Here is a 128080-nt window from a genome sequence, read left to right as displayed (position 1 = left end):
ACGAATGCTTAAAAAATAATCTACAACCAAGAAGTGGAATACTCTTCGGATCTGTTTAAGGATTTCTGTAGGCAGTACGAAGTGGAACTGCATACAACTTTCTTTCAACAGTCATCAAGTAATTCCACGGCCGAAAGGCGGAATTTCACTATAACACAGATGGTATATATATTCTATATTTTATTAAGGACAATAAAATAAAACAAACTTCTATAACAAATGTTTATTTTTTTATAAGCGTTTTATAGTATATTTACACCGACCTGAGTTACCTATCGAAATCGAAATTAACGCAATAACGCAAGACGCTAGTTTATACTAGAAAACTTGCGTTATTGTGTTAGTTTTTGACAGCTTGTTTGAAATTATTTGAAACAAAAAAATATTACGAAAATAAACAACGACGAAAGCTTGATAATATCAGCAATAGAGCAACATAAAGATGAAGTTCATGGAATTGGCTCGGATGTCTCCAGCAACCTTCGAGGAGCTTCAAAATTCAGGGATTGCCCTGAACACCTTGGGATCCTCTGCGGAATACCCCACTATAGCGAGGTCCCTTGCAATATCCAGAGCAAAAGTGTGCAATAAGGGATGGACAACCCGATCAAGAAACTTGTATAGGAAATGCAAGCGAAAATGCTAAACGCATTAGGGAAGCGTTGGGCGTACATTTCCAAAAAATAATTTGCATATATGTACATTTTAAATTTATAAATTATTATTTTAATTGTTTATTTTAAGCTTGTTTCGTTTTTCATGATGAAGCAGAGTCCGCTTCTTTCCTTTTCTACCAGTTCTTCCAATTGGTCCCGAAAATTCTTTCGCTGGCCAGTCTCAGGAATGGACTACTGGCTAAGACATTTTCCGCCCAATCCCCTAGAAGTGCCCCCAACGGCAGCTCTTCTTCTTCAGACATTATGTACCGCACAAATCCATTTTCGGCCTTTTTTGAAATCAGATTGAATTATTTGAATTATCAATCGTCAGCTGCTTAATTTGATTTTCGATTTGGTGGTGGAACTTGTTCGATAGTCCGAATATCGAGTAGAAATCTAACAAATTTCTTGTAATCGACACGACAATCGAACAAATCTGTTGTTATCGATATGAACGCAACTTGGACGCAACTTAGACGCAACTTTTTCCCATCACTTAAAACTACTAGTAAAAAAAACTACGTTTACTGAGTTAACGCAATAACGCAGCCTGGTGTAAATAGGATTTTAACCTGGTTACGGGCTGCTTGCTCCGTTCGCGATTACACAGTGTCTAGCAAAGGGTACGGTTCAATTCCTTCTGCTCAAAAAGCCGGAAACAATGAACCATTAGCCATGGCTGCTGGAAGGCCTGACGGCTATCACCGGCGGGCACAGGGGGAGGAATCTCTCTGCGGGTCGCCTGCGTTATACCTCTGATATGACGGGAGCAGGTCATGTCAGTTGCAACGCTACTGCCACAAAAACGACGCAGGGGAAGCCGCTCAGGTGCCAAAGTCGATACAAACTAGGACCTTGAGAGCGTGCAGCTCTCCGCTCGCCGAAACCAGGCACCAGCTCCCACCGCAGCGACGGGCCAAAACGTCAAAGCAAAGGGATAAAAGCTAAGGCGCAGTACAAGGCTGGCCTCCCCATCCGGAGTCGGCTTCAGAAAAAACCGCAGTATCACCAGAGAAGAATGTAAAGCTTACCTGGCCGAGGAGAGGATCGCTGAGGGCAAGCTTCTCTTCGGCAATCTTCCCCATATGATCTCAACGGGCGGATTCGCCAACAAGGTGGAGCAGGCGCTTGCCAAAAAGAGGCAACGCTGAGCCGAGAGCGCTTGTAAGGACTCACCGGGGAGCAAGCGGCAACGCGGGCCTAAGAAGACAGGCCCCTCCCCAAAAAAAAGACGAAGAAGCGAAGAACCAACAAGACCGCAAAAGTCAGTGAGGTGACCAAACGACATTTAATCGTGGCACTTATTGACCGCAGCGATGAAGCCGGCGAGATGACCGAGGAGCGGTGGAAGACGGTGCATGCGCGGCTCGTTGAGTCATTGTTTGCACAGATGGAGGAGACCTCGAAGCTCCATTGCCCACCTTTGATGGTGCTGGATGACCCAACGCGAAAGTGGCTTCCGAAAGCGGTCTGCCAGTTGGAGGCGTTGTGGGAGCCACTCTGGAGGTGGTGGTCAGGGAGCTAATCCCATCCATTCCTAAGGTGAAGGTACTCTTTCCCATCGCAATCCAACCCCCATAAGAGCAAGGTCGTGTCGGCGGAACTCCTCATAGCCATGAAGCAAGGATCCGCCGACATAGTTTTGGTCCAGGAGCCATGGATCGCTTCAGGCAATGCCATCGGACTAAAGTCCGCAAATTACAATTTGCTCCATCCACCAATGGTAAGCTGGAATAGAACCGCCGTACTTGTACGGAAGGGTCTACACGCTAACCTTATGTCTCATTACAGCTCTGATGACCTGACCGTGGTAATGCTGGAAAGCATGAAAAAGCGCAATCTGGCAGCTTCCTGCTGCATAGCTCACGACAGGACAGCCCCACCGAAGGTATTCGGGAGCATGATGGAAGCCGGCCTTGAAGAACAATAACTATTCATGGGTGCAGATGCCAACGCACACCGCAGCGTGGGCTGGGAACCCCGACATTAACGAAAGAGTCACTTTTAGACTTCATACTATGTAGTAACCTATACCTAACAAACGTGGGGACGGAGCACACCTTCGTAGAACCCATCTCATCAGTCCGGAAAAAGCCCCCAGAGACCCAATCCAAGGAATAACTGGATGCACACTCTGAATCATGGCCGATATTCAAAACCAGGCCCACCTTGGTGGAATAAGGACCTCACGCTTCAACGCAAAAACCTCTGAGAATTTTAAAAAATCGCCAAGCAGGGAACAGATAATATCCTTGTTCGGAGCAGACCGCCAGCACCTAGTCACGCGCGCATAGGTGTACCACTGCAACTGCAGCGCTCTTTTGGTTTCTCTATCTACTCTTCCTTATCTCGCCTAAGCTGTCGCGTTATCTATCAGCCAAGCTACATTTGTACGCTCATAAACATGTATTTATTCCAAAGCCAAGCTTACATACACAGTCTGCAGCTCCGATTAAAAAGAGACACGAAAATTAAACACGGCTTATATTAAAATCCTATCGTGCGTTTTTATTATAAACTAAAGGGTGGCAAATTCGTTGTCTTCCCCACAAACAATCCTTAATGAGGAATATAAAATCCAGCTCAGGGACTGCAAGAAGGAAATGAGCAGGGCACAAAGAAGCTCAAGGAGAAACTTCTGCTCCAATATTGAGCACGACTAAATCAGTGAGGAACTTCTGGGTTCCCAGCCACCAAGGCATAGACGGTAACGAAACCGCGGACGAACTTGCAAAGGAAGGCGTCGGACTGGCGAGTGAAAGAACAGAAAACGTCCCTATCTCCCTAAGAACGCTCCAAAGCGAGCTAGAGAGACGGGCTGACGCAAGCGCAAAAAGCAGGTGAAGGAGTAATTCCGCAACCTGCAGAATATCAAAAATCATTTGTAAAAAGCGCAACGAGAAACTCACTCACTACGTGCTGCATCTTCCGCGGAAGGACTGCAGAATGTTAGTGGGTATTCTAACAGTTCACTGCCTGTCTGCTGCAAATGCATTCAAGCTGAGTATTACCGACAACGCCAAATGCCGGAAATGTGATGAATCCGAGGCAACCGAAACCTTGGAGCATCTCATTTGCAACTGTCCGGCCCTAACGAGGGCAAGGATGAGATACCTAGGCTCTCTGGTTCTGGCACCGCTGGAAGATTGCCTTTGCGAAAAACACCTTGATCTTCAAGGACCTCGAAACGCACATAGATAATCTCTGGGTCCATCCAGAAATGTCCCGGACAACTCAAGGCCATATTGTCCTATGCGTGGCCCCATAAGGGCCGTCCGGTTTAAAGTAACCTAATCTAACATATGTTTTTTTTATATTGATAAAAAAAAATGTAAAATATTTATTTCTTTAAATTTTAATATACAAGATGAGTTAAAACTGAAATATTAAATTTTTAAAATAATAATTGCAAAAAAAATTATTCTCCAATTTTTATTTAAGGGGTTATCCGGGTTTTGAAACTTCAAAAAATTCATTTTTTTCAAACATTTTTATATAATAGTACAAAGTGTCAGGAATCTTGTCCGAAAATTTCAAGCCGATCAAAGCAAAACTGTAGGAATGGGAGAAATTTAAAGCCCAGCGCGTCGTATGAGTCACAACTGGCAATTAAAACTTTAAACGCGTTTTTCTCAAAACTACTTTCTTGAAGTCGGTAGTCACGATTTCTCGAAAACTATTGCACCAAACTACTTCTACTTTTGCACACTTCTTCTATACATGTTTTTGTTGTCGTTGAACGAATGATTTTTTATATCTTCAATTAGAACAGATTTTATAACCAAAAATATGGCCAAAATTGACGTAAAATGTGACATTTTCATGAAAAACGCTACCAAATTTTTTTTTTTTTTACAAAATCCTTCGTTCAAAGACAAGCCAGACACATAAGCTAACAGAAAAATTTTGGCTTTTTGAATTCCTATAAACATTGACGGAGATATCCTGCCTACCGCAAGGACATATTTTTTTGGGGTTAAGTTTAACGGCAGACAACGGCCCATTTTTTAATATTTGTTGTTTAAATTTTTACACAATTTAGTTCAAACCTTATACATTAATGTAGAATAAATGAAATTTGCAAAATTGTCATAGGATCTTTTAAAAAAATTCGGGAAAATAGACCTTTTTTGTGGTTTTAAACCCGGATAACACCTTAAAAAATTGAAAATAACATTTATTTGTCAATTATTATTTTGAAATTTGAAAATAAAAATTGAATAGTTGTGAGGAGTCAACCGACTCCCCACAAAGAAATATTAAAATAAGTATAGAATAAGCCGTATATGTATATGTCGGAGAAAACCGTTATTTCGTTCACCTGTAGTCGAGCCAGCGAATTCTGTTCGCCTTCGCTGTCTAATCCAATCTGTCCTCACGCCATTTTTGCTGTGGCCCTTTCACCTTTTCTTACTTTTCACTCAGACGTCAATCCTAGACAATCTCAAGCTGTCTCTCTCACTCTCTCCTATTGTTGCGACAGACGAACAGACCTCACTCAGTAACAGACAGTCTTCTGTCCTTGTCCTGTTACCGACTCAACTGTCATTGCGCCTGCGCGCCAGCGACACCTACAGGGCTACCAATACCTGAGCTGACAACAAGCATTCCAAATTTGCACTTAGCAACCAACTTTCCGACATATATTTAAGTTAGACATTCGATATTACCATTACCCACCCGTTCTCACATCACCAGCAGCTACGCACACACACACAGACCAGCAGAGCAACGAAATATTCACCACGAAAAGTGGTCACGTGACCGAGTAAGAGCGAGCGAGAGAGTACACGATCGTGCATACAAGCATCTCCCGCAAATTGGCACGCGCCCAATAGGAAGAGCGAGAGGAGGTGAGGACAGAAACTTCGAGAAGCCGAAAAACGGAGCAGCGAAAACTTCATAAAGCGCGTGACAAATTCACTTTCTGTGACGTGTGATTCTCGTGTGAGCAAAGGCGTTCACTCCACGTGCCGGTGTGAGGAACCAGAGGAACATCGGATTTTGGCCAAGAGATGCCATTCAAAGTGCCAGGAAAACTAGTGCAACGAAAGCCCAGACGAAACTCGAGGATTGTCTTGGCCCAAAGTGCCGACGTGTGGACCACATGACCCAGCGCCGCATAAGAGCGAGCGATAGGGAACATACAATCAAGCGGAGAAATAACCCCCGAAAATCGGCACGCGCCAAAGGAAAGAGCGAGAGCAAACGATTGCAGAAACTTCGAGAAGCGAAAAAACGGAGCTACAAAAACCTCAAAAAGCGCGTGACTTTTTCACTCTTGCGGACGTGGCGAAATTGAACGGAGGTGCGAGCGGAGTGTTTATTTTTTGAGAAGACGTTTTTGCGATTAAAAGTACCAGAAAATCGAGTGAACAAAACCCGAGACCAACAGCCGGATCTCGACCATGATTGTTTTTGACCCAAAATACCAAGTGAGACGCGACGCAGCCCACCAGCGGCCGTCGAGAACCAGCAGTCGACGCGAGGCAAACTCGCAGCGGCGATCACCCGACCAGATTCCCAGCCGCCGGCTGACGCTAGACGCCAGTCAACCAGGAGACAAGAAGCAGCGTGTGCCGGCCCAGGACCAGCGGCGGAGCACCCTACGGATTCACGTGTGTGTGTGCGTGAGAGCGAGACGGGTGAGTGTACAGAGTGAAACCGCATTTTGGCCAGCGAGAATATCACGTTCACAGAGAAATTTCTCGAAGGCCTCGATGCTGCGTCACCAAAGAGTAGGCTAGACTTGAAACCTTAACCTGATCTAACCTGTTAACCACCTGAACACTGAGAGAAAACGCCTGAAATAAAATGAAAACAAAAACGATACAAATGAATTAAATAAAAGAATATTTTCTAAAACCATATGAACACAAATTCCGCCGCCATGATTCTTTTGATTTCTCTGCCGAGACACTGGGAGAAATGGGTGCTCCGAACTTTATGAAACACATTGCTAGTTAGGAAATAAATATTTCTCAAATATCAAAACGCAGTATTACTCGATGTTTTCTCCCCGGATATAATTCTGGAAATATTTTTATGGGAAAATACCAGATATTTTTCTGCCACTTCTAGCCGTATTAAGAAACTCGAGCCTGTCTACACTGAGAGAAAATAAAATAAACTCGGCTCCAAATAAAATAAATATATTTATGGAAAAATCCCTACATAAAATGCTAAAATAACTATTTCTCGGCTATTTTAACGCACCCATAGGAAAATATGACAAAAGCTGGCCGCGCATAAATCTATGTATTTCGAAAACCGACACTTGTTCAGGGCCAGGCTTAGCCGGCCGAATACTGCAGTGCTCTAGATTCTGCCTTAGATCCCCTCTCTCGGTCTCCTCGTGGCGAGTTCCATGAGCCAGGCCCAATACGCGTTACCGCTGACCCTTTTCGCTCTTCTGCAAATACCGAATCAATTACTTTTCTTACTCAGTTGTAACGACCCTCTTTTGGGGTGCTCGGCCTAGCTCGCCGGAGTCGGGGTTCGTACAGAAAATTTGTAATGTCCGAGTCCGAGGCAAGAGGAGAGAGGTAATTTTAATACTATCTTTATTGATCAAGATATAGTGAAACCTGTGGAAAGAATACAGTGGGGTTGCTGCTGTGGTGATGTCTTGTTGATACCCTGGTTGCGGGTAGATCCGTGTCCCGGTCTTCGATGGTGATCAGCCAGCTGGCTGACGATGATACCCGGGGGCGGGTGATGCGACACTGCGACTAGGGTCCAGTGGGTCGACTTGTTGTTACCCTTCTCGGGCGATGCGACTGCTGCTTGTCGGCGTGGCGATACCCTGTACCGGCGATGCGATCGTCGGTGATCGGCTTGTGAGTACCCTGTTCGGGTGATGCGACTGTCTCGTAGTCGGCTTGTGAATACCCTGTTCGGGAGATGCGACTGTATCGTAGTCGGCTTGTAAATACCCTGTCCGGGCGATGCGACTGTCTTGTAGTTGGCTTGTGAATACCCCGTTCGGGCGATGCGACTGTATCGTAGTCGGCTTGTAAATACCCTGTTCGGGCTATGCGACTGTATCGTAGTCGGCTTGTAAATACCCTGTTCGGGCGATGCGACTGTATCGTAGTCGGCTTGTAAATACCCTGTTCGGGCTATGCGACTGTATCGTAGTCGGCTTGTAAATACCCTGTTCGGGCGATGCGACTGTATCGTAGTCGGCTTGTAAATACCCTGTTCGGGCGACGCGATTAGGGTGCGTGACCGTTGCGGCTGGCCGCTGTCGTGGTCACGGTAGGTGGGTCCGGGTGAGATTCACTCTAGGTGAGCGATCGTTGTGCCTAAGCTCGCACCGTCCCTAACGCCTTTCTGCTACCCTGTAGCTATCAAGATCCGCCGGCAAGGGCCAGATCTTCTCCCCTCCTATGCTTGCTTGGCGAATGTGGCGAACCTCATTCGACGCCCTCCCCTATTCCTGATCTGCCATCCAAGGGTCAGGTCAGAACCCCAAGTCTATACTACCTGTACGGCGTGGTCATACGGACCGCGCTCGATACCCTGTTTCCGCGAGATCTGCCATGCAAGGGCCCGACCTCGTCCCACACCTGACTATCTGTGCGAAGTCCGCCAACAAGGGCCAAACTCCGCTCCTCCCAGCTACTTCGTTAGATCCGCCTGCAGGGGGCCAGATCTAGACCTAACGCTACCTTCACCTTTCCTACCTTCTTTTCTATTAAGGTCCGCCGCCAGGGCCAAACCTTATTCTAAGTCTAGGATTAGTACTACTTGTTAACTCACCAGTTGACTGCTCGGCTGCTCTGCAAAAGTGAAGCTGCACTGGCCGGTGCGCCGCTTTATATAGCCGGCTGACAGCTGTTCTCCCTTGATCGATAATCGATAATTCCCCGATGGCCGATAGGCAGGGCGTTGCCAGATCGATCGTATCCATTCGATTATCGTCAGCTGTTCAGGGCTGGACGCGCTATTCCTTGGCCGGCGTTGCCACTACTATTCTTAATCTTATTCGAAAGCTTAGTTCTACTTATGGATTATATTTGTTGTTGCGACGTGGGTCGTCGCACAGTATTCCGGTGGCTGACACTCTACATCTCACGTCAGCCCACCGTTTTCGTCAAAGACCTTTTTGTCCCAGATCTTTATAAATTTTGTCTGTAAAGAGACCCTAGCGTGACTGAGTATATCCTAGCCGTCGAAACTACTTTACATCGTAATAACTTTTCATCGGAGCCATATATAATACGCTTTAATACCTTTCGTTTGATGTATATATTGTGCAGCGCCCTTTGTTCGATTTGGTGGGAGGTGGGCGTAGGATTGCGCTCAAAAAAAATTAATTAATTAAAAAAATCGCACTATTAGATATAGACCAGGTGTGCCCAAACGTTGCTTATGGCAGAGCAACTCACCAATACACATAAACACAAATACATTTACGCAAACGTTTTTTTCTACTTCAAATTTCTGCACTGAAAAAAATGAAAGTAAATGATATGTTGTGAAATGCCTTTGAAAATTAAACTTCCTTTTATTTACTAATTCGTTAAAGCAAACAATGCATTGGGGCTCACCAAAGCAATTTTCATAAAAAAAGAAATTAGTTTCTGCAATATCAAACATCTTGCCTGCAACGCAAAATACAACTGATTTTTCGCGATGTACATTTTTCGATGATCCAACGGTAACGGTGAAGCCTATGAAAAGTCTTTTTGCCGAGATCAACGAAGACGCTGAGAATGAAGAGAATTCGCTAGTGTAATCTGCTTTGCTTATGGAGTGAGTCGTGCATGTATACGGCGATTGCTTTGCCTATGCCTAAGAGCAATTACAAAAACAATGCGAGCGGCAAGAGCTATGGGCTGGGCATGACTGATATAGACACTTAAAATATAAAGGTAAAGACGGGTAACACTGGACAGCGGAAGGCGCACTCTTGCAGTGTGACCAGGGTTTACAAAACCATTAAACGACACTGAACAGAGAGAGCGAGAGATGAGATGGCAGCGTAAAAGAAATGTTGGTCTCTCTAAGTCGTCGATCGTGAGAAGTTGCAGCAGAAACTTGGAAATTAAGTCGTCGCAGTTGTCTGCTTTTAAATATAATTTTCAATCATTGTGTAATATAATATAACTGAAAATATTTTTACTAATAAATACTGTACAAAAATATATAAGCTATTTCCTACGTTTTCTTAGCTTTTGTTTGCTTTGACGTAGCTATAATTAACGTAAATATATTATGATAAAGTTTGTTTACAAATAAAGTGGTGATAATAATTACGTGTAAAGTTCTGCTAACTCCGCCATATTGTAATGTCTGTCAATTTGTTGCTCATCAACAACTCGGAAGCTCATTGCTTGCTTTGTAACGGATCGGGAGTACACCTTTTCTTCCATTGTACCCTGAAAATGTTAAATATGTTATTATATGTATGGGAAATACGAATTTTCTTGAGTTTTGCAATTTAACTATTCGATTGTAATGGAAATCGACCAAAGAAACTTTAAATTATTAAGGACAAGAAAGAAAGTTTTTTAACACGCCGAAGTTTGTATACCCTTGCAGTTTTCAATTAGATCATTATTATATATTTATATTTTTACAGGTAAACAGTTACAATTGTGAATGTCTTACGGATTAAAATTTTTTTGTACATTTGCCGATCGTCCTTATGCTAATTATCCGACTAAAAAAAAATTAAATTAAATTCTTAAATAATACAAAATGATCATATCTGAAGATAGATCTAAATATTTTGGAAAAAACTGTGAAGCTATAATTTTGTTCTACAAATTTTCAGATTTTTTTATGACAGCTATATAATATAGTTTTCGGATCTTATCCGTCCGACATACATATGTAAATAGCAGCAAAAATAGTAGCTTCGAAACTGAGGGTCTAGCTTGCATAGAATTTGACAGTTTTATAGACGGACATGGCTAAATAGGCTGTTGATGCTGAACCGTCGCACAGTAGCGCCTCTCGAAAAAAAGCCGTTGCAAAAATAGGAAAATTCATTATCGCAAAATCGTTTTTAACCATACAAGTCCGCCGGAGGCTTAGCCAAGGATTTTTGTGGAAGATATGAGCCTTCACAGTTGAAATGGTTTTCGGTGTAGGCGTCATACAACAAAAAAGGGAAAATTAGGTAGCTTCAGGTAATAGTACACAAAAACAACATAACTCAGGTACATTCATTAAGGGGAGGCTTTACTTCGCCAAACTTCCCCACATGAGATCACCGGGCAGATTCGCAAGCAAGGTGACGGAGACGCTTGGCAACAAAAGGCAACGCTCAGTCGATAGCGCCTGTAAGGCCTCACCGGGGAGCAAGCGGCAGAGCGTGCGTAAGAAGGAGGCCCCCCACCCAAAAAAAAAAGACGAAGAAGCGAAGAACCAACAAGACCGCAAAAGTCAGGGAGGTGACCAAACGACATTTAATCGTGGCACTCATTGACCGCAGCGATGAAGCCGGCGAGATGACCGAGGAGCGGTGGAAGACGGTGCATGCGCGGCTCGTTGAGTCATTGTTTGCACAGATGGAGGAGACCCCGAAGCTCCATTGCCCACCTTTGATGGTGCTGGATGACCCAACGAGAAAGTGGTTTCCGCAAGCGGTCTGTCAGTTGGAGGCGTTGTGGGAGCCAATCTGAAGGTGGTGGACAGGGAGCTAATCCCATCCATTCCTAAGGTAAAGGAAATCTTTCCCATCGCAATCCAAGAGGACCGTGCGCTAAAGCTGCTGCGGATCAACCTCCATAAGAGCAAGGTCGTGTCGGCGGAACTCCTCATAGCCATGGAGCAAGGATCCGCCGACAAAGCTTTGGTCCAGGAGCCATGGATCGCCTCAGGCAATGCCATCGCCGGACTAAAGTCCGCAAATTACAATTTGCTCCATCCACCAATGGTAAGCTGGAATAGAACCGCCGTACTTGTACGGAAGGGTCTACACGGTAACCTTATGTCTCACTACAGCTCTGATGACCTCACAGTAGTGATGTAAGAGAGCGGAAAGAAGCGCCTCTTGGAAGCTTCCTGCAATATGGCACACAGCAGGAGGGCCTCACCAGAAGAACGTAGGAGCTTGGTAGAAGGAAGCCCAAAGACGAGCTGCTTAAGGGTGCAGACGCCAACGCGCATCACTGCGTATGGTGGAGCCGCGACATAAGCGACAGAGGTGAGTCACTCTTAGACTCTCAACCAACCTAAGTATACCAAACGTGGGGAACCTTTGTAGTTTCTACCTGCTATAACGTGCTAAATCTTACTCTTGTAAGGGGACAAGGTACTTTGGAATCAATGGAGAGTCCTTGGGAGACCATCCTTCTCAGATCATAAGTACATACGGTTCCAATACGCATTCGAACACTCTCCAAAACAATCGGTCTTCAGGAATTCCCGGAATACTAGCTCGGGAAAGTTCGAGGAGACTATCGCGACACGGCTTGCGACCCCTTCGGGCATAGTAGAATCCACGGAAGACATAGAAAAGTCCCTAGACACCCTCTCCAAAGAACTGCTAGATGCATCATACCCAATATCGGACATGAGAAAGAGATCCAGGCCACGCTGATTGAATAAGGACCTTTCACTCCGACGAAACAAACTCAAAGAATTCTGCCAAAGCGCCAAGCAGGCGAAAAATGATATCATCAATGAGGAATATAAAGTCCTACTAAGGGACTACTAGAAGGAAATACGCAAGGCGCTGAGAAACTCGTGGAGAAACTTCTTCTGCAATATAGAGTCACCTTAAACGCCACCGCGGACAGTGTACTGAGGACAACTAAGAGGCCCTAACAGCACTAATGCATACGCATTTCCCAGGATGCACTGAGGTACCCGATGCAAATAAGTACCAGGACTTAGCAACTGGAGAAGAGCATCTCACAAAAGATCTTATATCCTCTTGTAGAATCTAATGGGCTATAGACTCCTTTGCGAGGATAAAAGCACAAGGACTAGATGGAATATTTCCAGCCATGCTGCAGATGACCAAGCAAGTGATCACCCAAGGGCTCTACGCAATATATACAGCAGTATATAGTGCAGCCATTTGAGCCCCAACGATTACAGACCGATAAGCTTCACCTCATTTCTACTTAAAACGCTGGAAAAGCTGCTGGACCTATACATCACGAAAGATGTCGGGAGACTACTGTCGACCAACCAGCACGCCTACACAAAGGGGAAATCAGTGGAGACGGCACTATATTCGTCGCTAGCTACTATTGAGAGAGCCCTTCACAATTAGGAATATGAGGTCGTAGTGTTCGTCGGTGGCCGTAGTGTTGGCCGGAGAAGGTGGGACTTAATATCAATGCGGATAAGACGGACCTCATTCTCTTCACCAAGAGATACAAGGTGCCGCAATGGATGCCCCCGAAAATTAACAGAACAGGCTGACCCCAAAAACACAAGTCAAATACCTCGGCATTGCTCTTGACAGCAAGCTGAAGTGGATGGCCAATGTAGAAGAGAGGGTGAAAAAGGCCACCATAGCGCTATATGCATCCAAAAAGATGCTTAACAGCACTTGGGTCTCTCACCCGCTCTAATGCATTGCTGTATGGAGTCTTAGTTTGCTGGCAAGCCATGGAGAAGAAAGCGTATAATAACCTTATGGAGAGAACCCAGCAGCAGGCACTGCTCTGCATATCAGGAGCGCTGAGGTCAACCCCCACCAAAGCACTCGAAAGCATAATATCATATATCCCCTAGATATCCAAGCGCAACTGACAGCAGGAAAGGCGGCACAACGTCTGGCTGCATAAGGAAACTGGTCGCTACAAGGGTTCGGGCACAGTTCAATTGGTCGAGACATGAGCAGTACATCTGACTACATGATACCCAGAACGTGCCCGAATATAAACACAACAGTATTAATGGGACCAAATGACTGGAAGTCAGGCCAGGACCATGCTCAAAACCTCAATATATACACCGATGGCTCCAAGATGAATGGAGGAGTGGGAGCGGGCATATACTGTTCAGACTCTGAATTGAGGCTGTCATATAAGTTACCAAGCTACTGCAGTATATTCCAGGCGGAAGTATTCGCCATCAGGAAAGTAGCAGAGCTTGCGCAGAGCATAGACCGTCCACATAAGGCGGTCAATTTGTTCGGAGACAGTCAAGCGACAATAAAATCCATTCAATCATCAGCGATCAGTTCCAAAAATGTACTGGCAAGCAGGGAGTCACTAGATAGCCCTAGCACGACTAAGTCAGTGAGGATCTACTGGGTTTCCAGCCACCAAGGCATAGACGGTAACGAGACCGCGGACGAACTTGCAAAGGAAGGCGTCGGACTGGCGAGTGAAAGAACAGAAAACGTCCCTATCTCCCTAAGAACGCTCCAAAGCGAGCTGGAGAGACGGGCTGACGCAAGCGCAAAAAGCAGGATTCGAGGTCGAGGGCTGTGTCGAGAGAGGCTGCTGTTGAGAGCCTGCCACTGGTGTTTGGGATCCTCCTAGATTCTGCACACCAGTTGCGGTTTTTATGCGCCTAGGAGACTCATTTAATGCCTAAGGCTATTAAATTATCCAGCGCCAAGAGCATATCTTGAATCTTTAAGACCGCCTTTGGTCTGCCGCATGAACGACATCATTTCCCTTTCCACGTAAGCCGATGTTTTTGGCCACGTCGTCGACTGTCCGTGCAACAACACCAATGCACTTGGCGTGCACTATGTAGTTTAATTCTGTTTTGAATAATAAACACTAAACATGTGTGATATATGATGGTGGGTGGCGATTGCTAATTCACCAATGACAATATGAGTTTCAACACAATTTTATTATACAAGCGGGGGACACTAGTTGCTTATTTCGGCGGTCCACCGTTGTTGATGTACTCCGCCTCCTCCGGGTCGATGGGCTTGCGTGCAAAGTGGGCCGGCAATTAGTAATCCTCGATGGCGGGACCGCCAACCAACTTTTTGCCTCCCGCTGGCTTGGAACTTGCCTGCTGGTTTGCGGACTGGGCGCCAGGCGCCGCTCCACCGCCGCCCTTGCGGAAGTGGATGAGGGGCACTCGCTTGGCCATATGCACGACGAGAGAGGGTCGAACCATTTCTTTAAAGCACAATTTAGTTACGATTCCAGTAAAAGTAAAAGTTACGTGAATAAAACAGCTGACTATAAACGTTGTCACACATTGTTTCTTATGTACCAAAAGGCATTAGCAATCATGAGCAGAGCTTGGTTTTGAAATCTTTTGACCTTCAAGACGTTCGAGTCAGAATCCATGCCCCACAATTGGAGTCAGTAAGTCATCGAAGGCACAACAGTTGACTTAAACAGCAACATTGCCAAGGCTGAGCTTGCTCGTTGGTCTAAGCAACCAGATAGCTTTTTAAGCTTAGCACGACAGGAAGCTGCTACCTTCGGTGTGTGTTGCTTCCAGGTGAGCCGCTCTTTCGCTCTTAATCAATTTTATCTTTTTCTCTTAGTTAAGTTATCATTAGAATTTTTTTATCGTTTGTTGTTTGTTTATACTTCTATGTTCCTAAATTGCTTTGCAGATATTGAGCTTGCATTCCAAACTTTAGCCAAATTTTCCAGTGCAGGATGAAGTAAGGCGTTCCATAACTAAAAGCCTGATAAAAGTTATTAGTAAACATAAAATCGGGCTCAAAGTTGTTCATCTAAATGCGCAAAGTCTATTGCGAAAAATGGATGAATTCCGGTTTCTTTTTACTAATTCCGATGTAGATGTAATTTGTGTGTCTGAGACGTGGTTCTCACTTAATGTTTGTGATGTACTATTGTCGTGTGATGGATATGCTGTGTATCGTTCGAATCGCGTCGGTCATGCGGGAGGGGTAGCTATTTTTGTTAAAACAACTCTTAAATGTACTGTTAAATGTAGACAGCCCAGTGATTGTCCATTAGAGTACTTGTTCTTGGATATATGTTGAAAAAATAATATAAATACGCTGATTGGCTGTATCTACCGACCCAACTCCACGACTAAATACGAGCCACTACTGACAACGATTGCCGACTTATCTATGGCGTACACAGACGTCATCTTAGCAGGGGACTTTAACAGTAATCTGTTAAAGGAAAGACACCTTATAGATAATTTTGAGTCCTTCGGCTTCTATCCAGTTAATGATACGACGCCAACGCATTTCAGCGGCACCTGTGATACCCTACTTGACCTATTTTTTATAAATGACCCCCCGATTTTAACTAATTTAATATTGGGCACTTTCGAATGGTTTACTAATACAAATTGTGCATCTGAGCCTTGGGAATTTGTAGCATTTGAGGCAAGCTTAGTGTCCTCTTCTTCTTCCTCATATATTTCAGCGTCTTTTTCAAGAATAATTGCAACAGAAAAGGTGGTGAGTTGAACTGTGTAAATTATGCGGATTTGAGGTTTAATTAACCACTCTGCCTATAGACCCATATCATATACATAACTCCAGAACGCAACAACCGATTTCCATGGTTTTGCAAAAAAAAAAAGTTATTCGTTTCCTAACATTTCAATTGAACACCAGCATTTGTCTTTAAGCTGGTAAGTTGAACTGTGAAAATTATGTGGATTTAAGGTTAAATTAACCACTTTGCCTATAGTTCAAAATGCCAAAAGCACGACGTTTGAACATCGGTCTCCGCACAAGGCATGCATGCCAGCAACAAGTGTGTTCACATAACTTAAGCGAGGAGAGACGAAATGTATTAAGGAAAAATGCCCGATTGAGACAACGCGTGAGCACACGAAGATCAACTGGTGTGCAGCATCTAAGAGGATCCCAAGCAGCATGGCAGGCTCCTAACAGCAGCCTCCCTAGACATAGCCATCGACCTCAGTACAAATTTCAAGAATCCTGAGATAGAGTGCTAGAAAAGATTCGTTATCCGAAGGTGTCGCAGGTGAGACCGTGCCCCCGGTGTTGCCCATATCCGTGTTGTCCACTGGAGGGCCCCAACAGTTGTCCTCTCAGAGCCCCAGTTCCCTACCCGGGTGTCAGGCCCGGACTACCGGCCGAAATTGGTAAGGCGGATAATCAGCCTGCCTTGAAAAAACCCCTTATGGCAATACCACCAACGAGACAGTTTCATCTTTTAAAATATATGTTCCTGAGGAATTCTTTGACAAACTATGCTCTGTCCAAAACTGACCAAAGCATGTGATTGTCAAGGAATTCGAAGCAAAGAAAGAGAAAAAAATGACAGTTGGAATTACTTTTCCTAGGCCCGATTTGACCAATGCGCCTTCAACGTCTTCCAATTCCGTCCCAAGAAACTAACAAACTTCTTTGGTATCTCCTATCAGAATGCTAGAGGCTTACTCAGTAAGCTTCCTAAATTGTACTCTAATAGTGTCACATTTGCTTCCCAAGTGTTGTGTTTACAAAAACCTGGTTAAAGCCGGAGATTCTGAGCTCCGAAGTTTTTCAAGCTGTGTTCACAGTATACCGGCTAGATCGGACTATCACACATGTTCCTACATTCCTCCATTGTCGGAACTTCCTATTTATTGAAACCATACTTCCGCTATTCAGTTGGTCTCTAAAAGAATTTCGGATAGGGACTACTTAGTTAGTAGTTCTTGGTGTTTTTAACATCCCAGAGGCTATTTGGTGCCTAGATAATTCCATTAACCACAACACATTACAAAAAATGTGGTTTTCCAAAGAGCACTTCAATTAAACGGATAATTTGCCGAAGGTGGCGTAACGGAGTTCGCCGGGCTTACTAGTTAGTTTATATATAAATTAAATGTACTAGGTATTAAGTAGAAATCCTGTCTAATTTTAACCCAAGTGACCAGGGCATTAATAATACGTATTGTATACTTGTAGCACTGGGCTAATAAATAAATGAAAATGAATGACTGCGCCTGGGGTGCTTGTGGGGTGGCGATGTCATGGAGATCAACCCTAGGGAGAATCTTTCCATTAAGAGTGAAGTTGCAGTGCAGGGCTTTCTATTATTTATAGCAATATTCCACCTGTTGGTCCACTTGCCGTATAAGTCCAGAAATTACTGGGTAATCCTTGAAGCTTCATTTCGACAGGAGGAGTTAACAAGAAATGCAGTGTCGTCAGAATAGGTGCCTAGAAGTGTGCCCGGTTCATTAGGACATGGTAGGTCTGAAGTGAACAGGGTGTACAGTACTGGACCCAGGACGCTTGCCTGCAGAACGCCAGCACGAACAATACGAATGCTTGATCTTTCCCCTCTTACCTCGACCATAAAACTACGATCGTGCAGATATGACTTTAATAGAAGGAATTGGGCAGTCGGGAGTAGGGACTTCAACTTATAAAGTTAGGCATCATGCCACACGCGGTCAAAAGCTTCCTTGACATCAAGGAAAATAGCAGAGCTGTATTGCTTGTTTTCGAAAGCATTTAAAATGTGCTGGACGACTCGATGTGCTTGCTCTGGGCCCTTGATGCTGCCTAAAACCAAATTGGTGGTCGGGTATGGCTTCTTACTCTCATTATTCTACTAAGGTATACCTATTCTCTCGAGTATTTTAGAGAAAGTGGGTAGTAAGCTTATCGGTCGGTATGAGTCAACAAGGCTCTCCGTTTTTCCTGGCTTTGGTATCATCGTTATCACAGCACACTTCCATTGAGAGGGGAAGTGGTGGATACGAAGCATGGAGTTAAAAAGGAGAACAAGGAACAAGATTCCCTTTTTAGGCAAAGCCTTGGCAATTCTGCTGTCAATGCCATCGAATCCCGTCGCTTTACTGGGATGTAGCTTTCAGATATTGCAAGACGTTGATGCACTATGTACAGTACATATCAAGTGGAACTTGCGACACCAAGCACGTGCTTGTTCTGTTAGTAATTAGTAAAACGCGAAGGACTAAAAAAAAAAAAGGATGCGGGGAGACTACTACTGGCGTACTGCCGGATTGGTTGCTTGCATGCGTAAGTAGGTTAAGATTGAAGTTTTTAGTTTTCGGAGGCTATCAACGTTAGATACTATTGTGTACAAATCGTTATAATTTGCACAGAGGACTCTAAAGGGTTCATGCAGTTGAAAGAATGTTCTACAGTGGGGCAAAACTAATGGTAAAAAGGATCTAGTGTTTCTTATTGGTACGTGAAAATTTAGCTGACCGAGCAAGTCAGTACTTTCCACGTCACCACGGATTAAGTTGTATATGAATGTAATACCTAGCATGGTTCTACGATTAGATAAGGAGGGTAAGTTAATTAGTAAGAGTCTACTAGAATAAGACGGTAACCTCTGGTTTGCATCCCAGTTTAAACCGCGTAAAGCGAAAAGTAAGAAGTTCTTTTGAGGGCTCCAAACGCAGGATCCATATTCTAAGATAGGACGAACAAGTGAAGTATATAACGTTTTTGTAACATAGGGGTCATTGAATTCCTTCGACCACCGTTTAATGAAACCAAGCACACCCCTGGCTTTATTCACCATGCACGAAATATGATCGATTAAGTCGAGTTTAGGATCCAGCCGGACACCTAAATCATCAACTATATTAATTTTTTCCAAAGAGCAGCCGTTTAGCGTATAAGTTGCAGGCTTAGGAGTGACACGGGAGAATGTCATTAGCTTGCACTTAGAGCCGTTTAAGTTTAATAGGTGCACGCAGCACCATGTTTGAAAATTGTTAAGATCTGTCTGTAAGTCTGATTGGCAAGTAGCATCATTATATTGCACACAAAGCTTGACGTCATCAGCATACATAAGTACTCTGGAGTTGGTCAAAACTTCGGGCAGATCGTTGATAAATAATGTAAACAGTAGGGGACCCAAATGACTCCCTTGTGGGACGCCAGATGTAACCCTAAGAACATTAGATAGTTTATTTTCGAAAAGGACCTTCTGCGTCCTGCCATTTAGATAACCTGAGATCCAATTAAGAAGATCAGTCGGGAATCCCATTAAATCGAGTTTCCGAACAAGAAGGGAATGGTTAACAGAGTCAAATGCTTTACTGAAATCAGTAAAGATTACATCTGTCTGAAAGTTATTTCGGTATCCCTTTATAATAAAGGAAGTAAGCTCCAACAGATTCGTTGTAATTGATCTTCGCCTAATAAAACCATGTTGACATGGAGAAATAATTGACCTACACAGGTGCTGCAGATGAGGAGTAATAACATTTTCGAACAGTTTAGGGATGGCCGACAACTTAGAGATACCTCTGTAATTGTTGGCATCCAATTTGCTACCTTTTTTGTGGAGAGGAATAACGAATGATTCCTTCCAAATAAGGGGAAAGTGGGAGGTTTCTAAGGATAAGGTAAACAATTTGAGAAGTGGATTGCACAGGGCTTCGGCACAATTCCTAAGCACACAGCCTGGTATTCCGTCGGGACCTGGTAAAAAAACTGGCTTAACACGATGAAGATCCCTAAGAAGAGAGCTTTCGTTAATGGTAGGACTGAAGATTTGGTTCGATTTGGGGATGATGTAAGGATAAGCCTGATTTGGGTCTATTGAGTTGGAGTAAGTGGTTTCAAAAAACTGAGCAAAAAGATCGGCTATTGCCTGATCATTATCTGCTGTTGAATTACCAAAAGAGAGCGAGGACGGACGAGTAATGGATTTACGTTTGGATTTAACAAAATTATAAAACTGTTTTGGGTCCTCAGAAAACTGGGACCTGCAACGAGTCAAATAATTATTGTAGCACTGCGCGTTACACACAGTAAAAGTGGATCGAGCTGATAAATAACTAGATAGGGCAATCGGAGAACGAGTACGTTGATATTTAGCATATAGATTTGATTTTCTAATTTTGAGGCGGGTCAACTCTTTGGTAAACCAAGGAGGCTTGTTTGATGTAGACGGACAGTATAACGGAACACAGTCAATAAAAAATGAGTTCATAGTGCGATAAAAAATACCCACGGCTTCCGCCATGTCAGTGCATGTGTATAGATCGGACCAGTTGTAATTAATTATGAAATTATTCAGCCGTACGAAATCTGTCTTGCTAAAGCAGAAGACTTCTTGGGCTGGACTATCAGATTTATTCCGTGAAACAGTCCCCATGTCGATAGTCACATTGAAAGTGGGATGATAGGGATCTTCGGGTTGCGTCAGGGGCGCCACCCTAGCTAAACTAACTCTTTCAGGATCTGAGACAAAACAAAGATCAAGCAAGCGCTCTAATTAATTTCGAACATGATTGACTTGGGACAGCGAAATGTCAAACAAGCCAGCAATAAAATCATGATGTGTTGTCGTAAGAAGTGTTAGTGGAATTATCTAGGGTCCAAATAGCCCCTGGGATGTTAAAATCACCAAGAACTACTAAATGGTCCCTATCCGAAAGTCTTTTGGAGACCAACTGAATAGCGGAAAGATGGTTCCAATAAATAGGAAGCTCCGACAATGGAGGAATGTAGGAACATGTAACAAAAATGGAACTACCATTAACTGATAGCTTCACGCAAAGGAATTCAACTTTGTTGGATTCCTCGAAAATTATTAATTCGGACGTAAGAGTGGAGTCGACCGCTATAAGGACACCTCCCCCACGTCTGATAGGCCGGTATACTGTGAACTCAGCTGGAAAAACTTCGGAGCTCAGAATCTCCGGCTTTAACCAGGTTTCTGTGAACACAATAACTTGGGAAGCAAATGCGACGCTGTCGGAATACAATTTAGGAAGCTTACTGCGTAAGCCTCTTGCATTCTGATAGGAAATACCAAGGGAACTGGTTAGTTTTTTGGGACGGAATTGGAAGACGTAGACGGAGCATTGGGCAAATCTGGCCTAGGAAGAGTAATTCCTACAGGCCGCTTTTTCTTTTTCGTACCTTCAAACTCTTTGACAACCACATACTGTGGCCAGGTTTCGGCAGAGCATAGAGTGCCAAAGACTTCGTCAGGAACATTTATCTTGAAAGACGAAATGTTCCTGGGGTAAGAAAATTTAAATTTTTCCACCTTAATTTTTCCTCTATCGACTTTTACTTTGCCTTGGATAAAAGCTATGACATCTTCCGATGTCTGATCAGGGGAAAGCCGAGAAACAAATAACTGTTTTGTTGGTGGAATTGCCGTAAGGGGTTTTGGCACGGCAGACTGAGCCGCCATACCACTTTCGGCCGGTAGTCCGGGCCTGATACCCTGGCAGGGACTGGGATTAGGGCTCTGAGAGGGCTGAGACAACAGTTGGGACCCCCCAGTGGACAAAACGGAACTGGGCAACACCGGGGGCACGGTCGCACCCGCGACGCATTCGGATACCGAATCTTTTTTAGCGCTCGATCTCAGGATTCTTGGAATTTGTCCCGGGGTCGGGGGCAGAGTCGAGGGAGGATGCTGAGCAGTGCCTATCACTGGTGGCTGAGATCCGCCAATATGCTGCCCACCAGTTGCGGTTTTTTTGCGCCTAGGAGCCTCATTTAACAGCTTGAGGCTATTAAATTGAGTATCAAGCGCCAAGAGCATATCTTGAGTTTTGCGAAAACTCAATAATAGCTCTTTAAAACCACCCCTGGTTTGCCGCATAAAAGACATCATTTCCCTCTCCACCTCGCGGCAGGCCGCACAGCAGTAACGTACGCCGATATTTTTGGCCACGTCATCTACTGTCCGTGCAACAACGCCAATGCACTTGGCATGTACTATGTTGTCACACAGCCAACAGGTTATGGTGAGTTCACCGTAAGTAATATTTTTCTTACAGTTTTTGGCGAAGCAGACCATATTATGGGACATTATAACGACTTACCACTGTACTTCGCTATTTAAGAGAGGGCGCAAGTGATTAAATGCAGCGGCACTTGATGAGCGGGGGGGCAACGAGCAGGAGAGTGAGAGATAAGCGCTGAGTAGAACCGTTTATAGCTGTCGCGGCAACGCAAACAACAACAAACGCTAAAGGCACAAAAGGGAATGCAAAAAGAGCAAAATGCAAAGCAACCGCAGCAGCCCAAACTAAAATGCAATTTAAATTGAATTAAATAGCACAAATTAAACAAGTAGCATGCACACGCGAAGTGAACGGGAATTATTTGAAACACCAAATATTAATTGTTAGTAAACCCCGGAGGTTTTTAGACAAATTCTACACAAATCGGGAGCGCAAGAAAAAAACACGTCCGTTCACTTTGAAGGAAGAATAAGGAAGATAAAAGATAAAAGGAAGAATAAAGAAGATAAACTTCTTCTGGGTTTACATGTTGGATCGGAACCGCTTCAGGGGAGGGGGCATTTATGAAGGCTAGTGTTTCTTCAATATCCTCGGGGTTCGCGAGGTCAACAGGCTGAAAGCGTTTCTCTAGTTCGTCCACAAAAGCTAGTGAAATCTCTGAATCAGACCTGAACCATGTATCGTCAGATTTCTTTGTGGTGATCTTTCGGATGGGCTGTCGTTTAATATTCCGATTACATTTCCAGAGGTTGAAGCCGTTCGATTTGGTGGGGTCAGCGTTGAGGAGCATCTCATCAAAATATTCGCGCTTTGTCTCATACAAAAGCTTTTTGAGATTGTTTTCAGCGTGCGATACGCAGCTTTGTCGAATGGGTCTTGGGGTCTCATATACCTGCGCCAAAGAGATCCTTTTTACCTTACTAATTCCATAACATCACGTTTTAAAAGACCCTGAGGTGGGTTAGATTGGTTTGGTACTTGTTAAGGAAACGGCAGGTTGAGGACTCGGCAGTGTAAAAATATTTCAGATAAGCATCTCGACAGCGTCGTTGATATTGACCGGAGAGTTAAACGCTTGGAAGCGTGGAAGATTCAAAAAGTTTTTCGAAGTCGATTGAAGCACATTGGAAGCTTGGTGGACAATATATGGACGCAATAGCTGTTTCGCCATGATCAGTTTTGACTTTAACTGCTACACATTGTAGGGTAAGGTGGGGTAAAGAAGACCTAGTAAATGGTTTTGGCTATAAAATGCTTATTTTACATCGGATCAAGTCGTTATATATACCAAATTAAAGGTTAGACTTTTGCGCAACTTTCTATGCATAGCATTTTATTCATACCTTTAAAAAGTTTTGAGATACAAGCGTTTTACAAAAAACTTTATTTTTGCTATGTTCAAAAATGATGGGGTAAACCCGACCGCCTATGTTTTTGGTTGATTTAGTACAGATATAACCTAAATATAGGTTTTGCAATGATAAATCAATGAATGTTATGTTATATAATGGTAATAAAAAAAGATAATAGAATTAAAAAAATGAAAATAGCAATAGTTTTTTGGTTCGAGTTGAACGTCTGGTTGGCTGCGATGTTGATGGTTTTGGTGTGATTGTTGTTTTTTTTTTTGCTTTTTTTTGCGACAGGATTTACCCCACTATTTAGAGGTCGGATTTGCCCCACCACGTAATTTTTCATAAAAACGCAATTAAAAAAAAGATATTATGAAACAAATGAACCAAACTTATATGCACTTTGTAGGACTTTATTCAAAGAATCTAAATCCACTTACCTTTTCATGCGATAACTTTGACAAAAAGAAATATCCTGCAGTTAATTATGCACAAAAATGAAAGTCAAAATTGTGAAAACAAACTTGTTGTCGTTTGACCATCTCAATGTTTACTAATAAAATGGTGTCATACCACCATTTTCAATGTATATAGTTTTCGTAGTGCTTCCGATTTTCGAAAACAGAGGGAGGTCGGGTTTACCCACACTGTCGGCTTTACCCCACCTTACCCTACATTTGGACTTTGCAGACTAAAGAACTGGTAACATTGAAGACAGGATTTTATAATAATTGCTGAGCCACCGCGTTTTCGATCGGCAGGATGAGTAGCTTGATGGATATCGTACCCGTGCAATTTGTAGAACGACCTTGAGCAAAAGTGTGTTTCAAACAAGCATCAATTCCCAGGTCCCAAGACAGAGCCATTTGGAGCCACGGCTGAGACACCGAGTACCTTGTCGCTAATATAACTGTGCGCTATGTTCAGCAGATACCCCGTTATGTCAAAGTTCTTCAGGGACTCGAGTGTAGGAGTCCAGTCTGCCGAGTTGAGGGCGTTCCTAATGTTCAGGGTAACCAACAGACACTGGAACTTTGTTCCCCTTTTTCATTTGGATGCGGAGGTAGCCTCTGCTGCCACATTAACGACCCAAATAATGGCATCCAGTGTTGATCTGCCCTTCCAGAAACCTTATTGCATTAATCGCTTCGCTCAGTCTTGGTGATATGACCCTCTAAAAACATTACCAATCGTGTCTAACAAGCAGATTGGCATGTTTGAGGAGTCATCACCTGGTGGTTTGCCAGGCTAGGCCAGCAGTAACAGCCACCAGTCGGGGAAATTACCCTCCTGTAGGCTTTTGTTAACCAGGCCGGCCAGTTCCGTTGGCTGCTACGCTAGTATCAGCTTCATTGCTCTATTCGGTATCGCATCCGGTTTTAGGTTTAAGTTTCCTGTTTGCCTGCAAAACCTCTGATTTGGTGTCCCAACTGATGTCACCAATCTAAGCGCTGACTATTCCTGTCACTGTGTTAGTTGGGGTCTTTTTGCTAACGTTAAGCCTTTTCACCACCATTTTGTAGGCTCCTCCCCAGGGATAGTCATCTGCGGCTTTGCACAGTTTGAGCAAACCTTTAGGCTTGATGTCATTGCGGTCTTAAGCTCCTTTTTAGCTACTTTATAGCGCTCGTTGCACGCAACTTGACGCGGAATGCCTCTGGTCCTCTGCAGCAGCCTTCTGGCGCGGTGGCATATGCGGCGTAACTCTACTATCTCGTGGCACTACTGCAAATCCGGGGAATGGTGCTTCCGCAACGTTCTTCTCTGGAGAATGCTCAGGTCGCATGCGGCCGCAAGCTTATTGCCATCCCGCTGGCTCCGTGTACCTCTCCTGCTGTAAAGCCCTCGACGGCATTGGCGAAGACCTTTGGCCACAAGGTGTCCTGTCGAAACGCCTTCCTGAGCATGTTGTTGGGGGCCTTTCGTATGGGTAACTGTGCCTATCGAATACTCTATTGCCTTGTGATCGCGGGCTAACGCGCTTCTGACGAATGTAACCGATCCCGCTGGCCCTGGCAAATGTTTGCCGGGAGCTCCTTATTAATGCCTCGCAGGTCGCAGCACACCTCGTCCATTATCACGGGCGTAGAATCATTAAATACTGCACATGTAAAATTTTACAATTTAAGTTGTAATGTTTTTAATAATTACCACAAAAAGTGATCGTTCTACAAACCTGGTTTCTACACCAAAGAACGAACATAAATAAACTACGCTACAACAGAGAAATGGTTATTACAGGTAGTCTAAGCTACAAAATAATAATCAAATATTCTGCTTCCTGGAAATGATTAAAAAGGAATTTTATTTCACTAATCGTGGTGCAAAATCAATTTTTTTCTTTGTATCTATTTTAATAAAAATTTCAATGAAAATTTAATTTAATTTCATTGGTGGCAACCATCCCAGCGAGATCCACACCTGTGTGAAAACGGAGCGCTTACCGCGCGCAGCGGGAAGCTGTGATTTCCCCTTTCTGCTGCTGAAAAAGTGCAGATCCCAGGGCAGCCCTATTTGGTGACCTCTTTTTCTCCTTCTTCGCTGCAAGCAATGACAAATTCATCGTGCATCCGATTCTTCTTTTTCTTTGCGCACATTTCGAATTGGAGATTTGTTTTTAATTCCTTTGTTCATGCCACCCACGCTTACGCTCCCGCTCTCTTGTTTTTTTTCGGTACTGCGCACAGTGGTTAAAGGTTTGTGAAAATGGTTTCAAATTTTATTTGCGATATTAAAGGCTGCCAAAAAGAGGTTTTGGCAGATCAGCCCAGCCTTCACTGCTGGCTTTGCGATGCGGTCGTTCACGCTAAGTGTCTAAGCTTAACGGGCCGTATCGCTGACGCAATTTCTGCCAAAAATGGCTTGCGCTATTGTTGCCATGCCTGTCGTGAGGTTGAGAAGGATATGTTATCCTTCATGCGGCAACCCAAAAGTGGATTTAATGAACTTAGGGTCAATTTTCGTAAAACAAACACACTCCCTCGGCACAGCCCCCGACACCGACACCAACTCCTATGGTGTTAAGATCGGGAACGGCTAAAGATTCGGCATTCGAAGGTGCCGGGGCAGAAATGGCAGCAGCTCCGCCAGTGTTAACAGTTGAGTCCGCTGCGGGGTCTCAATCTCTGACTCCGCAGACTTCAAAAAAAATCTCAGCTATCCCAAAGGGCAAAAATAGGGCTGAACCACTAGCAGAAGTCGGTAATGCTGCGTTACCAAAGACCCTCACCGCTATTCCACCATTAAAAACAATATTTGTTTCCCGACTTGCCCCTGATCTCGCATCGGAAGATGTACTAGCTCATATACGGAGCAAAACACAAGCCAAAAATGTGAAAGCGGAAAAATTCAATTTCTCATAACCCAGAGATATCTCATCTTTCAAGATAAGTGTCTCCCTCGATCTTTTTGACACAATTTGTTCTGGTGACTTCTGGCCCGAGCACGCTGTAGTCAAGGAGTACGAGGTAAAAATAAAGAAAAAACGGACTTCACGGCCGGCACAAACCACAGTGACTGCGGGCGTCACGGCAGTGCCAAAAAACTAAATACCTCCCTCCTACTTTCCTATCAGAATACTAGAGGCTTACGCAGCAAGCTCTCTAAATTATATTCTGATAGTTTTTCGTTTGCATCCCAGGTGATTGTGTTTACAGAAACCTGGTTAAAGCCGGAGATTCTCAGCTCCGAAATTTTCCCAGGTAAGTACACAACATATAGATTAGACCGTCTTTCCCAGCGAGGAGGTGGAGTTTTAATCGCCGTTGACTCCACCCTTAGTTCCGAACTGGTTCAAATTGACGATCTCACAGGTATTGAATTTATCTGTGTAAAACTATTATTTCCAGGTAGTTTTATCTATATAACTTGTTCTTACGTTCCTCCATCTGCTGAAGAGCCTATTTATTGGAAACACCTTTCGGCAATTCAGGCTGTTTCCAACATGCTTTCAGATAGAGACCAACTAATAACTCTAGGAGACTTCAATATACCTGGAGCTCGTTGGTCATCAGATGTACGTCTAATGTCCTCCAAACTGCGGCACAGCATGGCCTCATAGATGGATTTCTTGACATTTCGTTGTCCCAAGTTAACCATGTCGTAAATTCTTTAAATCGCCTACTAGATCTGTGTTTCGTCTCTGATCCTGTAGGTGTAAACAAGAGTCGATCCATTGACGCTTCCCGAAGACCCTTACCACACTACTTTCGAAGTGACCGTCGATTTGGGAACTGTCGTAAAGACCAAACCTGATCTGAGTCGCTCAGCCACTAAAGTTCGCTGCTTTCGTAAAGCAAACTTTCAAGGGATGGATATCTTGATTTCTGAGTTTAATTGGTCTGAACTTTACAGGTGCACTGACATGGCGTCCGCCGTGGATATTTTTTACAGTGCCATGAATGCATTCTTCGCATCGTGTGTTCCGTTAACCTATCCGTCGGTTTCCAGTAAACCACCTTGGTTCACTAAAGAGCTGACACGCCTAAAAAACGTTAAGTCTAGGCTTTATAATCGCTATAAACGCACCGGATCTCTCACTGTTCATTCAAGATATCTTAGTGCTCGGTCGGATTTCACCGTGCTTAACGCGCAGTGTTACAAAAGTTATTTAACTCGTTGTAGGGTTGAGTTCACGCAGGACCCGAAACAGTTTTATAACTTTGTTAACACTAAGCGAAAACCCAATTTACATCCTTCATCGCTTTCGTTCAACAACGCTACATCAAACTCTGATCAGGCCATTGCCGATCTCTTTGCCGAGTTTTTCAAAACTACGTATTGTTCCTCAAATAGCTTAGATCAGACTTACTCTTTTGATTTGCCCAAGTCGAACCTAATTTTCAGTCCTATTTTAACCGAAAGCTCCCTTAGTTCGGATCTTCATCGTGTAAAACCAGTTTACTCACCGAGTCCCGATGGAATACCAGGCTGCGTGCTCAGGTATTGTGCCGGAGCTCTGTGCAATCCCCTTCTGAAATTGCTTACCTTATCTTTAGAAACCTCAGAATTTCCCCTTATTTGGAAGGAATCATTTATCATTCCTCTCCACAAAAAAGGTAGCAAACCGGACGCCAGCAACTATAGAGGAATCTCTAAGTTGTCTGCAATTCCAAAGTTTTCGAGAATGTAATTACTCCCCACTTGCAGCATTTATGCAGATCCGTAATTTCACCATGTCAGCATGGTTTTATGAGGCGAAGATCGACCACTACAAATCTCCTGGAACTCACCTCTTTCGTTATTAGAGGTTTCCAACGTAACTTTTAAACCGACGTAATTTACACAGACTTCAGTAAAGCTTTTGACTCGGTTAATCACTCTCTTCTTGTAAGGAAGCTTGACTTAATCGGGTTTCCTGTCGATCTTCTAAAATGTATTTTGAGCTATTTGAGTGACAGAACTCAAAAGGTTCTCTTTAAAAATGCTCTATCCAAATTCCTCAGAGTCACTTCTGGCGTCCCACAGGGTAGCCACCTCGGCCCGCTGCTATTTACATTGTTTATCAATGACCTCCCGCTGGTTCTAACGAATTCTGGAGTACTTATGTACGCTGATGACGTTAAGCTATGCTTGCAGTATAAGGACAGCTCTTGCCAGTCAGAGCTGCAATCGGATCTAAATAACTTTCAAGCATGGTGTCGTTCTAATTTATTACAACAGCTCTAAATGCAAGCTGATGACATTTTCACATGTCACTCCCCAGTTTGCCACTTATATGCTAAAAGATTGCGCTCTTGAAAGAATATCTCTTGTTGATGATTTAGGCGTTCGCTTAGACCCTAAACTTTCGTTCTCTGAACATATTTCGTGCATGGTTAATAAAGCCAAGGGCATGCTCGGTTTTATTAAGAGGTGGTCGAAGGAATTCGATTCCCCTTATATAACGAAGACTCTTTTTACTTCGTTAGTTCGCCCTATATTGGAGTATGGTTCATGCGTCTGGAGTCCTCAATTCGGAGTCCATATTAACCGTATAGAATCTGTACAAAAGAACTTTTTACTTTTCGCCCTCCGTGGCCTACCTTGGGATGCTGATGAGAGGCTACCGTCCTATTCAAGTAGACTCCTATTAATTAACTTACCCTCCCTAGCTAACCGTAGAACGATGCTTGGTGTCGTATTCCTTCATAACCTAATAAACGGTGTTGTTGAGAGCCCCTTTCTTTTAGGGCAGCTTAACTTCCACGTTCCCCGACTAACATCTAGAACCCTTATCCCTTTAGTAGTAAATCACGGGGGCGGGAGTTTGAAGTACATGAACCCTTTAGGGTTTTATGTACGGATTACAACCGCCTCTCTGACATTATAATTCGTAGCGATAACCCTTCTATATTAAAAACTTTAATACTTGTAGAGTTAGCTCGTAGTGTAGCACCGTAGTCTAATTTTGCATGCGTTTTTACTTTTTATTTTACCTATTTATTTATTTTTGCATGACTTGTAGTAGTTATATCGTAGAGTAGCACTAATTTTGCATGCGTTTTTATTTTTTATATTTTGTTTATTTATTTATTTATTTATATGGTTATATATTTTTATTATAATTTCATTATTTTGCATGCGTTTTTATTTATTTATATATTTATAGTTTATTATATTTATATTATATTATATTTTGTACTCTCCTAATGTTTCCTCGTTCATTTCGTCTTTCCTTCTAATGCGTTTATCTAGTTCGCGATTCGTGCCGTACGTCACACGGCTGCGCCCCTCGGTCGGTTGGGCGGGAGGTGGAAGCGGGACCCCGCGCGAAAGGCGCTTAATTTTGGGAGGCAGTGCGATCCCGCTACCAAGTTCTAATGATCCCGAACGCTCTCTCTTTCTCTCCCTCTCCCTTCGGACTTCCAGTACACTCATAAAAATATTTTTCTAGATTTAAGAAAAATCGCCATAAAAAAAAATCGCCCTTAAACTGAGAAAATTTTTCTGGAATTAAGAAAAGGTTTTCATAAATTTAAGACAGGGCACCGTAAAATTAAGAAAGGCCGCCATAAATACACCTTTTTAGGGTTAATTTACATATTTTCCTCAAATGTAGGGCAAAATTTTCGGATTTGCTTCGTTCATTTTCTTTCTTTAATTACGGGCGAATTTTCTTAGATTACGGGAGAATTTTCTTTGTTTTGCTGGTCAACTTTTCGTAAAACTATGGCGAATTCTTTTGGCAAATTCCACACGCGTGCACATACAATTCCCAACTGGATCAAACGTCTCTGGCATGAGGTGACGGTGGCCGGCCAACACTTAGTAAGAGCAAGTCTCTTTTGCAACACCAAAATTGTTAGCATTTGGCCGCCTTTGTTAATAAACAATAATAACATTGTTTTTGTTGTAATACAACAACAAAAAATATTATTATTAATATTTATTAACAACATTTTTACAACAAAAATAATATTTTTGCTTATTTATTAACAATATTTTTTACAACGAAAATAATATTATTGCTTATTTACAAATACAGCAGCAGCAACAACAAACAATTGCAACTTACCTTCAATTTTTCTACATTCAAGAAAAATCTTTCTAAATGTAAGAAAAAATTCACCTTCAATTTGAGGAAAATTTTTCCCATATTTAGGACAAATCACCTTATAAACAAGACAATGTTTCTTCATTTAAGAAAAATCGCCCTAGATTTAGGAAAGATTCTTTCCTCAAATTTAGGGCAAATTTTCTCAAATCTAGAGCGACTCGCCTTTGGAACCGTTTCTATGGCGAATTTCTAAATACACGGGCGAAAAGCGGCTTTTCTAGGGCGATTTTAGGCAAACATTTTTATGAGTGTATATAGAGCTTTGACGTACATGTACTGTTGAAACATCATACATCGATACGCATAAAAATTCATAGAGCTGATTGATAGTGGGAGCATTAAATTGTCTTGCATGACTACCAGTGGGTCTTTTGTCAGCGCTGATAATGATTTTGTGGTCGTCATAATGCATTATATCCAATGCGGTTTTGAACAATCTGACCAATTCATTATGCTCATGGAGAAAATTTTGCAATTGTTCGATAATTTTACGTTTTGTTGCAAGAAAAATTGAACAGCGGTGATTTAGTTCAACTGCCGAATCACCAATGAAATAGATCTGAAGGAATATATGATCTTTGGTTTATGGTGGAATCTGAATGTTGGGATGCAATTTCAAAAAAAATGTGAGTTGTTCATTTTGATAATAAAGAGACGCCATTATCTTATAACTTAGATTATAACCTGATTGATCAGCAACCTCGGCTCCAAATGAGGTCTGTTCAGTTTTGCTGCGTGTCCCACTGTGCGGGAGAGTGACGATCAGCCGATCGCTCGCTCGTCGCTGGACAGTGCATACGATGCGGGAAGAAGAGAATGGAAGAGAGGGGAAAAATCAGTCTGATTTTGCAAACGCCGCTAAACGCACGCCGCCGGTCTGACGTCTGATCTATTGCGAATGCACACCCATCTATACATATATGTATATACATATAGTTTAAAGTAAAGCAGTGAATAATAATTATAACGTTGAAAATTGACCCGATTGGTGTTTGCTCTTGTCTGGGAACCCCTCCTACAATGACCTCTTGTTAGTGACACACATACAAGGGGACACAACTATACAAGATCATTTGAAAGCATCCGTTATATTTTTGTGCAAGCTTTAGGAAACTGTTTTATTGGGCTGAATTTCCATATAGTAGCGAATACAATGGCTCTGGTGGATAAGCCGGGGGTTTCCAACCGAGACTTCAGTGCATTGCAATACTGACATACGTCAGACAATGAACCAATAACAACGCAGCTAAGATCTTTGTAGGGTGTTTCAGAATTGTGTGCGAATGCAGCGCGATTCAAGTCTTCATTTGCGGTTCGTCTTCCTGTATTATGCATGCATTTCTTTCTGTAAATTCCTCTTGCGTCCGACTATTACGAAAATTATGACTACTTATTGCATTGCTTGAACGCCGTCCAAGTCTTGATCGTCTAACAGCAGGCATTATTTCCAATTGTTTAAGCTCACTTTGGTAATGCTTCGTTAACTCGATTCTTTTGTTTCAATATTTTTCCCAAAATTTGCTTAAGCTATAACCATCTTCTGGCCATTACAAACAACTGAAAAAAAATTGAGACAAATCGGCCAAGCCGTTCTCTTGTGATGTGATTGCTAACATTTTTTGTCTCCACTTATATATATATATATAGATAAGGGTTACAAATTATACAAAATTATGGGGGCAACATATTACATTTCTGGAGTTGAATTCCGCTAACATATATTACGAAGCACTTTTTAAATGAGATTGCATCAAAAAATTTGCATTTTATTTAGATTTTTTACATTTTTGTAGCATTTAAAATCTGCAGAATAAAGACGCGATTTAACAGCGATCGCTTCTCGTTGCATTAACAGCTAACTTTAACAGCGAATAACTTAACATAGCGCGTCAATGTTAAACTTTTCTGTATGTAACATTTCAGATTAATGTTATAAGAATACATTCCGGTTAAAAAAAAGTATTTTAACAACTTTTAAAAAATGGGTTTATGCCAGAAAAGGTGGTCGTTCGCCCCATAGTGCGCTATTGCTGCCGGTCATACAGTTAGGTTTTGCAATTGATTCCACACTTCGGCAGCATAATAACTCTCGAATCCAATTTTAAGCGTGTGTTAGGCATAAATGCCTAAGCCACAGTGAAACTTTCAGTTTCGAATTTCTCTTCGTTCATTGTGTTCTGCATGCATTTATTTACAAAAACATATTCATACATATCACGCGTTGTCTGATTTGGTTATTTCCCTTAGGGTAAGGTGGGGTAAAGCCGACCTAGTAAATGGTTTTGGCTATAAAATGCTTATTTTACATCGGATCAAGTCGTTATAAATACCAAATTAAAGGTTAGACTTTTGCGCAACTTTCTATGCATAGCATTTTATTCATACCGTTGAAAAGTTTTGAGATACAAGCGTTTTACGAAAAAGTTCATTTTTGCTATGTTCAAAAATGATGGGGTAAACCCGACCGCCTATGTTTTTGGTTGATTTAGTACAGATATAACCTAAATATAGGTTTTGCAATGATAAATCAATCAATGTTATGTTATATAATGGTAATAAAAGATAAAAGAATTAAAAAAATTAAAATAGCAAAATAATTAATCTGTATCATCTGATTCGCTGCTCAAATAGCTTGCTGGCGTTTTTTGGTTCGAGTTGAACGTCTGGTTGGCTGCGATGTTGATGGTTTTGGTGTGATTGTTGTTTTTTTTGGATTTTTTACGGCAGGATTTACCCCACTATTTAGAGGTCGGATTTGCCCCACCACGTAATTTTTCATAAAAACGCAATTAAAAAAGAAATTATGAAAAAAAATGAACCATACTTATATGCACTTTATAGGACTTTATTCAAAGAATCTAAATCCACTTACCTTTTCATGCGATAACTTTGACAAAAAGAAATATCCTGCAGTTAATTATGCACAAAAATGAAATTCAAAAATGTGAAAACTAACTTGTTGTCGTTTGACCATCTCAATGTTGACTAATAAAATGCTGTCATACCACCATTTACATTGTTTTCGATGCTCTACACGACAACACTAATATTATTTTGCGTAGTGCTTCCGATTTTCGAAAACAGAGGGAGGTTGGGTTTACCCACACTGTCGGCTTTACCCCACCTTACCCTACTATATTTTGTTTTTCCTCACTTAAGTTTTGTGAATACTGTAATGTGTAACGTCGGGCTGCGGTGCTGTGACTCCGAGAATCGATACTTGCGGGGGGCACGCTTTAGAATCCGGCCTTGCTCGTCGGCTTGGGGGGTGTTGTTCTTTCTTGTATCGACTCCAGCAATGGCTACCCTTTTATTAATAAAAAGATCGAATTGAGCGACGACGGCGAAAGAAATGAGCAAAACAGAACCGGTGTAGAGAATAGAAAATCGCGGAGAAAAAATAAAAACAGAAGAGATGTCGAGATATTCAGGATGCGAACCCACGGCGTTTATTGTGGTCGCGACTCGCCCTTTGAAATTTCCTACGCACGCGCACACATCAGCAGAGTTCAGTTAAGTTCCAATTCAGAAATACATGGTTTTATTGCCCTTATTTATCGATTTTTCAATATTTAGTATTGCTTAAAAATATTAACAACGAGAGAGAGAAGGGTAACTTAAGCCTAGACATTTCAAATTGATCCAACTTAATATAATATGGAGATAAATTTTGTTCATTTTATAGGAATACTTCAATTTCTTTTCATTCACGGTTACTTTTAGACTAAATTGGCTAATGACTAGGAACCTTAAACAAACAAAAAATTCAATTAAATGGTATGAACTTCATTAAATTTCTTCAAGTGTGACGAGAATCTTAAGCATATTTGGTTTACTGTAGACAATGGAATTAAGCTTTACTTTACTTTTATCAACCTCTCGAGAAATACGAATGAAAACTTTTACCAGTTGTTTATAACTCACTTAATGTTTCCTCCCGCGATGAAGATCGATCTTCCGAAGGGGTTATCTGTAAAGAAAATCAAGCGAGGCATCTTCTCGGCTTAAGGAGTCAAATTTTGAGGAAATCTCACTAGTAAATCTCGCTGGTGCAGTCGCATGTTCTTATCTTCCGTTTTCCTACAGCTCACTGACTTTCTGAGTTAAGCTCTAACCTTAAGCCAATTTTAACTAAATTTTACAATAAAATTTATACTTTAAATTAAATTCGGCCCTTTAGCCTTAATATTCAATACTGTAGATCAATTCCTATTAGACATCCTTTAAGGCTTCGGCTCAATAGCAATAATCTTCGAGATTGGCATGCCTAAGGCGTTGGCAGTCCTTGGAGAGGCAACAACGATCCTCCAAAAGCGCTAGGATCAGCGAGCGAAGAGTGAGGTTACAGAAGCAGGCCGTACGCCATGAGGACTAGCCTCTGAGTAGACTGAAGTGAGGTTATGGCACTGTGCCGAGGCTAACAAACGAAGGTTAACCCAAAAATCAATCACTTTTGACCTGCAAACAGTTAAACATTAAACTCATTTCCCAGACTGTCTTGCCAATTGTTATTTTAGGCTTTGACTATCCAATTTTCACTCCGACTACGAGAGCTTCCGCCGCTGCTGCTCGCGAACAAACTTTGGCGATCACGCGGACTCGGGGCAAAACCCAGTCAAGGCGAGACGTTCTCCAAAGCACAAAGTTCCCTTTTTGAGTCGGGATTATTTGCTCCTTAAGCACACGCACGTCTAGCTGCCTGTCTGTCGCTCGAAAAATAGGCCGAGAAAAAAATTATGGCTGAAATTGGCCACTGACGTTTGACAGGAGTGGCGATTAGCAACTCTATTTGCTATCAGCTGAGTCTCGATAACTAACTACACTAGGTGGCAACGTTATCACGAACTCCCCTAGTTTTTTTATCGATCTCCGTTGGCGGGCAATTAAAATGTTCGCTTCAGGCCGTTACAATACACTTGTTGCTGGCTTGCATGCCTTATGCGGCGGCCGATGTTCGAAGGTCATTGGCATGATCCCACTGCAAACTACAGTGATTATAAAAATTTAGATATTAGACATATGACGACTATATGCCGATATTGGAATGCGTTAAAGTTCAAAAGATTGATCAACAGCCGAAGCGTTGATGATTCATCGATGAATCGCCATACAAATTATTGATGAATTTAACATGGGCATGTCATAGGCTGTCAACAGCAATTCATCAACATTTCATCATCATTTCATTGATGAACTGTTGATGAAAGGCTGATGAAATGTTGATGAATTGTTGATGAAATGTTGATGATTCATGGATGAACATTTCATCAGCCTTTCATCAACAATTCATCATCATTTCATCAACATTTCATCCACATTTCATCAACAATTCATCAACATTTCATAAACATTTGATCGATGAAATGATGATGATTCATCGATGAATTGTAGATGATTTTTTTTTTTCATATATAAAATTAAATTCTTGAAATTTTATTAATATTATTTATTCTTACTAATTCTATACCAACACAATAACACATAAATATAAACAATTAACATTAAAATTATATATTGAAAGGCCTCAAGGTCTGTTTGCTCCTCGGTTTTCCGCTTTTAATTGACGTAGGCCAAGCGTCATAAGATCGCGCGAAATTATGTCGTTTTAAAACGCCGAAATTATGGCGGCGGACTTATGTCGTCCGCTCTTATGACAAATTTGTAGGTATTCGATGGCATTCGTTTGCTGTTTTGAACATATTAACCACAGCATTATTATCGTGAAAAAATGCTTGAACTTTTCAGTAATTTGTCTCTTTAACTGTTGTGCACCGCAGATTGAGTTGATCCACCATCGACGAAATGAAATTTATTTGCAGAAATAGATGCGGGTTATCTGGTGTTGGCACCATTGAACCATGCAAATTATATATTTGTCCTTGTATCTGTAATTGCAAACAATCATTTGTTGAAGAATCGTGTGATGGTGTAGTCCGCGGTGTATATGTTGTTATTATGTGTTGCAATTCTTTGTATTTGTGTAAGTGATTGTAACTTTTACCTTGCAAGTCGGCATGAGGCCTTCTCGAATGATATTAGCACCAAAGGAAGTCATGCGAAAGCAGTTATTGTATTTGTTTACGCCAGGAGGCCCCTGATCCCCCTCTGCCCACCGAGCGTCCAAAAGCTTAAGCGCTTCCAGCTTAGCAACGCTCGCCCGCTCTCCGCTCCTCGGTATTCCCGATCGCACGCTCCCGTGTTCCCGATCGTCGCTCGCTTCTAGGGATGGCTACGCCGCTCCCATTCCCGGTTCTCCCGCTCTCCCGCTCTCGCGCCGTTAAGCTGGGCTTCTCGGCCGGCAGCGGGCCCTTAGGCTAAGCTAAGTTTAGTTCCAATACGACTGTCAAGAAATGCATGCAAAGGGCGCTCCATGCCAACGTCATTTTTCGACCCCCTAATTTCTGAACTTTTTTCTGCGTTTCTTCTTCGTGGGACGGATTTCTCTACTGATCCTTTTGCGAAGAATATCCTAGCCACCCCACTCCTAAACATGGTCCTTCGAGCCGGATAAGGATAACGTCCTGGAATCCTTTTTTCCCAGCAGCTTTGGTGGTGCCGCCGCAGAAAAGATAAGTAAAAAGTTTCCTCCCGTCTCTAATTGCCGGTCGTCAACAGTTGTCCGAAATTTAAATTTCGCTCAACCTGCGGACGATTTTTTGTCAACTCCTCGTCCGAGTTTTCCGACACCACGGCAATTAGACAACTTAAAAATCATTTCCAAAGCCAATTTTTTCCACTTCCATTTGCCTGCACTTCGTTCTGCAACGGCATAATTATCGCCGCTTTTTTCTTCCACTTCTTCGGACCCGTTGTACATTTCTCCGTACATACATACATACGTATGTAAATCGGCGCGCATTACTCCGCGAGTTGGTTGGTCAGTTACTTAGAGTGGTAATTGACATCCTCAACCTTCAACCGGACAATATATTTAAAAAAAATATATATATAATAATCAAACCAGTAAAAGTGTGGTTCATGTCGAACGCCGTCACAGTGAAAAGTGTACAGTGAACAGTTCGTGTTGCCGCATTCGGCCCCCTACCCGAGATCTCCTTCTCATATTTTCGTTCACTGTATTTTTCCCGCGGCCTCGATATGCTTCTGTGAAACAATTCCTTCAACTTCAAGAAAATACAGTCCAGTCCTCTACGCTCTACTGTACGTATTATACATGCCAATATATGAATATATTTTCGGCCTCTAATATTTTTTTTGTACGCCCTCACAACTCCAGTCCAGTTATCGGGTTTCCACTGTACAAAATATATTTTCTGCCTCCAATACTTTTCGTACGCCCTTACAACCACAGTCCGGCTATCGGGTTTCCACTGTCCAAAATAAAGACAACTCATCCATACATATTTTGCATGCTTATCCAACTACATACATATGTATTTATATTCGCTGGCCGTCCATACAGGAATTAAATTACAACCAAACAATAACAAACAAAATAACCAAGATTAAATATTCAAGTGCAAGTGTTTATTTCTCCAAATCTGCACAACCGCCGCAGCAGACGTGTTGTTTGTGTCGCAGTTCCTTGGGTTACGCTTTGTTCTTTCTCCTGAGCTCTTCACTTATGCACTGCTTTGCCGACGGTATAGCCCAGTGAGTTTTTCCCAAGTCAAAGCCAAGGTTTATTTTTTAATTCCGCCTTTCCGGCTCCCTATTAATTACGTGCAAATACTTAAATAAGCTACATTGATTATTTCCGACATTAATAATTAATTAATAATTTTTGTTATCACGGATTATAATTAATAAATTAATTTTCCAATTTAGACAAGCTCCACTTCCGAGCCACGGAATATATATAGACAACTCTGCTTTCCACTTCGAATCAGGCATCCTTCGCTCAGGTCAGTCGACAACCGCTGATCCGCCGAGTCCCAAATTGAGTTTGTCTACGGGGAACAACAAAAAGCCACTGCCAACCCAAGGGCAAAAAGCGACAAGTCCGTCGATTCTGGTCCCGTTCCTTCGCCAAGACTCACTCAGTCGGTTTCCAAAATGGCTCAAAATGCCCTAGACATCGCCCTGCGAAAGTTCATTTCGACGACAGCCCGTGTTAGCCAATTCGAAGCTAACATCCACATTCCGAGCGCTCCTGACACGGAGAGGTTTTCCCCCGCCATGTGCCGGGTCCATCGGGACCAATTCGGGCCCTGTGGGACAAGGTGGAGAAAAGCTATGAAAGCTGCTCCGATCTTCTTTCCGTGTCCTCCGACAGTACAGCCACCGCCACTGAGCTTGAATCCAAGTACAGTGAGTGCTACTCCGTATATTCGAGGTGTCTTGTACAGCTGCAGGAAATTATCGACAAGGCAGCCTCCCAGTCCACTCAGGCTTCCGTCAGTGTCCAACCACTTCTTTCTACGGGGTGTCGCCTGCCACCAGTGGACACCGAGGTCTTCACAGGCGATTATCTTCGGTGGCCCACCTTCCGGGACCTCTTCACGGCGATTTACATAATAATTCCCGACTTACGCCTGTGGCGATGCGCATGCAATCGTTTCAAAGGCCCCTCTGACCAACGAGGGTTTTGTCTCAGCATGGAGAAGCCTTTCCGACCGCTTTGAAAATAAGCGATTGTTAGTCAACAGTCAGTTAAAGATTCTTTTTAACATCCAGGCTATTCCTCAAGAATCCGGAGTCGCTCTAAGAGAGCTGCAAGGCACAATTCAAAGTTGTTTGACCGCCTTACAAATGTCCTCCATTGAAGTCGAGGCGTGGGACTGCCTTCTTGTGTTTATGGTCTCCTCAAAGCTTCCCAAAATTACGCTTTCCTTGTGGGAGCAATTAATTCGCAATAAAGCCGAAATTCCAACCTGGAAGGAGTTGGACGCATTTCTGACTGAGCGCCATCGCACTTTGGAGGCCATCGACGACGTCAGGCCTAGCGGCTCTGGGCATCTTCCGCCAAAGTCAACAAATGCCAATCCCCCGGTGCGCAGGCTCAATTCATACGAAGATAGGGTGGCTCCAACACCGAGACGGTGTAATCTATGTTCCAGAGAGGACCACCCTATCCGTATATGTCCGTTTTTCCTGGGACATGAATGTCAATGAGCGGACAGACTTCATCCGAAGAAAGCAACTCTGCTTAAATTGTTTTTCGCGAGGGCACCAGCAACGGGACTGTACTAGTGCCCATTCCTGCTTTACGTGCCACAGCCGGCATCACACTCTGCTGCACCGCGACAATCCTACTACTAATGTTCCAAGACCCTCCGCTCCATCTAGTCCTCGACCTGCACCCATTCAAAGAATTTCCTCGTTCTCCACACGAGTGACCACTTCTGCCGATTCCTCCAATTACTGGGTTCCGTACGACGACAGCAAGAGCAGACGTTCCCGAGGTATTTTATCCTACCAATGCCGAGTCTGCCCAGGGAACCATCCGCTCCGGAAGTGCCAACAGTTCCTCAAACTCTGCGCTGAGAAGAGGCTCCGAGCGGTTCTCGACCACCGTTATTGTTCCAACTGTTTGGCCCACGAGCATTCCGAGGGAACCTGCCTCAGCGGTGACCGATGCAAGACGTGCAATCAGCACCACCACACTCTCCTGCATCCGCATGACCGTCCAGAGCATCCACTCCGCTCGCAGCATCGGTCACCCCCATACTTCTAGTTCGCATTTACGACCATTACTCATCTCTATGTCATCTTCTTTCATCCAGATCACATACGAGGGTTTCATTTCCATACACCGCGATCGCTCTGGAAAGCAGACGTACCCGAGGTACTTAGTCCCACCGTAGCCGAGTCTGCCAACGTTCATCCGCTACGGAAAGTTCGACGTCTTCTAGCGCACAGTGATGCGTCCTGTTCACGGCATTCGACGCCTCCGCCTTGTTCAGCAAGCTCCTTACGACAAGCTTTCGCCTCTCCTTGGCACTCATCCGTCCTTCATCGCTACTCGTCGCTCCAGCATCAACGATCTACGCAGCGCTCTGACGCCCCTCCATACCATCGTCCTGTACGGGTTTATTGCAACCCGAGTGATTGCAAGGGGGGGAGAATGTTTACGCCAGGAGGCCCCTGATCCCCCTCTGCCCACCGAGCGTCCAAAAGCTTAAGCGCTTCCAGCTTAGCAACGCTCGCCCGCTCTCCGCTCCTCGGTATTCCCGATCGCACGCTCCCGTGTTCCCGATCGCCGCTCCCATTCCCGGTTCTCCCGCTCTCCCGCTCTCCCGCTCTCGCGCCGTTAAGCTGGGCTTCTCGGCCGGCAGCGGGCCCTTAGGCTAAGCTAAGTTTAGTTCCAATACGACTGTCAAGAAATGCATGCAAAGGGCGCTCCATGCCAACGTCATTTTTCGACCCCCTAATTTCTGGACTTTTTTCTGCGTTTCTTCTTCGTGGGACGGATTTCTCTACTGATCCTTTTGCGGAGGATATCCTAGCCACCCCACTCCTAAACATAGTCGGCTCGAAGGACCATGTTTAGGAGTGAACATTACACAGTTCAACTTACCACCCTAAATACAAATGCTGGTTTTCAATTGAAATGTTAGGAAACGAAACTTATATTGAACAAAATTTCGGTTTGTCTCATGAAATAAACTGAGGAATTATGGCATGCTATGTATCAGTGATGGCGCTTTATGCAAAAAAGACTTTCCCGCTTTTCTGTTGCAATTTTTTCTGAATTTTCTTTACTGCATACCTATACAATGAATTCCGTGACCTTTCCAACGAATGGAAAACCGTGGAAATCGGTTCGTGCGTTCTGGAGTAGTATGATCAGGATGGAAAACCCGACTTATTTTTATATAATAGATCTTATTTGCTTCAAAAGTTATAATATATGCAACGCAAAATAAGAAAAGGAGCTACTGTGCCTAGGGCTGGCGAGTAACAGAACGGAAAACGAGCCTATACCTCTTACGTTTGACAGCAAGCTACAGTAACAAGCAGACGCACGAGCAAAAAGCAAATGGAAGAGAAAATCCATGACGTTCAAGATTTAAAAAATCATGTACCCTACACGCAATGGCAGACTCAGCCACTACGTGCTGCAGCTACCACGGAAAGACTGCAGGCTGTTAGTGGGAAATCTCTTAAATCTCTCTAGCTGCGACGCACAGTAGCGCCTCTCGAACAATTAGCGTTGCAAAAATAGAATATATCATGCAATAAAATCTATTTTAAGATTTTTTTTTTTAAGATATGAGCATTCAAATTTGAACTTTCTTTCGTTTTTTGCATCATACCAAAAAATGAGTAAATTTGCCGACTTTCAGGTAATATTACACAAAAACCATAAAACCAATGGTTATGGTTTTTACTTTAAATGATAGATACATTCATAAACTATTAAAGAACCGAAAAAAACGGCACTTTGGTTTGGGCTTGTATAGGTATCCATTATTTCCACAATTTTCTGCCTAAAGTAGTCTATAACTACTGAAGCCGATGAAAGCCATCGACTACAATATGCCTATAAATTACGTGGATCTTTCCTGGATCAGGGTTAACTTTCATCGTCTGCATCTGCGGAAATGCAACGGCATAAACCAAAACTACTCAGGGTTAAATATACCAAAATACCGGCACAATTTCATACATTCCAAGAAATATACTAACTGTAGCGCGTGGCGGTTACACTTTGAATTAAAAAAATATATTTTGTTCAGTTTTTCAATTATTATTATTATTTGAGCAAATACATAAAAATAACCATAAAAAATTAAATAAAAGATATTTTAAAAAAATTGTTTCATTACTTTGATACCCTTTGTGGGCGTGGTACATTATGTTGTAGATATATACATTTTACAACAATTACCTGTCCAAGGCCGTTTAAATTATTCGATTACCTTATTTGGTTCAAAAGATATGATTTTTGCAACGCTTAATGAGAAAAGGCGCTACTGTGCGACGCATGCACTCAAACTAGGCATCATCTTTATTCTTTGATGTCGATAATTATTTCTATTATTTATCTTACCCCTTATAAATATATATATTTTTTTTTTGCGCGGTACAAATGTTTTCCTCTTATTTCTCATGGACAACTTTTGATAGAAAGCTATTCGCAGTTTTATTTAAAGAGCTCTGAAATTGAGGATCTAGCTGTGTAGAAATGTAGACATGTTTTGATCGAATCTGATGTTAATGCTAATCAGATATATAATTGCATTAAATATAAAATTATAGTATACTTCATAAAATTATAATAACCTGCAAGACTATCAAAATTATTATTGAAATTTTGTCATTGAAGTACTTACCATCGCAATTAGGCGGTATACATAACAATTTTTTTTTTGACCTAAACGAAAAATCCGAAAAATGTTTTGTTGATCATTAGAAGGATTCCAAGAAGTATCTAAAATTATGACTCTGTTTGCTCCTATTAAATTAATGCCTTGACCTCCAGCCCTAGATGATATTAAAAATACACGAGCTCGTCTGTTGGTTTCACAGTTGAATCGCTTTATCATTTCATGTCGAATATTTTTTGGGGTTTTTCCATCTAATCTGTAGTAATCTTGACCACTAATCCATTTATTTGAAGTTTTATGATTTGCTGATGTATCTAGAAATAAAAAAAAGTACGATTTATGGTGACTAATAATATAAATGTAAGTAACAAATTGATTGCGGCAGGGTGGCAATGCCCTCTTCTATATCCGATTCATTGAAGTGCTCTTTGGTAAACTACATGGTACATTGTTTGTGATGTGTTGTGGTAAGAAGTGTATTAGTGGAATTATCTAGGGACGAAATAGCCCCTGGGATGTTAAAAACACCAAGAACTACTTACTAAGTGGACCCTATCAGAAAGTCTTTTAGAGGTTTCTGTGAACACAATACTGGGGAAGCAAATGTGACACTATTAGAGTACAATTTAGGTTAGGTTTAGTTGGGTATTTTTTTTTTTTTTTTGAATGAACTGGAAGACGTAGAAGGCGCAGAAATGGTCAAATCAAGCCTAGGAAGAGTAATTCCTACTGTCCTCTTTTTCTCCTGCATCGAACTACTTGACAATCACATGCTTTGACCAGGGGGGACAGATTTTTTGATTTGCAATTTTTTTTTTAACCGCTGAAATATATGAGGTTAAGTCCGAAGAAGAGGACACTAAGCTTGCCTCAAATGCTACAAATTCCCAAGGCTCAGATTCACCATTTGCTTTACTAAACCATTCGAAAGTGCCCAATATTATATTAATTAAATAAAAAATTCACACAGCTTACCATCTTAACTTAATTCCAATTGAAATGTTAGGAAACAAATAATACATTTTTTTTACTTTTTTCACAATTTCACAATATTGAACAAAAGTTCGGTTTGTCTCATGAAATAAACTGAGGAATTATGGCATGCTATGTATCAGTGATGGCGATGTATGCAAAAATGACTTTCCCGCTTTTCTGTTGCAATTTTTCCTGCATTTTCTTTGCTGCATATATCACGAAGCCCGAGACATTTCCACGAATGCAAAACCGTCGAAATTGGTTCGTGCGTTCTGGAGTTATAGGATCAGGAAGGAAAGCCCGACATATTATAATAGATAAAAGATTATTAACAAGAAAGGAAGCTAACTTCGGCACGCCGAAGTTTGTATACCCTTGCAGATATTATTTCATTACATTTTACCTATATTATTATGTTTACAGTTTGACAGTTACAGTTTTCCATTCTCAGCTTTACATTTTCTCTACAACTACCGATCGGTTTATATGGCAGCTATATGATATAGTTGTTTTTATGAAATTTATACCAAAATAGAATAATAAAATAGGCTTATATCCCGGAGTAGATGAAAAAACGTTAAAAAACAACGAAGTTATATATCGTTCCTATGGCAGCTATATGATGTAGTCGTCCGATTTTCAAAAAATTAAAACCGAAATTCTGAAATAATGGCCATATCTCAAAATTATGAAAAAATGTTGTTTTTTATACAAATTTATCCAACATTTGTATGGCAGCTATATGATATAGTCGTCCGATCCGGCCCGTTCCGACATATATAGCAGTGAGAGTATATAGAAGACTATATGCAAAGTTTCATTCAGATAGCTTTAAAACTGAGGGACTAGTTTGCGTAGAAATGGAGAGACGGACGGACAGACGGACGGACAGACGGACATGGCTAGATCGACTCGGCTGTTGATGCTGATCAAGAATATATATACTTTATAGGGTCGGAAACGTCTCCTTCACTGCGTTGCAAACTTCTGACTGAAATTATAATACCCTGCAAGGGTATAAAAAGACGGGAGAAGAATTGGAATAAGTAGCCAAAAAGAGACGAGCTGCTGGAAAAACTTCGAGAGCACTTTGTGACTGTTTGTCGTTTCCGGTGGCTCAGGAATGGCCAGGGCATGATACAATTATACAATTGTATCATGGGCCACGGTTCGTCTTAGAAATTTGTATATTTAGCCAGACGTGGTTGCTAAAAGAGATGTCGACTGGGTCCCAGAGTAGAACGTCAAAAAATATGCAGTAACTATAATTATCAGGCCTGCTCCGGTAATCGTAAAATTTTTTCGTTTTCGTTTTGGGCGAAAACGAACCGTTTTCGTTTTTAGCTGCTCCGGTTTTCGAAAAATTTTTGGTATCGGAATGTTTCGTTTTTCATCGTTTCTTATTTCTCAAGCACTTGACTTGTTCTTTTGGTAAAAAGCAAACAACGTGAAGAACTGCCTTTTATATTTATAATTGCTTATTTTGAAGCCGGGAAAAGGCAAAACATTATGGAGTTAAAGAAATCTAGGCATTTAAGATGCTGCCACATTTTTCACAGTTTTAATTCCGGTGGTCTCAATTAATTATTTGGTCAACTTTGACAATTAAGCAATTAAATTAAATAGCATTATTTATAAAGAACAATTTTGGCTCTCCTTATAGTTATTAATGTATTCATTTATATTTTATAAGTATTTTGAACTGGCTGTTTCGTTCCACCAACAATATGGCAACCTTGGCGATAACTTTTTGAGGTGAACTTTTCGAACTATCGCAAAAACGAGAAAACTGGTTGAACACGACAAAAATTTTGTTGTCAAATCTGAGGTGGGGTCAGAAATAATTTTTTTTTAAATAACTACCTGCCAGAATGATCTTATAGTGGTGTGGAATAAACATCAATAGACCACTGAGTAAACTATTTTTTTCCTTTTGTAAATAAGATCTGATTTCATATAAAAAAAGCCATTTACTTTTCATTCCGGCCAGAAAAAGGTTCCCGTTTTTCAAATCAAAAAAATCTTTCGTTTTCGATTACCGGAGCACCAATTTCTCATTTTCAAAAACGAAAACGAAACAAAACTTGCCGTTTTCGATTACCGGAGCAGGCCTGTATATGTTTATTGTCTCGAATATTCCAACTGTTTAGAAAGATTTGGTTTAGTCTGCTGCCGCCGGTAGACGCTCTGGAAGGCTGCACTCCAGTATCAGGTACATCCTTCTCGCTCGGGTCGACAGTGTCGGTGAAACGACCCTGCGCAGAAGCCGCTCAGATCTCGTAGATTGAGAACGACTTGTGGAGGCCCTGAGGTCTACCAGCTAGCGGAGACCCTGAGATCTACCAGTAAGTGGAGGTCCTCAGGTCTGCCAGTTAGTGGAGGCCTTAAGGTCTACCAATATAGAGAAGTTTGTGGAGGCCCTAAGGTCTTCCAATATCGAGAAGTTTGTGGACGCCCTAAGGCCCTACAAAAATTGTTAAATTGGTCAACTTTCATGTAATATTAAACAAAATCCATATATTATTACACAAAAACCATATAACCAATGGTCATGGTTTTTGCTTTAAATGATAAATACATTCATAAACTGTTAACGAAACTAGTTAACAGATTGGTTTGGGCTTGTTTAGGTAAATCGCTACCTGTCAGGTGTACATTTCTAACAGCCCGTTCTGGCTAATGTAGTCTATTCAACATGCTATCTGCATCATCTGACCCGTATTGTATATAATCGTGAGTATAGTCCGGGAACGATGGCTCTTGCCTCACCGCTGATGAAACAGCTTCTCCACCGGTGTCCCCCTGGGGTTGTTGACATATACTGCTATGAATAGGCCTCGAAAAATGGGTCATCGAAGATAGTCTCCATCGAAAAATTCCTTATCGCAAGGAGATGAGCGCAACCGGGCGAAATTAACGGCTGCGCTGAAGCCTAAACGGATTGAGTCATGCGCATGACTCGTATACGGAAAAGCAGTAGTCGTATTTTTTGAACTAAAGCATAGGTAATCTGCTAAGGGATCCTTCTACGGCAATTATATCGGAGCACGTTTCATACTTTTTTCCACTTTGTCCCATAAGGCTCGCACTTGTTGCAGACGGACTTGCAGCTTATGTAGGGACGGAGAAGCTTGGCCAGGAGTGGGCCATAAGCAATACGGGATACAAACCTACGGGATACAAAACTGTAGCTGGCTACCACTTTCAATGCTGCAAGGAAGAGTGCTGGAGTTGAATACCAAGGCCTGATAGGTTCGCTCATGTATTTGGCGATAGCAACCAGGCCAGATATACTCCATTCTGTGGCGAAGCTTGCTCAACGGTACAAAGACATTCCAGGTAAACTATCAGCGAACATAATAGGTTGCCTGTTGTTATATGGACGGCGACTGGACTGGAGACGACAGCGAGATCCGTCACCGGCTGGATATTTTGGTAGCAAATGCAGCGATCAGCTGGGAGCCCAAAAAACAAGCCGTGGTAGCTCTCAGCACAACAGAAGCCGGGTATATAGCACATTCTTCAGCTGCAGAGGAGGCAGCTTTGGAGCGAGATGGGTCTTGGTAAAGTCCCACCGATTATAACACACCGCGTTAATCAAAGCTCGCAGAAATTAGTAAAGAATCCTGTAAAATGACAAACACTGTTGAGAAGGAGTGTTAGAAATCAATCATCATCATTATAATCATCATCAATCGTCTTTGACTTTTAGCGAATGGTCGTGTTTTTGCTTTGCGCTCCGAATTTTTGTATTTACTTTGTTCTTAAAACCACCGGGGTCCAGCATTTTCTTGTCCCCTTTTTTTGTTGTCGCGTTTATTTTTCACCGTTACTTACAGCTGGACTTAAGTGGTTCTAAGCTTTCCTTGTTTTCTGCTCTCCCATACTTATTTTCCCGCTCTTCCATCATGGTCGAAAGTTTGTTGACAATGAGGTCATAGTGCTTGTTCAGGTCAAGAGCTTATGTTCCCGCCCCCCGCGACTCCGAAGCGCTCCCGCTTCTTCAAAGCTCCTCAGCTCGCTCTCTCGCTCCCGCTCTTCTAGCGGATGCTTCGGCTCTGGCCGATCGTCGCATCGCTGAGCGGCCGCTCCCGCTCTCCTAGTTGTTTGAACCCCCACTCCAGCTTGTATTTTTAATTCCTATACTAAAGCCAAATAAAGAGGACCACGTCCACGGTCGTTAACATTAGAAAATAACCACGCCCCCGGGCCTCCTACTTTCTTACTTCTATTCATTTTGGTGGTGACTTTTCTTTGGTGTTTACGACTGCGGCGCGGGAGTGAATTCTGTAATAATAATTCGTGCTCATCCTACGGAACGAAACCAGCAATTTTCCCCCCAGCCGAACATTTTGGTCCTTCAGAGCCGGATTTGTGGATTTTGGATTTCCGGATTTTATTGGATTTTGGATTTTGGATTCCGGATTTTTTCTACAACTCCGCTTCACCAGCAGTTCTCGGCGTTTCTCTGCTTCCAAGATAAGTACTCCGAATTCCGTCGCCCCCCTCTCTGCCGATCTTCAGCAGTAGTCCGAACAATTAATTTCGGTCACTCTGCTGCAAGATTAATTTTCCGTGTCGACTCCAAGTGCGAGTTTTCCTGACAACGGCAGTTGAGGAATTTTCCATTTCCTACAATTTGCAAATTTTTAATCCGTCTCCGTTTTGAACGTCGCCATATTCTTGTTATTCCGCTTTCCTCTAAACATATTGGCATTTATCCGTACATCAATGTACAAAACGGTTCCTACATAAGAATAAAATTAAATACATACGTCCATACATATCGGCTTACATAAAGACATTGATTTTTATGAAGCACGATAGAAAATAAAAATCCAATAATAAAAAATTAATCGAAATACAGTCCGCTAACATCCATATATATACATATACATATATTATTATATTATAAATCCATATATTTTCTCCATATAAAACATATATGGAGTTAAAGAAATCTAGGCATTTAAGATGCTGCCACATTTTTCACAGTTTTAATTCCGGTGGTCTCAATTAATTATTTGGTCAACTTTGACCATTAAGCAATTAAATTAAATAGCATTATTTATAAAGAACAATTTTGGCTCTCCTTATAGTTATTAATGTATTCATTTATATTTTATAAGTATTTTGAACTGGCTGTTTCGTTCCACCAACAATATGGCAACCTTGGCGATAAATTTTGAGGTGAACTTTTCGAACTATCGCAAAAACGAGAAAACTGGTTGAACACGACAAAAATTTTGTTGTCAAATCTGAGGTGGGGTCAGAAATAATTTTTTTTTTAAATAACTACCTGCCAGAATGATCTTATAGTGGTGTGGAATAAACATCAATAGACCACTGAGTAAACTATTTTTTTCCTTTTGTAAATAAGATCTGATTTCAATTAAAAAATGCCATTTACTTTTCATTCCGGCCAGAAAAAGGTTCCCGTTTTTCAAATCAAAAAAATCTTTCGTTTTCGATTACCGGAGCACCAATTTCTCATTTTCAAAAACGAAAACGAAAAAAAACTTGCCGTTTTCGATTACCGGAGCAGGCCTGTATATGTTTATTGTCTCGAATATTCCAACTGTTTAGAAAGATTTGGTTTAGTCTGCTGCCGCCGGTAGACGCTCTGGAAGGCTGCACTCCAGTATCAGGTACATCCTTCTCGCTCGGGTCGACAGTGTCGGTGAAACGACCCTGCGCAGAAGCCGCTCAGATCTCGTAGATTGAGAACGACTTGTGGAGGCCCTGAGGTCTACCAGCTAGCGGAGACCCTGAGATCTACCAGTAAGTGGAGGTCCTCAGGTCTGCCAGTTAGTGGAGGCCTTAAGGTCTACCAATATAGAGAAGTTTGTGGAGGCCCTAAGGTCTTCCAATATCGAGAAGTTTGTGGACGCCCTAAGGCCCTACAAAAATTGTTAAATTGGTCAACTTTCATGTAATATTAAACAAAATCCATATATTATTACACAAAAACCATATAACCAATGGTCATGGTTTTTGCTTTAAATGATAAATACATTCATAAACTGTTAACGAAACTAGTTAACAGATTGGTTTGGGCTTGTTTAGGTAAATCGCTACCTGTCAGGTGTACATTTCTAACAGCCCGTTCTGGCTAATGTAGTCTATTCAACATGCTATCTGCATCATCTGACCCGTATTGTATATAATCGTGAGTATAGTCCGGGAACGATGGCTCTTGCCTCACCGCTGATGAAAAAGCTTCTCAACCGGTGTCCCCCTGGGGTTGTTGACATATACTGCTATGAATAGGCCTCGAAAAATGGGTCATCGAAGATAGTCTCCATCGAAAAATTCCTTATCGCAAGGAGATGAGCGCAACCGGGCGAAATTAACGGCTGCGCTGAAGCCTAAACGGATTGAGTCATGCGCATGACTCGTATACGGAAAAGCAGTAGTCGTATTTTTTGAACTAAAGCATAGGTAATCTGCTAAGGGATCCTTCTACGGCAATTATATCGGAGCACGTTTCATACTTTTTTCCACTTTGTCCCATAAGGCTCGCACTTGTTGCAGACGGACTTGCAGCTTATGTAGGGACGGAGAAGCTTGGCCAGGAGTGGGCCATAAGCAATACGGGATACAAACCTACGGGATACAAAACTGTAGCTGGCTACCACTTTCAATGCTGCAAGGAAGAGTGCTGGAGTTGAATACCAAGGCCTGATAGGTTCGCTCATGTATTTGGCGATAGCAACCAGGCCAGATATACTCCATTCTGTGGCGAAGCTTGCTCAACGGTACAAAGACATTCCAGGTAAACTATCAGCGAACATAATAGGTTGCCTGTTGTTATATGGACGGCGACTGGACTGGAGACGACAGCGAGATCCGTCACCGGCTGGATATTTTGGTAGCAAATGCAGCGATCAGCTGGGAGCCCAAAAAACAAGCCGTGGTAGCTCTCAGCACAACAGAAGCCGGGTATATAGCACATTCTTCAGCTGCAAAGGAGGCAGCTTTGGAGCGAGATGGGTCTTGGTAAAGTCCCACCGATTATAACACACCGCGTTAATCAAAGCTCGCAGAAATTAGTAAAGAATCCTGTAAAATGACAAACACTGTTGAGAAGGAGTGTTAGAAATCAATCATCATCATTATAATCATCATCAATCGTCTTTGACTTTTAGCGAATGGTCGTGTTTTTGCTTTGCGCTCCGAATTTTTGTATTTACTTTGTTCTTAAAACCACCGGGGTCCAGCATTTTCTTGTCCCCTTTTTTTGTTGTCGCGTTTATTTTTCACCGTTACTTACAGCTGGACTTAAGTGGTTCTAAGCTTTCCTTGTTTTCTGCTCTCCCATACTTATTTTCCCGCTCTTCCATCATGGTCGAAAGTTTGTTGACAATGAGGTCATAGTGCTTGTTCAGGTCAGGAGCTTATGTTCCCGCCCCCCGCGACTCCGAAGCGCTCCCGCTTCTTCAAAGCTCCTCAGCTCGCTCTCTCGCTCCCGCTCTTCTAGCGGATGCTTCGGCTCTGGCCGATCGTCGCATCGCTGAGCGGCCGCTCCCGCTCTCCTAGTTGTTTGATCTCCCACTCCAGCTTGTATTTTTAATTCCTATACTAAAGCCAAATAAAGAGGACCACGTCCACGGTCGTTAACATTAGAAAATAACCACGCCTCCGGGCCTCCTACTTTCTTACTTCTATTCATTTTGGTGGTGACTTTTCTTTGGTGTTTACGACTGCGGCGCGGGAGTGAATTCTGTAATAATAATTCGTGCTCATCCTACGGAACGAAACCAGCAAGTTTTCCCCCAGCCGAACAGTGCTGACAATATGCGCTATCAAACGCTGCAAAAAAAAAATGTTTTGGGAGATCAGCGTATCCTTTATTACTGGCTCCGCGATGCGGTCGTACACGCCAAGTGTCTCGACTTAATGGGCCGTATCGCTGATGTAATCTCCAGTAAAAATGGAAAAAAGTTGTATCACTGCACAGGGTAAAAAAGGGCCGGAGCACCGGCTGAAGTTGGTAATGCTGCGTTACCAAAGACCCTTTCCGCTGTTCCTCAACTAAAAACAAAATATGTTTCGGAGACGTACTTATTATAACATTCTTATTTTTATCATTAACCATATTCACTATTGCCCATATTGTTAGGGTACCTAGCGCGAGAAGTAGCAAAAGACCAAATATTCTTGCTGGGCCGAAATGAAATGATCGCACACATGTACCCGTGTACGTGAATGCATGAACACGCATACATATAAAGAAGAATTCAATCGCACCTTCTGAAGATGCGCCACTCTGCGACTGAACTCTCGCAACCAGTGTGCGAGCATAAGAATGAGAGAGCGAAAAACCCGAGCGCACACGAAGCTACAGGGCCTGTCGCTTCGGGCGCACACGAAATCTCGGGGCCCGTCGCGAACAGCTCTGGGGCCTGTCGCTAAGAAATTTTTGGTTCCATTTTCGTTGTATGAAATGACCAGTCATATCAATTCTTCCATCAAAATGAACGGACGTGTTTTTTTCTTGCGCTCCCGATTTGTGTAAAAACCTCCGGGGTTTATTAATGTTGAAAATAAATATTTTCCCTAAGCAATGCATGTTCGTTCTCTAACCCATACTTGCGTTTGTGCATATATCTATGATCGCGAGTCAGTCGCAAATAAACTCTCAAGCTGAGCAGACCACTTCGTGCCTATTCTCTTCCTGTGCGGGTAACGGTTTTCCCCCTCAATAGGTTATGGGCCCAGACCCCGCCTAAAACCATTGTGCGGCTTCAAGAAATAATTGCGCGGATAAGTAAAAGACTTAAATGTAGCTTGAGTGTTCGGCTCGTTTGTTTTTCTAACTCCGGAGATCGACAGCAGCGATATGAGCGGGATGTACCAAATCGAGAAGCTCGATGAAAGGAATTACGATTCGTGGTGTGTCCAAATGCGTAGCGTTTTGGTGCACGCAGAGCTGTGGAAAGTCGCATCAGGGGAGCTAAAACAAGAGGCAGTTCCAGAAGGAGTGGACTGGACAGGATTGGACCAGAAGGCCTTGGCAACGATCATCCTAAGCATAAAACCCTCACAGTTGGGATATGTCAAGCACTGTGGACACGCGTTTGAAGCGTGGACGAAACTTAAAGAAGTTCACCAACCCAGCGGACCGGTACGCAAAGTTTCGCTTTACAAAAGATTATTGAGCCTTAGGATGGCGGACGGCCAGAGCATGACCAGTTACATCAATATGTTTGTCGAAATTTTGGATCAGCTTGCAAGTGTTGGAATCGATTTAAATGAAGAGCTAAGAGCAATCATTCTACTCTCCAGCCTTCCAAAAGATTACGAAAGCTTTGTTGTTGCTATTGAAACGCGTGACAATTTACCGGCATTCGAGAATCTGTGCATAAATTTGAAGGAAGAAGGAGAAAGGAGAGACGGCGAGAACACGACGAGCGAGCAAGCGTTGGTTGCTAGGCAACGGCCGAGAAAAGGCAAAGGAACGGTAAAGTGCTACAGATGTGGTGAATTCGGCCACATACAGAAAAACTGTCGAAGTAACGGACGGACAGTCGAGAGCAAAGAGCGAGCAAAAACTATGAACTGTTCTCTCTTAGGCGCGCTAAACAGTGTTTCTCTTGATCTAGGGACTTGGTGTCTCGACAGCGGCGCGACCAGCCACATGTGCTGCAACAAAAACAAATTTGCGAAATTTGAAGACCACACCAAAATGATCGGACTCGCAGACGACGGCCTGTTAAGAGCGGAAGGAAAGGGTGAAGTCAACCTGAAAATCGGAATGTGTGAGCTGAAGTTGAACAATGTTCTTTATGTGCCGAAATTAAAGAGTAATTTTATGTCCGTGAGCCACGCGGTAAACAAAGACTGTGTGGTCACTTTTGGAAAAAAAAGCGCGAGCGTCGTGCAGAACGGTGACGGCCGGATAACTGTAAACAGAGTTGGCAATTTGTATTTGTTTACCGAATCGCAGAACAAATGTTATGCTGCACATGAGTCTGAAGCTGTTTTGTGGCATAAAAGATTTGGTCATCTGAATTACGCAAGTCTCATGGAAATCGCCAAACGACAAATGGTGAGCGGTCTGGAAAAGGCTGATTTTTCGAGGAAGTCTCCGTGCAATACGTGCATGGTGAGCAAAGTGCATGGAAAGTCTTTCCCATCTCAGACGGAGAATCGATCGGAGGAGCTGTTGCAGTTGGTGCATTCAGATGTGTGCGGACCGTTTGGAACAAGTTCGATTGGAGGATCGAAGTATTTCCTTACATTTGTTGACGACAAATCCAGACGTGTGTTCGTCTATTTTCTGAAGCGCAAAGATGAAGTTTTTGATAAATTTGTGGAGTTCAAAAACATGGCCGAGCGACAAACTGGGAAGAAATTAATTTGCTTGCGGAGCGATAACGGTCGCGAGTATGTGAACCGAGCATTTTATGCATTTCTACGAGCAAATGGAATTACGAGGCAGCTCATAGTTGCCTACACACCGCAACAAAATGGTGTTGCAGAGCGTTTCAATCGGACATTGGTTGAGATGTCAAGATGTTTACTCGTGCAGTCTGGACTTTGTGAAGCATTGTGGGCAGAGGCGGTATATACGGCAGTGTATCTACGAAATCCATCACCTACAGGTGCATTGAGCCCTCGATCAGTCATCTCAAAGTTTTTGGTTCCATTGCAGTGGCGCTTGACAAAGGTGTCCAGAGTAGTAAATTCCAACCAAAGGGCACAGAATACCGAATGGTAGGGTATTCGAGGACAGCTAAAGCTTACCGGCTGTATGATTCTAAGAAGCGGCAAGTGGTCGAGAAGAGAGACGTCCTTTTCGATGAGAGGGAAAGCGAAGCGAAACATGCTGGAAACGAGACTATTTCGTTTGAATGGCAGTCGACCGAGGAAACAAGCGAAGATGATCAGAAAAAATTTTCCGAACTGGCTGATGGCATCGTTGATGGAGACGGCATCAAGGATGAAAGCGGCAGCGAAAGTGAGGAGAAGGACAGCGACGGCGTGGACACCGAATGTGAGGACGACGTGAAGGAGCAGCGTGTTGGCCCCGGCAGACCCAGAATTTTACGTACGGGCAGACCCGGTCGCCCAAAGAAGCAGTTCAATATACTTGGAACTTTGGCTGGAAGAGATGTACAAATTCTTTCGACGTACGGTGAGGCGATCAGTGGCGAGTTTTCTACACAATGGCGAGAAGCGATGCGTTCTGAATATGATGCCTTGATTACGAATCAGACATGGGAAGTCACAGATTTACCTAGCAGCCAGAAGCCCATCGGCTGTAAGTGGGTATACAGTGTGAAGCGTGATGAAAACGGAAAGGTGGAGAGGTTTAAGGCTCGACTTGTGGCGAAAGGATGTTCTCAACGTTACGGCGTAAACTACAGCGAAACGTTTGCACCAGTTTGCCGATTGGAGAGCATGCGTTTATTATTGGCCATGGCGGCAGAAATGGAACTCTACTTACACCAGATGGACGTATGTACGGCATACCTCAACAGCGACTTGGAGGACACCGTGTACATGCACCAACCCGAAGGTTATGCAGAAGGTGACAAAGCAGGAAGAGTGCTTTTACTGAAGAAGGCCATGTATGGATTGAAGCAGGCTGGTAGACAGTGGAACATCAAACTGGATGGTGTTCTGAAGGGCATTGGCTTCCATCCGTTGCAGAATGAGCCGTGCTTGTATAAGCGTGCGGATGATGGTAATATAGCATTAATCCTTGTTTATGTTGATGATCTCATTATAGCATGCCAGAAGAAAACAGACTTACTCAACATTAAGACATCGATGTCAGCGGCGTTCGAATGTGTTGATAAAGGATCGTTACGGCTGTTTCTAGGCATGGAGATAGAGCGCAAGGGTGAACTTGGAGAGATAACCCTAGCGCAGACCCAGTATATCCAGGACCTGCTGCATCGACATCAAGTCGAGAGTTGCAGACCTGCGTCTACACCTTTGGATCCAGGGTATCAGGTTGCGTGTAATGAGCAATGCGCAAAGGTGGACGAGACGGAATACCGGACAGTAGTTGGCGAGCTGATGTGGTTGGCGTTTACGACCCGACCGGATATTCTTCATTCCGTTGCGAAATTGGCACAGCGGAATAAGGAACCGCATAGCGAGCATCTAGCAGGCGTTAAGCATGTAATGCGTTACCTGGCGTCTACATTGGAATACAAGCTGCACTACAAGAAGACGGGACAGGCGTTTGCTGGCTACGTCGACGCCGATTGGGGTGGCGCGACAGGCTTGATCGAAAATCGTATACAGGATACGTGTTCTTTTTGGCTGGTGGTCCGACATCGTGGAAGTCGGAGAAGCAGCACAGCGTAGCACTCAGCAGTACCGAGGCTGAGTACATGGCGTTGTCGACGGCGTGCAAGGAGGCAGTTGCTATGAGGCGGCTGATCATCGAACTTGGCTGCGGGGACGCAGAAACCCCGACGATCGTTTTTGGAGACAACTTGTGACGCGCAGACGCGCACAAAGATATATATAAAATATAAAATAAGGATGATAATGGATTATACAATAGAAAACTATGAAATGGAATATGGAATAAATTTGAATTAAATACGCGCGCGCGCCATGATCGGGCGCAAAGGGTCACACTGGCCCAAATGAGGATCTGGCCACACTCTTAATGGCAAATTTCTCCGGGCGCGTCGGTCACAATCGGCCGTACCGAAGCCCTATATAAGGCGAGCTTCAGCCCTTGGAAGGATTCAGTTTTCGGCCAGCGATCGGCCAAGTCCTCTAACAGGAGCTAAGGGGAAGCCAGCAGCAAGGAGTCACCCAAGGGGCACGGTTAAGTAAGGTATAGTGGTAAGCGGTAACCCATAGTCGGGATCCCGACCATATCTTACGTCTATAACTTGTGGAAGACCTTAGGGCCTCTCTGTACGTCTCAATATTGGAAGACCTAAGGGCCTCCCTATAAGTCTCTATATATCTCGGTAGACCTTAGGGCCTCCGTGCACGTCTCAAACTTAGAAGACCTGAGGGCCTCTAACAACTTCTCAATCTTAGAAGACCTAAGGGCCTCTAACAACTTCTCAAACTTAGAACACCTGAGGGCCTCTAACAACTTCTCAATCTTAGAAGACCTAAGGGCCTCTAACAACTTCTCAATCTTAGAAGACCTAAGGGCCTCTAACAACTTCTCAATCTTAGAAGACCTGAGGGCCTCTAACCACTTCTCTCATTTAGAAGACCTTAGGGCCTCTACAAACTTAGAAGACCTTAGGGCCTCTACAAACTTAGAAGACCTTAGGGCCTCTACAAACTTCTCATCTTAGAAGACCTTAGGGCCTCTACAAACTTCTCATCTTAGAAGACCTTAGGGCCTCTACAAAATTCTCCATCTTAGAAGACCTTAGGGCCTCTACAAACTTCTAAAGATTGGAAGACCTTATGGACTCCACAAATCTGCTCGCTAACTGGAAGATCTCAGGGTCTCCGCTAACAAGTTAGTCCACTAACTGGCAGACCTGAGGGCCTCCACCAGCTTATTCTCACTCTAGGAGATCTGAGGGGCATCCGCGCATCGGCGTTTCACCGACACTGTCGACCCGAGCGGGAGGGATGTACCTGACCCTGAAGTGCGGCGTTCCAGAGCGACTACCCACGGCAGCAGACTAAATCCAATCTTTTAAACAGTTGTAATGTTCGAGGCAATAAACAAATAATAATAGTTACGGCATATTTCTCGGCGTTCTCCTCTGGGACCGGGTCGGCATCTCTTTCAGCAACCACCTCAGACAACAAATAAATTTCTGAGACGAACCCTGGCCATCCTTGAGCCCCGAGGAATGACCTAACCGTCACAAACTTAAGTGCACAACAACTAGCCAAGAACCCAGTGCATCATGCTAGGACAAAGCATGTAGATATAAGATATCACTTCATTCGTCAGATTGTAAATGATGGTCAGATAGTTTTGAAATATGCTTCTACAAATGTAATGATTGCAGATATACTGACAAAGAACCTGGCGAAAAAGAAACACAATGAATTTGTTAAAATGTTAAACTTGTATTAGTAACATTAATAACGTACTTGCATTGAGGAAGGGTGTTGAAGATAAATATTTTCCCTAAGCAATGCATGTTCGTTCTCTAACCCATACTTGCGTTTGTGCATATACCTATGAACGCGAGTCAGTCGCAAATAAACTCTCAAGCTAAGCAGATCACTTCCTGCCTATTCTCTTCTTGTGCGGGTAACAGTTTTCCCCCTCAATAATTAACATTTATTATTTGGTGTTTCTAATAATTCCCCTTCACTTCGCGTGTGCATGCTACTTGTCTATTTTGTGCTATTTAAATCAATTTAAATTGCATTTTAGTTTGGGCTGCTGCGGTTGCTTTGCATTTTGCTCTTTTTGCATTCCCTTTTGTGCCTTTTGCGTTTGTTGTTGTTTGCGTCGTCGCGACAGCTATAAACGGTTTTAGTCAGTGCTTATCTCACGCTCTCCCGCTCTTTGCCCTTCCGTTCTTCCAGTGTCGCTGCATTTCATCCCTTGCGCCCTCTCTTAAATAGCGAAGGTACAGTGGTAAGTCTTTAAAATGTCTCTTAATATGGTCTGCTTCTCAAAAAATTGTAAAAACAAGAAAAGAAGCTAACTTCGGCACGCCGAAGTGTGTATACCCTTGCAGATTGGTTTCGATGTTTATATTATAGATTTAAATGCTGAAAACACTCACAAAACAGAGTTTCATTACATTTTACCTTTACTTATTATGTTTACAGTTTGACAGTTACAGTTTTACAATCCCAGCCTCACATATTCTCTACATCTACTGATCGCTACTATGGCAGCTATATGATATAGTTGTCCGATTTTTATGAAATTTATACCATAATTCTAGAATAATAAAAAAATCTTATATCTCAGAGTAGATAAACATACGTTAAAAAACAACGAAGCTATAATTTTTTTTCCTATTTATTTCTCGATCGTTCCTAGGGCAGCTATATCATATAGTCGTCCGATTTTCAAAAATTTTTACCAAAATTCTGAAATAATATAAAATGGCCATATCTAAAAAATGGTACAAAAATGTTGAAAAACTGCAAAGTTATAATTTTTTTTTACAAATATATGGAACATTTGTATGGCAGCTATATGATATATCCGTCCGATCTGGCCCGTTCCGACATATATAGCAGTGAGAGCATATAGAAGACTACATGCAAAGTTTCATTCAGATAGCTTTAAAACTGAGGGACTAGATTGCGTAGAAACAGACAGACAGACAGACGGACAGACAGACAGACGGACAGACGGACAGACGGACATGGCTAGATCGACTCGGCTTTTGATGCTGATCAAGAATATATACTTCTGACTGAAATTATAATACCCTGCAAGGGTATAAAAATCTTACTTACGGTGATCTCACCATCACCTGCTGGCTGTGTGATCACATAGTGCATGCCAAGTGCATTGGTGTTGTTGCACGGACAGTAGACGACGTGGCCAAAAATAATGCTGTGAGGCCTGCCGCGAGGTGGAGAGGGTAGTGATGTCTTTCATGCGGCAAACCACGGGCGGTTTTAAAGAGCTGTTATTGAGTTGTCGCAAAACTCAAGATATGCTCTTGGCGCTGGACACTCAGTTTAATAGTCTCAAGCTATTAAACGAGTCTCCTAGGCGCAAAAAAAACCGCAACTGGTGTACAGCATCCAAGCGGATCCCAACCACCAGTGACAGGCCCTCAACAGCAGCCTTCCTCGACACAACCCTCGACCTCTGGACGAACTCCAAGAATCCTGAGATCAAGTGCTAGAAAAGACTCGGTATCCGAATGTGTCGCGGGTGAGACCGTGCCCCATTTCCGTGTTGTCCCCTGGGGGGTCCCAACAGTTGTCCTCTCAGAGCCCTAGTCTAAATCCCTGCCAGGGTGTCAGGCCCGGGCTATCGGCCGAAATTGGTAAGGTGGGTCAGTCTGCCTTGCCAAAACCCCTTATGGCAATTTCACCAACGAAACAGTTATTTGTTTCGCGGTTTTCCCCTGATCAGACATCGGAAGATGTCAAAGCTTTTATCCAGAGCAAAGTAAAAGCCGATAGAGAAAAAATTAAGGTGGAAAAATTTAAATTTTCTTATCCTAGGAACATTTCTTCTTTCAAGATAAATGTTCCTGACGAACTAAGAGTCAACCGGCTAAGAGAATTAAGCCAGCGACATGCAAGAAACAAAGACAGCCCCGTGGTCGAGGTGAATTGGGATGTGATCACAGCAATGCTGCAAGCGGAAATAGAGAAGAAACCGCCAAAGAACGCAGAAACTGAAAGAGACTGGGAGGAAACAAGCTCCGAAAGAACTCGAGAGCTCCCCAAAGCCAGAACGCAAAAAGAACGGCCAATAAACACAATTCGAGGATGATGAGGTGAAACGTTCGACGGGACAGGAGACGCGTTGGAATTCGTAACACGAATGGAAGAACTAGCAGCGGCCTACGACATAGGGTTGGAACACATAACAGCAGCAGCGGTAGACATACTGAAAGGTGCAGCCCTAGACTGGTGACGGACAAACCCGGAAAAAGAGCACGATTGGGCAGACTTCAAGGAACAAGTCGCGCGTTATTAGGGGAGAGTGGGGATATGTGAACGACTTTTTTTATTAACATTATTATGTCTGAACAATTCGACGTAAGGGTCTGCTGTATATATAAATCTAAAAGAGCCCACATTTCTTGGAATATTAAGTATTATGCAAAAATACTATATTTTGTTTTGTAAAGTTTATTTGCTTTCCAAATTTTTGTCTCAAATGGTTTCGGTATCCCCACCCGTGGGGATAGTTGAACCACCTATCAGGATAGCACAAAAACTACAATTGTATAAAAAAAAGTGTAATTTATTTCTTTGTGCATGCCTTCTTTCAGTTCGAATATAAACATTGCACCTTTACAGCATGAAATCAAACATTACAATATTGCTATTTATTCTAATTTTTGTTTTTATTCTTTCTTATTTCGAAGGTTTCTTGAGTTTTCTGATTGTGTTTTTCCTTGATCAATTTTTCTGCGGTGAGTCTGTAGCAACGATACTCCTTCCTCGTTTTCTTCCCCGAGTCGTCTGTTTTCGTGGCTTAGCCTTTGGGTACCTTCGTAAGTCCTGGTGGTTCATGTATCCCCACAAGTCATTAGCCAATTAGAAGTGATTTGAAGAAAACATGAAATATTTAAACTGCGTGAGCTATCCGTGGAAATATCATAATACGAAATACGATAAAATATAATTTTATGAAGTTCAATGCCACTGGCGAAGCACGATAAAATTTTTCCAGGAAAACGTTAGGTCACAATTGAAGCTGCAAACGGCGAATACAAACTTCGATTAGCGATAAAAACGACAACAATCGTTTGACGCGACTGTACGCGGGTGTAAGGTTAGGATATCGACTAAGTAAGCAACACACATATAGATGGCACACAAAATCATGACAGAAGGTGAAATATTTGTAGTGGTTCATCTATCCCCGTGGTTCACCTATCCCCAGTCTCCCCTACGTGCCAATAGATTATAGGGAACGAGCAATTGAGTTGATAAAGAGACGCCAACAATACGCACAGGAACCCGCAAAAGACTACGTAAGGGAACTAAGGAAGATTATGTCTCACACCACACTTAGCGAAGAACAGAAGCTAGAGTGGACATATAGAAACAGCACCATGGAGTTCTAGAGATATGCCAAGCGTAGCGAAATACAATCGCTACAGGACTATCTGAGACTAACGGAAGAGTTCGAAGCCCTAGGAACACAATACCCACTACAGACACAAGCAAGAATGGCAGGAATAACCAACACGAGTAAACTGTGCCGACGGTGCAAACAACCAGGACACAGAGCACACCAGTGCAACCACCCGATGAGGCTGTTTTGCTGGGTATGTGGACGGGACAACATAAGAACAATCGACTGCTGCAGAAGGTACGAGGGAAACGGAAGAGGCGCTGGGAGGCAGGTGGGACAGCCAGTGACAACCCAGACATACCAGCAGAGACGATGATCAAGTTCGACGGCCTAAAGATCATCGCCCAAGTCAGAGTGGCAGACAAAACTGGCAGACAAACTCCGAAAATATGGCGAAATCCAACCAACAGACGAGGTGATCAATCTAGCGGAAGAAACTACAACGGTGGCCACAGAAGAATTACGTCTACAGATTGAACTCGGGAAAGGCAAAGCAGATATAACGCTGCTAATACTAGACGAAGTCATCGGAGGTGCACTACTGGGGATAGATTTCTTGGCACAGTGTGACACGACACTGCAATGCGGAGGTTTGACCACACAGATCAAGCCACAGATGGGAAAACGAAAGAAAAGCCAGAGAGTAAGAATAGCGTCAGCAGAACCGACAGAGGCAGAAATCGAGGAGTTCCTCAGCAGGCAGCTAAAGCTGATGGGTGAAATTCACGGAACAAGTCACATTGCTAAGCACAAAATATATATGAAACATGACAGACCGCTTAAGCAAAGGTACTATCAAAAAAACCCAGCAATGCTAAAGATAACCCACGAACAGATTGAGGAACTCCTACAGCAAGACCTGATAGAACCTTCACACTCAGACTACAGTTCGCCAGTAGTTCTCGTAAAAAAGAAGATCAATCAGTGGAGACTATGCATCGACTACCGACAGTTGAACACGCACTCGGAACGAGATGCACACCCGGTACCACGGATGGATCACATCCTGAACCAACTGAGAAAGGCAAGATACATCAGCACGCTGGATTTGAAGAACGGCTACTGGCAAATACCCATGGAAGAGCAAAGCAAGCAGTACACGGCATTTACAGTACCGGGACGAGGATTATTCCAATGGAAGGTCATGACATTTGGTCTAGACACCGCGGCAGCAACTTTCCAAAGGGCACTAGATTAGGTTATAGGCCCAGAAATGGAACCATTCGCATTCGCCTACCTCGACGACATAGTAGTCATAGGCAGGAAAAGAAAGAACACCTGGAGGAACTCCAAGAGGTACTGGCAAGACTACGCAGAGCAAACCCACGAATCAACCCGTAGAAATGCCAATTCTACCAAGACAAACTGAAATATCTGGGACACGTGGTGAGCGCACGAGGAATACACACAGACCCTGACAAAATAGCCGCGATCAGGGACCTGACAACCACGAAACAAGTTCACAGCTTCCTTGGAGTCGCCTTATGGTACCGAAGATTCGTACCCGGATTCACCGAAATCGGAAAGAAGAACACGAGAAAGCAGCAGAAGAACTAAAAAAAGCACTAACAGAAGCACCGGTACTCGCATGCCCGGACTTCACAAACACATTTATACTCCAGACAGATGCAAACAACTGTGGATTAAGGGCTGTGCTCACCCAAGAAGTGGACGACGGGGAACACGTCATCTCATATGCGAGTCACAAACTACGAAAAGAAAAAGAGTGCCTCGCGATACACTGGGGAATACACAAGATGAGGATGTATCTGGAAGGATACCACTTCGTGGTAATAACGGATCATCTAGCGCTAAAGTGGCTCAATTCTATAGAAAGTCCATCAGGACGAGTGGCGAGATGGGCATCGAAAGGATAAGCTGAATGTAGTAGCCGACACACTGTCAAGACAACCCACCGAGGAAGTTCAAAGTGCCGAGGTAGCAGAAGACAAATGAATCAGAGAAAAATTGATAGACATTGAAAAAAACCCGAGTCGTTGGCCAGACTACTGCGTTGAAAACAACAAACTATATAGACACCTACCATCATGGGCAGCGGACGAAGACATTCAACGCTGGAAACTCTGCGTAGGCAAACACCAACGAGCGGGAGTACTAGAATCACAAAGCGGCAACTGCAGGACATCTGGGAGTAAGAAAAACCAAGCACAGGATTGCTAACCGATACTACTGGCCAGGAATGCATCGGGAAGTCAAGAATTACATTGACCGATGCATAACATGCCAACAGTTTAAGGTGTCACAACAGCAGGCGTCCGGAAGAATGCTCACGAAGATAGCGGAGGCACCAGGAAAGACACTATGCGTCGACTTCGTTGGTCCATTGCCAAGATCAAGCCACGGCAACAACATGTTGTTGGTATTCATTGAGAAGTTCTCAAAATGGGTAGAGCTGACCGCGATACGAAAAGTGACCACGGAAGCAGCCCTCAAACCTTATCGAGAAAAGATCTTGGCACTCACCGGCGCCCCGAAGGTGTTAATTTCCGACAACGGAGTCCAATTCACGAGCCACAAGTTCAGGATGCAGATGTCAAAGTGGGGAGTACACCAACAGTTCACGGCTCCATATACACCGCAAGAAAACCCGACGGAACGCGCGAACCGAACAATAAAAACGATGATCGAACAGTTCACGGGAGAAAAAAAACGACCGATGGGATGAAGTACTCCCAGAGCTGACACTAGCCTTTAACAGCGGCCGTTCAGAATCAACTGGATACAGTCCGGCATACCTCACATACGGGAGAGAGCCGACTAGCGGGAAGTCTGTTTGATGAAGCAACTAAAGGCTCGGCAATAAACGAAGAGACCTTGGTAGAACGAATAACGCGAATCAAGGAAACGTGCGAGCTAGCAAGAAAGAATATGGAAAAAGCAGCACAAGACCAAGCCAGAACATATAACCTGAGGAGACGTGAATGGAAGACGAAAAAAGGGGATATGGTGTGGGTTCGACAACAGCCACTGTCAAAGGCATCCGACAAGTTCTCAGCCAAGCTCGCACCAAAGTTTGAGGGTCCATTCAGGGTTATACAGCTAGAATCGCCAGTAATAGCGGTAGTAAACGATATAGAGTCCGGCAAGACGCAAAGGGCGTATGTAAACAATATGAAAAAATACATAGGCGACCAGGGAATAACACTCGACAACACCGAACCTAATGACACAAATTTACTCACACAGGAACAAGAACAACATGGATAAGTTCAAGACAACCTGCGAGAGGTTCTGTCCAAACCGACAAAATCCATCGTGGCACCGCGAGTACTAAAGTCCTTTAGTACGCGGATTGTTCGCATCCAAAAGATGCGATTTCTGTTCTGCAGAGAACCATCCAGTGCGTTTGTTTCCACGCTTCCTTCAGATGACGATAGTCGATCGATCATCCTACATCCAAAAAAAGCAGTTGTGCTTAAATTGCTTTGCAAGTGGTCATCCACTCCGTAATTGCACAAGCGCTCACAACTGTCTTACTTGCCTCGGTCGGCATCACACATTGTTCATCCAGTGTTCCGAATCCTCGGGATGACGCACCACAAATTCCTGCACCCATCCAAAGGATTTCCTCGTTCTCCACACGACTGACCACTTCTGCCGATTCCTCCAATTACTGGGTTCCGTACGACGACAGCAAGAGCAGACGTTCCCGAGGTATTTTGTCCTACCAATGCCGAGTCTGCCAAGGGAACCGTGCCACCGTTTTCTCCTGCTTGATGCGAAAAAACGGCTCCTGGCAGTCATTGAAAAGCAATACTGCGTCAACTGCCTGGCCCACCACCATTCCAAAGGAACTTGTCGAAGTAACGACCGATGCCAGTCGTGTGGACAGGATCACCACATTCTTCTCCATACCAACGAGTGCTCAGCGTTATCCTACGCTTTCCTTCCTGGTACTTTTGCTGCGTATCCTCGCAAGGGGGGTAGGGGGGGGAATGAATTAGTAGATCTTGGCTTGAGTACTCGACGAACGGAGATAATAATAATTTAAGTGACCATGTTTATGTTCATGAGAGTACAAATAGGCTTTATTTTACTGTCATAGTACCTTCACTGACAACTAACAGCTGTATTTACATTAAACATTAATTCAATAAGAAGTAATTTTTGGCATGGAATCAATTTTGTCAATAACTAAGTACGAGTATGTAATTAATTGGGCGGAATATCTCGTCTCAAATCATCTTATATAAGTTAACACAATTGTTTAAAAAATATAAAATACAGTCGTAAGATCGGAGCTTTGAGATAAGAACATCATTGGTAGTTGATAGAGCTTTTAATATAAGAAACCTTGCTGTACTTAGACCAGACGATTTTTGGATATTATACGCGTCGGTCATCACCACGCTCATTTAAGACACACGTCACAACTCAATCCATGTTTCAATTATATAGTAAGCCAAACCTGCTAGACAGCGGTCGAAATAAATAATTATAATATAATAAATACTATTACGCAATTACAAACCAAAAACTTTTAATTTATATACATATTATAATCATATACGCATATAAACACTTATACCCACAGTAGCTATTACTCTCACCGATGTATCATTGGGCCCAAGATGACTCCGATGTAGTCACTGAATAATTAGGAATTTAGGTTATATATATATAGAGAGAAAGATATTTCAAAACTTCCCAATTTCATATTGCTTAGTCTTACATATTAATTTTCTTTAAGTAATTTATGCATTAGTTCATAGTTAAGGAAAAGAAACAAATTTTGATACAAAACAGAATCTTCTAATTAATCTTCTTAGGATTTCATATTGAATCTAACAAGAACAAAACAAAAAGAATATATATAATTAAATACTTGGACATTCATAAGTTAAAAAAAATACAAACTTTATTTAACTGAATATTGGTTATACAAGTTATTTATGTGAAGAACACCGACCGAATAGTTTCAAGTTTTAAACTGCACTCAGCTTATTGATCTGGATTGATTGACGTCTTAAGTTTTCAAATATTGAGTTAAACTTTAGAAGTTCTGAAGAAAATTTGAAGAGAGCTTGGAGTTAATGATTAATCTTCTCTAGGATTCAAGTGCATTCGCTCTTTTGATTTTACGATCTTGTTATCGAAATCTAATATCTTGTTTTCGTCTTGGCTAGTCCGAACTTTGAACGTGGGGACGTGACAATTGGGTGATGGCTTGAGTCATAGATGTTTAGTCTACTTGGAGGGACTGTCTGGAGTTTCAGATTGCATCCTTTGTGGAGCCTGGGTTTATTCCACTGGCCTTGGCTTTCGGATTCATGTAGCCGCCTGGTTGCTATCTGGTGTGTACTGGATGACTATGGGTAGCAAAGGTGTATTGGGCAAGTGTGGTTGTGTTACAGAGTATTACAATAATGTGTGTTTGTGTACGGACTTATTGTATGTACTTATAGTAGGCTTAGTCAGAGTTCGTAGGACAATGGGTATGTCATTATATATATTTAATTCACGTGGTCGAAGCAATCACATGGCACGTCCGCCGTAGTGCGTTTTACTCACTCATTTGTTCTTTCTTCAGCTCTTATGCCTCCAAAACTCCTTCACAATTATTTGACTGGTGCAATATGAATGGGTTTTTGGGGTTAGTTACGTAACACTGGGGCATCTGCTCGCCGTTTAAGCTGGTATCGTGGTCTAAATTCCATTTGAGCTGAATCCCACCGATCTTTTCAGCCTCCCAGACCCTTTTTTCAAGGGGTAGGTTAGGAGCGGCTGCCTCGGCTCTTTGAGCGAGATCTTGGTTACGTAAGTGTCGGCACCCCCTTTTTGTCAGAGTTGACAGAGAGCGCTGTTTAAGCCCTTTGGCCTAAACTAACGGCCGATGCCTGCATAAAATCAGATTAGAATTCGAACTGCACCTGTTTCGGAGACATAGCTTCGGCACAGCAACTAACACTTATCACTTTGATAGTTCTAATATGTAGTTCCTTTTATTTATCAGCTTATGGTATATACTTTCATATAATATACCTAATATAATTAAAAGTCAGTCACACGTGTAAGTAAGGTGGAAAACACGTGAGTGCACGTGAACTTTTTATTTTATGCCTAAACTCCCTAAAAATGCGGTCTTAACTAAAAGCTTTGACATAGCGATGAAATCGGGTGATCTTCTTGCATTCTTTCATTCCACCAGTTACAAGTGCATGTGCCTTAGCGAGGGCGGTTATCAATAACCGCTACCTAAATTTTTGTTTTTCCGAAAGGGTGGATACTACAAGTTTCAGTTGTTGGCGGCCGACTTCAAGCAGTTGTCAACTCGTTTCCAGAAGGCGGAACACCACTTTAAGTCGCTAAAACTGCTAAGTGACTCCGCAAACAAAAATATGAGCAACCTGTCTGATAAGTTCTTTTCTCTTTCAGACCCTGCAAGCCCCCTTATGCAGTTCAGCCCACGTTCCAAGCCCGTAGCCGTAGATAACGGCTCTGGTGAAGATGATGCAGCGGTCCCAACTTCTGTGCTTGAAGATCTCGCCATGCTGTTGGATCAGCAGCCTGTCAACGTTGACCAGGCATCCACGTTACATGCTGCTGCCTCTGCTGAAGTTGTTGCACCGGTCCCCATTTTAGGACTGGGCGACTTAGCTATGCCCCCGGTTCAGCAGCCCGTCTACACCGACCAGGCATCCACGTCGCATGCTGCTGCCATCAACGACGCGTCGGTGGTGTCGAATGCCCACCCAGTGGTTCCCCCGGTGGTCACTATCTTAGCGCCGGCCGTTACCAGAAATGGCCCCCAACAGTCGACAATTTCTGGCGTTGCCAAACGTGGACCGGTGCCTTTGGCTGGTGTTGCTCCGAAAAACCAGATTTTTGTTTCCCGCCTCAATCCAGATGCTTCTGAGGGCGACGTTAAGACCCACTTGAGCAGCAAATTGAATGTTTCTGTTACTGAGTTTAGTGTCTCCAAGTTCAATTTTAAGCAATGACGTGATATATCTTCGGTTAAAATTTCACTTTCTGACCTACTATTTTCTAAGGCTCTTGATCCTTCTGTGTGGCCTGAGCATGCAATTGTTCACGAACTCGAAAACAAAAGTAATCCTCGTGCTCGCGGGCCTCAAACTCCTTTAACTAGGCCTCCAAAAAACTAATTGATTCTTTTGTTCTCCACTATCAGAATGTTCGTAGTTTACTTGGCAAGCTCAGTAGGCTGCACGTCAATAATGTCTCTTTCGATGCCAATTTTATTGTCTTTACAGAAACATGGCTCAACTACTCTGTGTCTGACTTTGAAATTTTTTTAGGGAACTATACCATCTTTAGACGTGAACGTCCAATAAGGACAGGCGGTGGTGTTCTCATCGTGGTTAAATCCGATCTGGTTTCTAAAATCATTTCTAAAACTGACACTGATCTAGAGTTTGTGGCGGTTCGTATTACGATTATTTACGATTATTCTATCTACGTTTTATGTTCGTATATTCCAGACCCAGGTCCGATACTGATATATATATGCAGCATTTATCCTTAATTCAAGAAATTCATTCTTCCCTTAGGGTTAATGACCACCTTATCGTCACGGGTGATTTCAATCTGCCCTCCATTTCCTGGATGCCTTTACCTGATTCAAATGTTCTTATTTCCACCTCACCCCACGATTTAATTCATGGTCTCATTGACCACTCAATATATTGCAAGACGTTGATGCACTATGTACAGTACATATCAAGTGGAACTTGCGACACCAAGCACGTGCTTGTTCTGTTAGTAATTAGTAAAACGCGAAGGACTAAAAAAAAAAAGGATGCGGGGAGACTACTACTGGCGTACTGCCGGATTGGTTGCTTGCATGCGTAAGTAGGTTAAGATTGAAGTTTTTAGTTTTGGGAGGCTATCAACGTTAGATATTATTATGTACAAATCGTTATAATTTGCACAGAGGACTCTAAAGGGTTCATGCAGTTCAAAGGATGTTCTACAGTGGGGCAAAACTAATGGTAACAAGAAAGGACAGTTACAGTTTTACATTCACACCTTTACATTTTCTCTACATCTACCGATCGCTCCTATGGCCGCTATATGATATAGTTGTCCGATTTTCATGAAATTTATACCAAAATTCTACAATAATAAAATAAGCTTATATCTCAGAGTAGATGAAAATACGTTGAAAAACAACGAAGTTATAATTTGTTTCCTATTAATTTCCCGATCGTTTCTATGGCAGCTATAAGATATAGTCGTCCGATTTTCATAAAATTTTTACCAAAATTCAGAAATAATATAGAATGGCCATATCTAAAAAATGGTGCAAAAATGTTAAAAAACAGCAAAGTTATAATTTTTTTTCGAAAAATTTATCGAACATTTGTATGGCAGCTATATGATATAGTCGTCCGATCCGGCCCGTTCCGACATATATAGCAGTGAGAGTATATAGAAGACTATATGCAAAGTTTCATTCAGATAGCTTTAAAACTGAGGGACTAGTTTGCGTAGAAACAGACAGACGGACAGACGGACAGACGGACATGGCTATATCGACTCGGCTGTTGATGCTGATCAAGAATATATATACTTTATAGGGTCGGAAACGTCTCCTTCACTGCGTTGCAAACTTCTGACTGAAATTATAATACCCTGCAAGGGTATAAAAAGGATCTAGTGTTTCTTATTGGTACGTGAAAATTTAGCTGACCGAGCAAGTCAGTACTTTCCACGTCACCACGGATTAAGTGTATATGAATGTAATACCTAGCATGGTTCTACGATTAAAAAAGGAGGGTAAGTTAATTAGTAAGAGTCTACTAGAATAAGACGGTAACCTCTGGTTTGCATCCCAATTTAAACCGCGTAAAGCGAAAAGTAAGAAGTTCTTTTGAACCGATTCTATGCGTTTACTATGGACGCCATACTGAGGGCTCCAAACGCAGGATCCATATTCTAAGATAGGACGAACAAGTGAAGTATATAACGTTTTTGTAACATAGGGGTCATTGAATTCCTTCGACCACCGTTTAATGAAACCAAGCACACCCCTGGCTTTATTCACCATGCACGAAATATGATCGATAAAGTCGAGTTTAGGATCCAGCCGGACACCTAAATCATCAACTATATTAATTTTTTCCAAAGAGCAGCCGTTTAGCGTATAAGTTGCAGGCTTAGGAGTGACACGGGAGAATGTCATTAGCTTGCACTTAGAGCCGTTTAAGTTTAATAGGTTCACGCAGCACCATGTTTGAAAATTGTTAAGATCTGTCTGTAAGTCTGATTGGCAAGTAGCATCATTATATTGCACACAAAGCTTGACGTCATCAGCATACATAAGTACTCTGGAGTTGGTCAAAACTTCGGGCAGATCGTTGATAAATAATGTAAACAGTAGGGGACCCAAATGAATCCCTTGCGGGACGCCAGATGTAACCCTAAGAACATTAGATAGTTTATTTTCGAAAAGGACCTTCTGAATCCTGCCATATAGATAACCTGAGATCCAATTAAGAAGATCAGTCGGGAATCCCATTAAATCGAGTTTCCGAACAAGAAGGGAATGGTTAACAGAGTCAAATGCTTTACTGAAATCAGTATAGATTACATCTGTCTGAAAGTTATTTCGGTATCCCTTTATAATAAAGGAAGTAAGCTCCAACAGATTCGTTGTAATTGATCTTCGCCTAATAAAACCATGTTGACATGGAGAAATAATTGACCTACACAGGTGCTGCAGATGAGGAGTAATAACATTTTCGAACAGTTTAGGGATGGCCGACAACTTAGAGATACCTCTGTAATTGTTGGCATCCAATTTGCTACCTTTTTTGTGGAGAGGAATAACGAATGATTCCTTCCAAATAAGGGGAAAGTGGGAGGTTTCTAAGGATAAGGTAAACAATTTGAGAAGTGGATTGCACAGGGCTTCGGCACAATTCCTAAGCACACAGCCTGGTATTCCGTCGGGACCTGGTATAAAAACTGGCTTAACACGATGAAGATCCCTAAGAAGAGAGCTTTTGTTAATGGTAGGACTGAAGATTTGGTTCGATTTGGGGATGATGTAAGGATAAGCCTGATTTGGGTCTATTGAGTTGGAGTAAGTGGTTTCAAAAAACTGAGCAAAAAGATCGGCTATTGCCTGATCATTATCTGCTGTTGAATTACCAAAAGAGAGCGAGGACGGACGAGTAATGGATTTACGCTTGGATTTAACAAAATTATAAAACTGTTTTGGGTCCTCAGAAAACTGGGACCTGCAACGAGTCAAATAATTATTGTAGCACTGCGCGTTACACACAGTAAAAGTGGATCGAGCTGATAAATAACTAGATAGGGCAATCGGAGAACGAGTACGTTGATATTTAGCATATAGATTTGATTTTCTATTTTTGAGGCGGGTCAACTCTTTGGTAAACCAAGGAGGCTTGTTTGATGTAGACGGACAGTATAACGGAACACAGTCAATAAAAAATGAGTTCATAACGCGATAAAAAATACCCACGGCTTCCGCCATGTCAGTGCATGTGTATAGATCGGACCAGTTGTAATTAATTATGAAATTATTCAGCCGTACGAAATCTGTCTTGCTAAAGCAGAAGACTTCTTGGGCTGGACTATCAGATTTATTCCGTGAAACAGTCCCCATGTCGATAGTCACATCGAAAGTGGGATGATAGGGATCTTCGGGTTGCGTCAGGGGCGCCACCCTAGCTAAACTAACTCTTTCAGGATCTGAGACAAAACAAAGATCAAGCAAGCGCTCTAAGGAATTTCGAACATGATTGACTTGGGACAGCGAAATGTCAAACAAGCCAGCAATAAAATCATGATGTGTTGTCGTAAGAAGTGTGTTAGTGGAATTATCTAGGGTCCAAATAGCCCCTGGGATGTTAAAATCTCCAAGAACTACTAAATGGTCCCTATCCGAAAGTCTTTTGGAGACCAACTGAATAGCGGAAAGATGGTTCCAATAAATAGGAAGTTCCGACAATGGAGGAATGTAGGAACATGTAACAAAAATGGAACTACCATTAACTGATAGCTTCACGCAAAGGAATTCAACATTGTTGGATTCCTCGAAAATTATTAATTCGGACGTAAGAGTGGAGTCGACCGCTATAAGGACACCTCCCCCACGTCTGATAGGCCGATCTAGCCGGTATACTGTGAACGCAGCTGGAAAAACTTCGGAGCTCAGAATCTCCGGCTTTAACCAGGTTTCTGTGAACACAATAACTTGGGAAGCAAATGCGACGCTGTCGGAATACAATTTAGGAAGCTTACTGCGTAAGCCTCTTGCATTCTGATAGGAAATACCAAGGGAACTGGTTAGTTTTTTGGGACGGAATTGGAAGACGTAGACGGAGCATTGGGCAAATCTGGCCTAGGAAGAATAATTCCTACAGGCCGCTTTTTCTTTTTCGTACCTTCAAACTCTTTGACAACCACATACTGTGGCCAGGTTTCGGCAGAGCATAGATTGCCAAAGACTTCGTCAGGAACATTTATCTTGAAAGACGAAATGTTCCTGGGGTAAGAAAATTTAAATTTTTCCACCTTAATTTTTTCTCTATCGACTTTTACTTTGCCTTGGATAAAAGCTATGACATCTTCCGATGTCTGATCAGGGGAAAGCCGAGAAACAAATAACTGTTTTGTTGGTGGAATTGCCGTAAGGTGTTTTGGCACGGCAGACTGAGCCGCCATACCACTTTCGGCCGGTAGTCCGGGCCTGATACCCTGGCAGGGACTGGGATTAGGGCTCTGAGAGGGCTGAGACAACAGTTGGGACCCCCCAGTGGAAAAAACGGAACTGGGCAACACCGGGGGCACGGTCGCACCCGCGACGCATTCGGATAACGAATCTTTTTTAGCGCTCGATCTCAGGATTCTTGGAATTTGTCCCGGGGTCGGGGGCAGAGTCGAGGGAGGCTGCTGTGCAGTGCCTATCACTGGTGGCTGAGATCCGCCAATATGCTGCCCACCAGTTGCGGTTTTTTTGCGCCTAGGAGACTCATTTAACAGCTTGAGGCTATTAAATTGAGTATCCAGCGCCAAGAGCATATCTTGAGTTTTGCGAAAACTCAATAATAGCTCTTTAAAACTGGTTTGCCGCATAAAAGACATCATTTCCCTCTCCACCTCGCGGCAGGCCTCACAGCAGTAACGTACGCCGATATTTTTGGCCACGTCATCTACTGCCCGTGCAACAACGCCAATGCACTTGGCATGTACTATGTTGTCACACAGCCAACAGGTGATGGTGAGTTCACCGTAAGTAATATTTTTCTTACAGTTTTTGGCAAAGCAGACCATATTATGGGACATTATAACGACTTACCACTGTACTTCGCTATTTAAGAGAGGGCGCAAGGGATTAAATGCAGCGGCACTTGATGAGCGGGGGGGCAACGAGCAGGAGAGCGAGAGATAAGCGCTAAGTAGAACCGTTTATAGCTGTCGCGGCAACGCAAACAACAACAAACGCTAAAGGCACAAAAGGGAATGCAAAAAGAGCAAAATGCAAAGCAACCGCAGCAGCCCAAACTAAAATGCAATTTAAATTGAATTAAATAGCACAAATTAAACAAGTAGCATGCACACGCGAAGTGAACGGGAATTATTTGAAACACCAAATATTAATTGTTAGTAAACCTCGGAGGTTTTTAGACAAATTCTACACAAATCGGGAGCGCAAGAAAAAAACACGTCCGTTCACTTTGAAGGAAGAATAAGAATTGAATTAGGACAATTAAATTTCGTTAGGAACTGCAGTAATAACGTCTTAGACCTCATTCCTGTCTCTGAGTTTGGTCTGACACTGATATTTATATGCAGTATTTTATCCTTAATTCAAGAAATTCATTCTTCTTTTGGTGTTAATGACCATGTTATCGTCACGGGTGATTTCAATCTGCCTTCCATTTCGTGGATGTCCTTACCCGATTCAAATGTTCTTGTTCCCACCTCCCCCCAAGATTTAATTCATGGTCTCATTGACCACTCATTGGGACAATTAAACTTCGTGAGGAACTGCAGTAATAACGTCTTAGACCACATCTTTGTCTCTGAGTTTACCAATGCCTACGTCACTAGAATTGACCCTCTTTCTAGTCTTGAAGACGCTTATCATCCCACTTTGGAGCTAACCCTTGAAGCCTCCACCCCATTACTATTGTGTCCGGAAGCTGAGCCTGTAACGTTTCGTTGCTTTCGAAAAGCTCATTTCACAGAAATGAACCACCACTTATCCTTAACAGATTGAACTTTCTTGAACTCCACAGAGGATCTCTCAGACATCGTTAAGCGTTTCTATGACATAATGTACGCAGTTTTCGACATGTCTGTTCCTTCATTTCCCTCACCAGAAGTTTCTCATAAGCCCCATTGGTTTTCTCGTCGGCTTTCTTATCTAAAAAATCTGAAATCCAGACTGTTAAAAAGGATAGCAAATCTGGTCTCCAAGTCGACCATTCGAGATTTAACTGCTCGTACAAATTTCCTAGCACGAAATTCTGAATGCTACAGAAACCACTTAAATCGGTGCAAAATCGAGTTTCAGGCTAACCCTAATAAATTTTACGCTTTCCTAAACTCGAAACGGAAATCTCAACAATTAGTTTCGAAAATAACTCAGAGTATTCTTTTCCACTTCCGCACTCCAATTGCATTTGTATGCCAGTAATCAGCGAAGATGATGTTCTTCATAATCTCAGAACAATCAAACTTTCCTTCTCCTCTGGTCCAGATCTTGTACCTAGCTGCGTTCTGAAAAATTGTGCCAGCTCATTATGTAGACCACTGTCTAAACTTTTTCAGTTATCACTTCAGCATTCGTTTTTCCCCGAAGTTTGGAAAGAATCTTTTATCATTCCGCTTCATAAAAAGGGCAGTAAATCAAATATTGAACACTTCATATTAGGGATGTCGGAAATATATCAAAATATCGATATTTTTTCTCTTAAAAAAAATATTATCATCGCGATATTTTTTGGGCAAAAATAGGCGATAATGATATTTTTTTGAGATAATATTTCCGATATTTTTATATTTGGTCACTCTTAAGCCAAACATGAAAAAAGAGACGCGTGTGATTATGAGTGCGGCAAAAGAATTTTATTCTGAATTCAATGGAATTACAGCGAAATGCATATTGTGCTTAAAGATAATTAAAAGTAGAGGGAATTCTTCGCACTTACTTTCCCACCTGAAAAACAAGCACCAAGATGCTTTTTTAAAATGCTCAAAATGCAATGTGCTGGGATGTACATACATATGTACATAAATTTCTGTGCGTGTGCGTTCTTTTCCGCGAAATTTACCGGTGTATGTCGTTTTACACATGTATGTATGCAAGGTTGTGCGTGTTTTCCAGAATTTGTAAAATCAAAATGCACAGGCATATGGACATACATACATACAGCGTGTGCGTTCTTTTCCGCGAAATTTACCGGTGTATTTACAGATGTATGTATGCAAGTTTGTGCGTGTTTTCCAGATCTTTTAAAATCAAAATGCGCAGGCATATAGACATGTCTATACACGCACAAACTTGCATACATAAATGTGTAAACAGACATATAATGTACATTTTCGCGGGAAAGAATGCACACACACAGAAATTTATGTATGTACATCCTAGTTTATACATACATTAGTGACAACTTAATTTTTGTTATGACAGACCAGCATGTAACCGAACAAGTTTTTCTTAAATCATTAAAAACAGATGGTCTATACCATATCCTTCAAAATGTTGTTATTATTTTTCTATACCAAGGATCGTAAATAAGAGTTGCTTGAGAGCGGGTATAATATTTGTATTTTAAGTTCGAGGATTTCTATTCACAATTTAAATTAAAAACAGTCTATTATGTCTCAAATGGCCCTTATTTTATGTTAATGGTTGATGAAATCAAATATAACGATTTTTAGGCTCAAAATCTACCCAAATTTTCAGAAATAGGAGAAATTTATCCAAGTTTTGCTAAAAATTAAAAAATATCAAAAAAATCAATATATCGATATTTTTTTATGATATTTTCAAATATCATCGAGTGATATTTTTTTTACAGCAAATATCATCAATACGATATTTTTTTAAAAAACAACAACCCTACTTCATATAGAGGTATAGCAAAACTTAGTGCGTTCTCAAACCTTGTTCACGTGACTTCTGGTGTACCTCAAGAGAGCCACCTCGGTCCTCTTGTATTTGGAATTTTTATAAATGATCTGCCCCAAGTTATTTTCCACTCTTACGTCATGATGTACGCTGATGACGTTAAACTATGTTTGCCTCTTGTGAATCCTAACTCTCCTCAGCTTTTGCAAGCTGATTTAAACAACATTTTGTCCTTGTGCACTCACAATTTGTTGTTGTTTTTTAACAACTCTAAATGTAAATACATGTCGTTTTACCCCAGAAATTGTTTGCATGTTAACTATTCCTTCGGCACGAGTGTTCTTGAACGTATCCATTCTGTAACGGATCTTGGAGTTCTATTTACCACAACTTAAGCTTCACAGATCACATCGGAATAATTGGTAAAGCAAAGGGTGTCTTTGCTTTCGTAAAACGATGGTCTAAGGAATTCCATGATCTCTACACCACAAAACTTTTATATATATCTCTGGTTCGGTACATTCTCGAATATTGTTCGTGTGTATGGTCCCCTCAATATACAAAGTATCAGGACCTTATCGAATCGGTACAGAAACAATTCCTTTTGGTTGCTCTTTGCGGCTTAGACTCGGACTCACTTCGTCGCCTTCCTTCTTATGCCGATAGACGCCCTTAGGATCTGCCCTCTCTTTAGGATCGTCGGACCTGCCACTGAGTGATTCATAAACTTCATAAACTAATCAATGGACATATTTTTTCCAGTCAGCTTCTGAGTCAAATTCGTTTCTCAGTTCCTTCAAGGCCATCACGTTACTTTCGGCCATATCATATGCAGTAACAACAGATACACCTGGCCCTCGCTTAACACGGGGGTTACGTTCCTAAAAAACCTCGTGTTAAGCGAGGTTTTTAGCGTGTTAAAAGAGGTCTGGGAGCAAATTTGAAACCGTGTAAGACCGAGTCGTGCTAAAAGAGGCCGTGTTAAGCGAGGGCCAGGTGTACTAATAATTTTAAATATCCTACCCCCATACTCATCAGTACTTTCCGCTGAAATAATAGCCATCCTAATAGCGATCGACCAAGTCAAAAGCACAAGGGGAAAGTTCATGATCTGCTCTGACTCTCTCTCAGCAGTTGACGCCATAACAAACACTAATAACAACTTTTACTCTAACATAATCAGATCACTTCTAACAAAACTAGCCCCAAAAATCAAAATATTGTGGATCCCTGGTCATGTCACCCCGCAAAATTAACAAGCAATATGCCCCTTATTTACACCCCAAACATTAATTTAAAAAACATTAACAAACACTTTAAACTAGTATTTCTCACAAGAAAAAGACTAAACATAGAACACCGTAATCAATGGTATAAAACCATTAACCAAGACAGACAAAAATCAACAAATATTGCAAATCCTTCCATCCCAAATCAAGCAGACTCGATCAAATTAAAATAATACGCCTTAGAAAGGCCACACAAAACTTACACACGAGCACTACTTTAATCAAAACCAAACTTCACTTTGCCCCTTGCCAAGGCGATAATACCATACCCAACCTATTAAACTCATGCCCATCACTCCTCCCCACAAAACTATTCTTTTCAAAAACACAAACCCAATAAACCTCCTCAGGGAACTCAACCCAGATAATTTAGAAAAAATCTTAATGTTCTTAAGAGCTTTAAATATATACCACAAAATATAAAACATACCCAAAATGTACATAAATAAAAAGTACCAACTAAGTAGCCAACTACAACGTACAATATGTAATTAAATTAATAAACCGTATCATAAACCTTAAAAGCCGAAGGCCTTGTTGCCAGCGCTTTACCAACTTAGTTAATCTAGTTTTGTAAACTTCTCTATCTTCAATAATCTATTATATAAAAATAAGTCGGGTGTTCCTTCCTAATCCTACTACTCCAGAACGCACGAACCAATTTCCACGATTTTGAAAAGGTCTCGGGCTTTGTGAGATTTGCAGCAAAGAAAATTCTGGAATGCTATTATTCTGTGCTTAGTTTATTTCATATGACACCGAAATTGTGTTCAATTGTGTGAAATTGTGAAAATGAGTCAAAAAACAAGAAAAGAAGCTAACTTCGGCACGCCGAAGTGTGTATACCCTTGCAGATTGGTTTCGATGTTATATTATAGATTTAAATGCTGAAAACACTCACAAAACAGAGTTTCAATACATTTTACCTTTACTTATTATGTTTACAGTTTGACAGTTACAGTTTTACAATCCCAGCCTTACATTTTCTCTACATCTACTGATCGCTAAAATGGCAGCTATATGATATAGTTGTCCGATTTTTATGAAATTTATACCATAATTCTAGAATAATAAAAAAAGCTTATATCTCAGAGTAGATAAACATACGTTGAAAAACAACGAAGCTATAATTTTTTTTCCTATTTATTTCTCCATCATTCCTATGGCAGCTATATCATATAGTCGTCCGACTTTCATAAAATTTTTACCAAAATTCTAAAATAATATACAATGGCCATATCTAAAAAATGGTGCAAAAATGTTGAAAAACAGCAAAGTTATAATTTTTTTTTACAAATATATCGAACATTTGTATGGCAGCTATATGATATAGTCGTCTGATCCGGCCCGTTCCGACATATATAGCAGTGAGAGCATATAGAAGACTACATGCAAAGTTTCATTCAGATAGCTTTAAAACTGAGGGACTAGTTTGCGTAGAAACAGACAGACAGACAGACAGACAGACGGACAGACAGACAGACGGACATGGCTAGATCGACTCGGCTGTTGATGCTGATCAAGAATATATATACTTTATAGGGTCGGAAACGTCTCCTTCACTGCGTTGCAAACTTCTGACTGAAATTATAATACCCTGCAAGGGTATACAAATATGTTTCGCTCTGCCTATAGTCCAAAATGCCTAGAGCACGACGTTCAAACATCGGCCGCCGCACAAGGCATGCAAGCCAGCAACAAGTGTACAAGAATTTAAGCGATGAAAGACAAGATGTAGTAAGGGAATATAACCAATGGAGGCAACACGTAAGCACACGAAGATCAATGGCATCATACAATCGCTTGGCTTTTCTATATTACCCCAATGCAAAGTAGAGTGATGATGAAAATTTAGATATTGGACCTATGACGACTATACCCCCATATGGCAATGCGTTAAAGTTCTAAAAAGAAACTGCTAGACTGTGCTGCGCAAGTGGTAAAATCAAACTGGATCCATTACTTACACCACCACAGTCACTGAAACCATTGTTCGATGGAAGTGATCCAGACTCCAGCCATTTTCAACACATCCTTTAATACATACGCATGACTTCCTTTGAAACTAATATCATTCGAGAAGGCGGCTTCATGCCGACTTGCAAGGTAAAAGATACAACAGACATAACCAATCACAAAGAATTGCAACACATAACAAGAAAGGAAGCTAACTTCGGCACGCCGAAGTTTGTATACCCTTGCAGATATTATTTCATTAAATTTTACCTATACTTATTGTTTAGAGTTTGACAGTTACAGTTTTACATTCCCAGCCTTACATTTTCTCTACATCTACCGATCGGTTTATATGGCAGCTATATGATATAGTTGTCCGATTTTCATAAAATTTATACCAACATTTTAAACTAATAAAATAAGCTTATATCTCAGAGTAGATAAAAATAGGTTGAAAAACAACGAAGTTATAATGTGTTCTATCGTTTTCCCTATCGTTCCTATGGCAGCTATAAGATATAGTAGTCCGATTTTCATTAAATTTATACCAAAATTTTGAAATAATTCCAGAAGCTCATGTTTTAAATTAGATGAAAATACGTTGAAAAACAACGAAGATATAATTTTTTCTTTTACTTTCCCTATCGTTCCTATGGCAGCTATAAGATATAGTAGTCCGATTTTCATAAAATTTTTACCAAAATTCAGAAATAATATATAATGGTCAAATCTAAAAAATTGTGCAAAAATGTTGAAAAACAGCCAAGTTATAATTTTTTTTCTAAAAATTTATCGAACATTTGTATGGCAGCTATATGATATAGTCGTCCGATCCGGCCCGTTCCGACATATATAGCAGTGAGAGTATATAGAAGACTATATGTAAAGTTTCATTCAGATAGCTTTAAAACTGAGGGACTAGTTTGCGTAGAAACGGACAGACGGACGGACAGACGGACAGACGGACATGGCTAGATCAACTCGGCTGTTGATGCTGATCAAGAATATATATTCTTTATAGGGTCGGAAACGTCTCCTTCACTGCGTTGCAAACTTCTGACTGAAATTATAATACCCTGCAAGGGTATAATAAACTACGCTATATTTCTGCTTGTAAATTAAAGCATATACAAAGTGACATTATTGCATCACCTTTTAAAATTAGTTTCATTAAAATAGTCAGCTCGCCGCGAAAGTGACTTCTGTTTTTGTCGCGTGCAAATCCTTCATTTTTTTTAATTTTCTTAAAATTGAGCAAACACTCAAAATCAAATTTGCACCAATTATAGTCCTAGGCAAGAGCTATAAGTTATATTTTTTTAAAGCTATATTTATAAAAAAAAAAAAAATTAAATGTACCATACCTTTTTTTTTATTTGACGCGTGCGACATTTTGGAAATGCCCATATGTTTTAATAGTCTCTATTCTCTCACTATTCATAACGCAAAAGTATGCCATATAGATAAAACTAATATATTTTTGGTATAATTGGTCTTATAAGAAACAATTCTTATAGGAACATTAAATTATAGAATTTGATTATCTTATTTTTGACCTATAAATCGACCACTGTGATATATCCCAAAATTAAGGTAATTGTAACCTATACATTGCCAATAGATACCTCAAATATAGTTTTTATTGAATTATATACCTATAATTTATATATAGAATAAAGTAAAGGTTCCTAACGAAAAATATAAAGCTTTGTGTCATTGCGGTACAGAATTCACTGATTTCCCTTTATAAAACTGCTCTTTACATTGTTTATCATTGACCTCTCGCATGTTAAAAGAATAACTCTTGTTGACGATTTTGGTACCCGCCTAGATCTTAAACTATCGTTCTTAACATATCTCTTGCATAGTTAATAAAGCCAGAGGCATGCTCGGCTTTATTAAAACGTAGTCAAAGCAATTCTTTCGTCTGGAGTGCTGTCTGTCTTCGCCCTCCGTGGCCTCACCTGGGATGCTGACTTGAGACTTACTTCTTATTCTAGCAGACTTTTATTGATTACCTTTCCCTCCCTGCTAACCGTAAAACTTGTCATACATATTTCTTAATAACTTAATAAGCGGTGATGTTGGGAGCCCCTACCTGCTAGGACAGCTCAATTTCCACGCTCCTCGTCTAACATCTAGAACTTTTATCCCCTTCGTAATACATCATGTACAAGGCTAAAGCAGAATTGTCGTATTACTCTTTAATTTTATTCCCTTATCCTATAATAAAATGTTGGTTATTTTATTAATTTTAGGGTCATGGTGATAAGGAATGAATTAGGTGCAGAGTTCTAAACGCAATTGACATCATAACGGTATATCAAGGACGACACATATAATTTACTTCCGTGGTTGACCACTTGGATCAATATCGGGTAACATACAGTGCGTCACAAAAGTATTTGTTGCAAAGGAGGTTATGAGGAAAATGTCAATTTTAACATACGTCATTGTGGGTCGTAATCAATTACAAAATGCCGAAAGGTACGGAGTCAACATGTGTATTTTTTTGCTTGGATTATTTGGGTAACACGACTACGACTACGGTCACACCGATCGAAAAAGGTAAACAATAAAAACGGCCGCCATTCGTGGCGTATTACTATGAATTTCTGAACTCTTTCTAATATTTTTTTTTAGGTTCAGAAACCAGCAAAATTAAATAAAAACAAGAAAGGAAGCTAACTTCGGCACACCGAAGTTTGTATACCCTTGCAGATTGGTTTTGATGTTTATATTATAGATTTAAATGCTGAAAACACTCACAAAACAGAGTTTCATTTCATTTTACCTTTACTTATTATGTTTACAGTTTGACAGTTACAGTTTTACATTCCCAGCCTTACATTTTCTTTACATTTACCGATCGTTTATATGGCAGCTATATGATATAGTCGTCCGATCCGGCCCGTTCCTACATATATATGTAGCAGTGAGAGTATATAGACGACTATATGCAAAGTTTCATTCAGATAGCTTTAAAACTAAGGGACTAGTTTGCGTAGAAACGGACAGACGGCTAGATCGACTCGGCTGTTGATGCTGATCAAGAATATATATACTTTATAGGGTCGGAAACGTCTCCTTCACTGCGTTGCAAACTTCTGACTGAAATTATAATACCCTGCATGGGTATAACAATAAAAGAAGCTAACTTCGGCACGCCGAAGTTTGTATACCTTTGCAGATTGAAATTGGATCATTAAGAATCGAGCCATTCTGGTTAAATAATAAAAAAAAAATTAAAAAAATATTTAAAAGTTGAATATTTATACATAGAATAAATAAAATGCTGAAAACACACACAAAACAGAGTTTCATAACACTTTACCTATTCTTATTATGTTTACAGTTTGACAGTTATACGGGCATGACACTGCCGCATTAATTAGAGACTGCATTAAAGATTTGAAAGCGCTATAGCGTTTTACACAAGTGCGAGCAAGACGACCATATGGCGCTCTAATGCATTAGAATAATGCATTAGCTACTTCATTGCCGCGATAATCGATAGATCTACATATTATATACTAGATACTCGATATGTTTTTTGAACTGAAAATATATTAGACAAGAAAGGAAGCTAACTTCGGCACGCCGAAGTTTGTATACCCTTGCAGATTGGTTTTGATGTATATATTATAGATATAAATGTTGAAAACACTCACAAAACAGAGTTTCCTTACAGTTTACCTATACTTATTCTGTTTACAGTTTGACAGTTACAGTTTTACATTCCCAGCTTTATATATGGTATTTTATACATTTACCGATCGCTTCTATGGCAGCTATATGATATATTTGTCCGATTTTTATGAAATTTATAGCAAAATTCTAGAACAATAAAAAAAGCTTATATCTCAGAGTAGATAAAAATACGTTGAAAAACAACGAAACTATAAATTTTGTTGCTATTAATTTCCCGATCGTTCCTATAGCAGCTATAAGATATAGTCGTTCGATTTTCATGAAATTTTTATCAAAATTCTGAAATAATATAAATAGGCCATACCTAAAAAATTGTGCCAAAATGTTGATAAACAGCCAACTTATAATTTTTTTTCTAAAAATTTATCGAACATTTGTATGACAGCTATATGATATAGTCGTCCGATCCGGCCGGTTCCGACATATATAGCAGTGAGAGTATATAGAAGATTATATGCAAAGTTTCATTCAGATAGCTTCAAAACTGAGGGACTAGTTTGCGTAGAAACGGACAGACGGACGGACAGACGGACAGACGGACGGACGGACAGACGGACATGGCTAGATCGACTCGGCTGTTGATGCTGATCAAGAATATATATACTTTATAAGGTCGGAAAGGTCTCCTTCACTGCGTTGCAAACTTCTGACTGAAATTATAATACCCTGCAAGGGTATAACAACTACATATACATCACACGATCCTTCAACAAATGATTGTTTGCAATTACAGATACAACGACAAATATATCTTTTGCGTGGTTCAATAATGCCAAGACCAGATGAACCGCATAAATTTCTGCAAATATATTTATTTGGTTTAATTTGTTAAATGCGATTTCAAAAAGTAACACGAACAATGGAGATATTTGTGGTATTCCCTTATATACTTGTTAAAAGTTGGAGAACGATCTGATACCTAAGACTGTGATTTTTCTACTGGTGAGGAAGTCTATTATGTAATTTGAGATCAGTGAGTCTTTTTTTCAAGCATTAAGTGCGTCTATGATACAGTGGATGCCTATCCTGTGTAGAGAAATTTTAACAACGGTCTATATAGACAATCCGGCGCTGACCCCTGTTGACAAACTGTTCTACCAAAATGCAAAGACAAGTGGTGAAACTCATTCAATTGTTTCCAAATCGCCACTCACTAACGATGGTTTTCGCTCAGCTTGGAAAAATCTAACTGAGCGTTTCGAAACGATCGCTGGTGAAATGCCAACAAAATTACTGAACATGCAATCCATCGTACACGAATCTTCGGCGGCCTTGAAAGCAGCTGCAAAATACAATTCAAAATGGCCGCATGTCACGCCTTTCCACTGAGAATTGGGACTGCCCCCTCGGAGTAACCCATTCCAAATAAAACCGAAATTCCTACGTGGCTAGACCTGAATTCTTTCCTGACGGAGAGCCATAGAACTCTAAAGTCTGTAGATTCTATCCAACAGCCTACGTTACGACTCCGTTCGTCAAAACCGACGATTTCCAAAGTGTCACCACGAGTACTAAAATCCTTAAAAAGATATTCGTTCAGGGGAGAACCATCCAGTGCGATCCATCCACGATTGTACCTTTTACATAAAGAAAAGCAATTGCGCTGAAATTGCTCAGCCAGTTTCACTCCGTGATTACACAAGTTCCAACAGCTGTTACACCTCCAGTGTTTCGATTTCTCGTGAGACTGTTATCTCCACCGCACTATGGTCCAGCCGACCACTTTTTTGTCTAAAATTAATACCTCCATCAATTTAAGATATATCAACTTGAAACTTTACCAATCGTTATATTATACTTATATGATTATACTGAATCAAAATTATACGGATCAGGAAACTATATCCTATAGCTTTCATACGAACGACTTAGAAATTTTTAATAAAAATTTATAAAACTTCTTTTACTTTAAGATTAAGTCATTTTAACTAAATTTTAAAGATTTTATAGGAATCGGATGACAAATTCCTATAGTTTACATAGAAAGAATCGGAAAATAGTGCTGTTTTCCTAATAATTGCATGAAAAGTGGGTTATAAAAACTTTCTACGATTCTATATTTTTTTTTTTTACATTGTATTTTATTACAATAACTATATTTGATCAATTTTATTGGATACTTATTAGTTTGCATGAGTATAAAGGCGTTACTTCAGCGTTTTAATTGGCATTTTCATACAAAATATAGGCATATTTTATTGCACATTTAAAGAAATGTGGTCAAATGTGTAATTTCTCACTATATGCAATTAAACAAAAATTAATTACTTTACAACACACCATTGGTTTCAAGGTTGGACTAGGTTGGACTCATATATACCTTTTATATACCTTTTTATAAATTACATTTGAAATAAAATGTTAATATTTTAGACGATAGACTTTAACACCAAACTAAAAAGACATCACAACGACTTAAAACATTTCACTATATAAAACATTTAGTACAAATCCCACTGATTCAAATTCAAGTTTAACAATTTAACAATTTAACAAGTCTTGTTTTTTCCATTACTTTTCTTAATTTAAAACTTGTATTAATTTTCTCGCTTTAAGTCTGGCCGTTCGCTCGTGTGCAATCAGCTGATTTTGGAAGACTCTTGTGCGAGAGTGGCGCTACCTGGGAAGATTTCGAGAATGGCACGTTGATGGTCACTCTATTTCTAACTAATCGAGACCAAATTAACTTTATTTGGTAAACTTTCAAAAAATGGGTTTTGGCCAAATAAAAAGGTCGACTGGACCATAGTGCACCGGTCTAAAGGATTTCCTCGTTCTCCACACAAGTGACAACTTCTCCAGATTCCTTCAATTACTGGGTTCCCTAGTAGAGGTCTGCATGAATTAATTCAAAACGGCATATGAGACATTCATATCTCAGTGAATTGAATGAATTCGGCTGCGAATTCCACTGAATTTGAGTGAATGCGTGCGCCGTCGTTGTACTCACAACACACACTCACACATAGGGAGAGCGAATTGAATGCCGACAGAGCCGAATACAGAGAATGAGTATTCGTTTACGTGCGCTTCCAGTGGGAAACATAATTTGATGACATATAATTGACTTCATTAATTTAAACTTTTTTCTTTAGTGTTTGTATTTGTTTATTTATATTATAACTTACTTATGTACTTATATATATTATAATATTATAATAATAATATGACTGCGCAGTCGTTGTATTCTGAGTATTCTAAGAATTCTTTGCTGCCTTCATTCATTCATTCTGTATTGCACACGCATTCACTCAATTCAGTGCGTTATGAATACTCAAAATTTCGCAGAATTGAGTACAAAATGAGATGCGAACTCGATCAGCTGAATGCGTTGTACTCAAAAATGAGTACAACATTCAGAAGTACTCAGTGAAGCTTATGCTTGAATGCGGCCATGCAGACCTCTAGTGTGGACAGGATCACCACACACTTCTACATGACCCCGAGCGTTAAGCGTATCCATCCAACGCTTTCCCTAGCTATAGGTAAAATTACATGTAATCAGTACCAATTTATATTTGCAGAAATACTGCTTTTATTCCACTTATTTCGAGTGTATTTCAGGCTAAATCCCCACCACTCCAAACAGTAACCTTTTAATTCACATAAATAGTATGATTAACACTTAAAAAAATAATTTTAGTTAAAGCGCAATCTAATTTGGCTTAAACCAAATACTAATTGATGTAAGCCAGTGATATGTTTTTCAAAGCCGAAAAGCTTAATTTTAGACACAAACAAAGACAATGTGCCTAAGTTAAGAGCTTTTAAATCTAAACCGAAGTTGCCTAATATATTTAATGTTTTTAGCCATTTGTGGGACTAGGATAAACAGATTTTTTGGATAGACAAAATGAATTAGTAGTTCTAGTTCTGTAGTTCTGTATTTCATCACAAATGAAGAGTATTGTTGAAGGCCGATGCGTAGATTGTTGCCATCTCATTCCAAATCGATTTCTGCTGCCATTTCTATTTTTTCCATGATCATTCAAACTATTTTAAAAGTCGCTGCATAAATTTGAACGAAGTCGGTCGTGTGTTAACATTTAGTGCAAAAGTTGTCATATAATAAAAAAATCTATTGAGCATTACGCAAATTCAATATACATCCCACTGTAGAACATCCTTTGAACTGTATAAACCTTTAAGAGTCCTTTGTGCAAATTACAATAACTTCTAATGTTGATAGCCTTCCAAAACTAAAAACTTTAATTTAAACTATTTTTCTATTTATTTCCTTGACGCCTAATAACACCTAACACGAGCTTGTATTATACAGTCCATAAGTGCATCAACGTCTTGCAATAAATTTGTATCATCCCTACACATATGTATATATAACAGACTTACGAGCAAGGTGGACCATTTCAGCATTAGACTCCGAAACTTTTTTGAAGAAGTATTCCACAACATTAAGCACAGCTACAAACGCAGAGAAAATTAAGCTGAAAATATACAATAAAATTTTATTATAACATGTTTTTCAAAAATTTCAACACAAAAGCGGGAAAATCCTTTTTCACATACAGCACCATCTCAGATACATAGCATGTCACTGTTCTCAGCTCAGTTAATTTCATGTGACAAACCGATATTGTGTTTACTGTGAAATTGTTGTTACGGAACTGCATATTCCCTGGGCAATGCCGGACTAGCTCAGTGGATGCCCAGGTGGGGTAGGAACCTATGCCCGCAGTCCGCAGAACAAAATACCGATTAATCGGACGTCTCAACAAAACTCCTCACTAACAAAACTCACATCACTACGTTAAAAATGTAAACAAAGACTTGGACGACAATTTGGACGAATTGGTGGCTTGGATGTGAACGCCACGACGCACCCTCCCATCCAGTGATGCCTCCTGGTCATCTCGGGGCATCACCCATTCTCCGGCGGACCGGAGTCTATTCCAGGCGGTCTGGCGACCGACTCATCTCCCCCAGGTAATAACGCTTACTCGGTGTTCATTGCGCTTTTTTTAATATGTTATGTCGTTTCAGGTTAACTTATACATGGCAGAGTACGTGCCTCCCAATCCCTCACCGTGGTCGCGACCCTAGCCAGAGATGCGCTCGCGCCAAGGCTGCCGCCAAAGGATCAAAAGAAGTGGCCAAGGAGAAATGGCCAACGACACACCGGCCAACAAATTACTCTACGTACCCCTTTCCTACCTCGGGTCCCTACTGGAGCTCCAAAAGAAACCACAAGGGTGGGTCACTCTAAAATTCCTCCTTCTTTTCACCCTAAGAATTTTCAATCCGCAGCACTTGTGTTGCACAAATCCCGGACACAAGGCACGAATACGCGGAGAAAAAGGTACGGCGACAAGTGACACAGAATACAACAAAAATTATTAACTTAGAACAGATAACTTAAATATTATTATTTTATTTTTCATATATTTCCGGCGGCTGAGAATACCAGCCAGAATGGGGACATATACCGCCCCGGACTTGGCGGCGGAAAGACTATGGCCAGGATCGGCGGCGAACATATGAGCCCGGTATGCGGCAAAGAATCCTCCGACCACTTAGGTTAGGGCCGGCCGATTTTGGATTGGAACGGACTCACCGCTGTCCTCTAGTTTCCGTCGGTTGCTCCCGATTTCGCCTGATGGCGGCTTGTGCTGGCGGCCAAGAGTGCTGGGACCGGATGCTCGTGCAGGTGTTCCTGGCAATGAGGGGCTCGCCCAGACCAAAATCCACCGAACGCTCGGCGACGGCGAATGCACCATCAAGAGAACAACAAAAAAAAACCCCGTGGCCCGTGTTATTCGTCACGGCCACGCTGTAAGAAAAAAAAACCATATATTTCTTTTAACGATCACTGGCTATTTCCCTTCGCGCCACTTCACTCACGTTTTTTCTTTTTTTAAATCTTAGATTTCACTTTTTCTCTAAGATGCTAACGCGCCGGCTGACGTCCCGCTAATCTTTTTCTCTTCCAGTCTCCTGCCTCCCTATATAGGCTCCGTTGTCCGAGTCCCCATTTTCGGCTTACCGTAATCTTGGGGCGCTCAGTGCAACGGCCTAGTGAAAAGGGTAAAAACCCTTTCTCTTAAGTTTGGTTTTTCCCGGTTCGCTCACCAGTCCCTGCCTCCCCCTGTTCCTACCGACCCTACCTCTATCGATATATCGATAGCCCTCCAGCCCATTCCGACTTGAAATGCAACACCACCCAAGGATTTGGAGAGATGCTACTGGATTCCGGCGGCTCGACAAGATCATTGGGAGCATTTGGATCAGGATCTTGATCGCAGTTCCGTACGGTGCCCAACGCGGGGCCCACGCTTTACGGGAAGTATTAGACATCTTTTGGTTCCTTTTCGTCCTGGCATACTTTGTGTTCTTCTTTGTTCCCTTCCAGGTCAGATGCGGATGTCCTTGGCGTGATAGATGCCCAAACTTCGGCCCTGCAGATCCTCCAGCTCGTACGCATTGTTGCCTACGGCCTTCACCACTCTGGCCTTCAGGAACTTTTTGGCGAACTTTGCATTAAATTGCTTCCCAAAGTCGCTGAGGACAAAGTTCCGGCGATAGACTTCTTGCCCCGGCTTTGCGGTGAAGACTCTGGCCCTCTGGTCGTATCGCTGGCGACTGTGGTCATATGCGGTCTCCAGACTCTTGCGCACCTTCTCCTGTACCACCCGGAGTTTGTTTTTTGGAATAAATCGGGGTCTTCAGATGCCGGATCCCGAAGCTCTCCATCGCCTCCTCGAAGATCTTCGAGGTGAACTGCCGCCCGTTGTCCGAGTGCACCACCTCCGGCACTCCAAACTTATAGAATACCTCCGTAATGAGAAAATCTACCACGTTTGAAGCGGTTGCGTCTCTCATCGCCTTGAGGAATGTGTATTTGGAGAAGTGGTCCACTACGATGAAGATCCAGGCGTGTCCCTTCTTCGACCTCGGATATTTGCCAAGGAAGTCGACGTACAGCTTCTGGAAAGGCCGCTCCGTCTGTACCCGCTCTCCGATCCCCACCATCATCCGGTGGTTCGGGGCCTTCGACTCCTTGCAAATCTGACATCTTCGGACGAACTCGCGGATCTGCATCACCATCCCAGGCCAGTAGAACTGCCTCCGCAGGATCTCCAGAGTCTTCCCCATTCCGCCGTGAGCTGCCTTGGGGTCCGTATGGGCTCTCTCAACTAGGCTGTGGGCCAGACTCTGCGGTATCCAGAGTTTCCATGCGGATCCTTCCACTTCGTCATCCAGCGTTGCCGGGGAGACTCGCTTGAAGATGAGCCCGTCCTCGATCCCAAGATCCGGTAAGTTATCCGCATTCTCCTCCACTTCACGGACTAACTCCTGGTACTCATCCCCAGCAAACTCGGTGGTCTCGAAACCCAGCAACTCTGTCGGATCGACGGAGATCTCCTCCACGCAGCGCGAAAGCGTGTCTGCCACCACGTTCTCGCTGCCTTTCCGGTGCTCAATGTTTCAAATTGAATCCCTGGAGCTGCAGAGACCACCTAGCCAGGCGTCCCGATAGGTCCTTCATGGACATCAACCACTTCAGGCTGGCGTGATCAGTGATGCAGGTGAACGGCATCCCTTCCACATAAGGACGAAACTTCCGGATCGCCAGGAGCGCTGTCAGGCACTCTTTCTCGGTGACGGTGTAATTCACCTGGTGCCTATTCATCTTCGCCGAGAAGAATGCTATCGGCTGCTCCTGGTTGTCCACATCCTTTTGGAACAAAACCGCTCCAACCCCGATGTGGGAAGCGTCGCACTGGATGAAAAAGTGCCGCTTGAAGTCGGCGTGGACTAATACCGGCGCTGTCGTTAGAGCCATCTTCAGGGCTTCGACCGCCAGCTGCGCCTCCGGACTCAGAGAAAACTTCGTGTTCCCGGTCTTCTTGAGCGCCTCGGTGAGCGGTGCTGCCAGCGTTGCGAAGTTCCTGACGAAGCGCCGATACCATCCAGCCGTGCCCAAAAAGGCTCGTACCTCCTTCATAGTCCTCGGCTCTGGCATCCTACGGATCGCAGCCACCCTTCCCGGATCCATTCGCAGACGACCTCCACCTACGATGAAGCCTAGGTAAGTCAACGACTTAAAACAGAATTTGGATTTGCTAAGCCCAATCGTCAATCCTGCTTCCCTTAGGCATTCGGCGACTCGTCGTAGGTAGCGGAAGTGCGTCTCGATGTCCGGTGCCAGGATGAGCAGGTCGTCCAAGTAGACGAAGACGTTGGACCGGATTTCTGCTGGGATTACTCTGTCCATGAGTCTCACCAGCCGCTGCGCCGCATTGCAGAGTCCGAACGGCATCACTCGGAACTGGTACAGGGGCCGACCAGGAACCGTGAACGCTGTCAACTCCTTGCTCTTCTCGTCCAGTTCGATCTGCCAAAACGTGAATTTTAAATCCACGCTGAAGATGTAGTGCGTCTGATCGATTCTGGACAGGATTCCATCGATACTAGGCAAGGGGTAAGCATCCTTGACGGTCACATCGTTCAGCTTCCTGGCATCCAAACAGAACCTGTCCTTTCCAGGCTTCGACACCACCGTCGTCCGGTTACTCCACGGGCTCTTGCTCTCCTCGATGACTCCAGCGCCAGCATCTTGTCGACCTCGTCCTCGACCACCTACTGCTTCGCCGGAGACATCGGATAGGGCCGATCCTTAAAAACCTTCGCGCCTTCCACCAGCTCTATGGAATGCTTCTCCAGGCTCGTGGTTCCTTAGCCATCCTCTTCAAAGGTGAGGAACATCCGCTTAATCTCCCCCAGCTTCCGGGACTCCGCCTCGGATATGGACCAGGATTCGGGATCCACCTTCTCTTCGTCGTCGTCTTCTTGGTCGGCGTAGTGCTCCATTTCCCTGGCGTGGATTTCTTCGGCCTTCATCACGCTGCTTGTCGGTACTTCTCCCACTACGGCCGGGGCCAAGCCAAACGCTCGCCAGAAATCGACTCCGAGATACGCCGGCTGCTCCAGGTACGGGCAAAGATAGAAGAGAATATTCTCTACCCTCCCTTTGTACTCCACAGGTAGCTTCAATCGCCCGATGATCGAACGATCCTCACCTGCGGCCGTACGCACCACCGAGAAGTATCTCTGGACCGGCACCCCCAACGCCTCCACCAGTTCCCTGCCGCCTTTGCCGAGCAGACTGACACTTGCACCGGTGTCCAATAGACCCGTCAGCTGCTGGCCTAAAATGGTTATCCCGGCGAAGGGCCTGGGATCGGAGATGCCGCCCCGCTGCACTGCTGCGACGACTTCTCTTCGCTTTTCCCGACGCTGTCGAAATCGCTCTCTGGCCTTCCGAACCGTTCGGGATACCTGGCGCATTCCGCACAGCTGGTGCTGTTTAAAAATCCTACTCCTAGTTTCCAAATACCTTCGCATGCGCTCCTCATAGGGAAAGTACCTTAATATATTTTTATTATTATGATTACTACTTATTTGTCCTTCTCCAGGCTCTCCTACATCGCGGGTTTCCGTCCTGGGCGAGTTCCTCCCGCTCTCGCATCGCCCAGCCGACCGTTTCCCGCGCAATTTGGACACTTTGGGGCAACCGTGTCGGCCTTTCCACAGCGGAAGCAGAACACTTTCCGCAGCTCCTGCTCGCAATCGCGGAAGCCGTGATCCATTGCTCCGCAGTTCCAGCATCCAGCTCGGAACGGATTCCGTGGCCTCTCCCGGACCTCCTCGACTTCAGGCGGGTGCTCCTCCTCGTCTGGCTCCGGTCCAGCCACCTCGCTGACCCTGTTCCGCTCTCCTGCCGGATAGCGCGTCGCTGGAGGAGGGAACGGTGTACGGCGTCCACAGCTGCGCTCGACCTCGATGCTCTCCTGCCGCAACTCATCCACGGTGAGCAGCTCCATTGCGTAAACGAACCGCGCTATTCCTTCTCGCAGCCCCTTCTTCATCACCTTCATCCGCGGCGGCCCGTACCCCACAGCACCCTCCGCATCCGTGGACCACACTTCGTCTTCCTGGGCTGAAGGACCCTTCGACCTAAGCTGATACGTGTTTACGGTTTCCTCAGCCATTTAGTATTCCTAAACACCTAACAAATTTATAACGATACTTACACAAATCTAAACAATAATAAATAAATATATATGGTAAAACTCAATAAATAATTGTGCAATAAATAAATAAATAATTAATAACGATAATAATGATAAAAATAAATAAATAAAGCAAGATAAATAAATAACAAAAAAAAAAAATAATTAAATAAATAACCAAAAAATAAATAAATAAATAAATAACAGAAAATAAATAAATAATTCAATAAATAATCAACTACCACAATTAATATTTAAATTTCCATATATAATATGTACTCAGTTCACTGATGTTTCCTTTCTTTCTAAATTTCAGGGGGAGATGGAGCCGATCAACCGCCGGTGGACTCCGTGCCAGATTTCCTGCGTCTTACAACTGCCCAAGTCGTCCCTACTCCGGCCGCTCGTCAACTGGACTAACTTTCAGCTGAGCTGAAAGTCGCCAGTTAAGGACATCGGCCTTCGCAGCATCCCGTAGGATTTTTCTTAGCGAACGCGACTTGCGGTTCACCTTGTGGTGGTCGTGCAGCGCGCAGTAAATACTACGGGTCACGATACCACCTCCAAGGCAATCCCACAAGCCGCCCTCACCAGGAAAACCCAAGGATCTGCACAAAAAATTACGTTAACATGAAAACAAAGGACTCTACGTTAATACATCAATACATTTATAAATAAATAACATGAACCCTATCTACTATATCACAGCTTTTATTGTATCACAGCGTATCGCGTGCTTCTTGCACGGGTCTGTGCCCAAGGGATGCAAATCCGGCGTCTTACGCCCGGATGCCACCACCTCTGCACAGCAAAACAGCTGCGAGCTGTGACTGGGAGCAATTGTCCGCTTTTCTGCGGCACAAGCCTCCCGTCCTGACCAAGAAAAACAACAAAGAAATTTCCTAAACCCGGCCCTACGCCTTGACCACCAGTCCCCAGGTCCTCGGTGCATTTGCAGACCGTAAGATAGGCCTCGCAAGCCACCGTACGTGGGGGCTGGATGGTCCAGGACGTGGCCTGACGAGACGTCGTCTTCTCGCTATCCATATTTGTTTTTATATTGGGCGCCATATTGTTACGGAACTGCATATTCCCTGGGCAATGCCGGACTAGCTCAGTGGATGCCCAGGGGGGGTAGGAACCTATGCCCGCAGTCCGCACAACAAAATACCGATTAATCGGACGTCTCAACAAAACTCCTCACTAACAAAACTCACATCACTACGTTAAAAATGTAAACAAAGACTTGGACGACAATTTGGACGAATTGGTGGCTTGGATGTGAACGCCACGACGCACCCTCCCATCCAGTGATGCCTCCTGGTCATCTCGGGGCATCACCCATTCTCCGGCGGACCGGAGTCTATTCCAGGCGGTCTGGCGACCGACTCATCTCCCCCAGGTAATAACGCTTACTCGGTGTTCATTGCGCTTTTTTTAATATGTTATGTCGTTTCAGGTTAACTTATACATGGCAGAGTACGTGCCTCCCAATCCCTCACCGTGGTCGCGACCCTAGCCAGAGATGCGCTCGCGCCAAGGCTGCCGCCAAAGGATCAAAAGAAGTGGCCAAGGAGAAATGGCCAACGACACACCGGCCAACAAATTACTCTACGTACCCCTTTCCTACCTCGGGTCCCTACTGGAGCTCCAAAAGAAACCACAAGGGTGGGTCACTCTAAAATTCCTCCTTCTTTTCACCCTAAGAATTTTCAATCCGCAGCACTTGTGTTGCACAAATCCCGGACACAAGGCACGAATACGCGGAGAAAAAGGTACGGCGACAAGTGACACAGAATACAACAAAAATTATTAACTTAGAACAGATAACTTAAATATTATTATTTTATTTTTCATATATTTCCGGCGGCTGAGAATACCAGCCAGAATGGGGACATATACCGCCCAGGACTTGGCGGCGGAAAGACTATGGCCAGGATCGGCGGCGAACATATGAGCCCGGTATGCGGCAAAGAATCCTCCGACCACTTAGGTTAGGGCCGGCCGATTTTGGATTGGAACGGACTCACCGCTGTCCTCCAGTTTCCGTCGGTTGCTCCCGATTTCGCCTGATGGCGGCTTGTGCTGGCGGCCAAGAGTGCTGGGACCGGATGCTCGTGCAGGTGTTCCTGGCAATGAGGGGCTCGCCCAGACCAAAATCCACCGAACGCTCGGCGACGGCGAATGCACCATCAAGAGAACAACAAAAAAAAACCCCGTGGCCCGTGTTATTCGTCACGGCCACGCTGTAAGAAAAAAAACCATATATTTCTTTTAACGATCACTGGCTATTTCCCTTCGCGCCACTTCACTCACGTTTTTTCTTTTTTTAAATCTTAGATTTCACTTTATCTCTAAGATGCTAACGCGCCGGCTGACGTCCCGCTAATCTTTTTCTCTTCCAGTCTCCTGCCTCCCTATATAGGCTCCGTTGTCCGAGTCCCCATTTTCGGCTTACCGTAATCTTGGGGCGCTCAGTGCAACGGCCTAGTGAAAAGGGTAAAAACCCTTTCTCTTAAGTTCGGTTTTTCCCGGTTCGCTCACCAGTCCCTGCCTCCCCCTGTTCCTACCGACCCTATCTCTATCGATATATCGATAGCCCTCCAGCCCATTCCGACTTGAAATGCAACATTGTGAAAAAAAAATGTCAAAGAAATAAGTTTTTCGTTTCCTAACACTTCATTTGTATTGTGAACTTTTTATTCAAACAGCAGACATTTGTCTTTAAGGTGGTAAGTTGAACTGTGTAAATTGTGTGAATTTGAGGTTAAATTCAAAACTCTGTGAATATTCAACAACGCCTATAGCACGACGTGCGAACATCGGCCGCCGCACAAGATATGGAAGCCAGCAACAAGTGTATTCACAGAATTTAAGCGAGGAGAGACGAAATGTAGTAAGAGAATATGACCGATTGAGACAACGCATGAGCACACGAAGATCATCGGCAACATACAATCGCTTGGCATTCCAATATGATCCCATTTCGGATGATGGAAATTTAGATAATGGACCTATGACGACTATATGCCGATATTCCAATGCGTTAAAGTTTAAAAGAGAAACAGCTGGATTGTGCTGCGCAAGTCACACAGCCACTGAAAGCATTGTTCGATGGAAGTGATCCAGATTCCAGCCATTTTGTTCAACACATCCTTGAATATAATAACTGCTTTCGCATGACTTCCTTTGGTGCTAATATCATTCGAGAAGGCCTCATGCCGACTTGCAAGGTTAAAGTTACAATCACTTACACAAATACAAAGAATTGCAACACATAATAACAACATATACACCGCGGACTACACCATCACACGATTCTTCAACAAATGATTGTTTGCAATTACAGATACAAGGACAAATATATAATTTGCATGGTTCAATGGTGCCAACACCAGATAACCCGCATCTATTTCTGCAAATATATTTCATTTCGTCGATGGTGGATCAACTGAATGTGCGGTGCACAACAGTTAAAGAGACAAATTACTGAAAAGTTCAAGCATTTTTTCACGCTAATAATGCTGTGGTTAATATGTTCAAAACAGCAAACGAATGCCATCGGATACCTACAAATTTGTCATAAGAGCGGATTGTACCCCAGCAGGTGAAGGGGTAACGACATAAGTCCGCCGCCATAATTTCGGCGTTTTAAAACGACATAATTTCGCGCGATCTTATGACGCTTGGCCTACGTCAATAAAAAGCGGAAAACCGAGGAGCAAACAGACTTTGAGGCCTTTCAATATATAATTTTAATGTTAATTGTTTATATTTATGTGTTATTGTGTTGGTATAGAATTAGTAAGAATAAATAATATTAATAAAATTTCAAGAATTTAATTTTATATATGAAAAAAAAAAATCATCTACAATTCATCGATGAATCATCATCATTTCATCGATCAAATGTTTATGAAATGTTGATGAATTGTTGATGAAATGTGGATGAAATGTTGATGAAATGATGATGAATTGTTGATGAAAGGCTGATGAAATGTTCATCGATGAATTATCAACATTTCATCAACAATTCATCAACATTTCATCAGCCTTTCATCAACAGTTCATCAATGAAATGATGATGAAATGTTGATGAATTGCTGTTGACAGCCTATGACATGCCCATGTTAAATTCATCAATAATTTGTATGGCGATTCATCGATGAATCATCAACGCTTCGGGTGTTGATCAATCTTTTGAACTTTAACGCATTCCAATATCGGCATATAGTCGTCATATGTCTAATATCTAAATTTTCATAATCAATGTAGTTTGCAGTGGGATCATATTGGAAAGCCAATGATCTTCGAACATCGGCCGCCGCACAAGGCATGCAAGCCAGCAACAAGTGTATTGTAACGGCCTGAAGCGAACATTTTAATTGCCCGCCAACGGAGATCGATAAAAAAACCTTCCTGACAAATAACACGTCCTCGTGTGTTAACTTTAAATCACAGTATTCTCAAATTTCAGTACTCGTTACATTTTATTGTTAACAAACATTTCATTAATTTTCTAAACATAGGGTAAGGTGGGGTAAAGCCGACAGTGTGGGTAAACCCGACCTCCCTCTGTTTTCGAAAATCGGAAGCACTACGCAAACTAATATTAGTGTTGTCGTGTAGAGCATCGAAAGCAATGAAAATGGTGGTATGACACCATTTTATTAGTCAACATTGAGATGGTCAAACGACAACAAGTTTGTTTTCACAATTTTGACTTTCATTTTTGTGCATAATTAACTGCAGGATATTTCTTTTTGTCAAAGTTATCGCATGAAAAGGTAAGTGGATTTAGATTCTTTGAATAAAGTCCTACAAAGTGCATATAAGTTTGGTTCATTTTTTTTCATAATTTCTTTTTTAATTGCGTTTTTATGAAAAATTACGTCGTGGGGCAAATCCGACCTCTAAATAGTGGGGTAAATCCTGCCGCAAAAAAAGCCAAAAAAACAACAATCACACAAAAACCATCAACATCGCAGCCAACCAGACGTTCAACTCGAACCAAAAAACGCCAGCAAGCTATTTGAGCAGCGAATCAGATGATACTGATTAATTATTTTGCTATATTCATTTTTTTAATTCTATTATCTTTTATTACCATTATATAACATAACTTTGATTGATATATCATTGCAAAACCTATATTTAGGTTATATCTGTACTAAATCAACCAAAAACATAGGCGGTCGGCTTTACCCCATCATTTTTGAACATAGCAAAAATGAACTTTTTCGTAAAACGCTTGTATCTCAAAACTTTTCAAAGGTATGAATAAAATGCTATGCATAGAAAGTTGCGCAAAGGTCTAACCTTTAATTTGGTATATATAAAGACTTGATCCGATGTAAAATAAGCATTTTATAGCCAAAACCATTTACTAGGTCGGCTTTACCCCACCTTACCCTAAGTATTGAGGCATTTAGACAAAATAAGCATCTTGGTTTCATGATAACATGATAACATAACAAATTACATCTTCATTTTAATCATAATTTACAATTCAGACTTCTCTAATTACATAGCTTTATCAACTGGTGTATTTCCTTTTACACCCACATACTGACCCCCGCCATAACAATTCCTTCTGTTATGGTGCGGTCTCCACTGACCCCCGCCATAACAATTCCTTCTGTTATGGTGCGGTCTCCACTGACCCCCGCCATAACAATTTCTTCTGTTATGGTGCGGTCATTATATCCCCTCTTGGGATTCCAAGGCATCAACCGTGCCATCCATATCATCATTCCCCACATGGGAATCAGACGCATCTCCACTTGAGTCGTCTAAATCTTTAATCAACTTTAATCTTTAATCAATCAACGTCATTGCTTATTTTGTCTATTTGGCTATGCCCTCAAAAACTCATGCGCATACTTATAAAAGTTCGCTTACTTGACAGATATCTCAAAACATATCGGCCACCATCAAGCTTTTCTATAAACTCTGTTTGGTGCCGTTCTTCATATTCATTTTCCATCTTCATTTCTTTCTCTTTTCTCTCTCATTCTCTTCTTCTTCTCATTTTTCCATTTTCATTTTAAATTAATCTTGCCTTATCAAAATTAGTGCTCTTCCGAACGTAAGTTTAAATTTCTCTTTCTTTATACTTTTCTCTGTGTCATGTGGTGGTATCAAGCCCAAAGGGTGGGTCCGATTGGCATCTCTTAAGGGCTCGCATTGGTTGCACTACTAACTGTGCAGTTCGCCGCAAGTTGCACCCCGCCAAGAGCATCTTGCCATCACCTCTGCGGTCCTGGTATCCAGCCAGATGACTACTTTACAGCTTTACACATAATACAATTTTCAACAATCTTTAAACTTAGTCATTTCCAACAATTCTGATAAATATTGCTGAGTCTATTTTTTCCAACCCAAATACATAACGGATTTATAACCTTGATTAATAACTATCCAACAAAATTTAAGGGACACTACTGGCAGACAACATTACCTCACCCCTCTGTGTATTTTTAAGAACCCCCCTTCATAGCTCAATTTAATTTAAATTATTTTGAGTTGTTTATTAACTATATCAATCAATCCTGAATCCTGACTCTGATCATTCAGTTATTAGATTTCCATTCTAAGTTCAGACGTTTTTCTGTCAATTTATTTTTATTTATCGGAGTTGAAATCAGTCATGTGAATTCTGGACACAAAAAGAATTCCACATTTGTCTTGCGCTTTCTCTTCCTCTACTCTATGATGCACTTCAGTTAATTTTTTTTTTTTTGAAATGATTACATTTGCAATAAGTAGAGACTAAAAACTCTCATCTGAGCAAATAATGCCAAAAATATCAGAATAATTGCACGCTAACCAATATTTCCAATTCATATAGAGATAGATATCAAGACACATAATTCTACCAATATATCCACAAGAGCTTATATCTGTTTCAAATTTTATCGGATGTTGCGAACCAACAAATAACGATTACAGGCTCACTTGTAATAATATTAAAAGCGTTCGTTCCAATTTCTGAATATCGTCATTTCACTTAAAGATACTTGAAGCCGAAGAATATGTCTCATGATCTGAGAAAATCGAGGCACACGTTTTTGAAAATAAGGCACCAATTCAATAAATGGTCTTACGACGGTCTCTTAATTGCACCGATTAAAAGGACGGACCTTTAACGTAAGGATTTTCTAGGAATTGGGTCTGATTTCTCCACCGCACACCTCATAGCTCAGATATTGCGTAGTAGGTTCAAGAAACCCACATTTGGTAACGTTAAATGGCAACCCTGGTACAGTCAACACATTTAATACAACCTTCAGCCTTCGGAAAGCCTTTTCTTCCGAGTTTGCCATGATTAACACGTCATCTATGTAAACTATCGCAAATAATCATGATAATGAAGGTAGAAGATGCACTCTACAAACCAAACGGCACGGCAGATCAGACAGACGGCAACTCGTAATGGTACTCCAGGATAGCACAAATTATTATTTTTCAACAGAAACATTTTCCCTCACAGGGTCTGACATAAGCGGCAAAGGCCACTGTCCGAAACCATTTTCGTATATTGCTTCCGATAGTCTAAGCACAACCTATCGTAGCACAGGGCTCGCCAATGGGAAGGCAGATGGGCAAACAACACTGCAATCAAACACATCTCTATTCCCATCTTTTAGCCAATTCAGCTCCCAAATCAAAGAATAATTGGAAAGGGCTCACCCGATACTGTCACTGTTGAATCACACAAATCAACTCGCTTCTACATGCAGCTGCCGCTGCCGCTCGCAGCCGCTGATACCCATCTCGTGCACACAGATGCAATGTGACCACCGTTAATACGCCTGAAGTGCGTCACTCCAGCTCTCCGCACTTCAGCCGCAGTTCCGCCAGTGTGCTGTTGTTGTTGTCTTCCATTCTTCCCCAAATTTTCTGGCCGACAATGATGACACTTGCAACCGTCCGGCTCAACACGCGACCAGTGCATTTGACTGCCTATCACGACTCCGGTGTCTCGCACCACGCGGCTGCGCAAGCTTTCGATGCGCTACTGAATTTAATATCGACCGAAAATCACTTTATCAGAATGCCCGCGAGGCTATGGTGAATCCCACTTCTGATGTCGGAGATAACCGTTATTTAATTTAACCGTAGTCGAGCCAGCGAGTTCTGTCCGCCTGCGCACTCAAAACGTATCTGTCATCACGTCACTTTTCCTTTAGCCTTTCCACATTTTCTTACTTTTCACTCAAACGTCAATCCTAGACAATCTCTAGCTGTCTCTCTCACTCTTTCCTATTGTTGCGACAGACGAACAGACCTCACTCAGTAACAGACAGTCTACTGTCCTTTTCCTGTTACCGACTCAACTGTCATTGCGCCTGCGCGCCAGCGACACCTACAGGCTACCAATACCTGAACATGCCGAATAATTATGTTGCCATAGCAACAAGCTTTCCAAATTTGCACTTAGCAATCAACTCGCCGACATATGTATATGCTTGTTGCCAAGGCAACAGAATTATTCGGCATGCCCAGGTATCTGTAGCCTTGAGGTGTCGCTGGCGCGCAGGCGCAATGACAGTTGAGTCGGTAACAGGAAAAGGACAGTAGACTGTCTGTTACTGAGTGAGGTCTGTTCGTCTGCCGCAACAATAGGAAAGAGTGAGAGAGACAGCTAGAGATTGTCTAGGATTGACGTTTGAGCGAAAAGTAAGAAAATGTGGAAAGGCTAAAAGAAAAGTGACGTGATGACAGATACGTTTTGAGTGCGCAGGCGGACAGAACTCGCTGGCTCGACTACGGTTAAATTAAATAACGGTTATCTCCGACATATATATAATAATATATATATATAAAACTGTACAGTTACGAGTGTTGTTGTTTCAGACCAAGGCAAGATTAGTATAGTTTTTCTATTCCCTGACTTTACTAGTGCAGCAAGTCGACTCTTAGGAAAATCATCAATTTGATACACCACTATCTCTTCAAAGTGAAACCTCCGCGTGGTACCCCTTGTACCCCCGTACCCCCTGTACAGCGAGCGACAGTTTCACGAGACTTGGCAGGTCCATTAAGCGACCAGTGCCCTCTGATTATACGGCTCGCAACTGAGGGGTTAACCCAGCTTCGTTCTTACTGAGCTCTCCCAGGGCTGGGCAACCATGGGTCGGACGTTGCCTTGCCGTGTCTTTGGGGCGAAGTCATGGTCAACCTTCTTCAATGCCCCAAACCCCTCGACCCCACCGCGCTCGCCTCGTCAAGCGACGCATATGAAAGGATAAGCAGTAAGCTCGTCTTCGCTAAGGAAATGTCGGGAAGGTCCAGATCTCGCATTTGGTTACCCAAGAGGCATGTCAGGGTGCTGAAGGCTCTGCGAGTTCAGAACCAATGTGTTAATATGGACAGGGCCATTCTAAAGACAGAACAGGAGATAAGAACAAAAGAACCATTTTTGCGCGTCATCAACCAGCGATGCCTAGGACAAATAAAAAAATCCGACCAAAAGGTCCGGAAGGGCAACAGGAAGGCCAAGATTAAGGTCTTTCTAGCCGAGTCGGACGATGTCGATGACGAAGTCGACGACACCAATAAGCTGTTAGACGACTTAGTCATTGACGACGACACCCCTGGCACTATCCCGCGATATTGCTTAACGTCATGCAGAGGGCGTTTCTGCCTTATCGACCAGCCTGTTGAAAGCTAGCGGCTCAGACACGCGGACTGCTGAAATCGGCGAACTGCCTTACCGGGATGGAGCGGCCGGGGCAGCCCAGGTTATAAGTATGGCAGACGACTATGCGGGACCGGCTGCGTGTTGCGGATGCCCGGGAAAGGAACAGCCCCGGTCACGTACTCCTAGCGACGCACAGTAGCTCCTTTTCTCATTTAGCGTTGCAAAAATCATATCTTTTGAACCAAATAAGATAAAAGAATATTTTAACAGCATTTAACGACAGGTAATTGTTATAAAACTACATAATGTACCACGGCTAAAAATTTACAGGGTATCAAATTGAAAAAAAAATTTGTTTTTCAAGGAAAACAAATTATTAACAAGAAAGGAAGCTAACTTCGGCACGCCGAAGTTTGTATACCCTTGCAGATTGGTTTCGATGTTTATATTATAGATTTAAATGCTGAAAACACTCTGAAAACACAGACCAAAAAAACAAAAAATGTGGCTTACCTATAAGAACTTCAATGAAACGGATAATTTGCCGAAGGTGGCAAAACGGAGATCGCTGGGGTCGCTAGATATATGTCGGAGAAACCGTCATTTCATTCAGCCGTGGTCAAGCTAGCAAGTTCTGTTCGCCTGCGCAGTCTTAAATTGAATGCAGCATCTCGCCACTTTTCCTTTCACCCCTTTTTCACTTTCACTCAAACGACAATCCTAGACAATATCAAGCTGTCTCTGTTGCTGTTTCCTATTGTTGCGACAGACGAACAGTCCTCACTCGGTAACAGACTGTCTTCTGTCCATGTCCTGATACCCGTTCAACCCGTTCAAAGCGACACCTCAAGGCTACAGATACCTGGGCATGCCGAATAATTCTGTTGCCTTGGCAACAAGCATATACATATGTCGGCGAGTTGATTGCTAAGTGCAAATTTGGAAAGCTTGTTGCTATGGCAACAGAATTATTCGGCATGTTCAGGTATTGGTAGCCTGTAGGTGTCGCTGGCGCGCAGGCGCAATGACAGTTGAGTCGGTAACAGGAAAAGGACAGTAGACTGTCTGTTACTGAGTGAGGTCTGTTCGTCTGTCGCAACAATAGGAAAGAGTGAGAGAGACAGCTAGAGATTGTCTAGGATTGACGTTTGAGTGAAAATTAAGAAAATGTGGAAAGGCTAAAGGAAAAGTGACGTGATGACAGATACGTTTTGAGTGCGCAGGCGGACAGAACTCGCTGGCTCGACTACGGTTAAATTAAATAACGGTTATCTCCGACATCAGAAGTGGGATTCACCATAGCCTCGCGGGCATTCTGATAAAGTGATTTTCGGTCGATATTAAATTCAGTAGCGCATCGAAAGCTTGCGCAGCCGCGTGGTGCGAGACAGTCAAATGCACTGGTCGCGTGTTGAGCCGGACGGTTGCAAGTGTCATCATTGTCGGCCAGAAAATTTGGGGAAGAATGGAAGACAACAACAACAGCACACTGGCGGAACTGCGGCTGAAGTGCGGAGAACTGGAGTGACGCACTTCAGGCGTGATAACGGTGGTCACATTGCATCTGTGTGCACGAGATGGGTATCAGCGGCTGCGAGCGGCAGCGGCAGCTGCATGTAGAAGCGAGTTGATTTGTGTGATTCAACAGTGACAGTATCGGGTGAGCCCTTTCCAATTATTCTTTGATTTGGGAGCTGAATTGGCTAAAAGATGGGAATAGAGATGTGTTTGATTGCAGTGTTGTTTGCCCATCTGCCTTCCCATTGGCGAGCCCTGTGCTACGATAGGTTGTGCTTAGACTATCGGAAGCAATATTCGAAAATGGTTTCGGACAGTGGCCTTTGCCGCTTATGTCAGACCCTGTGAGGGAAAATGTTTCTGTTGAAAAATAATAATTTGTGCTATCATATATACCATTACGAGTTGCCGTCTGTCTGATCTGCCGTGCCGTTTGGTTTGTAGAGTGCATCTTCTACCTTCATTATCATGATTATTTGCGATAGTTTACATAGATGACGTGTTAATCATGGCAAACTCGGAAGAAAAGGCTTTCCGAAGGCTGAAGGTTGTATTAAATGTGTTGACTGTACCAGGGTTGCCATTTAACGTTACCAAATGTGGGTTTCTTGAACCTACTACGCAGTATCTGAGCTATGAGGTGTGCGGTGGAGAAATCAGACCCAATTCCTAGAAAATCCTTACGTTAAAGGTCCGTCCTTTTAATCGGTGCAATTAAGAGACCGTCGTAAGACCATTTATTGAATTGGTGCCTTATTTTCAAAAACGTGTGCCTCGATTTTCTCAGATCATGAGACATATTCTTCGGCTTCAAGTATCTTTAAGTGAAATGACGATATTCAGAAATTGGAACGAAAGTAGAAGAGTATTGCGGGTCCTTGGCCAGTTTGGTAGGGGGTGGGGGGGTCATTAGTCACGCATGACTGCGCACGAGGGGTGCGGAGGGTCATTAGTCACGCATGACTGCGCGCGAGGGGGGCGCAGGTGTCCTAATTAGCATAAAAAATCAATTAATTATTAGGGGGAAGGGGTTTAGGGTAAGATCCTCCCCCTCATTATTTTACGCATGCATGATCATATGCAGTTTTGTGTGTTGTTAAGCGTGAGAAACTGATTGGGAGGGGTTAAAGGGATAAGGTGTGTGTGTTCAAGCATGGGAATTTGTGGGATTTTGTGAAGGAGGGAGGGATGAGACATAAGGAATTTGTGAGAATTTGTGAAGGAGGGAGGGATGAGGCATAATGCATAAGAATTTATTAGGGTTAGTTATTGTGCGTATCCGGCTTGTGTTAATGTAATTCAATTAGGATAACAGGTGTGTAAGTCACCCCGGTTATTTAACTTGTCTAAACGTGTAATACCTTGTAACGGTTTTGTTTCTGTTGTCATGCGTGAGAATTTGTGAGATCGTGTGGTGGTAGATGGGGTGAGTTCTCATGCTTGTGCCAAGAAATTTCTAGCGAGGGTTGTTGTGAGACTTGCTTACCTGTTGTCATGCGTGAGAATTTGTGAGATCGTGTGGCTTGTGCCTGAACGGTTTGTACCTGGCCGACTCGTGTGGTGGTGGTGGTGGATGGGAAATGTTCTTATGCTTGTGTGTAGCTTGTGCCAAGAAATTTCTAGCGAGGGTTGTTGCTTACCTGTTGATCTATGAATTTGTGAGATCGTGTGTGTGGCTCGTGTCTACCCAGGCCTGCTTGTGTGTTTTAATTGGTGGAAAGTAGATTCAATTAACTTGGCTAAACATGTAATGATATATTTTGTTGTATAATTTGAAGGTGTCACCCACCCTACCCTTTTAAATAGAGAAAAAAAAAAAAATACATGTGAAATAAAAGTCAGAGTTTATTCTCATCAAAATTTAGTTTTTATTAAGTCTTTTAAATAAATTAATATATCGATCCATTAATTTTAAGGCATCTTGTTCTCTCTTCTCAACATGCATGCATCTACAGGTGTCAGGTCCAACTTTGCAATCGTCATAGGCCCAGGCGCAGTATGATAGGTGTTCCCCATACTTGGAACGAACTACCGGAGTGGCTTCCACGTCTTTGAAATATGTTTGAAATGTCTTCAATTTCGTAACGTGTTCCTTAAAGATTTCGTTTCCATACTCTTTTAAAAATTCTTCAATTTTCTCCGAGATCATTTTGAGTTTGTGTTCTCCTCCGATGAAAATAGTTTGAGTGTTTATTTTAAACTGAAGGTACATCTAAATGCCACATTACATTTATACACCTTTTATGAAAACAAAAATGTGAAACCTGTTGCTATACCATACCCACCCTTGAAAAATAAAATTGTGTTCAAAGAAGGGGGAGAGATGTTCAGTTTTCTTTTTTCTTTATTTTTTAATTTCGTTATATGATGAAATTAGTTGTTTGACTCTATGTTGCTGATTTACATAATGAAAGCATGCACAGGTTTCTATATTATCATAAGAAAATGTACATAAATTAATATGTTCTCCATATGTTGTTTTTTTAAACTCCTTTACTCCAGCGTTCATGAACATGTTCCTTGACTCCAACAGTAATTGTAAATCCTCTTTGGTAATCACATTTCGAAAATCATTGATAAATAAATTAATGTTATTTATCAAAGAGGAAGAATTAATATTACGAATGCTATTGGATTTATTCATTTCGTAAACTTCTTCTTCTCTCAACTCTCAAACTGTGAATGAAGAAATCTAGTTACTAGAATTTTCGGGTACATAAAAATTTAAAATTTTGTAAGCATTGTTGAGTGCACAGACACCCTCCTGCAGATGTAGTGAGCAAAATGGAAACTGGTTTCCATCCATTGTTTTTAAAGCAGGACATCCGATTTCTTCAATATTCATTAAATCTCGTGTTTTTAGAAATTTTTTGAGGAAAAGTCTTTTTTCATGACCTTTACAAATAATTTCCTTATTCCTTATTATTTCTCTTAGATACGTTTGTGCTTCTTTGAAAAAGCTTATGCCATCGTTCCAATAAATTTTATGATGTTGTTTTGTTAACCAAGCAACTGTTTTTCTCGTTTTTTTATCCAATTCAGTGAAATCATATGGAGAGTGTATTATAAAATGTGAATTTAGTTTTGAATCTTTTTTAAACACCACTCCAATTTCTTTTAGAATAAATTTATTGTTATTCCCAATAAATCCTTGAATATCAATTGCAGCAGTATCCCCCCTCATGGTTGATTATTAAACAATTCGCTGAACTAGACCATTCAACGGGTTATATTTAACTAAACGATCATGTATCAGTACGCAATATACTTGAACAGTTTCACTAGGCGGTTGACTAAGTTCAGTCGAAATCCTAACATCAATCGGTCCTGATTTTACCGTCTCATTTTGGTACGATAAATCTATCACGAAAATAGGAGCTTTAGTTTTGTATTCCATAGGCGCTAACAGTGGGGTTTCATTTCGATTATAGTAGCTAGATTGAAATTTGGAATACATTTCATATAGGTGAGCGAATCGATCCTTATCAAAGTCTATATTTAAATCGTCGTACGGGTATGTTTCAGAGTTTAGGTAAATCTTCAAATTTCTCAAATTATTTGTAACAAATTGATGATTATCTTTAAATACGATCAATGCAAATCGAGGACGTTCACGGTTAGCAGCTAGTTTAACATTCCAAACATGATGTGTTCCATTACTCAGTTTCGGATTAATGTACGTATCCCAACTACGGAAAGCAATTGGAAGATTTGCCCCACTGTTTATAATATCATACATTTTGATTTTTGATGAATCACTTGGTGTCACATGAGGAATTTTCCATATAATATTAGTTATATCAACTTGAAACTTTTGATTTGATACATTATCTTCAAATACATCATTCATGTTTTTAGTAATTAATAGCACCAGCTCATGTTTACAATTTAATATGACTTTTTTGAAATCTTCACAAAATCCCATTAGATTTTTAAGGGGTACAGAAAAGTTGAAGTGATGGGAAATGTTAAAGTTGACTCCTCCACTCCATCCAGAATTGTAAAGTCTCTTGCTCTCAAGATGACTTAAAGAGACAAAGTTTTTTAATGTGGAAGTAACGCCAACAAATCTTGTTCTATCTATCTCAACACCATTTATTTCATATCGTATTTCATCCAAGAAGTACGCCATACAATTATTTCGCAATTTCCCAATTACATCTCGGGTTATCAACCTATTACCCTCCCCCAAGATGCTAATAACTCCTTGAAAATTAAGAAAACTCTCACTAGGAAGTACATATAAATCTTGATTTTGAATGGTTATTCTTATCTCATCATTTGACTTAAATGATTGTTGATATGGTGAATAGCTGTGGTATTCCTTTTTCGATATACTATCGTCAGAAAGGGGCTTTTCTCGTACTGCTAATACCTCGTTCAAACCCATAACTTTTATTTAAACTCGTAATTTGAAACCCAGTGATTTTAAAATTAATTTATTTTTTAATGTGAGCGTATTCGTACTTGACTTCGAACCTCTTCCTATAACTTTACGATTGAAAGTGCGTTGGTTGTGAAAAGTATCAGCTCTTTTATTATATATAATCATTGTATCAATCTCAAATGTAGACGGATCGTATAGTTTTCGCCACGTAAATTTATCAAATCACCGTTCTGATCAGTTATGTGTATAGAGAGAGTACTTATTTCTCTAGTGTTGACTGGTAAATAAATGAGATTGTGAGGTGTGATATTCATTTTATAGCCCGGTGGAACATTAATCCCAAATTCATACAATGCATGATCCTGTCTGCCATCAATATATGATCCACTAACAATATTACACACTAAGCGTATTGTGTTTATTTTTAAAATGTTCACTGGTTGATCGGATATATACGTTTTTTTCTGATCAGGATTGAGCACCCTTTTATTAAAACCAAACAATTTTCCAATCGAGTTTTCTCTATTAAAATATATAGCTTCCTGGGTGGTTGAAATATGAACTTGAAGTGTATTATTATTACTTTCCAACTGAAATGTTTTCTCGAGACCATAATCTCTAAGCTTATTTTTCAGAAAATCATGAATATCATCGAGTTCATAAGATCCGATGGGGATTTCAATTATCCTATTTCCGATATGGAATAGATTATTACTTTTATCAACATTGGGTATAGAATTGTACATATGAAAATCAATTAGCGCGCACTCAAATTCACCATTATTTAATTCAATGGGTGGGAAATAAGTTATGTTCGTAATGGGTTCATTACCATTTAATGTGAGGGTGAATGATCTACTCATTTTGAAATCTAATAATAAACTGTGAAAATAGAGCTTACACATGTAAACTTATATTCTCAAATAATTATGTATTCATTAAAACCTTTTCTATATCGCCCATTATCCATATCATTATCTTTACTTATCATTAAGAAACCATATTTATCTTCCCAACATTTTCGACAAACTTTCATAAATAAATCATAAGTCATATCACCATGTATATGATCGCGAAATATGTTTCGTAAATTAAGATCATCTTGTTTAAACACTATAATCACGTTAGCATTATCGCGTACAAGGTGCTTTGGGATATGTGTATATGTTTGAGATAAATAAAATGAGTCAATTTTTTTATGGCGTCCCATACAGAAATATGAACGGATGTTAGTCTGTTTCTCACATGCGACATCATCAAAGATCATGATGGAGTTTTCTTTTGCCTTTTCAGGTGGTAAAACTTCATCATTTTGTGAGAATGTGTAGTACCCCATACCCTTTATCGGTTTAATTAATTTCTCTAAATACTGATACTTTGGTTGATACAAACTTTTTGCGAAAATATATATATTCTCAAATTTTAGACCATTTGGACTTTCCAAAAGATTAATTAGAATATTGGTTTTACCACAGCTCGATGATCCAACAATCAGAGCTCTGATAGTATCAGGTAATAGTAGACTATGTCGTGGTGATGAATTTTTAAATGAATCATCTCCACCCTCAATGTCTCTAATACAAATCTGTTGTTTTTGACGTATTAAACGCATATTCACATGTATAATGTAGTTCATTCACCGAGAAATGCTCATTGATTAAACATTATATAAAATGGGTAAAAGTTTTTATAATTATCACAGTCAGAGTTCAAACTTGAAGCGAGGTAGTGGCATTATTAACAAAATAATTAACACGCTTCCATTTGAAGCACATATTCCTGGTTATAATTTTTGTGGACCTGGTACAAAGTTAAAACAGAGATTGGATCGCGGAGATCGTGGAATAAATCAATTAGATGAGGCATGTAGAACTCATGATATTGCATATTCACAACACAAGGAGTTAAGTGACCGTCACAAGGCGGATGCAGTTTTAATAAATAAAGCGTGGGATCGTGTTACTTCAAGGGATAGTAGTTTGGGTGAAAAAACTGCTGCATACTTAGTCACAAATATCATGAAAACTAAAAAGAAATTCGGAATGGGTATGAAAAAGAAGAAGAAGGGAGTGAAGAGGAAGTGTAGGAAAAGGGGAGGAAAAGGTAAGACATTCTCAAATGTTATTCAAACAGGAATGCGAGCATTGAAAAAACAGAAACCATTAGATCTCATGAGTGCTATTAAGGTTGCACGCAAAGCAGTGAGTAAATCAATTGGTCGCAATAAGAAAAAAATAAAGATTCCTCGCATAATTAATGTACCCAAAGTTGGTGGTTTTTTACCACTCGTCCCCATTTTGACTGCACTTAGTGCACTGGGTAGTGTTGCTTCTGGCAGCGCAGCTATTGCTAAAGCCATCAATAATGCATCAACGAGTAAAAAACAACTAGAAGAGAGTAAACGTCATAATAAAAAAATGGAAAGTATTAGTGTGGGTGAAGGTATGTTTCTGAAACCTTATAGAAAAGGGTATGGATTATATCTTAACCCATTTAGAGGAAATCAAAAAAACTAATCAGTAAGCTACCCAAGAAGGCACTTTCAAATTTTGAAATTTTAGATTTTGCTCAAAAATATATTCCTCATTTTCGAGGTGTATTTATGAGAGACTCACTACCGAAATCACCTTGGATTCATGAATCAGGAATTATAAACCTAGGCGATGCCTCATCAAATGGTACACATTGGGTAGCTTATAATAAAAATAAAAAAAATATACACTACTTTGATAGTTTTGGAAATTTACAACCACCAAAAGAAGTTGTGAAATACTTGGGGAATAATATTAGCTATAATTATGATAGAAAGCAAGCCTTTAACACAAACAATTGTGGACACCTGTCTCTACAATTTTTACTCTCTATCAACTCATGATTGGTCTACACTCTTCTCTAGTTTTCTCTGAGATCGTTTCAAACCCACCCTATTTTTTAACTAGTTGCTTCATGGTTGGGTGAGATCTTAGAATACTTTCTCTGAGATCGTTTCAAACCCACCCTATTTTTAACTATTTGTCTCATGGTTGGGTGAGATCTTAGAATACTTTCTCTGAGATCGTTTCAAACCCACCCTATGTCTCAACTATGCTCTTCTCTGATTGGTCTGCTCCCGAATTTAAAATGAAAGAATGTCTTCAAAAATTGAGAGGGTTGTTCTACTCTCGACTATAAAATCGGTGTGAAAATTATTTTAACACACAGTCAAAGTTAAAAATCAGACAACAAACAACAAACAACAAACAACAACATCTATAAACAGCCTGGAAAAAACAGTTGATTAACTGCTAAAAACAGGTAAGAACAGCTATTAACTGCATATTAACAACAATTAACTGCTAAAAAAACAGGTAAGAACAGCTATTAACTGCATATTAACAACAATTAAACAACTATTAAACTATATAATAACAACAATCTGTTTCCATTTATTTTCCATCAATTAGAAAAAAACAGGAATCATCTGCAATATGACCAACCCGGAAATGGTAATGAAAGTTATTAAGGACTTCAATGGAAAGATGGCCAAACCTCTACTCACCAAGAACAAGATGAAAACAAATTGCTTTTACCCGATTATGAATGCTCAACGTAAAAAAACCAGCTATGGAACTTCCCTTGCTCTTGAACTTGAGGAGTATATTTTATACTTACCGGAGCGCTACTCAACCTTAGATGATGCAACAATCAACATTATAAAGGATAACCGTTTTTATATTTTGAAAAAGGATGATAATAATTTGTACTTGGAATTAAATAAAGTTGTGAAATCATAAAAAATGTATACATTTTTAATACTTTTAAGCTATATATTTGCAATAATAAAAATAAATTTTCTTCAAAAAACACAAATAAATTTGTTATAAATATTTAATTACATTTACATTTCTCACAGTATCAAGTGAGTGTCTGAGAAAACTAGAGCAATGAAACGTCAAGTCTTAAAACAGTTGACAGAGAGTAGAAATATTTTAAAAAGAAAGTTCAATGAATTAAAACAAATGAAAAATGAGAATGCTTCAAATTTAGAAGAAACTTTTAAACCAATTACAGCGCCTTTACATGCAATTCTTGCTGATAATAAGAAATTTAAAAATTCCAATGATGGTAATGTACCTGAGAAAAAATCATTGATAAAGAAAGAGGAGGAGCATCATGTCGCGAGAAAACAGTATGTGAGCGAAAAAGAAAGCGAAGATGAATTTTTTTCACAAGATTCTGAAAGATATTCTGATTCTGATTCTGATTCTGATTCAAATGAAGAAGAAGAAGAAGATGAAGAAAAAGAAGAAGAAGAAGATCAAGAAAATGTAAATAAAGAAAAAGGAGTGGAATACGATCTCAACATTAGTCATTTAAAGAAACAAAAGCATCTAGACAATAGTTACGGACCTCGAAAAGAAAATAATATATTGATGTTAGGTAATAGTGCACTTAAAATTCAAAAAAATAAAATGGAATTGGAGAGTGGAAACTCATGGACCTTAACACAGGGTCTATACTCACTAATTTTTCATAACGCACCTCGTGACTATACTAAAGATGATTTAAAAATATATAAACAAATTTTAATTGAGACAAGTGCTCACAAAAGAAACTATGAACCCGACGGGCAATTAAAAGGAAATCGCTCGAAGAAATATTCATCAATTATTAGACCTCTTATGACATCAGCTGTCTCACCCACTCGAAAATATACTGGGTCAGCATATATGAAGCTTCAACGATCGAAACCTAGGTATATTTATTGGAATAATGTAAACGAGCTTGTAGAGAGGTTACAGCTTTTAATGAGTTCAAAAGCTGCTGGACATAATGGACATTCTAATGAGATTTTATCGATAATAGAAGAATTGCGAGAAGAAAAAATAATATATTAATAAAATAGAAGACACTTTATAATTTTTAATTAATATTAAAATGTCAATTGACAAGTTTGGTCATTTTTCGAATGATAGAGAATTTTCCTCACTTTTCAAAAGGGAGCTTGAAAGTCTCACGGGTGTTTATCTTGATACTGATGGCCATATAAATGTACAGAGAAAAAGAATAAAAAACTCTTCACAACCAATAAATGGTAATGACTTAGTCATAAAACTATATGTAGACAAGAAAATTGACGATGTTAAATTACTACAAATGGAATCGATTGACAAATCATTTGAGAATCGAAATAAAAGAGTATCAGAGTTGGAGAGTAAAGCAATAAAAATGATTACACAATTAGAAAATATAGATATCTTGATGAACAACATAATTAATCAAATTGAAAATATTAATAGTTTTATAAACTCAAAAAACCCACCACCACCAAATCTTCGTACGCAACAGGTGGAAATAGAAGGAACTTTGCTTAAAAAAAGCCCATTCGCACACCGTGAAAGAGATCCGAAAACTGATTTAGTTGAAAGTTAAATATACCATTCCTTCAGCTTTTATATTTATAATAATAATGACACTCGACAAGTTTGGATGTTTTTTAATTGAGAGAGAGTACTCAAGGGAGATTAAAAAGGGGGTAATCAAATTTCAAAGCTTACTCACTGACTCTGATGGTAATTTAAATCTTCAGAGAAAAAGATTTAAAAATTGTTTACCTCCCATCCATGAAAATGATGTAGTAACAAAGAATTATGTTGATGATGAAACAAGAAAAGTATTAACAAATATATCTACTGTAATTTCCAATCAACCACAGAAACAGTCAATTTTTAAAGTAAAACCCCGAATAAATCATGTTGAGAGCAAAGTGAATGAAATTTCTTCAAAAATTGATTATCTAAAGAAAAATCTTCGTGAAATAATAATGCAAATTGATGAAATAGAAAATAGTATTTTCAGCTATATAATTCACCCGCAATCAATATTAAAAAGTGAAACAATATCTAAGGAGCGAACACCATTCATCCCGAATAAAATTAAAATATGAGTAAGCGAGATATTGTGAATGAATTACATCGCCCCACATTAAAAAACTTCCCACGACGTCGAGTGATAGTAAAAGGAATTAATGATTTATGGCAAGCTGATTTAGTTGAGATGAGGCCTTATGCTTCTGTCAATAAAGGCTATAAATATTTATTGACAGTTGTGGATTGTTTCAGTAAGTTCGCTTTTGGGGAGGCGGTGAAATCAAAAAATGCAACAGATGTCACCAAAGCTATGTTAAACATTTTAAAGTCTGGTCGAGGGGCACCCAAGAATTTACAAACAGATAATGGAAATGAGTTCTATAATAAACAATTTCAAGAATTAATGACGCGATTTAAAATTCATCATTACTCAACTTTTAGCGTTCTTAAAGCATCGATCGTGGAACGTTTTAATAGAACATTAAAAGAACTTATGTGGCGTGAGTTTAGTTTCAATGGAAAATATACATGGATTCAAATGTATAAAAACTTAATTGATATTTACAACAACAGGAAGCATAGAACAATAAAAATGAAACCAATTGACGTCAATGCGTCTAATGAGAAACAACTTTTATCAACGGTCTACAACCACCGAAAAGTATTTTTAAATAACAAAAATTTACGGGAAGGGGAATTTGTACGCATAAGTAAATATAAACATGTATTCACAAAGGGGTACATAGCGGGCTGGACCACAGAAATTTTTCGAATACGACATGTTAACAACACATTCCCCACCACTTATTTACTTGAAGATCTGAAGGGGACCCCTATAGAAGGCGGTTTCTATGCCCAAGAAATAAAAAAGACTATGTTCCCCCACACTTATCTCGTCGAGAAGATTTTGAAGCGGAAGGGGGATCGTGTGCTTGTGCGCTGGCTAGGCTTTCCAAAGTCAGAAGATAGCTGGGTCCATAAAAACGAAATTCTATAATTAATGCGTGACGGATAGTGCGTGGAGGGCGATGTGCGTTGAGGGCGATGTGCGTGGAGGGCGATGTGGAATATACTCTGTGTATATGCGTGTGTGGTATGCGGCTGATAGTGCGTGGCGAGCAGTGCCTTCTATATACAAACCGAAGAAAAATCTTGATAATTGTTTGTATGTGCATGTGAATGTCTATGTTTTGTTTAATTTCTCTGCTCGTTCTCAATGTGAAAAGGGCGAATGAATTTTCGGTCCAGATCAGTTCCCAACTATTCTTACATTGGAAAACATCACTATGTCTTTCAACGCGGTCGTGATCTTCGTTTTCGCGACTATTTGGTGTGGCGTGAAGACTGCTCCGGTTAAATATGTACTAGCTAATTTAACAAACTCAACTTCATGGAATTCATCAAATGAAGTTGAGTTTTTAATGAATTTACCGAATTCGAACAAATTAATGAGGATAGAATTTAATTTTGAAATTTTGGAAGATACCGAAATTTACAAAAACATATCCTCAACTATTATTAATGATAAAAATGAGAAATTAATTGAAAGTGAAAGTGAAAGTGAAAGTGAAAGTGAGAGTGAGAATATGGTGCCTTCACTGCTGCGAATTTCGTCAACCCCGCCTTCATCACCCTCACGAATTTTCATCGAGGACGGAGAAGCAATATCAACTTCAACGCTGGAAACAACCCTCATTAATGGGGGTAATGATGATGATGATGATGATGTAGCAACAACAACAACGACAAATAAACCTGCACCCTCACCAATTTTGAATGAGGATAGAGAAGTTGATACAACCCTCATTAGTGAGGGTGATGGAACAACAACAACAACAACAACAAATAAACCTGCACCCTCACCAATTTTCAATGATGATGATAATGATGATGGAACAACAACAACAACAACAAATAAACCTGCACCCTCACCAATTTTATTCGAGAATGGAGAAGAACAATCGATGAGGACGTTGGAACCAATTTTACCTTCTACTACCGGAAACGAATCAAATACAACTCTTGTGATGACCAGGGAAAGGCTATTACTCAATAGTTCAACATTTGAAACATCAACTTCAGCTGTTACTTCAACTTCTACAACTACAGCGAATACTATGGCGGATGATAGTTCTTCATTTAAGATCATGTTGGGGATAGCCGATAATGATGAGGATAATGTAAGTCGTATACCAGTGAAGAGAAACACGACGCGTAGATTAAAAAATAGTTCAACTATGAATAGCACAGGTATAGCCATAACCAAAAAAAAATTAATAGAAAACTTTAAGCAAAAATTAATAGCCCAGGAGAAAAAAATAGGTGGTCATTTCGATTTAGGTCACAGAGGGGCTAATAGATATTTTATTATTTCATATTCAAATGGCAAGGTGGGTATTAAATGTCACTATAGATCTAGATTAGCTCACACCTCAAATACTGACAATAAAAAAATAAATCATATTCCTCCATCAACACTTAGAATAAATTGTTTTGAATTTGCTGAGGCGTTAACACAAGAGGCTCTTGTTAATGAGAGAAAGAAAGACAAGAAAATTAGGACACAGATTTCGAGCGAGGCAGATCATCAAATTGCAACAGAAAACAGGTATCAGGATATTAACGATGATTATTTAAGTGATGAACCACAAGTGCGGGAAATTAGAAATGATGAGGCAGAGCAAATAAATGCAATATATTAAAAAAGAGGAATATAGCAGATAGACTGTTAGATGATTATTTAAATAGAAAAGAAACCCAGATTTCGAACGATGAAATAAAGGTTAAAAACATTGATGAGTTCCAATCAATACTTAATGATGAAATTTCATAGGTAAAAAGTTATTTCTCTTCCAGAATATAAAATTTAGTGAAGGTTATGACTGGGAGAAAAACAAGATTCAAAATGATACAACTAATAAAAAAGGTGAGTAAACTAAATTTATGTTTATTTTCAATTTTGAAATATTATACTAATTTTTTTTCTTTTCTTTTATTTTCTTCTCTTTTCTTCTCTTTTTATTTTTCTATAGATAGGGGAAATGATATGAATGAAAAAGGTGAGTGAACTAAATTTGTATTTATATATTTTTCATTTTTGTATATAGTTGAATATTTCATAATTATTTTTTATTTAATTTTGTTTACAGATAAGGCTTTGGAAAATAATCTAATCAGTGAAGAAGGGATTTTTTATGTAGACACAGATGAAGAAGAAGAAGCAGGACGGCTATATGAAAATGAACTTATTTATATGGAAGGCGGCGCTGAAAATTATAAACAAATCTTACCTTTAAATATAGACCAAGAAGATGAAAACCCCCTCCCCCCTCCATTTGTTGATGATACAAACCAAAACGAAAATGATGTAATTTTAATGGAGGGAGGATTAACTAATTACACCCAAATTGTGAAATCTAATATATTAGATCCATAAGAAGAATTTCCCACCAATAATGAAATGAATCAAGTTATTTAAAAAATTTTTTTGAAATTTATATTGTTTCTTTATTTAAAAAATAAAAATTTTTTTTTTTTTTTTCTAAAATTGTTATTATTATTACTAACTTTTTTTTTTTAAATTGATTAAGAAAATATACAATTGTTCTTAAAAATATATAATGAATATAAATAAAACTAATAATTTTTATTGTTCAAAAAAATTAATATTGTTAAAAAAATACATATTTGTTCTTAGAATTAAGTTTTTACATGTTTCACAAAGTTAAATAAAATTATACTTGTTTATTATAATATATTATCTAAATACTTTTTATTTAAAATCATCCGATTTTCTTATTATAAATAGGTCTTGTTCTAATTCCTTGACTTCCAATTTAAATTGGTCTTCCTCTCTTTTTTGTAAATATTCTTCTAATTTTTTTTGTTCTAAATTACTCCTATTTGTACAATTTTCAATTTTTTTTATTTTCTCATTCCACTCGAAAATACTTACATCTAATTCAGCTATTTTACATTCTAAATCTTTTTCTTCTATTTTATAATGCCCATATGCCATAGTACTCATTTTATTAGAATCTATAATTCTCTTATCATCTTTACTATTAAGTATAATTTTATTACACCTAATAGTAGATACTACATGATTTGATGATCGAAACATTGCCATTGACCCTATCACAGACTCCTCAGAAAGCAAACACTTTTTATAATCATGAAAGTCTATTTTCTCTATTGCGCTTCGTTTGACACCTTTTGATTTTTTTATTGTTTTTTCAGCGCTACCATCACCCTCACTAAATTTATATGAATACATTTTCGAGCGTAAACCAACAAACTCGAGCATGGGTTTCCCATTGAGTTCATCTTTGAAAAACCCTAACTTTTTTTTATTGGTTTTAGGAAAATTATACGTTTCAGCAATTTTATCTGGAAATTCAGATGTATCAAAATATGACTCTATATCATTTCTAATATCATTATAGAAGTCATCAGTTTTGATGGTATATATAAATGAATCTGTGTCCATATAATTTAATTGTATGTTTTCATTAAATTTTGGTTTCATATAATTATAATGAAAATCATACATCTTCCATTTTGAAATTTCAAGAATTGAAAAACCTAAATATAATGGTTTATTATATAAAACATTTAATTTGGTCATTTGAAATGCATAAAAATGATCCGAAAATTTTTTCAGACTATGAAAGTTAGATTTAGAAATCAGTGAACGGGCGCAATCTCTTTTACGACCGGGAGAATCATTTGGAGTTGCACTTTCCCATTCTGAAATTAATTTAATATTAACGCGTTTATCAACGTTCTCCATGGTCTTTCCAAATACCGCATTGTTTAATAATTTATAAAAATCTTTATCAAATGGATTTTTAGCATTTGTACGATGAAAATTATTAAGATCAATATATTTCTTCAACCAAGGTTTTTGGAAGAAGCGAAGACCTCTATGAATTTTTTTTAATTGTAACCCACATTCTAAGCACTGTTTCAAATTTCTATAATGGATTATATATTTATTTTTATCTTTAAGATCTGCAATTAATTTCTTTACTTTAGATGATGGTGTTGGTAGCTGATTACTACAACAAAATGGTAAGTCATTATGAGTCTCATGCAAGCTAAACGGATAATCTAAATCTACCTCGAACATGTAGCCATATTCAGAATCATCTGGGAGCTCTAATATATTTATATTATCAAGGGTTTCCCTTGATACCCATTCAAATCCTCCATATGGCAAAGGTTGGGACATGGCCCATCCATACAAATTGTTGGCATCAATATATGATAAATATTGGGATTCTTTTTTATCGTCATAAGAATCCAAATATTTATGATTAGCTTTTGAATATCGATTTACGCATTGCACGAGACCACCACGAATACCCGATTGCAGAAATTTTAATTGATCTATATCTGTTAACAGTTCTAGCTCAATTTCGGTATATTTTAGCATGGCCTCCCATGATAAACCAGGTAAGGTGTAAAAATGCGCAGGGTCTAATGAATGAATTTTCATGCAGATATTTCGAAAGTTTTCAAAAACATCTGTCATTAACAAGACATCTGTTTTCAAATACAATTCCAAATAATCTTTTAAATTTTGACATGAAAATTTATCCCAAACCCTCTGTGCATGAGTGTAATTTTCTTCCGAACAATTAGTTTCTGTTAGGGAGCTATAGAATGCTTCTCGGGGGGGTAAAGAAGTTTCTGATAGCCTCTCAACTGAATCTAAATATTCATAAGGAAATACACCCTTACGCCTCATCAAAGAAAATTCTTCCTGATTTTCAAAGAAAGTTTTCGTTGTTACTAATTGATCATCATCTAGGTTTGATGCAAGTGTGTCTAAGGCGGACGACATGAAGCGGAAAGAATCAAGGAAGCGAATCTGAAAACTTCCCCCATCATCAGTAGTTATAGTTTTTGAGAGGGAAATATAGTGCTCCTTATTCGATGGAATAACACTCATTTCTCCAGGTATGAGAGCCAATTCTTTCACGAATAAATGACAATCATACCTGGAGAAATTATGGAAAAAAACTGGGATGAAGTCTGGGACTTGATATTTTAAATTGCATGCATTATGTGCAGCACCTCTGAATTTACCAGTAAAATGGCAATGATCCCTCACCCTATCTAATAAAAGGGGACTATGGCAGATATGACATTTATCAGTTTTTTGGAATTCTTCTTCCTCATCCATAGACATTTGGATGGGAACTTCTTTTGAAATATAATTTGAATAAATATATTTTAAATTTGTAATGAGTGAATTAACAAAATTTTGCCCTGCTTCTAAGGTCGTTTCAATTTCTAACTTACTTAAACTATCATCATACGCGCACTTAATATAATATGCATATGCTATAGGCACATGTGTATTTATTTTAAATAGTTTTTGACTAATAGCCTTCTCATCAGGCTGCAGTATAGCTTCAAAGTCAGCATATACTGAAAATGGCACCTTAACCTCCTTATGAACATTCGTGTAGCGGAGGGTGGCGTTGCGCGGATGGGGCAGTCTGGAAACTATTTTGCTACACACTTCAGAATGACGTTTGGCAGCTTCCTTAGTTAAGGAATAATTCAGGCATCTATTGCAGAACCACTGCTTTCTTTTCCCTTTTCCCGTCTGAGAGGCAACCAAACTAAAACAATGAATAATAAAAAAGAAGCTATTAGCTAAAATCCCCCTAACGTTTAACTATATATAAAGGTGAATAGAAAATTAAAAAAAAAAAAAAAAAAAAAGGGGAACAGAAAATTAAAAAAAAAAATTAAAAAAATAAACATAAATAAATAGATAAATAAAATAATAAAATAATAAAAATCAAAATAAAAAAAAAAATATATATATATATATATTTAATAATATAATAAAAATAGGAAAATAATAAAAATAATAAATAAGACTCACCCTGAAAGATTTCTTATCCATGTGTAGTGCGCTTTATTTCCTTCCTCCAAAAGCAGCATATTTATGTGGCGGGGTTTCACCTCAGGTGGGTAAAAAATGGGGCCATAAATTAATCCATCATCATATCCAAAAACAGATACGCTCAGCTCCAGGTTTTTTTTCATAAAATCCGTGATATGTCGAGGGTTGAGAGGGAACTCCAATCCACTGAAATCCAATTGGTATCCGTTTTGGAGGGTGATAACATCATCTTCAATGTTAACCCTATACCCGCTGCATCTACTCCGTTTGGTTGATTTGTTCATGATCGCAGCAATTATCGTCCACTTGAAACAAAACTCATCGTTCAAGTTTCTTACATTCACAATGGATCCTTTATTTTCCAGTGCCTCAGGTAGCTCGATAAATGACGATCCTCTTATTGGTGAATATTGGTTCACGTTCATCTCAAGCCGAGCGATGTGGACCAATGTCCATCCACTATCCCTCTCTTGGAACTCATCCATTTTTCCAATTATTTTCTCCGTGTGGTCCTCATATTCATTGTTAATGTCTGAGTGCATGGAGAGAATTGTCATTTTCGATTGAAATGACTTCATCTCCATACACTCCTCTTCATCTTTTAATAGCTTATACAAACCGAAAAGTTCAAAATTAACTTTTACGGATGCATAGCTTTCCAAAATTGTTGCTAGATGAGGCAGAAATGCGTCTCCTGCCTCTCGTAGAAATGATGCTGGGAATATCACTCCTGCCTGCGTATTCTCGAACAGGTAGTGAAGGATCCTCCCTCGAAATCCATCTGCTACTTTTTTGACCCGGGAATCCACGGGTTCAATAGCATTCATTTTATGCTTCTCCGTTCGCACATGCTGATTCCATTCAGCAGAGGAATTTGTGGGCATATTGCACTTTTCGCAGAATCGATACATTTTGGTTCTTGTTTTTTATTTTATGTTTTTTAATTCACTTGATCGATATATTTTTTTTTTTTTTGAATAGCACAGCACAGCACTATTTACAAACAGTTTTAATAATTTCTTAAATTTTCCTTTTTGTTCGTTTGTTTTTTATTATTTTATTTTTTGATTTGGTTAATTGCACAGCACAGCACTATTTACAAACAGTTTAAATTATTTTTTTAATTTTCCTTTTGTTTCTTTGTTTTTTAATTTATTTATTTTTATTATTTTTCTTTTTTTCTGATTTCAATAGCACAACACAGCACTATTTACATTATTCAGTTCACTTTCACTTTGCTTTTTTTCAGTTTCTTTTTTTTTTGTTATATATTTTTTAAACACTTGGTCGAGTTTTCACTTTACAAAAAATGTATTATTGGAGACCGAGAGAAATTTTCGAGACGAAGAAAAATATCTTGACGCGAGCGAATGTTTTTTTAAACTAAAACCATTTCCCGAAATGCGCTTTCCAAGATGACTTTTTGGGGGTTTAGAAAGTACCCCATTTCCTTATTTCTATGAATGTGCGTGAGAAAGTCTTAAGGGGGTATGTTTAAATTCTTATGTGTTCTTCAAATTTCTCTTTTTGTTCACATCCCTTTTCTATTAGAAAGGTTAGCTCCCCGAAATTATGCTAATTTAAGGTAACATCCACATATGTTACACATAGGATGGTGGGGTTGAAACACTTAAGATCCTCCACCCTTACACACAACTCTTTGTTACAAAAGGTGTGGGAAAGTCTTAAGAATATTTAGGATACATTTTTTGTTTCCTAGAAAATGTGTCTTTTAGTTCACATGCCCTCTCTATTAATTCAAACATCTGCGATCATCCACCCTCACATGCACACAACTCTTTCTTTCATGCGGTGTGGGAAAGTCTTGAAGATATTTTGGGATATATTCAAATTTCTTCGATTCCTTTCACATGCTTTCTTTATTAATTTAAACGTTTACGATCGCCCACCCTTTCCCACGGAATACCTTCTCACTATTAAGGGGGTGATATTCATATACACACATCTATAACCTTCTATATCATCATCTACTCCCCACTTATGTCATACATATACTCATCCTATATGCACATAACTAGAAAATACTTTCAAATTATACAACAAAATATATCATTACATGTTTAGCCAAGTTAATTGAATCTACTTTCCACCAATTAAAACACACAAGCAGGCCTGGGTAGACACGAGCCCCACACACGATCTTACAAATTCATAGATCAACAGGTAAGCAACAACCCTCGCTAGAAATTTCTTGGCACAAGCTACACACAAGCATAAGAACATTTCCCATCCACCACCACCACACGAGTCGGCCAGGTACAAACCGTTCAGGCACAAGCCACACGATCTCACAAATTCATAGATCAACAGGTAAGCAAGTCTCACAACAACCCTCGCTAGAAATTTCTTGGCACAAGCATGAGAACTCACCCCATCTACCACCACACGATCTCACAAATTCTCACGCATGACAACAGAAACAAAACCGTTACAAGGTATTACACGTTTAGACAAGTTAAATAACCGGGGTGACTTACACACCTGTTATCCTAATTGAATTACATTAACACAAGCCGGATACGCACAATAACTAACCCTAATAAATTCTTATGCATTATGCCTCATCCCTCCCTCCTTCACAAATTCTCACAAATTCCTTATGTCTCATCCCTCCCTCCTTCACAAAATCCCACAAATTCCCATGCTTGAACACACACACCTTATCCCTTTAACCCCTCCCAATCAGTTTCTCACGCTTAACAACACACAAAACTGCATATGATCATGCATGCGTAAAATAATGAGGGGAGGATCTTACCCTAAACCCCTTCCCCTAATAATTAATTGATTTTTTATGCTAATTAGGACACCTGCGCCCCCCTCGCGCGCAGTCATGCGTGACTAATGACCCTCCGCACCCCTCGTGCGCAGTCATGCGTGACTAATGACCCCCCCACCCCCTACCAAACTGGCCAAGGACCCGCAATACTCTTCTACTAACGAACGCTTTTAATATTATTACAAGTGAGCCTGTAATCGTTATTTGTTGGTTCGCAACATCCGATAAAATTTGAAACAGATATAAGCTCTTGTGGATATATTGGTAGAATTATGTGTCTTGATATCTATCTCTATATGAATTGGAAATATTGGTTGGCGTGCAATTATTCTGATATTTTTGGCATTATTTGCTCAGATGAGAGTTTTTAGTCTCTACTTATTGCAAATGTAATCATTTCAAAAAAAAAAAAAATTAACTGAAGTGCATCATAGAGTAGAGGAAGAGAAAGCGCAAGACAAATGTGGAATTCTTTTTGTGTCCAGAATTCACATGACTGATTTCAACTCCGATAAATAAAAATAAATTGACAGAAAAACGTCTGAACTTAGAATGGAAATCTAATAACTGAATGATCAGAGTCAGGATTCAGGATTGATTGATATAGTTAATAAACAACTCAAAATAATTTAAATTAAATTGAGCTATGAAGGGGGGTTCTTAAAAATACACAGAGGGGTGAGGTAATGTTGTCTGCCAGTAGTGTCCCTTAAATTTTGTTGGATAGTTATTAATCAAGGTTATAAATCCGTTATGTATTTGGGTTGGAAAAAATAGACTCAGCAATATTTATCAGAATTGTTGGAAATGACTAAGTTTAAAGATTGTTGAAAATTGTATCATGTGTAAAGCTGTAAAGTAGTCATCTGGCTGGATACCAGGACCGCAGTGGTGATGGCAAGAGGCTCTTGGCGGGGTGCAACTTGCGGCGAACTGCACAGTTAGTAGTGCAACCAATGCGAGCCCTTAAGAGATGCCAATCGGACCCACCCTTTGGGCTTGATACCACCACATGACACAGAGAAAAGTATAAAGAAAGAGAAATTTAAACTTACGTTCGGAAGAGCACTAATTTTGATAAGGCAAGATTAATTTAAAATGAAAATGGAAAAATGAGAAGAAGAAGAGAATGAGAAAGAAAAGAGAAAGAAATGACGATGGAAAATGAAAATGAAGAACGGCACCAAACAGAGTTTATAGAAAAGCTTGATGGTGGCCGATATGTTTTGAGATATCTGTCAAGTAAGCGAACTTTTATAAGTATGCGCATGAGTTTTTGAGGGCATAGCCAAATAGACAAAATAAGCAATGACGTTGATTGATTAAAGATTAAAGTTGATTGAAGATTTAGACGACTCAAGTGGAGATGCGTCTGATTCCCATGTGGGGAATGATGATATGGATGGCACGGTTGATGCCTTGGAATCCCAAGAGGGGATATAATGACCGCACCATAACAGAAGAAATTGTTATGGCGGGGGTCAGTGGAGACCGCACCATAACAGAAGGAATTGTTATGGCGGGGGTCAGTGGAGACCGCACCATAACAGAAGGAATGTTATGGCGGGGGTCAGTATGTGGGTGTAAAAGGAAATACACCAGTTGATAAAGCTATGTAATTAGAGAAGTCTGAATTGTAAATTATGATTAAAATGAAGATGTAATTTGTTATGTTATCATGTTATCATGAAACCAAGATGCTTATTTTGTCTAAATGCCTTAATACTTATTGTTTAGAAAATTAATGAAATGTTTGTTAACAATAAATGTAACAAGTACTGAAATTTGAGAATACTGTGATTTAAAGTTAATACACGAGGACGTGTTATTTGTCAGGAAGGCCGTATCGGATCACATGAAAACAGGGCCTACTTTATTCCTATGGTCAGAATATGTGAAGCAGGGCCTTTTGAAATATGGAGCGGGCCTTTCTGAATGGTAAGAATTGAGTGAAACAATTAAAATGAAATGTTAAGTTGAGACAAAAGAGAGAAACAAGAGAGAAAAATAAATGAAAATTACTGTTATGTTTAGAGCTATTAGAAGACACGTAACGCGAGGACGCGTGAAATGTCAGGATGGCCGTGTCGGCGAGTTGGTTGCTAAGTGCAAATTTGGAAAGCTTGTTGCTTTCATGCCTCAGGTATTGGTAGCCTGTAGGTGTCGCTGGCGCGCAGGCGCAATGACAGTTGAGTCGGTAACAGGAAAAGGACAGTAGACTGTCTGTTACTGAGTGAGGTCTGTTCGTCTGCCGCAACAATAGGAAAGAGTGAGAGAGACAGCTAGAGATTGTCTAGGATTGACGTTTGATCGAAAAGTAAGAAATGTGGAAAGGCTAAAAGAAAAGTGACGTGATGACAGATACGTTTTGAGTGCGCAGGCGGACAGAACTCGCTGGCTCGACTACGGTTAAATTAAATAACGGTTATCTCCGACATATATTATAATAATATATATATAAAACTGTACAGTTACGAGTGTTGTGTTTCAGACCAAGGCAAGATTAGTATAGTTTTTCTATTCCCTGACTTTACTAGTGCAGCAAGTCGACTCTTAGGAAAATCATCAATTTGATACACCACTATCTCTTCAAAGTGAAACCTCCGCGTGGTACCCCTTGTACCCCCGTACCCCCTGTACAGCGAGCGACAGTTTCACGAGACTTGGCAGGCCATTAAGCGACCAGGCCCTCTGATTATACGGCTCGCAACTGAGGGGTTAACCCAGCTTCGTTCTTACTGAGCTCTCCCAGGGCTGGGCAAACCATGGGTCGGACGTTGCCTTGCCGTGTATTTGGGGCGAAGTCATGGTCAACCT

General features: G+C 40.9%; 4 protein-coding genes, 1 long non-coding RNA gene and 1 pseudogene across 8 annotated transcripts; 4 read left to right on the top strand and 2 right to left on the bottom strand.

Annotated features, from left to right (window-relative positions):
- Positions 1-9888: 9888 nt before the first annotated feature.
- On the bottom strand, positions 9889-88553 carry LOC138929599 (uncharacterized). 3 transcript variants are annotated; one of them, XR_011445843.1, is made up of 4 exons: positions 88458-88553; positions 43388-43695; positions 43105-43345; positions 9905-10045 (listed from the first exon to the last, which is right to left on the bottom strand). It is a non-coding gene; the product is annotated as an uncharacterized lncRNA (long non-coding RNA). The 3 variants fall into 3 exon arrangements; XR_011445842.1 differs by having other exon boundaries at positions 43105-43337; XR_011445841.1 differs by lacking the exon at positions 43105-43345 and having other exon boundaries at positions 9889-10045.
- Positions 14423-14784, bottom strand: LOC138929600 (uncharacterized; annotated as a pseudogene).
- Positions 88554-88669: 116 nt separating the features above from the next.
- Positions 88670-89470, top strand: LOC138929603 (uncharacterized). Its single transcript, XM_070288995.1, has 3 exons — positions 88670-89051; positions 89109-89317; positions 89373-89470. Exons 1-3 carry the CDS (start codon positions 88963-88965, stop codon positions 89438-89440), a joined length of 366 nt encoding a protein of 121 aa, XP_070145096.1. The 5' UTR covers positions 88670-88962; the 3' UTR covers positions 89441-89470.
- A 2266-nt stretch (positions 89471-91736) lies between these two features.
- LOC138929604 (uncharacterized) lies at positions 91737-92576 on the top strand. The gene is made up of 2 exons (XM_070288996.1): positions 91737-92154; positions 92221-92576. Exons 1-2 carry the CDS (start codon positions 91829-91831, stop codon positions 92243-92245), a joined length of 351 nt encoding a protein of 116 aa, XP_070145097.1. The 5' UTR covers positions 91737-91828; the 3' UTR covers positions 92246-92576.
- Positions 92577-95206: 2630 nt separating this feature from the next.
- On the top strand, positions 95207-96297 carry LOC138929602 (uncharacterized). 2 transcript variants are annotated; one of them, XM_070288994.1, is made up of 4 exons: positions 95207-95540; positions 95598-95806; positions 95862-95913; positions 95965-96297. In XM_070288994.1, the coding sequence occupies exons 1-4, from the start codon at positions 95452-95454 to the stop codon at positions 95966-95968; spliced, it is 354 nt and encodes a 117-aa protein (XP_070145095.1). In that variant the 5' UTR covers positions 95207-95451; the 3' UTR covers positions 95969-96297. The 2 variants fall into 2 exon arrangements, with proteins under 2 accessions (XP_070145095.1, XP_070145094.1); XM_070288993.1 differs by lacking the exon at positions 95965-96297 and having other exon boundaries at positions 95862-95959.
- A 20801-nt stretch (positions 96298-117098) lies between these two features.
- On the top strand, positions 117099-118982 carry LOC138929601 (putative uncharacterized protein DDB_G0271982). The gene is made up of 4 exons (XM_070288992.1): positions 117099-117718; positions 118395-118464; positions 118571-118597; positions 118688-118982. Exons 1-4 carry the CDS (start codon positions 117125-117127, stop codon positions 118972-118974), a joined length of 978 nt encoding a protein of 325 aa, XP_070145093.1. The 5' UTR covers positions 117099-117124; the 3' UTR covers positions 118975-118982.
- The last annotated feature ends 9098 nt before the right edge of the window (positions 118983-128080 follow it).

This window comes from Drosophila kikkawai, unplaced genomic scaffold (genome assembly GCF_030179895.1).
Source record: "Drosophila kikkawai strain 14028-0561.14 unplaced genomic scaffold, DkikHiC1v2 scaffold_71, whole genome shotgun sequence".
NCBI classification, from domain to species: Eukaryota; Metazoa; Arthropoda; class Insecta; order Diptera; family Drosophilidae; genus Drosophila; species Drosophila kikkawai.
The sequence above is the reverse complement of the archived record's forward strand: the minus strand, read 5'-3'. Positions and strand labels throughout refer to the sequence as shown.

Coding starts and splice junctions, on each gene's coding strand:
- LOC138929604 (XM_070288996.1), top strand. CDS start 91,829: ATGTGGGAAGCGTCGCACTGGATGAAAAAGTGCCGCTTGAAGTCGGCG. Junction 92,155..92,220: donor CCACCTACGATGAAGCCTAG/GTAAGTCAACGA, acceptor TGCTTCCCTTAG/GCATTCGGCGACTCGTCGTA.
- LOC138929601 (XM_070288992.1), top strand. CDS start 117,125: ATGGTGCCTTCACTGCTGCGAATTTCGTCAACCCCGCCTTCATCACCC. Junction 118,465..118,570: donor TGATACAACTAATAAAAAAG/GTGAGTAAACTA, acceptor ATTTTTCTATAG/ATAGGGGAAATGATATGAAT. Junction 118,598..118,687: donor AAATGATATGAATGAAAAAG/GTGAGTGAACTA, acceptor TTTTGTTTACAG/ATAAGGCTTTGGAAAATAAT.
- LOC138929602 (XM_070288993.1), top strand. CDS start 95,452: ATGCCTCCTGGTCATCTCGGGGCATCACCCATTCTCCGGCGGACCGGA. Junction 95,541..95,597: donor GACCGACTCATCTCCCCCAG/GTAATAACGCTT, acceptor ATGTCGTTTCAG/GTTAACTTATACATGGCAGA. Junction 95,807..95,861: donor CTCCAAAAGAAACCACAAGG/GTGGGTCACTCT, acceptor TTCAATCCGCAG/CACTTGTGTTGCACAAATCC.
- LOC138929603 (XM_070288995.1), top strand. CDS start 88,963: ATGCCTCCTGGTCATCTCGGGGCATCACCCATTCTCCGGCGGACCGGA. Junction 89,052..89,108: donor GACCGACTCATCTCCCCCAG/GTAATAACGCTT, acceptor ATGTCGTTTCAG/GTTAACTTATACATGGCAGA. Junction 89,318..89,372: donor CTCCAAAAGAAACCACAAGG/GTGGGTCACTCT, acceptor TTCAATCCGCAG/CACTTGTGTTGCACAAATCC.